Genomic DNA, 112,162 nt, shown 5'->3' with positions numbered 1-112,162 from the left:
CCTCACAGGGAAGAGCTTCTGCCTCAGAGCTCATCTCAGTCTCCCCTCTGGCAGGTTAAAGCCATTCCCCTTGGCCTGTGCCTCCATCCTTTGTCCAAAGCCCCTCTCCAGGTTTCCTGGAGCCCCTTTAGGCACTGGAGCTGCTCTAAGGTCTCCCCTTCAGGAGCCTTCTCTTCTCCAGCTGCCCCAGCCCAGCTCTCCCAGCCTGGCTCCAAAGCTGAGTCCTTCTCCTCAGGCTGCTCCATCCCGTCTCCCCCAGCCTGTGTCTGTGCTGGGATTGCCCCAACCCAGGGGCAGGGCCTTGCACTTGGCCTTATTGAACCCCATGGGGTTCTCATGGTCCCACCTCTCCAGCGTGGCCAGGTCCCTCTGGATCCCATCCAGTGTGTGACAGCACCACAGAAGTACTGAGGGTGCCCGATCCCCGTGTCCATGTCACTGACAGAGATGCTGAACAGGAACGGTCCCAACACTGAGCCCTGAGGGACACCAGTCCTCACTGGTCTCCACTTGGCCATTGAGCCGTTGACCACAATTCTCTGAGTGCAACCATCCAGCCAATTCCTTTTACACTGAGTGCTCCGTATGTCAGATCCAGGCCTCTCCAGTTTAGAGATGAGGATGCTGTGCAGGCCAGTGCCAAATGCCTTACACAAGTCCAGGTAGACAACATCAGTGGCTGTCAAAGAGCTCGGTGAGGTGCTGCTAGAAACCACCAGAGACCTTGAGAGACCTTCTGCTTGCTTCTTGCCTGGCGATGACCAGGAGAGGGTTTCAAACCCGAAGGGAAATCCTCTTTGTGTTAAAGCAGCTTATCCCGCAGGGGTTTGCTGGGAGAACTGGGCGGCGCTGGCAGAGCCGAGGGTTGGGCATTGCACCAAGGAGGGAAAAGGGATAGAGCAGGGAAAGCAACTTGGGAGGGAGGATGGGTTCATCCCCAGCTTTGGGAAGAGCTCCCGACTCTAGGGCTGGAAAGGACCCTGGGTGAGATCTTGGCTTAGAGGCACAGACCTGCCTTTCCAAAGAGAAAGCAGCAAAATAACAACTTCGACCCTCAGTATTTTCACTTACACAAGTGCTTTTGCTCACTCCTGGTATCATGGGCAGGACTGCAGGTCCCACGAGGGAAGAGCTCATCCAGCCCCAACCCTCTGCCATGTGTCCCACCAGCCTCACAGGGAAGAGCTTCTGCCTCAGAGCTCATCTCAATCTCCCCTCTGGCAGGTTAAAGCCATTCCCCTTGTCCTGTCCCTCCATCCCTTGTCCAAAGCCCCTCTCCAGGTTTCCTGGAGCCCCTTTAGGCACTGGAGCTGCTCTAAGGTCTCCCCTTCAGGAGCCTTCTCTTCTCCAGCTGCCCCAGCCCAGCTCTCTCAGCCTGGCTCCAGAGCAGAGCTGCTCCAGCCCTCGCAGCATCCCGGTGTCAGGGGTTGGAGCTGGATGAGCTTTAAGATCCCTTCAACGCAAACCCCTCCGGGATTCCTCATTGCCTTCCATAGCAGCGCGGAGCCGGGAGGTGGCACTGGTTGGCAGCACATTCGGGTCTCAGTAGCTCCGGGCGCTATTCCGGAGCCTCTCGGCTTCCCTGGAAAACCAAATCCTTCAGCTTTGGTGGGATAATCCCAGGGGCCGGGGGAGGGACGGCGGGACCGGCTGGTGATGGCCCCGCTGCTCTGTGTGGAGGAGATGGGGGGGTTTGGGATGTTCCTGCCCCAGCAGACCGGGGTGTTTCTACCTGGGGTGTGAAGGTGGAGGGTGCCCGGAGCTCTGCAGACCCGGGGCCGTGCAGATGTGACCTCCATGAGCTCTGCCCGGTGGGTTGACTCAACCTGTGGGAGCTCCAAGGCCGCTTGGGTGCCCCGGGCCGGGTTTGCTGCCCCTCCTTCCCCATAACTCTTCCAAAGCAAAGCAGCGTGGACACGGATTGCATCCCCCCAGAGCTGCGCCAAGAGGAGGAGCCTTCCAAACTCATCCTTCTTGACCAAAACCCCCCATTCCTGGCACTGTTTGTTCTCCATAGGGAGCTGGAGGGATTGGAGGAGCTCGTCCAACTCATTGCACCACAGACATTGCTTTCTAGAGTATAAGGACTATAAAGAGCAAGTCTGGAGACCGCTAAGTGGCCAACTTCTGCCTGCTTTGCCCAGCTGAGGGGTTTAGATGCTTGAAATGATCCTTCTGATGCCACTGTGAACCTCATGATGGATGGTTGCCACCAAGGAGGGTTTGTCCCAAACCAGCCCCATTTAATGCTGTGGCCTGGGGGGACGGGATGTCCCTGAGGTGCTGAGGTTATCCTGGATAACTGGGGTAGGAATTGGAGCAGGTGAGCCCAGCTCGGGGCTGGATTCCTCCCACTTTCCTGGAACATGTTGGTGGCTTCACACAAGAGCCCAGACACCAATTTCATTGGCAGGAGTTCATATTTACAGCGGAATCAGAGGGAAGAGGAAAGAACCTGCTCAGTACAAAGCTCCTCAGTGTTTGCACAATGTTTATGGCTCGGGACAGCACCATCCATCTACTGCAAGCTTTGTACATCGAGTCACTGTAAAGGAAGGTGCCGGCTCCTCTTGGAGGATGTGGTGTCATTCCCAACGCTGTGCCCATGTCCCGGTCTCCATCCAAGCTGCTGTGCCTGAAATGGGGGGAAAAGGTGAGGAAGTGCCACGTCCTCCCATTGTGTTTCAAAGCAGGATTGTGGCAGGGATGGGGGTTTCGTGTGCACCTGCATGATGGTGAGATTCAGCTGCTGGAAGGAAAGGGGGTTTGGGTGCTGAGACACCACTAAGGGTTCACCCCATTCACACACTGAGGGCTCAATGCAAAGAGGTATTTGGGTGGAAAATACCCTAAAATGCCTGTAAGTAGCACTCGGAGCTGCTCTGGTTGCCCCTGGCATTGCAGGGAAAGGGTTTATTATCGGTCTGAAAAGCTGCTGCTTGTTGCTGCTTTAGGAAGAAGGGAATTTTGCTGCCTTAAAAACAGCGCCATGGAATAGCTTTGGTTGGGAGGGACCTTAAAGCTCATTCAAGTCCAACCAGGGACACCTTCCACTAGAGCAGATTGCTCCAACCTGGCCCTCAGTGAGTGCTTCGGTCCTACAAGGCTTTAGTACCTTCTGAGCATGGTGGGGGGGTCATAGCAGGAAGCCCAGGAGGCTGAGGATGAGGATGGGGACATGGCACCGCAGGGCTGATCCCACCGACTCTTGGTGCTCCGGGTATTCCTGGTATTCCTGGTATTCCTGGCAAGCCAAGGCAAATAAATCAAGTCAAACATCACTTGGTCTCATGTGCTGAAAGCCAGAGGCAGAGTTTGTGTCCCGATGGGCACCTCTGCCTTCCCAATTATCCCATCACTGCCCTGGAGCATCCTCCTCTGTCCCAAAGGTATCCCTGGACTCTGAGGGGTGGCATCCCCTCCCCAAAGCCCCGACGGTGCTCGGTTGGATGTAGAGGGAAAGGAATAACCTCTAATGTCACAACATAGGATTAACCCATATCCCGAAGGATACATCCATGAGGATGGGGTTGATCTTATTCAATCAGGAGAACTGGGTTTCTCCTGTGCCAACTGGCAAAATAAGCCTATGCAAATGGATCCCAGCTCTGGTATGGACACCCCCTGCCCAAATTCATCTGAGACGTGCAGAGATTTCGCATCCATGGGTTTCATCCATTTATTTCTCCTTGTACCAGTGCTTTCAGCAAGGAAGGGCCCTGTTCTTGGAAGGGGGAAGAGAGAGTCCAACTCACCCCATAGGAATACGTGGTGGGCAATATTGTGCTGTTCTCGGAATAATACTCAACAGTTGCATACAAGTAATCACCTGGAATGACAGGAATGTCCTGGTGAGGCTGTGCCAGCATTTCATAGAGCCAGGCAGGGGTCCTACCCACCCAAGCCATATAATAACCATGGAATCCCAGCCTGGTTTGGGTTCCCCTTGTCATGTCCCTGCATCCCTTGTCCAAAGCCCCTCTCCAGGTTTCCTGGAGCCTCTTTAGGCACTGGAGCTGCTCTAAGGTCTCCCCTTAAGGAGCCGTCTCTTCTCCAGGCTGAACCAGCCCAGCTCTCACCTGAGACACATCAATGTCTTCATCAGATGCTGCTTTGAAAGCCAGTGGAGATGTTGGGTACCATTTTCTCTCCACTGCCACTACAGGGGATTGGGGGCTCACATCATCCAGCCTCAGGTGAGATGAGTCCCACCTTTATATCATGGCTTCATCTCAGCAGCATCTCCCCAACCTCAGACCCATTTTCATTGCTGCAGAGCTCCGATGCCACAAGACAGCTCCTCAGTTCCGTTCAGCATTGAGCTTTGGGCTTAAATTCAAGCCTAAGGGTACTGGTGGCAGCACGGGGAGGTGGGATGACTTCAATGTCTAGTTGTAATTGCAGAGGTCTTGATTCGGTGTCTTTTCCCTGCCATTGCATAGGTTTAGGTGGGCAAAGCCTGGAGGAGGCTGGATAGAGACTTCCCAGCATCCTTCCCATTGTTGTTACTCCAGTTTGCTCATGCAGCTTGCATAAAATGACCAGACCCCCCCCAAAAAACCCTAAAGACAAGGATTTCTCACTGAATCGAGATGCGTAGTCATATAAGAACTCTGAGATATCCTCTTCTCCTTCCAGCTCAGCATTCCCTAAAGCCAAGCAGAGAAGAAGGGTTCACCATCCACAATGTAAGCAGAGACTCATCGAGCTGCTGGGTGCAGCTTCACATGGATAATGGATTCCCAATGGCCCATCATTCCACCAGAGCCTTCACACCAACAGCATGATGCGGTGAACCCTAATGGCGCTTTGAAGCCAAAGGGAGCACAGAGGTTGCTTTGTGCATCCCACATGGGGTTTGTGGGTCTATCCATGCAGGAATAACACGGCACAAAGAGGGCACGTGGCCAACAGAGGAGCAACAAGGCTGCCATTCCCAGGAAGGGATGGTTGAGTTGTGCAGAGCATAGAACCGTCCTGAACCTGCTGATGGAGAACTGAGCACAACTGTGCCATTGGAACACATGTGGAATGGGGAGAAAGGGGGCAACGGCCAGACTGGACCAGCCCAGCTCTCTCAGCCTGGCTCCATAGAGCTGCTCCAGCCCTCGCAGCAGCTCCATGGCCTCCTCTGGCCTCGCTCCAGCAGCTCCACGTCCCTCTTGCATTGGGGGCCTCCTCTGTCCCTCACACACACACAATTCCCAAGCTTTCAGGGAATCTCAGACCGGAGCTGCCCATCCACCCCCTGCGCCTTCCCACGCTCGCCCTTCGCAATTCCTCTGTCCCTCTTGGCTCCGGTGCCGTCAGCCCCGGCCCTCGGGGCACATTATCCCATGCCCAAAGCTTTCCGAGAACGTTATTCCAAGTTGGCTCTTGTATTTACACTGGAGCCGCGCTAGGAATAATAGAGGAGGTGGATGGCGGCAAAAAGCTTCCATCTGGAATTCCCCCTCCGCGGCTGCTTTTAACCCTTGGATGTTTCACATTTGGCTCAGTTCCTCCTCGTGGAGGAGGAGGAGGAAGAGGAGAAGGAGGAAGAAGGCTCTTTGCAGCTGCCAGCTTCCAGTTCAGCTCCCCTCAGCCGGTGCTTCCCGCTGCCTCCCATTCCCAGCAGCTTGACTTCACTGCACGTGTGTCCATCCCTCATTCACTTCAGGTTCCTGCCTCGTCCCTGCCAGTCCCATGCTTTTCCTCCCATGTCTCCCAAGTGCCCACCTAACTAATACTTCAGGAAATCCTCTTGGGTTCGGTTTTCCCACCCCCCCTTGCCTGTATCTGTCTCTTTCCATAGCTCCCAGCTGTGTATTGAGTGGTTAGGGATGCAATATGGAAAACATTAATGATCAGACTCATTCTGCAAGCACAGACCATACTCTCCCAAGCACATACTACATATAACTGTTAGTAATTCCAGTGTGCTTTTCCATGGGTCTTTTTATTGCTCCTGACCCCCCCTAGAATCATGGAATCATGGAATGGGTTGGGATGGAAGGGACCTTAAGGCTCGTCCAATTCCAACCCCCTGCCACAGACAGGGACAACTTCCACTAGATCAGCGCCCAAGCAAACACCCCAAGACCTTTCATCCTGCAGGACCCCACCCCGAATCCCACGCAGCATCCGAGGAATACCTCGATCCCAGCACTTTGCAGCGGGAAAGCATCAACTTGTGAGCCAGAAAAGCAGAGAAACACATTTACCCAGTGAGAAATGAAGAACCAGGAGCACCGCCATGAAGAAGTTCGTCATCCTACGTTCCGGTGTCGCCCGCTGGTGCTCGGCGCTGCGGCTCGGGAATGTCTCCAGACGTCCCAGCGGAGGCAGGAAATGACTCTTCTGAGGGCTGGACCGAGCAGCCCCACACTCGGATCCAGGTTTTGCTGCAGTTTGCCAAGCGGAGCGATGCCCAGCTGGGCTGGAGTGGTCCCGTATGGAGCAGGAGATGTGCGATGCTCCGGCCAAGGCAGGTTTTCCCTTCGCAAAGAGCTTTCCAATGGCTGAGTTGCAAATCTTGGGAAGTTTATTCCCCAGGGAAGGTCAGAGCCGCTGGACGAGCTCGCACATAGAGGGAGGATGGTTTTGATTATGTTACAACAGAGTGTATGTTATTAATAGCAACTCCTCCGTGCAGAGAGAGGCGAAGGCAGAAATGACGCCTGGGAGCCAGATTCGGTTCCTGACTTCCCTTTAAATCTTGGGGGACTGCTTGTACTTGGCTTCATTTCACCTTCCCATGCCTCAGTTTCCCCTTCAGTAAGCAGCAAATTGAACAGGTCACAGCTAGAAACACCCTGGGTTGGGATGGTTTAGGAGCCACATTTGGGGCATGGTCAGCTCAAGCTCGTGGTGCTTTGATCCACGTTGGTACCAGCTGCTTATTTCCCTTCTCCTCTAAACCAAAGTAGGAAAACATTTCCTGGGAGAGGAATGGGGAGGAAAATAGGATCCAGCTCTTCTGCTTTGAGGGGAAAAGGTGCAGAAGGTCCCCGAGGAGCTGACGTGATGCTGGTGGGAACTGGTGTTTACTGGTGTGAAGGAAAAGGGGAATCAGAGGAGCAGGAGGTGGGACTTTATTGCTGATGCAGGAATAAAAGGGGATTTCATAGGGAAACCCCCACGTATTCATCCAAGATCCTCTCGAGTGTGATGGGTGGGATGTATTTTCCTGGCTCTTGGACATGTTGTGGGGGATGGATGTTGGTAAACTGGGAAAGAGCAGGATAAATGTTGGAAAGTGAGAGAAGAGCTGGATTTTGAGATAGAAAGAAGAGATCCCTTCCCAGCCAGGAACATGGGACAACCTTGGGAGGAGGCTCCGACCATGCTCTCGCCTTGTCTTCATCCACCATCCACCGAGGCAGGTTTGCCCCATCCCAAAACTCTTTTCTCAGCCCTACTTCAGTTTTCTCCAGCCAAATGCCTGGAGGATGATGCTCCTGCAGCCTCATCCCAGCATCCCGACAACCAAGGATTCCTATCGATTTAAAGCTAAGGATTCCTGTCAATTTAAGCCAAGGTTTCCTATCAGTTTAAACCAAGGATTCCTGTGGATTTTAATGCAATGATTTGTATTGATTTAAGCCAAGGATTCCTATTAATTTAATCCAAGGATTCCTATTGATTTAATCCAAGGATTCCTATTGATTTAAGACAAACATTCCTATGGATTTTAAGCCAAGGATTCCAAAGGCAGATTATCTTTTTGCTGCCTAAGAGAGGACCCAACTGAAGCACTTCTCAAGCACATCCCAAACCCAGTTTGCCGCCTCCCAGAGCCATCCCTGCTTTTCCCAAAGGACTTTTCCCATCCACGGGGAGATGCTTGGCAAAGGGCTAAGCACAGCAGAATGCCTCTGAGCAGGCAGGAAGGGAACGTCTTCCAACCCTCCCCTCAAGCTTTCAATCCAAGTATAAATCTGACCTTGTTGGGATGAATCCCACTGGGATCAGAGCTGCCGGCTCAGCTGGGAAGTGCCTGGGGAGATGTAGAGCCATGAAAGAGTTAAGATATTGTGGCGTAAAGTGATGGGGAGGGGACAAGGAAGGAGAATGAGGGTGCTGGTGGCTTTTATTGGATGGGCTTGGAAGGACAGACTTGGTGTGGAAGCTTGGAGTCTGGATTCAAAGGGATTGGCCACCTTGGGACTGAGAGTGGCTCCTCGTTGGATGGGATGACGTAAAACTTGGAAAAACATGGAATAACCAGGAAACACAGAACCTGCAGCATGGAGATGGTGCCACGGGAGTGGGTTAAATGCACCCTAAGGGGTCAAATAAACCTTCCTCCCCAGATTCTGCTGTTTGTGAGCACCTCGATGTCCAGCTTGAGCATCACTGCAGCATCCTGCATCTTCTGGTGGGAGGGATGGTCCTTGGGTCCCATTGGGAGATGCAGGGGTGGATTTGCAGTTGTGTTTCTGGCTGGAGAAGGAAAACCCTCTGGTTTTGTTCATTTAGTTTCTCTTTCAGGTTTGTTCTTATTTGCTTTGCACATCCCTCAACACAGAGCAGGAACACTGCCCAAAGAGCAACCAAACCAACATGTTCCCCACCTCAGATCCCTTTCCCACCCCCTCTAACTCCCACTTTGCTCAATATCTGGGATTTTGTGGCTTCTTCCCTTTCAAGTTTACATGCTGAAATCCAACCTGGAAAGGTCTCGCAGCAAGGGAGCAGTGTGGGAACCATGCTTTTCCCGTGGGAACCCCCAACGTGGCAGTCACAACCCAAAAAGGCTTTTCCAGAAAGGGATGGCAAAGCTGGATCTTGCTTCTCATGAGGAACCTGCTCTAGTGGAAGGTGTCCCTGGAAGGTTGGAACTGGAGGAGCTTTAAGGTCCCTTCCAACCCAACCCATTCCATGGTTCTATGCTCGGAGCATCCCAGCGCGGTGAAGCCTGGCGGGAATTGCACCACGACCATGGATGGGGTTTGTGCTGAGGATGAAGGTGTGAGTGAGCTCAGCCCCATGCCCAGCTCTCGGATGCATCACGTCATTTCCCAGCTTTCATAGACGGAAGCAAAACTTGGACATGAAAAAATTCCAGCTGGGAAATAAGACTCTTCCCTTAACAATACCTCATGCCCGAGCAGATGACATTAGCAGGATTCCTGCGGAAGTCTCCGGAGGGGACATTGTTCTGTGTTTTCAGCACAGGAGATGAGAAGATGGATGAAGGAAACCTAAATGCCTCCATTCCCCCATGGCACCGGCTGCTGTGGGGTTCCCAGTGCTCCCAAGAGGTAAGTGGGATGAGCTGTGCTTCCCATGGGAGCACTTTGAGGAATGGGTGTGGGGGGGACGGTTCTACTGGACAGGCTGTTCCTGCTGCCCAAGCTTTTCCATTCTAAATAAAGTTTTCCTGCTTTTGTAAACAGCGGCTGCTTGGGCTGACCAGGAAATAAACATGGAATCCTGGAATGGTTTGGGTGGGAAGGGACCTTAAAGCTCATCTAAAGCCACGGGCAGGGACACCTTCCATTAGAGCAGGTTGCTCCAAGCCCCTGTGTCCAACCTGGCCTTGAACACTGCCAGGGATGGGGCAGCCACAATTCCTTGGATAACCTGCTCCAGAGCCTTCCCACCACATGGAAACCGCCCGGAAAGGTGGTTTCCCACCTCGCTCCGAGCACACAAAGCTCCCGGGACAGTGGCCAAGGGCTCGGCGTGAGGTGGGATGTGGGATGGGACCAGCGGCGCTGTGCCACCGCCACCTAGTGCCACAGGGACACGGTCCCGCCGGCCGGACCCCGCGCGTCCCGCTTCGGTGACATTCCATGTGCTACATCCATGTGCTACATCCATGTGCAGCCGGGAAATTCGCTTCCAAGATTAGGAATGAATTATAAATCCTGCTAAAACCCCTTCCCAGAGGCTGGAAATAACCGGAGCGGATTTTCTCGGGGCTGGTGCTCAAATCCTATGGGAAGAGATGGCACTGAAAAAGTATTCCTGGCTTTTAGAATCATCGGATCAGAATGGTTTGGGTTGGAAGGGACCATCCCGGGATGTAGGGATGGGATGTGTCTGGGATGCAAGGGTGATACATGTCTGCAATGCTGGGAGGCAGGGATGACTTGTGTCTGGGATTCTGGGATGTGGAGATGATGTGTGCCTGGGATACTGAGAGACAGAGACAATCCATGCCTGGGATGCAGGGACAACGTGTGCCTGGGATGTTGGGATGCAGGAATGATGTGTAACGGGGATGATGTGTGTCTGGGATCCCAGGATGCAGGGATGATGTCTTCCTGGGATGCAGGGGCCATGTGTGCCTGTTGGGATGCAGGAATGATGCGTACCTGGGATGTCAGGATGCATGAACAATGTGTAGCTGCGATCCAGAGGCGACGTGTGTTCAGGATTCTGGGATTCTGGGATGCCGTGTGCCGGGATGCAGGGATGATGTGCTGGGACGGCAGGGTAATGGTCTGGGATACGGACACCAGCCCCAGGCTCTTCCCCACGTTGCCACCAGATGCTGCTGTTAAGCCACAGCAAAGCCCTGCCCGGGGGTCCCGTCCTCATGCCCATGGGTGCCAGCACCGGGGCGGGAGAAGCCGGAATGGACCCTCATTGGGGCCATGTTTCCATCCTGCGGTCACCAGCCGTGGGGCGGGCAGGGCTGGACGCACGGACACGGGGTTCGCAGGTCCCTACAGAGCCCTCGGGGGACGGGGACACCGATGGGGGGACACTGATGGGACACAGGGGGATGGGACCTGACCACGGTTGGAGCATCCCCACGGCCCCATTCCTTCCCCCAGCGCCGGGAGCTGCTGCTGCCCTTCCCAAACTCGCTGATTTGTGGCCAGAAAAGAGCTTTTAAAGAAAAACCCACCCAGAAGCTCGCGGGGTTTTTATTTTTTTCCCTTTTCCGCAGTCGTCTCCGCGGCCAAACTCCCAAACTTCCTGACAGCGGCCCCGGCCCTGCCTCCGCTTCCGACGCCGCCAGCGCCAGCCCCACGGCACCGTGGCCTCCGGCCAGGTGAGTGCCACCGTCCCCAGGGCTGGGTTTGGGGGGTGCCGCCGGAGGGGACGCTCTCAGCGCCGTGCCAGGGGCTTGGGAATGTCGCAGGGTCCCAGCGGACAAGGCGAGGGGATGGTGATGGGGGGACAGGGGATGAGGGGAGAGTGGGATGACGCTGCTGTGACACCCTGTGGTGATCCCATTGCTGATGCTGACCCTGATCCTGACCCTGATCCTGACTCTGATCCTGACCTTCATCATTGTCCCCCCCACCCAGCCCCATCCCTGTGGGTCTGAAGCCTCCGGAGGAAACTCGTCACCCATCGGGTTGTGCCGGAGGAAGCGCCGGAGCAGAGATAGCGGCTCCGGGGGGGCCCCCCAGCGCCGTGTCCCAGACAAGGATGGGGCAGGGCTGGTCCCCTGAGCCCCTGGTCCCTTGTCCCCTGGTCCCCTGCTCCCTGGTCCCCAGCCCTGCTGCCCACCCCATGCTGTTCCCTCTGGGTCATGTCACCCCATCACCGGTGATGGTTAGGGTGTGCTAACCCAGGCGTGCTAAGGGGCACCCATGGGGTGGCCCCAGAGCAATGGCTCTTTGGGGGGGGGGGGGGTCTCTTGTCCCTATGGCGACCTTTGGAGGGCTGTTTCCCCCGGCCAGGCCCCCCCAGTGAGGAGCAGATGGGGCCCACCAGCGGGTTTTGATGACTCCTCGCTTTTCCTGCCAGCATCTCCCAGCAGTTCCTGTTGTTTGGAGCAGCGCGGAGGCCCCCCCCACACTGCTGGAGCAGGGAATGGGGCCGGCAGCGGGGCCATGGGAGGGCTGGGAGGGTCTTCCCGGCTCTGCCCCCTCGGGAGGATCCAATTTCTCAACTAATGAGCAGTTAATTCCTCACCGCTGGGAGCCGAAGGGAGAAACTTTCCCATTAAAAGAGTTTTTCCACCCAAACCCACCGGCTGCGGGATAAAGGGGGGTCACCCGCTCCCTCCATCTCACCGGATGAACTCCGGGGGCTGCCGGGGCAGCACTTTTGGGGTGTCCCCTGGCCGGAGCAGCGTGGAAGCGTCCATAAATCCAGCTGCGCCGATGTGCCGACCAGGAAACCTCTGTTTCCTTCCCCGCCACCGGGTTCAGCCGTAGCACACTTGTCCCGGTAAACACGGCACCGCGGGCTCGGGGTCCCCTCCTTGTCCCCCTTTCCCAGCCCCAAGGCTGGCAGCGATCCCGGAGCCGCCCCGGCAAAGCCGGACCCTCATTGGGTTGAGCAAGAAGATGATGGATCCAGGAAGCACAACTGGGAATAAACACGGAACGGGTTGAACTGGGGCCACGCGGCGCCGTGCCAGCGGGTGGGAGCCGCCATCCATCCCGAATTCCACCCTGGCACCTCGGGTGCCTCCCGTACAGGGATGGGATGATGCCAGGATGCAGCGTCGGGATGCTGGGATGAGGCTGCTTGGGGCCACCCAGCGCGGCCGTGCCTCGGTTTCCCCTTGGCACAGACCGGTGCTGGGGCTGGGATTGAGGAATGCTGAAGGCAGCTCCATGGGGATGCCGGATCTTGCTCCGGAGCCGGGGGTGGAGGGTGTGGATCGGGAATGCGGTGGGGCAGAGGGTGAAGCCGTGGTCTCTCCATGCAGGATGGTGCTGCGGGCTGCGGCGCTGGCGCTGCACTTCTGCCTCCTGTCCGCCCTCCGGCCCAGCGACCCCAACGTCTGCAGCTACTGGGAGAGGTAGGACTGGGGGCACTGGGGGCGCTGGGGGTGACGGTGGTGGGGTCCCCCCAGGACCTGCCGTCACCATCCATCACCCTGTGTCCCACCCATCGGCAGCTTCACGGTGGCTGTGAAGGAATCCTACACCAAACCCCACGTCGTGTCCTCCGGCGAGCCCTGCCCCACGGTGATGGGCACTCCACTGCCCTGCCTGCAGCAGAGGTTGGGGCAATCCCCTACCCCGGCACCCTTCGGGGACTGCAAGGGCCATGGGGGGTTGGATTGGGGCTGCCCCACTGCAGGGTGTCCCGGGGGGGCTGTGGGGGCTGTCCCCATTGCAGGCTGTCCCGGGGGCCCGTTGCTGTGTCCCCGCTGATGGCGGCGGTGCCGCAGGATCGTGCACCGCACCGAGTACCGGCAGACGATCCGCACCGAGTCCCGCCGGCGCTACCAGTGCTGCCAGGGCTACTACGAGAGCCGGGGGACCTGCGTCCGTGAGTGCGGCGAGCGGGGCGGGCTGGGGGGCTCCGGGGGCCCGTGTCCCCGCTCAGCCCCCCCCGGCCCTGTCCCCGCAGCGCGCTGCTCGCAGGAGTGTGTCCACGGGCGGTGCGTGGCCCCGGAGCGGTGCCAGTGCGAGCCGGGCTGGCGCGGCCCCGACTGCTCCAGCGGTGCGGGATGGGATGGGGACACGGGATGGGACACGGGAAGGGGGTGAATGGGGATGGGATGGGGACAGGATGGAGGTTGGGATGGGAGGGGGGTGGGGATGGAGATAGGGGGGGATATAGGGGAAATTGGGATGGGGAGGGAGATTGGGAGAGGGATGGAGAGTAGAATGGGGACAGGGAATGGGATGGGGATGAAGAATGGGGTGGGGATGGAGAATGAGATGAGGATGGAGAATGGGATGGGGATGGAGAATGGGATGGGGAGATTGGGATGGGAATGGAGAATGGGATGGGAATGGGATGGGATGGGGATGGAGATTCAAATGGACATCAGATGGGGATGAAGATAGGATAAGGTTGGAGATGGATGGGGATGGGATTGGGATGGGGATGAGGATGAGATGGGTTGGAGAAAGGACAAGGATGGGGTGGGCTGGGGCGGGATGGGATGGGATGGAGTGGGATGGGATGGAATGGGATGGGATAGGGTGGGATGGGATGAAATGGGATGGATGGGATGGGATGGATGGGGTGGGATGGGGTGGGATGGGATGGCACAAGCTAGGATGTGGTGGCACAGGGTGGGATGCGGTGGCACACGGTGGGCTGGGACGGACGGGCCGGTACTGGGGGTGTCCCCGCAGACTGTGACGAGCACTCCTGGGGGCCCGGCTGCGCGCAGCCCTGCGACTGTCACCACGGGGCCCCCTGCGACCCGCTGAGCGGCGCCTGCTACTGCCCCGCCGGCTTCGCGGCGCCGCGCTGCGAGGAGCCGTGTCCCGCCGGCACCTACGGCCGCGGCTGCCGCCTGCGCTGCGCCTGCCCCCCCCCGCGCCGCCTGCAACGCCTCCACCGGCGCCTGCCGCTGCCCCCCGGCCCTCGCCGGGCCCCTGTGAGTCCGGGGGGACCCTGGCCGGAGCCCCCGCACCCCGCTGGGGGGGTCCCGCTCATCCCTCTCCCCCCCCCCCCCCGCAGCTGCGAGGTGCCGTGCCCCGAGGGGACCCCCTGCGACACCCCCTGCCCCTGCCAGAACGGGGGCATCTGCCACCCCCCCGGCACCACCGTCTGCGTCTGCCCGCACGGATGGATGGTAGGTGGGCTGCGACAGCCACCCCCCCCAAAGCGCGGTGCCTGCCTCAGTGTCTCCATTGACCCCCATGCTCCTGCGCAGGGGGAGATCTGCTCCGTGCCGTGCCCCCCCGGGCGGTTCGGCCCCGGCTGCCAGGGCGAGTGTCGCTGCCACAACGGGGGACACTGTGACCCCAAGGGGGGACAGTGCCAGTGTGCCCCCGGCTTCACCGGAGAGCAGTGAGCAGGAATGGGGGGACAGGGGATGGGGCACGGGAATGGGGCACCATAGGGATTGGGCACTTTGGGATGGGGGGACATGGGGACACATGGGGGCAGGGGCACAAGGGACTGGGGAGAGATGGAGATGGGGGTGCACGGGGAGGGGTCACATGGGGACAGGGGTGCAAGGGGGGGGTAGGTGGGTGTCTGGGGGTACCAGGTCCCGGTGCAGATCCCCCCGTTGCAGGTGCCGGGAGCGGTGCCCGGTGGGACGGTACGGACCGGGCTGCCGGGAGCACTGCGACTGCGCCAACGGCGGCCGCTGCTTCCATGTGGACGGCGGCTGCTTGTGCGAGGCCGGGTTCCAGGGGAGCCGCTGCGAGGAGCGGCGCTGCCTGCCCGGGCTCTACGGGCTGCACTGCGAGAGCCGCTGCCTCTGCCACCCGCAGCACAGCCAGAGGTGGGGCCGCATCCAACCCCATCCATTCCATGCACCCCCATCCACCCCTATCCACCCCACATCCACCCCTATCCAACCCACATCCACCCCCCCATCCCACCCCCAATCCCACCCTTTCCACCCCTCATCCCACCCTATCACCCCCATCCCACCTCTCATCCTACCCTGACACCCCATCCTGCCCTATCACCCTCCATCCCACCCTTTCTGCCCCTCATCCCACCCCATCCCACTCTGCCACCCTGGGATGCGGACTGGGTGCCCAGGAGGACCTTAACCCCCCCCCAAAGGCAATGTCTTTATACCCCCTCAATTTGCAAAGCACCTTCCCCGCACCCCCAGTGGCCCATACTGGGAGCACTGGGGGTGCTGAGTGTGTCCCCCCCAGCTGCCACCCGCTGCTGGGGGAGTGCATCTGCAGCCCTGGCTGGGCCGGGCTCTTCTGCAACGAGAGCTGCCCCCCCAGCTCCTTCGGGGCCGGCTGCCTCCAGCCCTGCCTCTGCCTCCACGGGGGGGTCTGCGACGGGGCCACCGGCCTCTGCCACTGCCCCCCCGGCTACACGGTGCGGGGACACGGGGTGATGCGGATGGGCAGCATGTGGGGTGCAGCGATGGTCTGGGCAGCTCTGTGGGGACGAGGGGGATCTGGGCATCACTATGGGAAGAGTGGAGGTCTGGTGCTCCTGGGGGGGAAAGTGGGGTGTGGAGTGGAAACTGGGGTCTGGGTAGTTGTAGGGGGGAAAAATGAGGGTCTGGGGGAAGAAGTGGGGCTCTGGGTGGTCCTAGGGAGGGAAAATTCAGTCTGGGTGGTCCTGGGGAGAGCTTGGGGGCATCTCGGTGTTTCCTGGGGGGGACAGTAGGGGTCTGTGTGTTCTGGGGTGGAAAGTGGGGGTCTGGATGGTTCTAGGGTAAGACTGAAGGTCTGGAAGGTTTGGAGGGATTCTGGGCATCGTTGGGGCTGGGTTGGGGCTCCTGTTATCTCGGGGGGGCAGTTTTGGGGTCTGGGCGTGCCTGGGGGACAGCCTGGGGGGGGATCCAGGCACCCTTGGGGACAACTTGTGGTTCCCATGAGAGGACATCCCATGGGATGCCAAGAGGAAGGACAGGGCGTTCAGCACACACCCCAGCCCTGGGGGGGGGGTCCCAGCAGTGCTGAGGCGCTTGTCCCCCCCCAGGACGAGCACTGCTCCTCCCTGTGCCCCCCCGACACCTTTGGCACCAACTGCTCGGGGCGCTGCTCCTGCCAGCACGCACTGGCCTGCTCCCCCCTCGACGGCTCCTGCCTCTGCAAGGAAGGTGGGTGCAGGCGGGGGGGTCCCCACCATGGAACCATGGGATGGTTTGTGTTGGAAGGGGCCTTAAAGCTCATCTAAAGCCACGGGCAGGGACACCTTCCACTAGAGCAGGTTGCTCCAAGCCCCTGTGTCCAACCTGGCCTTGGACACTGCCAAGGATCTCATCTAACTCTTCCCTCCTCCAGTCGGAAGCCGTTACTCCTCATCCCATCCCTCCACCCCTTGTCCAAAGCCCCTCTCCAGGTTTCCTGGAGCCCCTTTAGGCACTGGAGCTGCTCTAAGGGCTCCCCTTCAGGAGCCTTCTCTTCTCCAGCTGCCCCAGCCCAGCTCTCTCAGCCTGGCTCCAAAGCTGAGTCCTTCTCCTCAGGCTGCTCCATCCCGTCTCCCCCAGCCTGTGTCTGTGCTGGGATTGCCCCAACACAGGGGCGGGACCTTGCACTTGGCCTTATTGAACCCCATGGCGTTCTCATGGTCCCACCTTTCCAGCGTGGCCAGGTCCCTCTGGATCCCATCCAATGTGTGACAGCACCACAAAAGACGGTGCCCGATCCCAGTGTCCATGTTACTGACAGGACTGGTCCCAACACTGAGGGACACCACTCCTCCCCACTCACCCCCATCCCACTGTCCCCTCACCCCACAGGCTGGCACGGCCCCGACTGCTCGACACCGTGTCCCGGCGGCACGTGGGGCCCCGGCTGCAACCGGAGCTGTGACTGTGCCCATGGGGCTGCCTGTGACCCCCAGAGCGGGATGTGCCGCTGCCCCCCGGGCTGGCAGAGCCCCCGCTGCCTGCAGCCCTGCCCGGTGAGTGCCACAGCTCTGCCCGCGCTGCTGCCACCGGGGCTCGGTGCCACCCCCCGGCACTGACTCCCCTGTACCCCAGAATGGGACGTTCGGGGCGGGCTGCAGGGAGCGGTGTGACTGTGCCAACGCTGATGGATGTGACCCAGTGACCGGAGAGTGCCGCTGCCTGCCCGGCTGGACAGGTAATGGGGACACACCGGGCATGGGGGGCACCTCACTGTGCCCTCAGCCTTCATAGAACCCTGGAATGGGTTGGGTTGGACGGGACTATAAAGCTCATGTGAAGCCACGGGCAGGGACACCTTCCACTAGAGCAGGTTGCTCCAAGCCCCTGTGTCCAACCTGGCCTTGAACACTGCCAGGGATGGGGCAGCCACAGCTTCTCTGGGCACCCTGTGCCAGTGCCTCAGCACCCTCACAGGGAAGAGCTTCCTGATACCCAACCTAAATCCCCCCTGTTTCAGTTTGAACCCATCACCCCTTGTCCTATCACTCCAGTCCCTGATGAAGGTCCCTCTCCAGCATCCTTGTAGCCCCCTTCAGACCCTGGAAGCTGCTCTGAGGTCCCCACGCAGCTTCTCTTCTCCAGGCTGAGCATCCCCAGTGTTCAAAGCCTGTCTCCCATGGGAGCTGCTCCAGCCCCTGCTCATCCTCGTGGCCTCCTCTGGCCTTGCTCCAACAGCTCCATGTCCTTACGTTGGGGACTCCAGAACTGCACACAGTGCTGCAGGGGGGGTCTCACAGAGCAGAGCAGAGCAGAGGGGCAGGATCCCCTCCATGACCTGCTGCTCACACTCGGGTTGCTGCAGCCCAGCACACGGAGGGGTTCTGGGCTCACGCTCACGCTGAAGGCAGCACAGCATCACCTATTCCCCTCTCCTGCAGGCGCTCAGTGCAAGCAGAGCTGTCCCCACGGCTTCTGGGGCCGCGGCTGCCTCTCACCCTGCTCCTGCCGCAACGGAGCCGCTTGTTCACCCCACGATGGCTCCTGTACTTGCGCCCCGGGGTACCGCGGCCCCTCCTGCCAGCGCCGTGAGTGCCCCCGTCCCCCCCAAACAACCCACCCCATTGACCCCCCAGCGCCGTCCTAAGGAGCCGGTGTCGCCCAGCCTGCCCGCCCGGCCGCTACGGGAAGCGCTGCGCCCTGAGCTGCTCCTGCGCCGATGGCTCCTCCTGCCACCCCGCCAACGGCTCCTGCCTCTGCGCGCCGGGGTTCCGCGGTCCCCGCTGCGCCCAGCGTGAGTCGGGGGGCTCGGGGGGGGAGCGGGGAGCGAGGCTGAGCCCATTGACCCCATCCCCTGCTCCATCCGCAGCCTGTGCCCCCGGCTCCTGGGGGGCCGCCTGCGCCCAGCCCTGCCTGTGCCGCCACGGGGGGACGTGTCACCCCGCCGAGGGGACCTGCCACTGCCCGGCCGGATGGACCGGGGCGCTCTGCGGCGAAGGTACAGCCCGGCGTGGACCCCCCCCGCCATGGGTCTGCACCCCCGGAGGGCTGAGGGCCACTGGGAGAACTGAGCATAGGGCAATATGGGTGACCTTTACCCAGCTTCGTCCTGAGCACTATGGACCTATACGGGCCCAGGCACTACAGGGCTGTATAGTCCCAGTATGAAGTAGATGGTCTCAGTCAGTATGGAGTCATATTGTCCCAGCACGGAGCTGTATGTCCGGGTATGGAGCTAGGTGGCCCCAGGCACTATAGGCCTGTATTGTCGCAGTACGGAGCTAGATGATCCCAGGCAGTATGGAGCTGTATTTTCCCAGCGTGGATCTGTATGGTCACAGGCAGTATGGAGCTATATGGGCCCACTATAGAACTATATGGGCCCAGGAAGTGTTGGGCTGTATCATCCCAGTATGAAGCTATACAGTGCTGGGCACCATGGGGCTGTATGGTCCCAGTATGGAACTAGATGATCTCAGGCAGTATGGACCCATGTTGTCCCAGCATGGAGCTATATGGTAGCAGGCAGTATGGAGCCATATCGTCCCAGTACAGAGCCATACAGTCCCAGGTACTATGGGGCTATATGGTCCCACTAGGGAGCTATATCGTCCCTGTATAGAGCTATACAGTCCTGGGCACTATAGGGCTGTATGTCCTGCTACGGAGCCAGATGGTCACAGGCACTATGGCCCCATATTGTCCCAGCATGGAGCTATATGGTAGCAGGCGGTATGGAGCCATATGGTCCAAGTATGGAACTGTATGTCCCAGTATGGAGCTGTAGGCCCCAGTATGGAGCTGTGTGGTCCCAGTATGGAGCTGCATGGTCCTGGTACAGCACCGTATGGCCCCGAGCAGCCTGTCTCTGTCCCCCCTGTCCCCAGCCTGCCCCCCTGGCACCTTCGGGCTCCAGTGTGCGCAGCTCTGCCTCTGTCCCCACAACGCCACGTGCCACCCGGCCAGTGGGACGTGTCCCTGTGCCCCGGGCAGGACCGGGCCCCACTGCGGTGATGGTGAGTGGGTGCAGCTCTGGGGACCCAACTGGGGCCCCTGTGCCACCCTATGGACCCTGTGTCACGTCCCCTCCCCATAGGGACCCCCGAGCAGCCGTACACCATCGTGCCAGCCCCCCCGGCAGCCTACAGCTCGCTGGGGGTGGTGCTCAGCCTGGTGGCCCTGGTGGCACTGCTGGTGGCCGTGGTGGCCACGGGGCTGTGGTGCCGGCACCGGCAGAAGGGGAAGGGGAGCCGGCACCTTGCTGTGGCCTATACGGCAGGACAGACGGACACGTCAGACTACATGGTGCCAGGTAATGGTGGTGACACACCAGCCATGGTGGCAATGAGGATACTGGGCATGGTGGCAATGGGGACACCACCATGGTGGCCACACTGATGTGTCCCCCTGTCCCCCAGATGTGCCCCCGAGCCACCACGCACACTATTACTGCAACCCCAGCTACCACACGCTGTCCCAGTGCCCGCTGCCGGCCCCCGGTGCCCCGGACACAGCCAGCGTCAAGGTACGGCACTGCGGCACTGACGCACCAGGGTGTTGCATGGGGCACTGTGATGGTGTTGTGTGGTGTTCCACGGTGCAGCACACTGGTGTATGGTGCACCAGGGTGTTGCATGGTGCTCCGTGATGGCATTGTGCCGTGCACTGCGGTGCCGTACAGCGCACCATGGTGTATGGGGCTCCATGGTGCTGCTGGAGCCCCGTGTCAATCCCATCCCATCCCGTCCCGTCCCGTCCCATTCCGCCCCGTCCCGTCCGGCTGCAGGTCCCCGGCTCGCAGCTCCCAGCGGCTGCGGATGGAGCCGGCAGCACCACGCTGCCCCCCGGCTGGAAGCACCGCGGAGCCACGGGCAGCAGCGGTAAGGGGGGACAGCGGGAGCCCTCCCGGCTCACACCCACCGGGAAGGGGCCGGGATGGGCTGGGATGGAGCACGGGGGGACCCCAAACCTGCCCCATTGCAGGGGAGCAGCTGGACCGGAGCTACAGCTGCAGCTACAGCCTGGGGAAGTATGAAGGTAAAGGTATGGGATGGGGTGGGATGGGAAAGGGTGTCTGGGATGGGATGGGATGGGAAAGGGAGTGAGATGGGAATGGGATGGGAATGGGATGGGATGGGATGGGATGGGATTGGAAAGGACGGCTGGGATGGGATGGGGAAAGGACAGGGCAGGATGGGGATGGGATGGGATGTAGAAGGAATGAGACTGGGCCTAGGAGGCGAAAAGGATGGGGATGAGATTGGGATGATGTGGGGAAAGGATGGGGATGGTGGAGAGACTGGAGTGGGATGGGGAAAGGATGGGGATGGGAAGGGGAAGAGACCAGAATGCAATAGAGAAGGGCTGGGTCTGGGATCGGAAAAGGATGGGGAAGGGATTGGGAAAGGGCGGGAATGGGATGGGGCTGGGGCTGGGACTCTGCCGACGTTGCTGCTCCCTGTCCCCCCCCATGGGGACCCCCAAACTTCTCCCCCCCTAGACTCCCTCCCGGAGGGTCTGGGCGGCAGCGGCAGCTCCCTGGGCAGCGAGAGCCCCTACGCCACCATCCGGGAGCCCCCCCCGGCCCCCGAAGGCAGCTACATGGAGATGAGGCCCCCGGTGCGCAGGGAGATGTCCTACGCCGAGATCCGGCCCCTCGAGGAGCCGCCCCACGGTGGGACACGGACACTGGGGGGGACACGGACACTGGGGGGGACACATGGACACTGGGGGGGACACATGGACACTGGGGGACACACGGACACTGGGGGGGACATATGGACCCAAGGTGGGGGGACACAGCCACTTGTGACCTGCTTTTGTCCCCGCAGAGAGCTGCCCGGAGGGGGGTGACGTTGTGACCCCCGCAGCCCCCCCCAGCCATTATGACTCCCCCAAGAACAGCCACATCCCCATTCACTACGACGTGCCCCCCACCCGCCACCCGCCGTCACCCCCTGCGCCGCGGGGACCCGGGGGACACCGGGGGGGCACCAGGGACACAGGACTGACCCAGTCCCCCAGCCCGGGGGGCGCCGGTGCTGAATAAAGAGGTGTTGGTGTGAGCCAGGGCTGGCTGTGGAATAGGGGGACTGTGCTGGGGGCACCCAGGGATGGGACAGGGGTGGGCTCCAGACCACTAATGGACCACTAAGGGTCCAGAGATGGTCTAATGATGATCCCAGTAAAGACCCAGTAATGAGACCAGTAAAGGCTCAGTAGTGGGATAAGGAACGGACCAGTAAGGGCCCAGTGGTGGTCCAGTGATGACCCCAGCGAAGACCCAGTAATGGAACAAGAAGTGGACCAGTAAGGGTCCCAGTAAAGGCCCAGTAATGGGCCAGGAAGCGCCCAGTGATGGTCCAGTGACGGCCCCAGCCCGGGCTCGGTCACAGCCCGGTCACAGCCCAGCGCTCCCAGTACCGCCGCCCAGCGCCAGGAGGCAGCACCGCGCCCCATTCCCGACAGACCACGCCCCTTCCTGCAGGGCCCCGCCCCTTCCCGTTTCGGCCCCGCCCCGCGCAGGCGCGGCCCCGCCCCTCGCGCGCGGTGCGTTGCCAAGCACCGAGGTCGCCGCCGGCCCCGGGACCCCCCCCCGGGATCCCCAGAGGTGACCCCGGCCCTGGGGCCCCCCGCACCCCATAGAGAGCCCCCCCACACCCCATAGGGACCCCCCGCACCCCATAGAGACGCCCCGCACCCCATAGAGACCCACACACACCCCATAGGGACACCCCCGCACCCCATAGAGACGCCCCGCACCCCATAGAGACGCCCCGCACCCCATAGAGACCCACACACACCCCATAGGGACACCCCCGCACCCCATAGGGACCCCCCGCACCCCCATAGGGACCTGCCGCACTCCATAGGGACCCACACACACCCCATAGAGACCCCCCTCACCCCCATAGGGACTCCCCGCACCCCATAGGGACCCCCCCGCATCCCCATAAGGCCTGGGCATCGGACCCACACACAGGAGACTCCCATAGGGACACCTCCCCCGTACCCCTATGGGGCCTCCTCCACCCCAGAGCCACCAACCCCCCCGCACCCCCATAGGCACCAGGCCTGGTACGACCCCCCTCACCCCCCCAAGAAGACCCCCATAGGGACCCCCAAGGGACCCCCCAACCCTGGGACCCTCCATCACTCCCTGGAGACCCCCAAGAGACCTCCATAGGGACCCCCCTAACCCTGGGACCCTCCATCACCCCCTGGAGACCCCCAAGAGTCCCCCATAGGGACCCCCCCCAACACTGGCACCCTCTATCACCCCAGGAAGCCCTCCAAGAGACCCTTACAGGGACCCCCTGCCACTGGGACACCCCTTTTCCCCTTCCATGGACCCCCATAGGGACCCCCCAGTCAAGACACGCTCCCCCCAGCACCCCGTATCCCTGGGACACCCCCTCCCATCCCCACAGGGACCCCCACCCGCATTAGGGACCGCACCGGGACACCCCAGCGCAGGGATGGGGGTGTTCGAGCTCCGGTGGGTGCTGGGGGGGGGCCGCTGAGCCCTCTCCCCCGCTACCCCCCAGCCGTGGGTCATGCGGCGCCGGAGCGATCGGGCCACCAAAGAGAAGGCGCTGGTGGCCACAGAGGAGGAGATGAAGAGCGCGGGGAGGAAGGTCGAGCAGGGCCCAGGTGAGCCCCGGGCCTGGCAGGGGCTTGGGGGGGGGCTGCGGGGGGACCCCCTGATGTGTCCCCCCCTTTCCCTGCCCCAGAGGAGTTCCAGTGCTCCGGCATCCTGGAGCAGGACTTCCCGGAGCTCTGCGCCCGCGCCGGCATCGCCCATGTCCCCAGGGTCACGCCGCGGCCGGCCCCGAGCTTCCCTGCGGATGGTGAGCGGGATCTGGGGGGCTTTAAAGGGAGGGTCCTTTGCTGCAGCACCCCCAGAGCCGTCCGTGTCCCCTTCCCGCAGCGGAGCCGCCCGCGGGGACGCTGGAGGAGGCGCTGTCCCGCATCGAGCACAGGTACAGCCACTTCCAGCCCCGCATCCAAGTGGAGCGGGAGCAGGAGGACCCCCGGAGCGTCCGCGCCGTGTTCCTGCGAGGTGCGTCCTGGAGCGCCCCCGGGATGAGGAGAGGCTGGGATCACCCCGTGGGATCCCGCTGGGAATGGGGGACAGGCCACGTTTGGGGCATTCCCACCCCATGGCCTTGTATCCCTGTATCCCGCAGGCTGGAAGCTCGAGGAGGACATACTGGGGGTCCTGAGCCAGTGTCTGCCCGCGCTGGGGGCGCTGCAGGCAGTGCAGTGAGTGCGGGCAGGGACGGGGGGTGCAGGCAGCGGCCCCCCCTGTCCCTCCATGGCAGCGGGACCCTGATGGCATCGTGTCCCCCCGCAGCCTCTGGAACGTGGCGCTGCCGGAGCCGCTGCTGCCGGTGCTGGCGGCGCTGCCAACGCGCTGCTCCCGCCTGCGGTACGCGCCGGGCCGGGGGGGGGGTCCCTCATTACCGCTCTTTAAGGACTGGGGGGGGCCAGGGAGGATCCTGAATGCGGGAATGGGGCTCTCCGCAGGACGCTCAGCCTGGAGGGGAATCCTTTGCCTGAAGCCGCTTTCGAGCTGTTGATGGGCAGCGACAGCCTGTGAGTCGGAGCCGGGTCGAGCCCCAGCATCTATATGGGCCTAGGCAGTGTAGGGCTATATGGTCCTGGTGTGGAGCTATATGGGCCCAGGCAGTATGGAGCTATACAGACCTGGCACTATGGGGCTGTATGGTTCCAGTATGGAGCTAGGTAGTCCCAGTACAGAGCTATATAGTGCTGGCACTGTGGGCCTCTATGTCCCAGTACAGAGCTGTACGGTGCTGGCACTGTGGGGCTCTATGTCCCAGTATGGAGATAAACGGTCCCAGTATGGAGCTATATTGTCCCAGTACAGAGCTATATGGTGCTGGCACTATGGGGCTCTATATCTCAGTACGGAGCTATAGGGTCCATGCGCTGTGTCCCAGTGCAGCGCTATAGGGCGCTGTCACTGTGGGGCTGGATGTCCCGGTACGGAGCTAGAGAGCCCCACTGCGGAGCCAGGCGGTGCTGTCACTGTGGTCCGTATGTCGCTGCCCGTGTCGCAGGTGGCGCCACCTCTCGCTGCGGAGCTGCAGCATCGGGGACTCGGCCGCGCAGCGCATCGGGACGAGCCTCTCGACGCCGACGAGCTGTAACCAGCGCCTGGAGTCGCTGGTGCTGAGCTTCAACCACGTCTCGGACCTCGGCGCGCAGCACATCGCGGAGGTGGGCACCGGGACGGGCTGCGGGTCCTAAGGGGTGCACACAGCACCCGACACCAGCACGAGGCACCAGCACCCGGCACCCGACACCAGCACCCAGCCCCTCTCCCTGCACCAGCACCCAGCGCCATCACCCATACCCTGCACCCACCACCAGTACCAGCACCCAGCACTTCATACCCTGCACCCATACCCGGCACCCATTACCCATTCCCCAGCACCCATTACCCAGCAGCAGTACCTAGCCCCAGTATCCAGCACCCTGCACCAGCACCCTGCACTAGCACCAGTACCCAGTATCTGCACCCTGCACACATTACCGAGCACCAGTACCCATCACCTTGCACCAGCATCCTACACCCAGTACCCATACCTTTCACCCTGCACCCAACACCCATCACCCGGCACCATCCCGTCCCCAGGGGCTGCGCCTGAACCGCTCTCTGCTCTCCCTGTCCCTGGCCAGCAACGACATCGGTGACGCCGGCGCCTCCCGGCTGGCCGAGGTGGGTGCCCCCATTCCTCGGGATCGCGGTGCGGGGCGCGGCCGGACCTGCCCCATTCCCGCCCCGCTCCCCGCAGGTCCTGGCGCCGTTCCCGCTGACACACGAGGAGGTGGTTCAGCGGCGGCGGCTGCTCCTGGCCGAGGCGATGGGACGGTCCCGCGCGGTGAGACCCCCCCTCTCCAAGCTCATCCCTGCTCCGGGAACGCGCGGAGGCTCCCGGGGGCCTCCCAGCGCCCTGATCCCGTCCCTGTGTGTCCCCCCCCCCAGTCCCCAAAGGAGACGGAGCCCCACGGCGAGCACGGGGCGAGCCGGCGCGGCAGCACCCTGGGCAACAAGCTGCCCCCGGCCAGGCATGGCAAAGCCGCCCCCAAGAAGAAGGTGAGCGGGGCCTCGGCTTCCCCTCCCAGCGGTGCATGGGGCAGAGGGTCCGTCCTGCAGCCCCCTGCCCCGTCCTTTGCAGGAGTCGCAGCGGAAAGAGGAGGTCAAACAGTCCAAGAAGTGTGAGGCTCCGAGGGGCTGGGGGGAACGATGGGGCTGGGGGGGAACAATGGGGCTGGGGGAAACGATGGGGTTGGGGGGGGAACGATGGGGCTAGGGGGAACGATGGGGCTGGGGGGCAGGATGAAGTTGGGGGTGCGGTGGGGCTGGGGGGCACAGTGGGATTGGGGGGCACGATGGGGCTGGGGGGAACGATGACGCTGGGGGGAACGATGGGGCCAGGGGGAATGATGGGGCTGGGGGGCACGGTGGGGCTGGGGGCTACAGTGGGGCTGGGGGACACAATAGGACTGGGGGGCAGGATGAGGTTGGGGGGCACGGTAGGGCCGGGGAACACGGTGGGGCTGGGGGGCGGGATGAGGCTGGGGGGCACAGTGGGGCTGGGGGGCACAATAGGAATGGGGGGCAGGATGAGACTGAGGGGCAGGATGAGGCTGGGGGGCACAGTGGGGCTGGGGGGCACAATAGGACTGGGGGGCAGGATGAGGTTGGGGAGGCACGGTAGGGCCGGGGAACACGGTGGGGCTGGGGGGCGGGATGAGGCTGGGGGGCACAGTGGGGCTGGGGGGCACACGGTGGGGCTGGTCCCGGCTCAGCTCCATCCCCGCTCCGCTCCTGGCAGTGCCGGAGCTGAAGGTGACCCGCAGCCGGGACCTCAAGTCGGGCGCGCAGGAGAGGCTGAGCCCGGAGCCGGGGGCGCGCCGCGGGACCGGCGGGTGGGACGCGGGGATCCCGCGCTCGCTGCGGGACCCGCTGGCAGGCGCGGCCGAGCCGCCCGCGGCGCTGCTGGAGGCGCGGCAGCAGCGGGGCGCGGTGGTGCTGCCCGGGAACCGGGCGCTGCTCAACCTCAGCCTGGCCCGTGAGTGTGGGGCGGGGGGGGGCACCGGCCCCACGGCCCCGCTGCGTGTCCTGACCCCCCCCCCGCGGCCCCCCGCAGACAACCGCGTGTCCGAGCGCGGCCTCGGCGCCTTCCTGGCGGCGCTGGAAGCGCAGCAGCGGGAGAAGCAGCCGAAGGTGCCGGGGCAGCAGGGGCTGCTGTGCCTCGGGCTGGAGGTGAGCTCGGGCTGCGGCTGGCATCGTGTGGGGCTGATAGTGCCATGGGGCTGGTATCAGTGCGGGGCTGGTAGTGCCATGGGGCTGGCATCACCGTGGGGCTGGCATCACCATGGGGCTGGTGTCACTGTGGGGCTGGCATCATGTGGGACTGACATCACCCTGGGGCTGGTATCAGTGTGGGGCTGCCATCAGTGCAACGCTGCCATCACCATGCGGCTGGCACCGTGTGGAGCTGGCATCAGTGTGGGGCTGATATCACTGTGTGGGGCTGGCATCATCTTGGGGCTGGTATAATATGGGGCTACCATCATGTGGGGCAGCCATCAGTGCGATGCTGCCATCACCATGGGGCTGGCACCGTGTGGAGCTGGCATCACCCTGGGGCTGCCATCACCATGGTGCTGCCATCATGTGGGGCTGGTATGACCATGGGGCTGGCATCGTGTGGGGCTGGTATCAGTGTGTGGGTCTGACACCCCCATTCCCCGCAGAGGAACCGCATCCCCCCCACGAGCCCGGCCCTCGCCCGGCTGCAGGAGCTGCTGCCGCCAGACCCCGACCCCAAAGGGCAGGAGCCGGAGGAGGAGCAGGATGCGGGCACTTGAGCTGGTCCCTGCGGCACCGCACAGCACTGGGGGGGCGGGGGGGCCGGGGGGCCGGGTCCCCACCTTCCCCTTGGAAACCACCCCCAAACCCCAAACCTCCGCGGTGGAGAGGAGGAAAAGAATCCGGGAAGGAGGAAAAGAACCTGGAGCCAGGAGGTCCAACAGCAACCGCTCAGTCTTGGCTCTATTATATATAATATATATATCGGCCCCCCCGCGCCGGCCTCGCCGCGACACCCGGGAGGGGGAGATGGGATGTGGCTCCCCCTGGGGTCACCGATTGTCACCAGGAGGGGGACACCCCCGGTGCAGGGGGGGCCGCGGGTGGGTATTTACAGGGGGGGGCACGTACGTACATATTTATAGGCGGGGGGGGGGCCGCAGCGGGGAGGGACAGAACAAAGTGCATTTATACAGACCAGATCCAGCTCCCGCGGGGGGGCCCAATGGGTGCCATGGGGGGGCCCAACGGGGGCTCCCTCCTGCCAGCCCAGCCCACAGCAGTGGGGGGGTCCCGTGGCTGCAGCACGGGGATGGGGCTCGGGGGGTGTTGGCAGCGCCCCGGCTCGAGGGATGTGCGGGGGGGTCCCCACTGCGGCTAAAGGTCGGGGTCAGGAGGGGGGGCCTCGGCCAGGGGGGCTCTGGAGCCTGGAAGACATGGGAGAGGGGTGAGGGGATGGGGGGGGCTGCATGGAAGAGATGGGAGAAGGGAATGGGGGAAAGGAGGGGATAAGGGTGGAGGGGGGGCTCTGCATGGAACCAATGGGGGGGTATGATGGGATGGGGGGGGCTCTGCATGGAAGCGATGGGGGTATGATGGGATGGGGGGGCTCTGCATGGAAGCAATGGGGGAGTATGGTGGGATGGGGGGGGCTCTGCATGGAAGCAATGGGGGTATGATGGGATGGAGGGGGGGCTCTGCATGGAAGCAATGGGGGTATGATGGGATGGGGGGGCTCTGCATGGAAGCAATGGGGGTATGATGGGATGGGGGGGGACTCTGCATGGAAGCGATGGGGATATGATGGGATGGAGGGGGGGCTCCGCATGGAAGCAATGGGGGTATGATGGGATGGAGGGGGGGCTCTTACCCGGGGCGCTGGTGGCGGGCCCCTGCAGGCTCCGCAGGGCGCGGGACAAGGGGCTGTCGGGGCTGGGGGGCTGCTGGCCCCATGGCTCCATCTCTGGGGCTGAGCCCCCCAGGGGGGTGGCATCGGCCGAGGAGCTGCGCCCCAGCGACCGCAGCAGCTCCCGGTGGGCTCTTTCCACAGCCTGGAGCAGAGAAATGGGGGTCACCGTCAGGGGGGGGGGACACGACACAAAACACAATGACCCCCATAATGTGCCCCCTGCCCCCCAAGCTCCCCATGCCCGGTTTGGGGCTCACCTTCAGCCTGTTGAGCTTCAGCGTGAGCTGCTCGATGGTGCGGAAGATGAGGTCCACGTCGCCGGGGGGAGCCTCGGGGGGGCTGGGCCGGGCCGGTGGCTCCCGGGGGGGGCTCAGGGGGGGCGCGGGCGGCAGCCCCACGGGCATGCTCACATAGAAGTAGTTGCCTGCAGAGGGGATGCGCAGCGTTAGGGGGCAGGGACCCGCGGGGGGGATGCTGGTGGTGCCATGGGGGGGGGGTCGCTGTGTCCCCCCCATGCAGGGGACATGTGGGTTGTGTCCCTTTGTGGTGGGATCTGCACATGGACCCATCCCCAGCTCGCTCCAGGTCCTCGCTGTGGGGACAGTCCTTAGGGACAGTGTGGGGAGGGTGTCCCCCCCCAAGTGCCCCCCACCAGGGGCTCGTGTGCCCTCAGAGGATGAGGCCTCCTGGGGCTGTGGGGACAATGGGGACACATGGACAAGGGGACACACGGACAATGGGGACACCCCGGGGAGGTGATGGGGGGGCTCTTTACCATCTACATTAGCTCCGCCTCCTTCCTGCAGCTCAGTTTCTGATTGGCTGCTACCTGGCGAGGGCGTGGCCTCCTTGCCCCCCTCTGCCCGGGCTGTGCACCCCGAAAAGAGAGGGGGGGGGCCGGGGGGAAGGGGGTGAGCAGGGCCCGCACCCAGCAGCGGCACCCAACACCAGAACCCCAGCACCAGCACCCATCAGCACCCCAGCACCAGCACCCATCAGCACCCCAGCACCAGTATCCATCAGCACCCCATCACCAGTATCCATCAGCAACCCAGCACCAGTATCCATCAGCACCCCAGCACCAGCACCCATCAGCACCCCAGCACCAGTATCCATCAGCACCCCATCACCAGTATCCATCAGCAACCCAGCACCAGTATCCATCAGCACCCCAGCACCAGCACCCATCAGCACCCCAGCACCAGTATCCATCAGCACCCCATCACCAGTATCCATCAGCATCCCAGCACCAGAACCCCACCACCAGCACCCATGAGCACCCCACCACCAGTATCAGTCAGCATCCCACCACCAGCACCCACCACCAGTATCACCAGCGCCCACCAGCAGCACCCCTGGGGTGCACAGCGCACAGACGGCGGTTCACCTGCACCCCTCAGCCCCCCATGTGAGCCCCCAGCCCTGATCCAGCAACGCTCGCACAGGCGGGTGGCAGCGAGACCCCAGATCCCAGCCAGGGGCGGGTCAGGGAGAGGAGACGGGGGGGGAGGAGGAGGAGGAGGAGGAGGAGGAGAAGAGGGGGTGCCCCCGCGCTGCCCCCGCCCCGCCAGGCCCCTTCCCGCCACCCTGCACCTTTCCGGACGACTCTGAGCTCCTCGGCCGGCCCCGGCCCCGGCCCCGGCCCCGGCCCCGTCGCGTCCGCCCCGTCCGGCGGCTCCGCGTCCTCGGGGGGCTCCGCCAGCGCCTCCTGCAGGGCCGAGTCCCGGCGGCAGAGCAGCGAGTCCCAGCCCTGCCCCGCGGCCCCGCTGACCGACGGCGTCGGGGTCAGCTCATCCTCGGGCTCCGCATCCCGGCCCGGCACCAGCCTCCGCAGCAGCAGCACCCGCAGGCTCTCCACTGGCGTGGGGGGAAAAGGGAGGGCTGGGGTTCAGCGCCTCCAGGGGGAGGCTGGCATCGGGGGAAAGGGACGAGGGAGGGAGGAGAAGGAGGAGAAGGAGGAGAAGAAGGAGGAGGAAGAGAAGGAGAAGGAGGAAGAAGAGAAGGAGGAGGAAAAGGAAAGGAGAAGGAGGAAGAGAAGGAAGAGAAGAAGGAGGAAGAGGAGGACGAAAAGGAGGAAAAGAAGGAGGAGGAAGAAGAGGAGGAGGAAGAGAAGGAGAAGGAGGAGGAAGAAAAGGAGGAAGAGAAGGAGGAGGAAGAAAGAAAGAGAAGGAGAAGGAGGAAGAGTACGACGAGAAGAAGGAAAAGAAGGAGAAGGAAGAAGAAGAGAAGGAGGAGGAGAAGGAGAGGAGAAGAAGGAGGAAGAGGAGGACCAAAAGGAGGAAAAGAAGGAGGAGGAAGAAGAAAAGGAAGAAAAGGAGAAGGAGGAGGAAGAAAAGGAGGAAAAGAAGGAGAAGGAGGAGGAAGAAAAGGAGGAAGAGAAGGAGAAGGAGGAAGAAAAGGAGGAAGAGAAGGAGGAGAAGGAAGAGGAAGAAAGGAAGAGAAGGAGAGGAAAAGGAGGAAGAGAAGGAGAAGGAGGAAGAGGACGATGAGAAGGAGGAAAAGAAGAAGAAGGAAGAGGAAGAGAAGGAGAAGGAGAGGACAAGAAGGAGGAAGAGAAGGAGGAAGAGGAAGAGAATGAGGAGAGGAGGAGAAAGAAAAGGAGGAGAAGGGGGTCTCCATGGCACTCACCATCCTCCAGCGCCGCCTCAGCCAGTCCCTCTGCACTGACAGGCCCCGGGAGCAGCAGACACATGGGGGGCCCCGTCCGCGCGGCTGGGTGGGGGTCAGGCACCTCCCCAGCAGCCCCTGTGGGCAGGGGGGCTGCGGCCAGCTCCTCCTCCCCGTCCTCCACCTCGCTGCTCAGCGGCTCCTCCGGGGGCTTCTCCCTGCCCAGCAGCGCGGGGGGATTGTCGTCCGCTGTGGGGAGCAGGGAGAGGTGAGACCCACGTCCTGGCCCCCCCGGACAGGCAGGGCTGGGGGGAGCTCTCACCTGAGGAGCAATCCTCTGCCTCTGCCCCGGAGCCCCTGCCTCGGGACAGGAGGGGGGAGACATCGGGGTCCTGCAACACCAGCCTGCGAGGATGAGGATGGAGGCAGCGCATTAGGAGTGAGGCAGGAGCCGGGCGCAGACACCACCGGAGCCCCCACAGCGAGCAGGCGAGACCCCGGCCCCCGGCCCCCCTCCCTCCACAACCCCCAGGGCCCGGGCCTGGGCTGCTCACCCTGAGGCTGCTGCACGGGTGGGCTCCGGCGTGCGGCGCTTGGGGGGGAAGGTGGCGTTCCTGGTGGCACTCTGCACCGCCTCCTCCAGCAGCTCCATCCACCTGCAGGGCCCAGAGCCCCCCGTCAGCTCCCCGGGGTGCTCCTGCCTCCCCAGGAGCCCTTGTCCCGGGGCCCATCCCGCTGGTCCTTACGTGTTCTTCTCGGAGGACGTCAGCGCCACCAGCTCGTAGATCTGGGGTCCCAGCTCTGAGGTGCAGATGATGAAGAGGGCTCGTTTATCTGTGTGAGGAGGAAGGTGAGAGCGTGGCACGGGCTTCACCCCAACCCCCATGGTCACAGGACAGCCCCACGGTCACTGCCAGCCCCATGGGCTTCCCCTTGGTCTGACCTGTGGCCACGGAGCGGATGAGCACCGAGTTGAGCTTGAGGACGGGGCTGAAGGTCTGCTTGTTGTCCGAGGAGCCCAGCGCCGTCTTGCTGTGGCACTTCAGCACCAGTTTCTCATCCTGTTTCTGCAGCAGCACCAAGAGGTCCTCGAGGAGCAGCACGTGCAGGTCTGGGGTGGGAGAGGAGACGAGGCTTGACCAGGGAACCTCCTGCCTTGCAGCCAGGAGGGACCATGGCGCCATGGATGCGGCAAAGGGAGGGCTAAGGGAGTCCCTGTAATGCTGCTGGGCTTGGAGGTGAGGTGCCCGTGTCCTGGGGGATCCGAGGATGCAGGAGCTGCTGGTATGGAGTGATGGGGAAGGTCCATAGAATCATGGAAAGATTTGGGTTGGAAAGGACCTTAAAGCTCTAAACACTGCCAGGGATGGGGCAGCCTCTCTGGGCACCCTGTGCCAGTGTCCCAGCACCCTCACAGGGAAGAACTTCCTGATACCCAACCTAAATCCCCCGTTTCAGTTTGAACCCATCACCCCTTGTCCCATCGCTCCAGTCCCTGATGAAGGTCCCTCTCCAGCATCCTTGTAGCCCCCTTCAGACCCTGGAAGCTGCTCTGAGGTCTCCACGCAGCTTCTCTTCTCCAGGCTGAACAGCCCCAATGTTCTCAGCCTGTCTCCCATGGGAGCTGCTCCAGCCCCTGCTCATCCTCGTGGCCTCCCCTGGCCTTGCACCAACAGCTCCATGTCCCTCTTACACCGAGCACCCCAGCCCTGCACTCAGTGCCCCACATCAAGCGCTCCATACCCACAGTCTTGTCCTTGCTGACGCGCCAGCTGAGCGGCCCCTCATGGATCATGCACCGGGAGGTGAGGTCCAGGCTCTGCGGGAAGCCACGGATGGAGCTGAGCAGGGGCCCTGCAGCTCCCCCCCACCCCCCCCGGCGCTGCAGGGACCTGGGGGCTACCTTGAACTCTGCAGCCAGGGGGTTGCTGGTCCTCTCCAGCGAGGTGGCATCCAGGCGCTTCTGGTAGCCCTCCAGGCGGTGCCGGTTCTCCGCTCGCTTCACCGCCTCATTCACGTGCCGCAGGATGTCCCGGCACTGGTCCCGGGCTCGGCACAGCTTCTCGTGCTCCGAGGTGCCCGCTGCCATGGGCACCCAGGGGGCAGCGGCTCAGCGGGCAGCGGCAGCACCCAGCCATGGGGCTGGCCCCACTGCCACGGCTCCCGCCCGCAGCCCGGCACAGAACGCTGCCAACCCACAGCTCCCCATGGAGATGGTGGGTTTCCCACCCCCAGCACTCCCCTGGCTCGGCTCTTCCTGCTGGGAAGGCACCGTGTCCCTCCCCAACACCCTTTGCTCTGGATGGCAACAGAAAGGCAGGAGCCCTGTGGTAGAATGTGATCATCTCCCTCCAGCCCAAGGATGGGCTGGAGATGGGAGCACGGAGCTGAGCAAGGCGGGACCGTCCCCTGGTGCCCCCCAGCCCCTACCCTCGGTGTGCTTGATGATGTTCTCCAGCAGCAGCGGGTACTTGGTCAGACGCTGCATTTCCGAGATGATCAAGTCCTTGAGCTGCAGGCGCCGGCACTGGGGGTTGCTTTCTGCTTCCTGCCGTGGGGGGAAGAGGGTGGAAGCCTTGAGGTGGGAGCAGGGGAAGGCAGGGGAGCACCAGGACAAGGACCAACCTGCATGAAGATCTGGAAGCGGGTCTCCTTGCGCTGCTTGGTCTTGATGAGCTCAAGGGCGATGGATTGGTAAGAGCAGAAGTCAGCAGCGACCTGCTGGATCTCCTCTTTGGCCAGGCCGTCAAACTGGGGGGGTGCAGGGGAGAACTGGGCTCAGGCACCCCCAGGCTTGGCCCTGAGCCCCCGGATGTCCCTGAGCTCCAAGCATGGCCAGGGGACAGTGTGGGGTCACCTCCACCTCCCTTAGAGATGTCACCCCCTTCACGCTGGACGGGCTCTACCAGCCCTGTGCCCCCTCACCCGAGACAGCATGAGATCCCCAATTTCCTTGATGATTGGTCCTTCTTCCCGGAGCTTCTTCATGGATTCGGACAGAGAATCTGCACGAGGATGGGGGGGACAGACAGGACTCACATGAACAAGGGGCCAGGGCCAGCAGTTGTCTGTGTGAGCCCCCCCAGAGGGTCCCTGCCAGCTCCTGGGCACGGGCAGGAGGAGCCGAGAGCCAGATGGGCTTCGATTGCTGCGTGTCAAGGAGTGTGACACCAAAAGCATGTCCTGAAACGGCTACACCAAAGGCTGGTGCAGACCAGGCATCCCAGACGCAGGCATTGCCACAGCCTGGGAAAAACAGGCTCTGGATTGCTCCCAGGAGAAGGAAAGGAAAGCTTGGAGCGGCGAGATGACACCGTGCCATCAGCAGGGCTGCTCTGGGGTGGTGGGTGACCACACAGCCACGGGCCACGCTCTGCTCCCACTGCAGAGGGGATGTTTGCAGGGAAGAGCACGATCCAAGGGGAAGAGGCTTACTGTGGATTTCTATCAGGTCAGGGAGGTTGGGGAAGAGCAGCGCCAGCTCTTCCCGGGACAGCAGGCTCTCCTTCTTCATCCGCTGGTAGAAGAGGAGGTCGAGGACCCGGAGGATGCGGAGGTGAGACCCTTCGGTGGCAAAGAGCTCTGTGCGAAAGGCACAGGGGTGGAGAAGTGTCCCTCGTGTCCCCGGGGTGCCCCTTGTGTCCTCGGGGTGCCCCTTGTGTCCCCAGGGTGCCCCTTGTGTCCCGGGGGTGCCCGGTGGCTCCTTACCGTTGATCACCTCTTGCCGGTCGATCTCCTTCTGGGGCAGGTTGGCCACCAGGTCCCTGCTGACCGTGTGCTGCCAGTTCTGGCTGTCCAGCTCGGGCTCCAGGTCCGAGAGCTGCCCCTGCTCGTCCTCCAGCAGGTGAGGCAGGAAGGGGTCCACGCCGAAGCCCAGGTTGGGTGACTCGATGCTCCTGGGAGGGTGAGAGGCGGTGGTGGGAGTCCTCTGCAGGCACCCGCGTCCAGCCAGCCCGCCCGCCCCGCAGCTCCCAGCACAGCCAATATCTACCTGGGCCCTATTTTCGGCTTGAACCCGGGGCCTTCAGCACAAGAAGTACAAAGCCTTTGACTCTTGAGCTAAAAGACTAGGTCCCCCAGCAGACATCTACATAGGTCCTTTTAGCTCCTGCGGGAGACACAAGGGAACAGAGGTGCCCCCTCGCCCCAGGAGGATGGAGAACTACCAGGGGACTCCCCCCGGGGCATCGCCTCCCCTTGTGCTCTATCAAGGCTCGCTGCCGGGCAGGGCCAAGCTAGGAAGGGACAGATGGGATCCCCTTTCGGGACCCCCAAAGTGGGGGCACAGCCCCAGCACACCCCTACAGTGACCTCCTGCTCTGAAGGAAAGCTGGCCCCGGGGCCCCTGGCGCGGTAGAGACGCGGAGAGCGAGGCTGGGCCACTCACCTGCGTCCCATCTTCGGTGTGTACGGAGGGGTGGGGTTTTCCAGAGACCTGGAGAGGGATGGGAGAGTCACCCTCGTGCCCTGGCATCCCGGCCCCCCTCCTGCCATCACTGCACCCTGTGGGGCAGCACCCAGCAGCGCTTCTCTAAGCCCCGACACGCACGGGGCTGGCTGCGAGAGGGGTTTGGGACACAAATAGGAATGAAAGCCCAATTCCCTCTGCTTTTCCCTGGAAAACGTCAGCCAGGAGGTTCTGCAGGCGGCTGGGTGCTGCAGGGTCAGGGACACCCCACTCTTCATGGCTGGGCTTGGCCTTGACCCACAGGCTTAGCAAAAGCCTTCCCAAGAGGTTCAGCTTTCCAAGTCCTGCCCATCCCAGCTCCTCTTTGAAGCCAACACACCCAGAGGACCCCAGGTCTGCCCTTGCTGGGGCTTGGATGGCACTTCCCACCTTGTGGACAAGCTGGAAGCAGAGGATGATGCTGACTGGTGGAGCCTGGTGGCCTCGGCTGCCGCATCCATGTCCACATCGCTGCGGGACCGAGGCACGTTTTCCACTTTCCGGGATTTCTTCATCTCTTCCCGACCTTTCAAGCTCTCGGAGCGGCCCAGCTTGACCTCGGCACGGGAGCTGCCGGGGAGACAAAGCCCAAGGAGGTTGTGAAGGCCCCATCCCTGGCAGTGTTCAAGGCCAGGTTGGACAGAGGGGCTTGGAGCAACCTGCTCTAGTGGAAGGTGTCCCTGCCCGTGGCAGGATGTTGGGACTGGAGGAGTTTTAAGCTCCCTTCCAACCCAATTCCATGATTCTAAAGCCCAGAACAAGCAGGAATGTGCCTGCAAACCCGCTGTGGGAGCCCCCAAGCTGCTCCCCACATGTGCCCATGTCCTACCTGTCTGACTCCAGCAGGTCCTCGGGGAAGCTGCCTGTGGAGAGCCGCTGGGAGCCGGGCTCCTGGCTCTCGCAATGCTGGTTGTTCTCAAAGTGCTGGATGATGTTCCTCACATTGCCGGGTTTGACTGCTGGGGCGAGAGCAAGGAGGGAACACCAGTGAGATGGGGCTGGGGGGAGATGCTGGTGCTGCTGCCCACCCCGTGGCCAAGCACTGGTGAGCATCACTGAGGGGATTCCAGCTTCCATGGGGAGATGTGCTGAGCAGGCAGCCGGGATGCTCATCCCAGGCCCTGAGCCCAGGCAACAACACTGGGGTAGCTCGGGGGGTGTGGGGGGCACAAAATAAAACTAAGCACATGAGGTGAAGGGCAAACAAAAGAAGAGGCCTTTTACCTTCAACAGGGGACAAAGGGACATGAAATGCTGAAAGGAAGAAACAAAAATGAGATGTCAACTCAACCCTGCATCTTGGCAACGAAGGAGGCAAAGAGGGGATGGGTGAGCCAACGGCATGAGAACTCAAAGCAGAAGGGGAGGAGGAGGAACAGGGGCACACACGTGTGTACGCACACATGTGCACACACACACATGTACACACACACACACGTACACACTTGCTCTCCACCAGCTCATAGGACCATAGAAGAGCCCTTTAGTGCCATGGGTTAGTGGTGGCCTTGGCAGTGCTGGGAATGGTTGGACTGGGTGAGCTTAAAGGGCTTTTCCAACCAGGTTGATTCCATGATTCCATGTTCTATGATTCTATCTCAACCCCCCCAGGAGCTGTGGCCCTTTTAAGACACTGTGAGCAGCCCATAAGCCTAAAGGATGGGGTCTGTAAGATAAATGTGGGGGGAGAGCTCGGTTCTGCTCCCTTCCCACTGCCCTCAGAGCCACGTGGGAGCACAGAGGGTTGAGACAACACGTTGCCAAGGTGCCCTGGGCACGCTGCTGCCTGCAGCTCTCCTCCAGGCAGCAGAGAAGCTGTGGGTGCAGCACCCCAGGAGGTCCCAGTACTCACTGCTCTGGGAGGAGATTTTGGGCTTCCCAATGTACTTGAGGATGGGGTTGCGCTTCTTGTCTTCCATGGCATCCTTGTCCTTCTTCGTGCTGCTGCTCTGCTGGGACACCCCAGAGGAACACTCATAAACACCACGGAGGACACGAAGGGTGTCCCCAACCTTTGCCATGCTGGAACCACTTGGCAAAGGATGGGGCTGGGATCTGGCTATGGCATCAAGCAGCTCTCTGAGGCATTGGGGGAGATAGGGATCTCTGGAGAACCCCTCCCTGGGCTGCTTCAGAAGATCCCCCCCTGCAGCACTGTGTGCAGGGCTGGGGTCCCAAATGTAAGGACATGGAGCTGTTGGAGCAAGGCCAGAGGAGGCCACGAGGATGAGCAGGAGCTGGAGCAGCTCCCATGGGAGACAGGCTGAGAACATTGGGGATGCTCAGCCTGGAGAAGAGAAGCTGCGTGGAGACCTCAGAGCAGCTTCCAGGGTCTGAAGAGGGAGAGGAAGAGGGAGAGGACAAGGACGCTGGAGAGGGACCTTCATCAGGGACTGGAGCGATAGGACAAGGGGTGATGGGTTCAGACTGAAACAGGGGGGATTTAGGTTGGAGATAGGGACGTTCTTCCCTGTGAGGCTGGTGGGACACTGGAATGGGATGAATGGAGAAGCTGTGGCTGCCCCATCCCTGGCAGTGCTCAAGGCCAGGTTGAACGGGGCTTGGAGCAGTGGAAGATGTCCCTGCCCATGGCACGGAGTTGGGACTGGATGAGCTTTAAGCTCCTTTCCAACCCAAACCATCCATGACTCTCTGAGCCAGCAGCAAGAGCCCAGCCCCAGGGCTGAGGAGCAGCAGAGCCACCCCAGAGCCACCCACCTTCTTGGCCTTGGGGAAGAAGGGCAGCCACTTGTCCCTGTCCGGGAGCGACGGGGCCTTCTCGCTGGCACCGGCTGCGCGCGGCTCCCGGCCCCGGATGCCTGCGTGGTTCATGTAGGTGCTGAGGGCAAAGGCCATGGGGGAGCTGCAAGAGAGGAGAGCGTGAGGCTGGACATCCAGCTCCGGGAGGCAATGGGAGAGGCTGGGGTGTCCCGTGGGACTCTGCGGGCAGAGAGGGTCCATTCCAGGCAGGAGAGGATGCCCGGGTTGGGATGCAGGGCAAGGGAGAAGGGAGGAAAGGCAAGGAGCAGGTCAAGAGGGTGAGCTGGGGCTGCACCCAGCACCCCGGGACCCTGAGGTCAGTGTCCACCCTTCCCCAGGACCACCCAGGAGCCCACAGGGATATGCCTGGCACGGGAAGGGGATGCTCCTGCCACTCCTTTTGCCTCCTCAGCTACGAGCTGCAAGGCAGCCACATCTGGATGTGCTCCCGCTGTGCCCTGGGGCCACTCACCTCCTGTCCTCTTCATACTTGGACCTGGAAAGAGAGATGGGGAGGAATGAAGGAGCTTGTTAGGAACAGGCTCCTCTCCTCAGCGCCCTCCACCCCTCACCCCTCCTGCTCCAAACTCTCCTTCCCACCTCCCATGGCAAAAGTGGGGATGGGGCAGGAGCAAGGAGCAGAGCTAAGGTTGAGCCCAAGCCCCTTCCCAAGGCCCTCGCCCCGAATCCAAGCGGAGAGGCGCTTCCCAATGCACGGGGCAGGGTGGCACCAGCACTCACAGGATGTCACCCAACTGGGCCAGCTGCTTCTCGGCCACTTGCCGCTCCTTCTGTGGGTCCCCATCCAGGTCCAGGAGGTCGTTCTCCCCATAGAGGCTGCCCAGGCCCATGGTGCGCTTGGTTCTGTGGAGGACCCCATCGAGGCCATGAGCCCAGGCACTGGCCACCCGCACGGGCAGGAGCCCATTGAGCTCCTGGGCAGCTGCATCTACCTGTAGTCCTGGATCTGCTCCTGGATCTCGGGCATCACCATCTCCTGGGCTTCAAAGAGGGCGGCTCGGACGTCATCCCCATTCCGCAGCCGGGCCTCTGCGGTGGGAGAGGAGAAGCAGGGTCACAGCAGGCAAGGAAGGGCACAAGGGACCTTCTGGATGGGGCTTGGAGCAACCTGCTCCAGTGGAAGGTGTCCCTGCCTGTGGCAGGGGTTGGAGCTGGAGGAGCTTTAAGGTCCCTTCCAACCCAAACCATTCCAGGACTCTGGCAGCCTCAGGCCCTTGGGCAGAGGGGTGGCAGGGAGACCACAGAGCCTCCCCCTGCAGAGCCCAGCCCCTCTCAACTGGTTTCCAGGCTGGGACAACCTGTCTCCCACTTTGCACACCGGGGCTGAGACATCTGCCTGGAACAAGAGCCCTGGGAAGAGCTCAGGAGCCCCATTCCCGAACCTCTGCACATCTCTAAGTGGGCAACAGGCCGAAATCCTTTGGGATCCTGACCTGGCATCCCAGTGAACAGCCCTTGTGAGGGGAAGGATCACTCACCGATCTCAGCCAGGAGCTGCTCGGCCACTTTGACCCGCAGAGGCTGGGGAGGGAAGGCACAACACAAGAGCAGCTCAGCACCGGGTTCCCCTTCCCCGTGCAGGGCTGGGAGGAGCTGGGGACACCCTCAGAGCAGTGTGGGGAGGGTGCCCTGCACCCCTGCACCATCACCCCATGGCAAGCTCTGCAGCCAGAGAGGTGGGAGCTGCGCATCTCCCACAGCGAGCACCCAGCGCTCACCCCTGCACCCAACCCATCCCAGCACCCAACACATCCCAGCACCCAACCCATCCCAGCACCCAACACAACCCCCTCTGGAGCAGCGCAATGGGATCCCGCTCCCTCCAAAGGAGGAGCACTAAAGGGAGCGCCTGGGGCCCCGTTCCCCCCCAGGACCCCCCTTTCCTGGCTGCACCAGGGGTGCCCCAGTTGTGCAACGCCTGATGCAAGCGCCTGCACCGACACAGAGGAACCAGCAGCAGCAAAGTGGTGTCAGTGGCAAAACATCACTAAACCCATCCCCACGCAAGGGGCACGGTGGATAACACGGGTTTCCCAGCGGATCCCCGGCAGGGACAGGGAATGCTGTGCTGAATCCCAGCTGAGTCCTGCCCTTACCGCGTTCCTGTCCAAGAAGATGTTCCAGATGTCCTTCCCCAAGCTCCGCGAATCCTTGGCTGTCGTCTGCTGGCAAACGTCGGTGCACAAGTAGAAGAGCTGCAAGGAGGGGAGAGCAGAGGCGGGCAGGGAAGGACGAGGAGGGTTGGGAAGCAGGGAGGAGGAAGGCTCAGAGCAGAGCCATGAAACAGGAAGCGCTGGGGGGTCTGGGAGGGCAGCACCCCCGTGCCACGCCTGGAGGAAGGGGAGGAAGCGTAACCCTGCGCTGGGCTTCCCTCTCTGTGTGTGTGTGTGTGCAAAGCACCGGCTGGCAGCAGCCTGCAGCAGGCAGCAGAGACCAGGCGGGTGCAGGCAGCAGCCTCCGGAGCCTCCAGAGCTCTGCAGTGAAGAAAGCAGCCCCCAAACCCCCCGTGCGCTGGGCTGCAGCAACCCGAGTGTGAGCAGCAGGTCACGGAGGGGATCCGGCCCCTCTGCTCTGCTCTGTGAGACCCCCCCTGCAGCACTGTGTGCAGGGCTGGGGTCCTCAGTGTAAGGACATGGAGCTGTTGGTGCAAGGCCAGGGGAGGCCACGAGGATGAGCAGGGGCTGGAGCAGCTCCCATGGGAGACAGGCTGAGAACATTGGGGATGTTCAGCCTGGAGAAGAGAAGCTGCGTGGGGACCTCAGAGCAGCTTCCAGGGTCTGAAGGGGGCTACAAGGATGCTGGAGAGGGACCTTCACCAGGGACTGGAGCGATAGGACAAGGGGTGATGGGTTCAAACTGAAACGGGGGAAGTTCAGGTTGGAGATAAGGCAGAAGCTCTTCCCTGTGAGGGTGCTGAGGCGCTGGCACAGGGTGCCCAGAGAAGCTGTGGCTGCCCCATCCCTGGCAGTGTTCAAGGCCAGGTTGGACACAGGGGCTTGGAGCAACCTGCTCCAGTGGAAGGTGTCCCTGCCCGTGGCTTTAGATGAGCTTTAAAGTCCCTTGAACCCAACCCATTCCATGGTTCTATGAAGGAGAGAATGGTGCCAAACATGTGGCTCCATCTGCCCCCCCGCTCAGTGGTGCTGGGGGGTCCCTTACCAGGGGGCTGGGGTCTGCCTGGGAGAAGATGTAGCGCAGGAAGACCCCCAGATGCGCCGGCCGGGATTTGAGCTTGCCCAGGTCCTGGAAGAGGGAGTCGCACTGGGAGCAGAGGAGACACAGCCAGTCAGGAAGCCAAGGAATTGCCCCCTCTGGATGAGGCCTGGCCCACAGCTCAGCCCTGGGGTGAACCCCCAGCTCCCACATCCCACCCAAGCACCCACCTCCCTCGGACCAGCCTGCACAGAGGGTTTCTAAATGCCACCACCAGGGTGCAGGGGCCCAAAACAGGCCCCATGGGTGATGGTGACAGCCCCATCTCCTAAGGAAAGGGGGTAAAGGCCCCCAAAGAAAGCTCTGGGCACCATTACCTCGTTATTGAAGTATCCAGGGTCACAATCCTCCTCTGGCCCGATGATGAGGGGTCGTCCTGTGCGGTCCAACCCCTGCCAGGGACAGGGGACAGAGTCAGAAGCCAGGTACCCAGCGCCAGGGGGGCACCTTCGCCCTCCCTGCAGCACCCAAGGGAGCCTTGGCCCAGGCCTGCTCGGGTCCAGCACCCATTGTGGAAGGCGCGGGTTGTCCCAACCCACCTGCTCGGCAGGGGGTGCCGGGGGTGTCGGAGCCCTGGCGCCGGTGGTGCTGGAAGAGCCGGGCTGTGATGACCGGGGATGTCCTGGGGCTGTCCAGGCCGTGGTCGGACAGGACCGAGTTGCGGTTCAGGGAGACCTGCTGGGGATGACAGGAGTGAGGGGATGTGGGCACAGCATGAAGGGGACAGGCCCTGGGAGCTTGGAAGCCACCAAACCCCTGGGGGCCATCAGAAAGACTTGAAGATGAGGACCACAAGAAACTTTGGGGCAGACTTCATTTGGGGGGCAACCACCGCAGGCGAAGCATTCCCAGGGCAAGGAATTCAGAGACCACTTCCCAGTTCAGTTTGTTCAGGTGGCAAATGACTAACTGTCATGGCAAAGGCAGGTTCTGAGCCCTGAGCATGCACAGAGCCACCACCGCTCCCAGGGCCCAGGAGAATCATGGAATAGAATCATGGAATGGTTTAGGTTGGAAGGGATCTTAAAGCTCCTCCAGTTCCAACCCCTGCCGCGGGCAGGGACACCTTCCACTGGAGCAGGTTGCTCCAAGCCCCATCCTTGAGCAGTGCCAGGGATGGAGCATTCCCAAGGAGCTGGGGGAGCTCCCCATGGCTCAGGACCCCGCTCTCACCTCGCTCACGGATGGGAATCGCTCCGTCCCGGACTCCAACCCACTGTCCCCATCCTGTGAGTCCAGGGAGAGGCGTCCTGGGAGCAGAGCAGAGGCTGAGCCACGTGTTGAGGAGCCGGGGACGTGGGGATGGTCTGAGCCAGCCACAACTCACCTTCCACCACCCTGAAACCAGCCAAGCTGGAGTCACTGCAGAGCCGTCCCGAATCCTGCAATGGGAGGAGCTGTGTTGGACCAGGGCATATTCCCTGGCACACGGGAACACCCAGCACAGGGCCACGGATGTGCCAGCGCAGCAGCTCCCCCCCGCCAGCAGGTTTGGGATGTCTCCAGAGCTGTGCCCACCACCTCGGAAGGGTCTCCCCATGCTCCAGCCAGGCTCAGAGGGAGCCGGGAGGACCCCAGCACTGGGGGGAACCCCATTCATTTCCCATACCATGGAGCCACCAGTCTCCTGGAGGATCTTCAGCTGGAGCTGGCTGACCCTCCGCCGTGCTCCCTCGATCTGCTCCTCCACTGCTGTGGCCGGGTTCCTGCTGTACGCCTCGTAGAAGCGCTGAGTGAAGGGACAACACAGTGACACCGACACAGCCCCAAGCCCCTAAACCCTTCCCACTGCCCGTCCTGGTGGGACAAGGGGCTGCAGCACGCCCAGGTTGGGTGCTGCAAGGCTTGGGAAGCCAGGATAGTGCCAGGAGGAGCCATGAGGAGGCAGGAGGAGCTGTACCTGCAGCTCTGCCTCCTCCTGCCGCAGCATGTTGCGCAGAATCTGCGTCGCGTGCTTCTGGACTTCGGGGTCCTGCAGGTTGGGATGGATGCAAAGAGCCACGCTGAGCTTTGCCTTCCTCCCGCCCGGCACACGGAGCAGGGCACCAGCAGCGGGAGGAGCACGGAGGGGTTTGGTACCTGCAGTGGTTTGGGGTCGGTGATGCGCTGCGGCGGGGGCAGCGGCGGCGGGGGAGGCGGAGGGGGACACGCTGGGGTGACACGGGGCGCCCCGGCCATGCTCACGTCCTGCTGAGAACTGGGGAGCCCCACGGACGGAGGGGGAGAGCCCAGGAGGGTCAGAGCGACGTAGGCACCGGCTGGAACAAGAGGGGAGTGGGGAAGGGAGGGTGAGACAGACCCACTCTGTGAACCTGAAACACCCCATGGGCATCACTGCAGCGGGGTGGGGAATGGTCCTTGTAATGTGGCACCTCCATGAGCAGTGAGGCCACCTCTGCTGTGGTGGGCACAGAGGGCCCAGGGCTGCTGGTCACCCCCCGCAGGGTGGGAAGCAGCCACCACAGCTCCCTGCCCATACTCACACTTGATCAACTTCACCACTTCCAGGTGAGAGCTGTTGGTCACCATCGTGCCGTTCACCTGCGAGAGGAGAAAGGGGGTCAGACAGGCTGGGGACAGGGGGCACGTGGCCCCATGGGCATGGTGACAGGCGGGGATGCTCACCTTGACGATGCGGTCCCCCTCCTGCACCCCGGCTCTCATGGCTGCTCCCCCTGTGACACAGGGAGCAGGGACAGGGGTCAGCAAACAGAGCCCAAAGCTCCCCTCCCGCTGGTCCCAGCTCCTCTCAGCACATTCTGTGCCATTCATCCTGCCAGGGTGGGGACACGGGGGCCACCAGGCACATATATCCCATGGGACAAGGTGGGCGATGGAGCTTTGGGTGCTTTATGCTCCCAGCTCATCCAGACAAGCTCCTCTGCTCCCCCAGCCAGAGCCCACCCTTTTCCATCCATCTCAGGGTGGAAGAGAGGGCCCCAACCTGTTATCCCAGCATCCAGGTTGGCTCCGACACATCCACATGCCTGGATCCAAAGGCAGGAGCGGGGCCCAGGAAGAGCAGCACTGCTCTGCCTCCTCTCCCCCTGCTCTTTAACAAAGCTCCCGAGGTTGGAATACATGAAAAATCCACTTTTCCTCAAGCCAAAACCAAGAGGAAAATGTTTCCATGAGGTTCAACTCCAAGCCAAGGGCCTGAGACACAGCAGCAAGCTCCGACAGTGGAAAGTACGTTGGATTGTTCAGATTCTTTCAGCTTCAACCATCTCCTTATTGGCAAATGAAGCCAGTGGGGAGAGAGGGGACAGGACCTGGGGTGTCCCGCACCCAGGGACACAGTCCCTGTGCCCTCATCCAGCCCTGGGGTGAGGGGGTGATGTGGGGGGCTCCCAGTGCAGCTCCAGTTGCAGGACAGAGACGCGCCAGCGTTAACCTGCCCTGGAAACCCTCAGCGTTTTCCCTTTCCTAGGTTCCCATTTTTCCTGGCTTTCGGGCTAGAGGGGGGGAAGGGGGAGGAGGTGGGAACATCCGCTGTAAAATAAGCAGCTCATTGTCTATTGCAGTTGCTGCTCCCAGCCCGGCCACCCCGCAAAGCCAGCAGAGAGCAGAGCCGGCAGCGGCTCCCGCAGCGCCAAGAGCAGGGAGCTGCGGAGGGAATTCCCAGCCCAGCCACCACCCGCGGCTCCCGCGCTGGGCATGGAGCAGGGAGAGAGACATGGATGTGGGGAGCTTCCTAATCTGCCGTGTCCTGCCCGTCCTGGCTGATCCATCACCCGTGTGCTGGGCAGGTCATGGAGGGGATGCTCCCCCTCTGCTGCATGGAGGGGAGACCTTAGAGCAGCTCCAGACCCTAAAGGGGCTGCAGGAAACCTGGAGAGGGGCTTTGGACAAGGGATGGAGGGACAGGACAAGGGGAATGGCTTTAACCTGCCATTGGAAGCGGCTTGGAGCAACCTGCTCTAGTGGAAGGTGTCCCTGCCCACGGCAGGGGTTGGAAGTGGATGAGCTTTAAGGTCCCTTCAACCCAAACCATTCCATGGTTCCGTGCTGCAGTGAGCCCCGGAGCTGGGCACTCTTAGGAAGGACCCCCCCTTTCTGCCCTGTTTCCTCCCAAGGGGCGAGGGGAGCCCCGGGGCTCCAGCTCCTCTCACCTGGCCGCACCGACTGCACCAGGACGACACGGTCCCCGCTGACGGTGAAGCCGAAGCCATGCTGGTCCTTCTGGATGATGACACAGCGCTGGACCAGGCCTGGGCAGCAAGAGGAGGGAGAACCGGTGAGCCTGGGGACTCTGGGCACAGCTAATTCATCCTCACCCTCCAAACCCCTTGTGTGATGGCCCCGCTTGGATCCCTTCTCCTGGGAACAGCATGGGCACAGGCAGGGTGGGAAGAGCCCCTGCCTCTGGGATGCAGCGTTCCCGGCTCCACTGGGCTCCCCACGCCCTCCCCATACACTCGCAGCCCTTTCTGGGTGACTTTGGGTGCTGCGAAGGGTCCCCAAAGGGACAGGAGAAGCCGAGGAGGCATCAGGGAAACCTACCTGTGGTTTCGGAGGAGTCGGAGGGCTGGCGGCGGTGCCCGGGAGACCTGCGCTCGGAAGAAGAGTCACCCAGAGAAGACAGGCTGCTCAACCTGGGGAGGAAGCGGAGGGGGTCAGGGAGAGGGACGTCCAGATGGAGCCATCCCCCATCCCCAGCTCCTCTGGGCTTGGGAAAAGGCAGTGCAGTGCTGGAAGATGACAGCAGCCAGCACAGGGAGTGCTGCCCATCCCTCCCATTGCCTGTCCCCAAACCGCCTTGGGAAAAGGCTCCTCTCCCTTCACCACCACAGGGAGCCCCAGAGGAGACTCCAGGACTCTGGAATCTCGTGTTTGCCAGCGGGGAGGAGCAGTGGGAGCTGCCCAGGGCGAGCAGCGGAGGTGACAGGCGAGAGGAGGGATGTGCCATGCAGCACGGGCAGCACGGAGCTCGGCCTCTGCGCTGATGGAAGGGGAGAACGAAGCAGAGCAAAGGGTGACAGACAGACAGACACACACACAGACAGACACACAGACATCTCACTGAGCCCGTGAGCCCTGCAGTGAGGCTCGGGATGCTGGGCTCGTTTCCATGCATCCAAGGGGCACTGCAGTCCCCTCGCTGCCGTGCTGCGATAGGGAGGGGTCTACCCTTCCCTGCACCGCTCCATGGCTCCCAACGTCATCCCAAGGATGACATCCCGGCTCTGCTCTCCTGCCTCTCCTTCTCCCACCCCAACCAGCCCCAGCTCTCCCGGACGGGGCAGAAAGCAACGGGAAGAGGTAGGAGATGGTGTTCCCAGCGGGAAGCAGCCGGGCTCTGCCTCACACGGTGAAGCGAGGTGCAGGATGAGAGCAGGAGCCCCCCGAGCCCGGCCCCGCTTACCTGGGCAGGTGAGGCTGCCTCTCGCTGCCCGGTCGGCTGCCGGGGAGGACAGGGACAGGGGTGGCACAAGGGACACCCAGAGGACAGCAGTGAGGGGACGGGGTGGAAAGAGGAGACAAACAGATCAAGAGGTGGTGATGTGACACACGGCATCATCCCATGGGCCGTGGGAGGCAGGCTTGGGACGCATCCCCCTGCCTAGAACAACATTCCCAGCCTGGTTTCCCTGCAGGACCACGGAGCCAGGAGACAGTCACAGCCCTTTGCGGGGGATGAGCAAGAGAGTCCCTCCCAAAACCACCCCATGGCGATGCAAAGTCAGAGCCTACAGCAGGATAAAGCCAACAGCCCCGCTCCCGTAGGCAGCTCCACGGCTCCTTCCCTGCTCCCAGGAGCGGGATACTGGGAAACGCCTCCTTGAAGGCTGCCTGGTTAACCTTAACGCGGACCCAACCTGGCACCACCTCAGCCACAGCCCTCACTTGCTGAAGTGGGACCTCAGCACGAAGGAGCCTGCGATGGGGAAGGAGCCGAAGCATCCCAAGGGCTTTCCCGGGAGCTGAGGGCAGCAGTGGGACCAATTCCCTCTATTTCAGAGGCAATCCAAGATGGGACCAGGGCACCTGTGTCAGTCAAGGGGTGGGTGCAAGATTAACCCCATGGGATTACCCGGCAGCACGGGGCAGCTCAGACTGATCCAGGCCAAGGGAGGATCGGCTCCTCGTTCCGCATCGGATGCCAGGGCTTAAGGAGCCGCTGCCCAACGGGATGGTCACAAAGCCCCTTCCTTAGAGGCTCCAGCAGTGCCAGGACCAGCCCCAGCCCCACCAGGAGCCACCACGGTCACCCCAGTGGTGATGCCAAGCCCGTGTCCATGTTTCCATCCCGTGGGAAGGAGCCAGGCCAGCGCTGGCTTATTGCCGTCTAAAAGAGTAGTTTAATTCGGCTTTGCATAAGCTGCTTCCTAATTGACTTACAGAGAGCCCAAACATGCCATTGGGAACCAAATGCAGGCAGCGGGATGGAGACCTGCTCCCGGCGCCTGTTCCCAAGCCCGAAGGATCATCCCTTGGGTTTTCCTACAAGTTGGAACTCCAGAGCCCAGAACCCTCACCCAGCCCCGGCACTGGGGCCACTCTCTGAACTGGAACCCGCAGAGGTTTCTGCTAGAGATGCACAGACTGGTTTGGGATGAAGGGACCTTAAAGCTCCCCCAGCTCCATGGGCAGGGACACCTTCCACTAGAGCAGGTTGCTCCAAGCCCCTGTGTCCAACCTGGCCTTGAACACTGCCAGGGATGGGGCAGCCACAGCTTCTCTGGGCACCCTGTGCCAGCGCCTCAGCACCCTCACAGGGAAGAGCTTCTGCCTCAGAGCTCATCTCAATCTCCCCTCTGGCAGGTTAAAGCCATTCCCCTTGTCGGGTCCCTCCATCCCTTGGCCAAAGCCCCTCTCTGGGTTTCTTGTAGCCCCTTTAGGCACTGGAGCTGCTCTAAGGTCTCCCCTTCAGGAGCCTTCTCTTCTCCAGCTGCCCCAGCCCAGCTCTCTCAGCCTGGCTCCATGGCAGAGCTGCTCCAGCCCCTGCAGCAGCTCCGGGGCCTCCAGCAGCTCCACGTCCCTCTTGTGCTGTTGCCCCCGAGCTGGATGCAGGATGCAGGATGCAGGGGGGGTCTCACAGAGCGCAGCAGAGGGGCAGGATCCCCTCCATGACCTTGCTTTGAGGTTATTTCTCCCAATTTTGGCTGCTTCCAGTGAAACCACAGCTCTTTGCTCTTCGGGAACACAGCACAGGAGCAAGATGCAGGAGGGGAGGGGGCACCCGGCCAGGCCAGAAGAAGACCAAGGAGGGAAATGAACCCATCACAAGCACAACCCTGGTGCTGCCACCTCGGGAGCTTCGCACGGAGCAAAGGCCACAATTAAAAGATTAAGGAGAAGAAGAGCATCAAATCCTCGGAGCGGGTCAACCTCCAGCCACAGCTTTGCTCCCAGCATCAGGAACCTGATTCTCTTCTCCAGGTCTCCAAATGGCTGCTCCCTGTGATCCCAGCTCCGGGGAAGGGAAACCAGAGCCCGCTCCGGCATGCCTGGGAAGCGGCTGCCTTTGGGAGCGTGCAGGGATGCAGGTGGGGACAGCATCAGCCCATCAGCAGGGAAAAAGTGGGAATATCGATGGAAAAATAAAGCCCAGGACTTGGAAAGGGGAATCAGTGTGGCGGTGGGATGCCTCCTGCACCAGAGCCACTGCTTCCACCGCAGCCCAGTGATCCCGCACCGGGATTAGCCGGCATCTCCCGTTCCAAAGCCGGCTGCTCTCTCCCCAGGCCACAGCCTTGTGGATGATTCCACACACTGGGATTCTGGGGACAGGAAGGAAGGAAGGAATTTCAGCTTAAAAAATAAATAAATAAAGAAAAATGATTCAGCTTCCTCCCCTTCCCCCTCCCGCGGCTCGGCCGAGGGAAAGCGTCCAGCCTGGAGCAGCTCCAGCCTCGCAGCGGAAAACCGGGACGTGCGTCTCCCGAGGATGGCCCTGCACATCCCGCCGGGAATGGGCTGCGCGTCCCCTGGGAATGCCGGCTCAAAGCCACCCGCTGCTCCTGCGCCGGGGCAGCCCCATCGCGCGCTGACGCATCGGGAAGCTTGGAATGATGCTTGGAATGATGCGGCTGCATCGAAGTTTGAGCGGCGAGGCAGAGTTAAACCTTGCTGGGTGCTGCTAGGATAAGGATGGAGAGGAAATATCCCTTCCCGGCATTCCTGGCTGCCTGCAGACACAGCCTGCAGTGACCCCCCTGTCCCTGAGATCCGCTTTCCCTCTCCTCCCTTCCCACCCTGGAGCACAGCGCAGGTTTCCTGCTCCCACCAGAGCCCACCCGCCGCGCAGGGTGGGAGCAGCCCAGTGCTGGATGCGGAGCGCGGTGCCTCCATCCCGGCCGTGCTGCTCCCGCAGGCTTTGCAGCAGCGCCCTGTGGCTCCGGGCGGGTGCCAAGCCCGCGAACCCACGAGGCTGGAGTCATCCCGGATCCATCTGGGATTCTGCGGCAAAGCTTTTCCCTTCTGCCTCTCCTTGGTTTCTATCCAGAGGAGAACGTCGGTGAAGCCTCAGCCCTCGGCAGGCGGCCGGTGGCAAAGTTGAGTTTGCAAATCAGATGCAAAGCCCCGTGTAGGCGCCAGGGCCAAGCGGATTTGAATCCCGGGATCCCTCCAGCAGCTCTGCTGCGGCAGACAGAGGATTCTGCAGGAGCTTCCTTTAAATTAAGGCTTGTAATTAAATGGGGGAAAGACAAACGAGCGCGACGAGGGCGGCAGCGCTGCCCGTTCCAGGCTCCATTCCCAACATTCTGAGGGGCTGTGAGCTGGAGTTTTGCAATGCTGATTCCCAACGGGCAGGAAAAGCCCCAACTCTGTTGGGTGTCGCGGTGGTGACGCCCGCCCGGCTCACTGGAACCCTGCTCCCTCCCAAAGGAACATCCCAAACAACCCCGGAGGAGGCTGCGGGAGCTCCGGAGCAGGATTAGACCCAAAAGGGATGGAGATGGAGTGGTGAGACCAGCAAGAGCACAGCACGGGAGGAAGGGGTGAGCAGGGATCTTGAGGCTGTGGCTGCCCCATCCCTGGGAGCATCCAAGGCCAGGTTGGACACAGGGGCTTGGAGCAACCTGCTCCAGTGGAAGGTGTCCCTGCCCGTGGATCTAAATGAGCTTTAAGCTCCCTTCATCCCAACCCATTCCATGATTCCATGCTTCTCTATTAGCTAATATTTGCCAAGCACTCCACACTCGCTCTGCTCCAGCGATGTTCCGTACCAGGACCACCACCACTAGTTAGGCCAAAAGCCCTTTCCCCTCCCTGCCTGCAGGCCAAGCACGCCATGGGAACACGGAGGGAGCCCCATGGGGGAAGCAGAGCTGGGATCTGAATCCCCCACCAAGGAAGATGTGGTTTCCTGGGAATGCTGCCGGACGGGCAGGGATCATCTCCAGGTTCTTCCCAAGCTCTCCAGGTCCTTCCCAAGCTCTCCCGGTGCCGGGCAGTGTAATCATTAACGGTGGCACTCATCTCCTTGAACACAGCGACTGGCAGATCTGGTTTGTCCAGCGCTGACGGCGCGTTTTGGGGTGCGAGATGTGCGGCAGGCACAGAGATATGGAATCACCTGCCCCCAAGGGATGTTTTCTTCCCAACCTTCCTCCTAAACAAGAGCCGCGCATCCCACAGGAAGAGGAAGATCACACCTCTTCCCACCTGGGAATTGCTGCTCCCAAAATGCTTCCCGGGGGCTCCTTCTCCGTGGCCATCCACGAGGTTAGAGAGTGGCGACTAAAGCCAGGGACAAGTCACATCCCGCAGCCTGACGGCGCTCACTGGTGATGCCCCCAGGGGTGCACTGGGGGAGAAGGATCTGTACTGGTTCGCACTGGTCTGCCTGCCCTGGGAGCCCGTCCCCTCGCCATGGTGCTGCCGGGACACCCATGGGCTGCGGGTGCCACCGTCTGCTTGGTGGCGGTGGCAGGATGGGGCTGCAGGGAGGCTTTTTGGGGGGAAATCCACACATTAAGCCTTTTTTAAGTCATTTCTGTGGCTGAGGAGCCACTGCAGCGAGGGACTCCCCGCCTGGCCAGGGCACTGCAGGCTCCTGACCTTAAAGAGCAGAGACCGCAGCTATTTAAAGAGCAGAGAGAAGTCTTAAGCCCGGTAATGCTGCCCCGCAGCTCCCTGAGGTGAATCCTGCTGCTTCCCTGCCCGGGATGGGAGCAAAACCCAGCAGCTCCTTAATGCTGCCCCGGAGGGGTTGGTTGGGAAGAGGCAGAGCCTTGTCACCAGCCCCATGGCTAAAGGTCTGTGCTCCACACCAGCCCCTGCCCCGCACACACACACTGTCTCCCCCAAGGCAGGAGAAAGCAAAGGGCTCCTTAGGGAAGGTGGAAATAGTGTCCGGGAGCCCACGATGAGCATCTTCAACACAGCATCAAGCCGCCCCATCGCCCTGAACCGGCTTCTTCTGGGGTGCAGGGAGTGAAAAGAAACCCGTGTTCTCGGCAGAAAGCTGGTGGCGTGGATGGGAGAGATCATAGAATCACAGAAACCTGGAGTGGTTTGGGTTGAAGGGAGCTTAAAGCTCATCTAGAGCCACGGGCAGGGACAGCTTCCACTAGAGCAGGTTGCTCCAAGCCCCTGTGTCCAACCTGGCCTTGAACACTGCCAGGGATGGGGCAGCCACAGCTTCTCCATTCAACCCATCCCAGTGTCCCACCACCCTCACAGGGAAGAGCTTCTGCCTCAGAGCTCATCCCAATCTCCCCTCTGGCAGGTTAAAGCCATTCCCCTTGGCCGGTCCCTACATTTCTCAACCATGATCCATGTGGAACGGACAATGTCGCATCCCTATGGAGGGAATCGGAGGCCATGAGCTGTGCCAGGGACACAGGGAAGCTCCTCGCCGGCAGCAGGACAGTCACAATCCACCTCCATCCCTCCACTCACCCCAAATCAAACGGGGTTTATCTGGGGGCTCATCCCCCCACTTTGCACCCCTGTTGCCGTGCGGGACCAGGACATGATGCCAAAGGGATGTGACGAGGAGCAAAGTGCCCATTTCCAGCTCCCAAACGCTCCCAAACCTTGGTCCCTACCTGGGACCAGGCTCCGGGACCCCCACTCCCTGCTCACCCCCATTCCCAAGGGAACGGTGAACACATCCCGCTGGGCTTTAATCCGCTTAATCCCACCCCTGGCGAGGACAAGACCCCCCCCCCCCATTGGGGCACCCCAAGAAACTGGGGTTAAACCCAATGGGGTCGGGGCAGGACACCGCTGGGAACACCCATTACCAACACGGGAGCGACCGCGGCTGCTCCCACCCCCGATTTCAGGCACATCCCGGCTTTGGGGACCGGCCTGACGGGGGGGGCTCTGCCCGGAGCACGGTGGCGGGACCCCCCCAAGGCCGAGGGGCCGCGGCCCGCCCTGCCCCGCTCCCCAAAACACCGGCTTTTGCCCCAAAACGCCGCTTTTCCACAGGGACCCCCCGGTTCTCTCTCTGTGTGTGTGTGTCCCCTCCCCAGCCGCCCCCAGGGCCCCCGCTGCCCGCCCGGCCCCGCACGTACCTGTCGAGGGCCTGCGGAGGCCGCACGCTCATGGTGCCTCGCCCGCGGCCCCTCGGCGGTCAGGGCGCGGGGAGCCGCCGCCCCGCTCCGGCCGCCACCATCCCCGGGCGCTGCGGTGGCGGCCTCGGGGCAGGGCCCGACCCCCCGCTCCGGTGGCGGATCCCGGCCCCGCTCGCTGAGGAGGCGGCGGCGGCGGCGGCGGCAGCGCGGCCCCCCCCCCCCGCCGCGACCCGCCCGGCGGCGCTGGGGGCCGGGCCGAGGGAGAGGCCTAACGCCCGCTCCCAATCCCCGGGCTCGCCCGGCCCCCGCGGCCGGCGAGGGGGCAGCGCCGGCGGGGAGCGAGCGGGGGAGGAGGCGCGGGGGAAGGCCCCGGGGCGGGGGGGGGGCACGCGGGGACAGCGGGGATTTGGGGGGACCCATGGGGACAGTGCGGATGTGGGGGGCAGTGGGGATAGCACAGATATGGGGGGACGCACAAGGACAGTGTGGATGTGGGGGGACCCATGGGGATACCACAGATATGGGGGGACCCATAGGGACAGTGTGGATGTGGGGGGACCCAAGGGGATAGCACAGGTTTGAGGCGACCCATGGGGAGACTTGGGTATAAGGGATCCATGGGGACAGCAGAGATTTGGGGCGACCCATGGGGATAGCACAGATATGGGGGGAGCCATGGGGTGACCTGGTATGGGGGTTCCACATGGACAGTGTGCATGTGGGGGACCCATGGGGAGACTTGGGTATAAGGGATCCATGGGGACAGCAGAGATTTGGGGGGACCCATGGGGACAGTGCGGATCTGGGGGGACCTATGGGGAGACTTGGCTATAGGGGACAAACGGGGACAGCACAGGTTTGGGGGTACCCATGGCGAAAGCACAGATGTGGGGGGACCCACATGGGCAGTGTGGATGTGGGGGACCCATGGGCATACCCAGATGTGGGGGACCCACAGGGAGACTTGGGTATAGGGGACCCACATCATGGATGGGGGGACCCGTGGGGAGACCCGGCTGTGGGAGCCCCACAGGGATACCTGAGTGTGAGGGACCCATGGGGACAGCGTGGAACTGGGGGACCACAGAGGCAGCCTCAGTATTTGGGACCCACATCTGGAGTGACCTATAGACATGGGTTTGGGGGACCCCCCCCGCACACGGCCTGGCACTGGGGACCAGCACATGGCCAGGATCTGCTGGAACCCCCTGTCCCAGCCCCTCCATGGGGTGACCCACAGACACAGCCCCATTATAGGGGTCCCCCTGTACCCCCCCTGTACCAGGTATGGGGGGCCCTGAGCCACAGCAGGGATTTGGGGGGCACCAGGTTTCAGAGGGGAAGTGGGGGCTCAGCCCCGGCCACCCCACAAGGAGCCCCCAAGGCCTCAGCACCCCCTGAGCACCCTGTGCCATGAGGGGAGGCCATTGGGGGTCCCCCAAAAGGAGACCGCCCCCCCCCCCCCCCCCGTCCTGCCCCGGCAGAATTCCCAGTGCGGAAAACATGGAAAAGCGAAAATGAAAATGAGCCGTTTTCCGGGAATCCGAGATATGGATCCGAGCCGCGCATGGCGCGTCCCTGCCCCCCGAATCCGGGCTTCACGCTCCCGGGGGGCCTGAAGGGCTGTTTGGGGGTGCCCCCTGTCCCCCCATAGCACCCGCTGCGGGGGTTTGGGGTCACGGACGTGGCTTTGGGGCGCCAGCTGGGGTGAGAACAGCCAGACTCCTCTGCACGCTGGTTTATTGGGGGGCAAAGGCTGATCTGGGCCCCCCCAGAACTCAGGGGGGGTCAGCCATGGGGCCACGTCCCAGGGTGGGGATGGGGGGACAAGGTGTGGGGGGTCGTGGCTGCACCCACTGCCCCAAGGCACAGCCCACCCCGGGGTGGTTGGGGGGGGTCAGGTGGGGGGCACCCCACTGCTGCTGGTCCCCCGGAGCTCCGGCTTCACCCCAGCGATGGCACCTTCCTCCTCTTTGCCCTCCTGCCCTGGCCGGGATGGGGGCTCCGGCCCCATTGCAGGGGGGAAGCCGGGGTGCAGGAGCAGGGACGGGGGGACCCCCGGCTTGGGGGGCAGCAGCGGTGCTGGGGGGCAGGCGGGGAAGGGGGCCCAGGCTGGGGGTCCCAGCGGGGGGGGGCAGGCAGCCAGGCAGGGCAGCAGCTCCGGGACCCCAAATCGGCAGCAGGAGCCCCCCAGGTATGGGGGGGACACGGAGCTGTATCCTGTGGGCAACAAGAGACGGGGAATGCCGGCTCCGGCACGGCCAAACCGGGATCACAGCGAGGGGCGCAGGGAGCACCTCGCGGTAGGTCCCTTCTCTTTGGCCTCAGCACCCTTTGGGGTGCCCCATCCTCACCCTGCACAGCCGCTGGGTGCTGCTGTGGGACCAGGAACCGCAGGCAGGATGCAGGCAGCGCCCTCCTGCCTGCGCCAACCCCTGCGCCCCACATCCAGCCCCTGCACCCGCTGCCCCCAGTGCTGGGTGCTGGCCCCACACTTACTGCTCCCAGTGGTGCTCTCCCTCCTCTCCAGCACATCGGGGCGCTGGGGACCCCAGCGCCAGCCCAGCCGGCTCAGCAGCACGTTTGGCACCAACTGAGGGGACGAAAAGGGGATGTGGCAGCAGCGGGGACGGGGCTGGGTCCCCGGGGGTGTCCCTGGGTCCCGTACCTGGCTCGGCATTCCAGGCGGCCGGCACAGGCTTCGGGTATCCCACAGCGGGCAGCTGAGGAAGAGGAGGTGGCTGAAGTTGAACTTGTAGGTGAAGCGTTTGCCCTTGGTCTTGTGCAGGATGCGCTTGTTGTAGTAGTACCTGGGTGGATGGACAGGCAAGACGGACACCCTGGGATACTCCCATGGGATGATGAAGGCTCTGCCCCCCTCCCTGTGCCCCACATCCACCTGAGGACGGCGGGAGGGCTCTGCGGAACCATGGAATCATGGGTTGGAAGGGACCGTAAAGCTCATCCAGCTCCAACTCATCCAGTTCCAGGGCACCTTCCATAGCCCAGGTTGCTCCAAGCCCCGTCCTGGGCCACTTCCAGGGCTTGGAAAGCCGCTGCTCACCTCAGTGCCCGGCTCAGCTTGTCGTAGTTCATCTGGGGTTTGCGCTTCCTGCGCCCCCAGAGCCGGGCCACCTCGTCAGGGTCCTTGATGACAAACTCCCCGTCCTCGCCCTGCTGCCAGGCGATGACGTGGCGGAATTCCTCCTTCTGCAGCAGCTCCAGGATGAAATGCCAGAGCTGGATCTGCCGGGAGCCGGGGCTGGACTCGGCTCTGCGCGCCCCGCCGGGGAAAGCGGGCGCTGCGGAGGAGCGGGCACCCTTAGGGACGGGGGGACATCACCCCCCGTGTCACCGCTCCCCGCCGCGGGGTGAGCTCCGTGCCCTGCCCCTGCTGCACAGAGGGGCTGCGGGTGCAGGACGGGGGGCTCGGGGGTGGCTCTGCCCCATCGCTGGGTGCTCACCTGGGACCCAGCAGGAGCCGGGCAGCGCCGGGCACAGGCAGCCCCGCCGCATCCTCCAGCCTGCGGGGGGAAAGAGGAGCCCGCGGGGAGCACCCGCGCCCGGGGTGCGCCCGGGATGCACCCGGTAACCGGGATGTACCCGGGATGCACCCAGCATCCGGGATGCACCCAGGATGCACCCAGGATGCACACAGTAACTGGGAAGCACCCGGGATGCACCCACCACCCGGGATGCACCCACCACCCGGGATGCACCCAACACCCGGGATGCACCCAGCACCCGGGATGCACCCAACACCCGGGATGCACCCAGCACCCGGGATGCACCCAACACCCGAGATGCACCCAGCACCCGGGATGCACCCGGGATGCACCCAGGATGCACCCAGTAACTGGGATGCACCCGGGATGCACCCACCCACTGAGGATGGGGCTGTGCTTGTCCGTGGCCCCCCCGTAGTGGCCGCTGCACCCCATGGGGACGTGTCCTCCCTCACAGGGGGTTCAGCATCATCTGAACCCCCAAACCCACAGTCCTCGACCCCATCCTGCAGGGTGCCGGGGTGGGGGGACCCCAACATCCCCCTGCCCCACTCACCTGCGGCCTCCCTTCCCGGTGGGAGGATCCCTCTGAGGGGCTCCGGGAGCATCCCTGGATATATAAAGGGAGGGGATGGGTTAAGGGTAAATCTGCTTAAACCCGGCGGGAGGAGAGGGGGGAGCGGGGGCAGGTTTGGGGGTTCCTGCTTCACCCCCCATCCTGCTCCGTCCTTCCCAGCCCCGCGTCCCAGCCAGATACAAACGGGACAATTTGGGATACCTGGATCGGAGCAGGAAAGCTCCAAGAGCAGCAGATCCAAAGGGCAGGAGGTTGCGACCCCCCCGGGGGCTTGGGCAGTGATGGAAAAGCTTCATGCCCGGTTTTCCCTCTCCTCATTCCCTTCCCTCTCCTTTATTCCCCATCTCCCGATGCCTGGTGCGAGAGCGGGGGGGCCGGGGTTGAGCCTTTGGAGGGGTGTTTTCCCCATCTCCAAGGTGAGGCTCCCCCCATGGACACAGCCCTGGGGACCACAGACATGGAGGGGGACTCCGAATGGGGATGGTTGAGACCGAGTGCCCTGCTTTGGGGGTGACAGGGAGCCTGTGTCCGCCCAGGATGGGGCAAAAGATACAGCGTGGGGACGTTTCATGGGGTGTTTAGGGCTGATCCCATAGGGCTGAATGTCCAGGTTGGGATTTGGCCACGTTCCTGCTTCTTTATCTCTCCCAAATCCCGCTCCAATCTCCTTAGCCGTGTCCCCCCCCAGCCCCGCTGGGTCCCCGCCGGAGCCGGAGGTGAAGGGCCTGTTTGTTTAGAAGCATTTAATGCTATTAAAGCAAGCGGATTAGGGAGCATCGGGACAGGCGGGAGCTGGGGGGACCCCGGCGGGGCTGGAGGGGGGGCAGATCCCGGGAATCATCCCAGCCGTGGGGCAGGGAAGAGGAGCTGCCGCAGAGGGATGGGGAAGGAGCATCGTGTCACCCCTTCGTTCCCCAGGGCTGAAGCCCCCATCCCGGGAAACCTTCCCCCTGTCCCCTCGTTCCCATCCTTCATCTCCTGGGACAGTGGGATTTAGGAGGTTTCAAACAGGATCTGAACCATGAGGATGACAAAGGGATGAAGGTCACAGCCTGGGAACAACCAGGCGAGGGGCTGGTCCGCAGGCAGGCTATGTCCAGTGGATCCCATCTCCTGCTCGGTCTCATCCTGTATCCCAGGGCTGGATACTTCCATCTTGGGGCTGGATATGGCCATCCCGGGGCTGGATGCTGCATCCTGGTGATGGATATGCCTATCCCAGAGCCAGATATAGCCATGCCAGTGCTGGATACTTCCATCTTGGGGCTGGATGTGGCCATTCCAGTGCTCGTTATGGCCATTCTGGGGCAGGATACAGTTATCTCGGGACAAACTGGCCATCCCAGTGCTGGATACGGACATCCCAGGGCTGGATACAGCATCCTGGGACTGGATACAGCATCCTGGTGCTGGATACAGTCATCCCAGGGCTGGATACAGCATCCTGGGACTGGATACAGTCATCCCGGGGCTGGATACTGTCATCCAGGGCTGGATACTTCCATCTTGGGTCTGGATACAGCATCCTGGCGCTGGATACAGCATCTCGGGGCTGGATATGGCTGTCTTGGGGCTGGATATGGCCATTCCGGTGCTGGATACAGCATCTTGGGGCTGTATAGAGCCACCTCATGTCTGTATAGAGCCACCCCGGGTGTGTATAGATCCACTCCGGGCGTGTATAGACCCACCCGGGTGTGTATAGAGCTACCCGGGTGTGTATAGAGCCATTCCGGGTGTGTATAGACCCACCCGGGTCTGTATAGAGCTAGCCGGGTGCGTATAGAGCCAATTCCGGGTCTGTATGGAGCCACCCGGGTCTGTACAGATCCACTCCGGGTGTGTATAGACCCACCCGGGTCTCTATAGAGCCACCCTGGGTCTGTATAGAGCCCCCCCGGTTGTGTACGGAGCCCCCCGGGTGTGTATGGAGCCCCCCGGGTGTGTGTAGAGCCCCCCCGGGTGTGTATGGAGCCCCCCGGGTGCGTATGGAACCCCCCGGCCTCTGTAGCGCCCCCGGGGGCTCCCTGCCCGCCCTGCTCTGCGCAGCGCCCTCGGCCCCTCGCAGCGCCGGGGCCGCGGTTCAGCCGCTCCCGCTGCCGGCAGCGGCGCCGGGGCCGGGCGGACGCGTCCCGGCAGCGCCGGGCCCGGGCGGGGCCCGGGAGCGCTCCTTGATGCGGGAGCTTTGGCTGCGGCTCCGCGGGGCGCGGCCGGGCCCCGCTGCCCACCCATTGCGCCGGCGGCTGCGGGCGCAGCGCCCCGGGCGGGCTCCGCTCCTCGGCGCTCCCTCCTTGGGATCCTGCCCTGTTCAGGCTTGAACGTGCCGGGAGCGCGCCGGGAGCGAGCGGGATGGAGCCGTGTCCCGGCATTCCACACACAGCCCGTGGCACCGGCGGCGGGGTGCGGGCAACCCGCTGAGACATCCCTGCTGCCCATGGGATAGAGGCACAAATCAGGATCATGGATTAATCCCCCCCACTTCACAAATGAATAGATGAAGTTGGGTGGGAATAGGGGGGGAAAGCTGGAGGTGGGTGGGAGCGGGGAGCTGAGCCGTGGTTGGGATAGAGGGAGCAGCCAAACCCGGGAAAGGAATCAAAGGATAAGGGAGAAATGGGATGGAAAGGGAAGGAGGAGGGATGGGACAGGCGGAGGGGGCTCGTCTGAGGATGGAGGGTGAAGGACAGGGTGAGGGGGAGATGAAGAGCAAGGATGAGGTGAGGAGATGGGGAGGGGGGATCGGCAGGAGATGATAAAGGAGCAAGAGGAGGAGAAGGAAAGGGGGAGAGGAGGCAGGAACAGTGCTGGGGACGGCGCCGGGAGCAGGATGAGGCCCCACTCCAGTTCCCAAAGCCCCTTCCAGGTCCCATCAGCGGGGCTGGAAGGTTCCAACTGATGGGAATCACAACCACAGAATCCCGGGAATAAACCCCATTCTGGTCACGTTTCCATGTGCCTCTTCCAGCACAACCCCCCAGGCCCCTTTTGGGCTGCAGCCGACGTGGTGCCGGGCGGGATCAGGCCCTGGGGCTTCGGGATAGGGCGGCTCAGCTCCCTCTGCCTCCCAGAGGTGCCTTTTGGGAGCCAAGGGAGGATTAACAGCACCTGGGGCAGGAATGGGGCTGGAGGTGGTTTAATTGCTATGAAGAGGAGGCTGGGACGGGATGAAAGAGCTTTGGGCTTTTGTTGCTCTGGTGCATTCGGGTGGTTCCAACAGCACCGGGCTCCTGGTGCTCCAGACACATTCCCACAGGGAGCAGAGACCCCCGGGATCAGTTTGGGGAGACCTATGGGGTGCAGAGGGTGTGAGGAAGCCCCTGTGGGTTTTGCTGGCCGGGGGGGGGGCTCCCACATGCCCAAACAAGCATCCCACATCCCGCCGAGCCGGGCTGCCCTCCCTGGAAAGGCTTTGGAAAGTCCCAGAGGATTCTCCCCCCACACACCAGCAGGTCCAGGGAGTGTCCCCCCCATCCCACCAGAGAGCTCCCATGGGAAGGGTGCTGCTGGCAGCGGGGATTGAAGCCGGGTTTGGCTGAGATGAGTTTAAACCCGACTTTACAAGAACACAGCCCCTGGCCTGCTCAGCCGAGCTTCGGGGCTCTGGCAATGCTCCTGTTGTCCATGCATCTGTCCGTCCATCCCTCCATCCACCATCCATCCATCCATCCATCCATCCATCATCCACCCATCCATCCATCCATCCATCCATCCATCCATCCATCCCTCCATCCATCATCCATCCATCCATCCCTCCATCCATCATCCATCCATCCATCCATCCATCCATCCATCCACCATCCATCCGTCCATCCATCCCTCCATCCCTCCATCCATCCCTCCATCCATCCATCCATCCATCCATTCCTCCATCCATCCATCCATCCGTCCGTCCGTCCGTCCATCCACCCATCCCCACCAAGTCACCCCCAGGAGATGGAACATGGGTCCATCCATGCATCCATCCATCTCCACCGAGTTGCCCCAGGGAAACAGGATGTGGACCAATCCACCCATCCATCCCCAGAGTCACCCCCAGGCGCTGGGATACGGGTCCATCCGTCCATGCATCCAGCTCACCGAGCCACCTCTGGGCGATGGGACATGGGTTGGTCCATCCCTCCCTCCATCCCTGCCCACCAGGAGATGGGAAACAGGACCAGGGGATGCAGGAATAGGAGGTTGGGGGCTGCTTCCCCAAATCCCAACCAAGCGCATCCCAACCCGGATGCCTGGACCACCCCGGAACGCCCCAAAGCCACGACCACCACCGCTGCTTAGTTAAAAGGTTTTATTTAACTTTTTAATTTGAGGTAAAATACTTTTGTGTATTTTCTCTTTCAACTTCCATAACAAAATACAGAGCTATCAGATACCCCTGGAAAAAAAATATGTATATTATACATATATTTCTCTAACATTACATCATATATATATAATATATAGATGCCAACTTTGTGTGGTTTTGACTTTTTTGTTTGTTTTTCTTGAAAGACTTTCTAGAAAGTGGAACGTCCAAAGGCACTGCACGACGGAGGAGATGGGGACAACTTTACACTGGTATGTACAGAGACACCCGCGTTGGCTCCACGGCCCCGTCCGCTCATCCCTGCTCATCCCAGCCAAAGCATCGGGAGAAGTGATTGAACCCAACCAAAACCCAGCAACCCCCCTCCCCGAAAATGTTCTAGTTGTGAAGTTTCTCCTTAAAACCACTCTAAACCCACCCTCCCCCCCCCCCCCAAAAAAATCATATTTGAAGTCTTTAAACAATCTGATTACGATTCTTTCAACCCCAAAGAGAAATCAATGCGTTATTATTAATGGTGGGCTGGAACCCAACCCAGGATCCCAAAGACACAAAAAGAGCAACAACAACAACAGAAAATGACTCGAAAACCCCCCCAAAATAAACCAGAATTATGGAATAAATAAACCAAGGGACAAGCGAGCGCTGCTGGAGCCTCCGAGGGCGCCGCGATGGGTTAATGCTTCCACAGAGGGGCTCTTCCTCCTCCTCCTCCTCCTCTGGATCTGGGGGGACCAGCGGCGGCGGCCCCGCTTTGGGGCTCATTGGAGCTTCATTGAGTTCAGCCATCGCGGCTCGGCTTGATCCTTATTCCCCCCTCACTCATCCATGAAATCTCGGCGTCCGGCTCCTTGTCCCATCCCAAGTCTCTTTTTATCCTACAGCTTCTCTAGGGCTAAAGAAAGCAAAAATGGTTTAAACATGAACATGCTCTTGATTCATTCCTACAGGTGGACGTGGAGATCCCAACCCCCTCGCGGGGACCCGGTTGAAATCTTTTGGCACATCGGAATAAAGAAGAGAAAGAAAAACGGTTTCGGTCTGAAGTTTCGCTCGTTCGTGAACGTTTCGCCTCCGTTTCTCAGCACCCTCCGCCCAGGCAAGGCCAAGTCCGCTCGGGAGCACCCTGAGCCGGCGGGGACCGGGGTGACATGGGCAGGGGTGGGCTGGGTGCTGCCTCCCCCCTTTCAAAGCAGAGCCCATCACTGGTCCGTTGTCCTGAGAACCTGAGTCCTGTATCCCTGAACGCGGAGCTCCCGGTTTGCAGTGCAATGGCTATGAAGAGAACAACCCCCCCCTCCCCTCCCCAGCGCCCCCCCCCTCCCCACAGCACCCCCCCCAAACCGATTACAAACTCTTTAAAGCCAAACAACAGTTCAACTGAATTCCTTCCTGTGGGTTTCTTATGGAATTTTTGGGGTCGGCTCCTCCCCGAGCGGCTCCGGCGCTTGGGCACCGGGGGGGGGGGACGATGTGCATTTACTGATGGGAAAGGCCTCGTGTTTTCAAATTCCTGAGTTCACTCCCTGAGCCCCTCTCCAGGGCCGGAGCGAGGGGCTCCTTCCCCGCTTTTTCCTCCTCTCCAAGAGATAAATCCAGGTGCCGGGGGGATGCGGAGCGCGCCGGGATAACGCTCCCGCTCCGGGTACCGCAACCGGCGTCTCGCTCCGCTGAGGCTCAAGCAGCCCCATCCAAGAGCGTTTCCAACTCATCCCGCGCTCGCACGAGCTTCCTCCTCCAAGAATTCCCAAGTCCTGGGCTGGGGGGATCTGCCCGCACACGCCGCTCGCCTACGACCGGGTGAATAACCAGCCGCCGGCCGCGCGCGGGTCCAACCCTGCGGACATCGGCTGTTCCCAAGCTCCTTTCAAGGAATCCTTTGGGATTCATGGAGACAAGCGCAGGCCTGGGTGTAAGCCGGTGCTTCAGTTACTCAGCCTAAGGAAAGCTGCGTAGGGAAATAGCAGGTTTATAGCAAAAATACAGCGAGATTTACACCGTGGGCACGGGCTCCGCTCCGGCGCGCACCGCGCTCTCCCTTGCTCCAATCCCAAATCCCGGCCTCGGCCAAACGCGTCCGGCTCCTGTCCATAGACCCTGCTCGCAGAAAGCGTAGTTAAGGCATGAGTCAAAGTGATATGGGGAACCAAACAAAGGGAATAAGAGTTAACAAAGCTCCTGTCATTCCTTCTCCATGAACTCACCGCAATCATTCCAGCGTTAATCTCCCAACTCCACCCATACAATTAGGGGGAAAAACAAAAAACCCTAGGATACGTGTTAATGCGTACATTAAAGGCATTAGGTTATTCCTTTTTCCCACCCCATTCCCTTCCCTGAAAGATTATTTTCTGTTAACGTTTTCCTCATGGCTTCTGCAGTATTCCAGAAAGGCGAAAAGGACGACGCCTGCATCCCGCAGCGCTCCCGAGATCCGCTTGTCGGGAATGCAGCTCCTTTTCCAGCAGCGACTTTCCCACTTGTGTCTTCCCCCCACCTTCCCCGCTCCGCAGCCGGTGCAATATTCCCTAATCCCCCTCCCCAAAAACGCAGCTGGCTTCCGAGGCTGGCGCACGGCACGTCTGGAGCGGGGCAGGAATCCTCTCCCACCATCGCACCCGGCTCCGGGTATATATAGAGATATAGATATATATATAAAAAGGGAATTAGCTGAATTTGGAGATTCCTGCTTCTATAAATACTAGAGCATATAGAAAATAGACCGTGTCTGGAGCTCCTCCAGCCTGGCGGAGGCCTCAGCCCCGCTGGAGTTCATGCAAGGTCCGAAGCTCGTGCCCGAGGGCACCCGGCTTCCCTCGCCTCTCCCGGTCGGAGCAAGACAAAACCGCGTCTCACCTGCAGTTCAACAAGGAAAACAAAGAACACACCCCCCCTAGTTTCTAGAATTACCCAAACCAGGCGTAGCCCCAGCCCCCCGCCCGCCCCCCGCGCTCTGCAACCTTGCTACATAAATACACGGATGGTTCCAGCACTCGGGCCCTCGGCGCCGCTCCGCTTTAGGTGTCGGAGGCGGCGGCGGCGGCCGCGGGGCCCGCGCCCAGGTGCGGGGTGCCCAGCGCCCCGGTCCAGTGCACTCGGCCGTTGTGGCGCTCCTCGGGGACATCCACTTGCCGGTCCCCGTTCCAGCGGCGCTTGAGACGCAGCTTTGGAGGCATCAGAGCATCTTCCCGCTTCTCCTGCGCTGCCGCTTCGCCGCCGGCCTCGCGGGGCGGCTTCTCCCCACTGCTCTCGCCTTGCTCGGGGGGTTCTTCGGCCGCGGCGGCGGGCGGTGGGGCTGGGTGCCACGATGGGGCAGCTGGTCTGGCAAACACAGGCCCCTTCTCCTCATCCGCCACGCTGGGGCCTTCCTCTCTGTCGCTCTTGTCTTTCCCTTTCACCGGCGGCTCTTCGGGCTCGGCCTCCTTGTCCATCGCCGGCTCCACCTTGACCCTGGGAGGAGCAGGAGGTACCTGGGGGGCCGGCGGCTCCTCAGCACTTTCCAGTCTCTCTCTGTTTTTACGCCCCACGGGGGGAGGCTGCAGCTTGATGGGGAACTGGGGCTGCTCCTCCAGGGGCATTTGGCACTGTAGTGGTGGCACCATGAGCGGGTAGCGGGGGAAAGTCCGCGGACTCAGGTGGTAGTTGAAGACGGAGCAGGCTTGTGAGTGCAGGTAGTGTTTCATCTCCTCGGGGTTAAAAGAGAAGCAGCTGCTACCTGTGAAGGGGCTGAGCCCCGGAGAAGGGCTGTAGGAGAACAGGGTGGGAGTCAGGGATAACGCTGGAGAGATGGGCACATTGAGGACCCCCCCGCGCCCCGGCAGCGGGGACACGGCGAAGGGGCTGTGAGGATCCGGGTAGATCCCGGGCCTGGTGAAGAGCGGGAGCATGATGTCGGGTTTGCGCTTCTGGTGGTTGACGCTCCCGGCGCCCACGGCGTTGCGGGAGCCCATGAGATCCACCCCCCGGCGCCAATCCGAGGAGCCATCCTCCAGCTCCGGCATGTCCGGCTTCCTCTCGCCGCCGTCCCCCAGCACTTCGGGGTTGGATGGGACCAAGGAGCCGCCGGAGAAGCGGCTGGGTTGGGCATCTTCGGTGGGAGAGTGGCTGTCCAGCGGCGGGAAGTGGAAGCGGGATGAAGCCGTGGGCACAGGAGGAGCGCTCTGCGGCACGACGCCTGCCACGGGGAAGGGGAAAGAAAGAGTAGGGGAAAGAGTTAAGAGCGAGGAGGGAGTTAAGTCCCAGGTGAGGAGCTGCCTGTCGGGCTGCACCCGCAGGCAGTTGGAAGAGTAACACAGAAACACCATGAAGGAGGCAGCAGACGAGGGGACGGGAGGTGCCTTCCCCATCTGCTCCCTGCCCTGCGCTGCTGCAGCCTCCTCTGCCCACCCCAGAACCTCGCGCTGCTGAGGGCAACGGGCTCCTCTCCACCCTGGCCGAGGTTTTGTGACCCTCCAGCGCCACGAAGTCACTTCCACTTTCAGAGCCCTCCCCTCCTTGCCCTGGCGTGAGCAGAGCCCGTCTCAGCCGCGCTGTGATAGCAGCGCGTTGAGCAATCTGGTAAACCTCAAGCGCTCGGGGCTGACTCAAAGTCACTGATTTAGGCTTTTCTGGCGAGAGCTCCTCCTGCCAACGCTGCTGCCAGCTCTCGCTGGCTCCCCTTCCACCACCGTGCTCCAGAGCTGCCCAGCTGCAGCTCACTCGTGCCACAACAAGCCACGTCAAGGCAAACTTCTCACCTCCCCAACTCGCCTGCTGCTTCTCCCTTCCCTTGCAAACCAGAGGCGAGAGCAGAAACTCCATTCCAGTGCCCCCCAAAACAGGTTTGTTATCCCAGCCCCCCATCCCCAGCCAGAAGGGAAGAAAACAGGTTGTAATTAGACAAGTGCATTCCAGTTCTCCAAACTTCTTTTTTTAAATGCATGCCCCAGAGATAGGAGGGAGTGGCTGCAAACAGGGAAAAGGAACAGCACTGAGCAATATTGAGCTGGAACTGCCCAGACTCGTTGCTGCAAGTAATTATAGATTTGCAGCTCAGCTTCATACTACATCTTTACACCCCCGTGCTTTGGCTGAGGCCTCCTGGCGAGCACATTTCCTTCTCCCCGCTGCCATGAAGGTGAAGCACAACGCCTTGATGAGCGTTTCTCTTCTCCCAAGCCCTGGGTTTGGGGTTGTTGTTTGCTTAGAAGACAGTGCCTTGAAAGCACCGGGTGTGCAGGGACTCCGCAGGGCTGGGGAGGGATGTGGGGAGCTCCAAGAGCCCGGAGCAGCCAGCACTGGTGGTAGGCAGAAGCTGCACGAGCAGCGGGGAGGAGACGTGCTCTTGCCCCCACGTAACCCGCTCGGCTCAGCCGCCGGGGTTTCGGAGGCGACTTTCAATCCCCGCTTTCCCCTTTGCTCTCCCTGCGAGACGGAGCTCCAAGGCTTCCCCTGGGGCACTGTTGAGGAGGTGAGAACCAAGCACAAGAGGGTTCAGGCGCCTCTGCTTTGGCGCCTGCTTTGCTGGGGAGAGGTTGTGTCTGGGGCCTTGGAGTGAATTCCAGAAGGGGCTCTTTGGGTGGACTCAATGGCCACTGATGTCTCTGGATGTGAGGTGGCCACGCAGTTACAGAGGCAAATCACCCCAGCTGCAGAAACCCAGCCATGGGGGGGCTTAACTCCATCAAGGAGCCTCCAAAAAACCTGGAGAGGGGCTTTGGACAAGGGATGGAGGGACAGGACAAGGGGAATGGCTTTAACCTGCCAGAGGGGAGATGGAGATGAGCTCTGAGGCAGAAGCTCTTCCCTGTGAGGGTGCTGAGGTGCTGGCACAGGGTGCCCAGAGAAGCTGTGGCTGCCCCATCCCTGGCAGTGTTCAAGGCCAGGTTGGACACAGGGGCTTGGAGCAACCTGCTCTAGTGGAAGGTGTCCCTGCCCGTGCCTTTAGATGAGCTTTAAGGTCCCTTCAACCCAAACCATTCCATGATCCTATGAAAAGGGTCTTGCAAACAAAGGACCCTCTTCCAGACAAACCACAGCAGTGCTGCTGACCTGGGGACAGAGCCAGAGCGAACCCCTGCTCCTGGCAAGAGACTCAAAGGCCTTTTAGGATGAGAAGGGAACAATTATGCTCCGTTCCCAAAGCCTTTTTCGCTATCCTGACCTGCTCTGCCGCAGGGAGCAGCCGGGAATACCTGTGATTTCAGTCAAACTCGGGCCAGTTACTGCTCTGCTCTGGCAACTGCTCTGTGCTGGCTACGACGTTCCTCTCAGCTCCAGCTAGAAGGGGGTAAAGAGAAGCCCCTTTGGCTTGCCAAGGAGCAGCACCGAAGCAAACAAGCCCTGCAGAGGCAGGGGGGAGAGCAAACTGCTGTTAAGCTGTGAACTCGCTGATAGTGCTCCCTCTCCGTGCACCTCTAAGCTCCTTGTCGAGAAGGGTCACATTTATATGGCACCATAAACCTGGGTTACAAGCATGTGAGTGAGGCCAGGGCCCTGCCACAGGGCGAAACCCCTCTTATCCCAAGGACACCCACCCTCCACCAAAGCAAAGCAAACCCCTGGCACCCATAAAGCTCCAAAAGGAAACCCAAATGCCTCCAAGTCACCCCCAAAGATGACCAGAGCCGCGTCTGCGACAACCCCAAGGGAAAGAGTGCTCCAGATAAGGCTTTATCAAGGGCCAGCCGTGCCCACCACAGCCACGCTGCTGGCTCCAGCGGGCTTCCAAGCACGGGAGATGAGTGATGGGGATCAACCCTGACCCACACGAGAGATAAAAGCAGCAGCCCCGACCCCCCCCACTCACCATTAGGCCGAATGTTAATGAAGGGGTAGTTGGGCATCACCAGCTTGTTGAAGTTGAACTTGTAGGTGAACCTTTTGCCTTTTGTCTTGTGGAGAATCCTCTTGTTGTAATAGTATCTGTGAAGGGGAGTTAAAGGGATCGATCAAAGCACGTGGGGATGTGGTTAAAGGCCTCCTTTCTTTCAGTGCCATCAACATCCCCCTCTGATGTACCCACAGACACGAAGTCGCCCCACAATTTGACGTTATGAATCCAAGGAAACATCAGTCGAGTGGGAATTTTCCAGCCACCACCCACTCCTGCACAACACGTTCTTCAGCAGGAGGTTTCAAACCATCTTACCAGGCGTGATGCTCCTTAGAACACGTGGGGAAAGCGAAATCCCCAAGAGAGGGGAAAGCTGAACAGGCCAAGCCTGGACCTGTTGTTCTCACCCCTGTCCAACCCAGGACCAGAGCCATGGGCTGGGGGGGCTCTCTGTGAGCATCCCACTGGCTCTACCTCCCTGTTCCCACTTGTGCAAGGGCCCCCCAGCCCTGTGGCTGCCAAGGGAATGCTCTGGGATCCAGAGCAGGACGGGGGAAATCAGGTGAAGCTGTGCTCAGACTCTGAACCTGCAAGAGGAGAACGTGCACCCAAGCTGGGCTGCAACAACAGAGCTGAGCGAAAGGGACCAAACTACCCAGCCAGCCTCGGATTTGGGGTTCATTTGTGCCAGCAAGGCCCAGGGGATCCTAACACTGTTCCCTTCTGCTCACCCTCTGGATCACAAACATTCCAGGGCTGCAGAGGGCAGGGAGCCTCTGGGATCACCAGCTCCCTTCCTCCCCTCCAGAGCTCGGAGACAGCGGGTGTAATCCCCACCACAGCCTCCTCCCCGCTTACACCACCCCTGTTTGTCCTCAGCCTCCTCCTCCTGGTGTCCAAACAAAGGTGTTACACGGGGATCGCTCGGCGTGGAGGAGGCTGATGTACACACAGCGCCTGTTGCCACAGTGCCACCGAGCACGGCAGGGCCAGCTCCAGCTGGGAGCCGAGGTGCTCCTGCTGTCACCCTCGGCACCAGGATGCCAGGACACGAGGAGGGTTGGAAGGTGGAGGCTGTTTTCCACTCCCAGGCACCAATTACAGCCTCGGTGCTGTTCAATTTATCGTTTCCTTCCTGTTGCAGAACCCGAGTCTTGTGTTTGCTGCCTTGTTTGTCTTTGTCAGCTCCACCCAGGAGGTATCAGAGGGCGTAAGGCAGCGAAGTCCATGTCATGGACTGATAATGCCAGGAACCCAGCCTCAAAATCCTGGGATACTCCAGGAGATCCTGGTACTTTTCCACTGTCATCCCATCAGGCAATGAGAAACCCAAGCGCCACTAAGGAAGGGTCTAAAGGCAAGAGGGTGAAGCTGCACTGGAGGCTTTGGTGTGAGGTGAGGAGCACTCAGCCCATCGCACACAAGGGGATGCTGGGGGGGGGGGGTGTCCTGAAACCTGGGCTTGGGAAATTCCCATGCCAAGGCCTGGCCTCGGGCCTGGCTCTGCCTCGCACGGGTTTAGTGGCGAAGAGGCAAGCGTTAGAAAGGGGAGCTGCTCTCTCTGAACAGCCCCCGTGATGGGGTGAGAGTGGAGCAACACCTCGGGCCTCCTCCCACACCCCCGCTGGAGCCACGGAAGCTGAGAAGAGGGAAAAGCTTCCCGGAAGGAAACCATCCAGGTGATGACAACCTGAACCCGCAGCACCCGCGGGAGGGGATGCGGTGAACGGGGGACTCTGCTCCTCTCATCCCACACCAAGCCCGGGGTGTCCATCCCACCCCCAAAACGGGATACAAGCCTCCCAAAAGCACACGGGATGGAATAGCTACACTTGTCCAAGCGAGGATGGAGGGAGGGCATGGTGCAGCCCCGTGGAATGGTTTGGGTTGGAAGGGACCGCGAAGCTCATCTAAAGCCACGGACACCTTCCAGGTTGCTCCAAGCCCCGTCCTGGGCCACTTCCAGGGCTTGGGAAGCCGCTGCTCACCTCAGTGCCCGGCTCAGCTTGTCGTAGTTCATCTGGGGTTTGCATTTCCTGCGCCCCCAGAGCCGGGCCACCTCGTCAGGGTCCTTGATGACAAACTCCCCGTACTCGCCCTGCTGCCAGGCGATGACGTGGCGGAATTCCTCCTTCTGCAGCAGCTCCAGGATGAAATGCCATAGCTGGATCTGTCGGGAGCCAGGGCTGGACTCGGTCTTGTAAGCCCACTCTGGGAAATGATAACCTTGGGAAAGGACCAAAACACAAAAGAACAAACCCAGAAGGAGTCAGTGAGACCGAACCAGGAGCTCCCAACCACCGAGTCCCACCATGGAATCATCACGCTGTCTCCAGGGTGAGACCACAGAGCAGGGCTGGGGCTGCAATTCCATTAGACATCCAGCGTGGAAGCAGTGAAACCCGGCTCTCCTACTCCAGCTGCTCACTTCCCAACTCCTTCCAGCCCCCTCTCCTCAGAGAATCCCCCAACACCGCCAACGAACAAGCAAGCCAAAAGGGAGGCAGCCAAAAGGAGCCCAGAAGCTCCAATTTAAACTCCAGGTGGCTGGAATACTGCAAAGGATCCCGATGTGGGCTTTTGGCACACGGGGGGGTGAGGGCAGACAGCTCCCAGCAGCTCCAGCTCCCCCGATCCCAGCCTGCTCCAGACTCCACCGCGCCAGCAGATGTTTGTGAGCGGCTGCCAAGTCCGGCTTTCCCAGAGGAGTTTCCCAGCACAAGGACTACCGCCAGGATCGGGGTAGGGATTTCCACCCCCCCCCCTTTCCCTTCCCTTCTTTTCTCTCTTTACAACTCCTCGTAGCCACAATTCCAGGCTCCGGCAGCGTGGCAGAAGTGGCATCGTGCTCCAACGCCACCCACCAGCCCTCTGGCAAGCTGCGACGGAGGCAAAAGCAGGCACGAGCCGCAGCATTCCGGGGGGGCTCCACCTTCCACATCCCAAATCCTCACGACTAAAACACCTCCGGGAAGATTCATTTGCATTTCCAACCCGGCTCGCCTCAAACCTCGCCGACGTCTGAGCGGCTTTTGCCCACGGCCGGGAGCTTTTGGGAGAGGTGGAATTAATCCCTCCTGAGCTCCTTTATCCCGGGAAAAGGATTCCTATAAGGGCTGGAACAACTCAGCCTTTCCACTTCCTTACCTCCTCCTCCTTCTGGCTTATCCACAATGCTGCAGCCCGCTTTCATTTTCTCCCTCCTGCTGACTGCGGAACAGAAGGAAACCGGCATCAGCCACAGCCATGGAATTTCGTCACCTCCAGCCTCTTCCCTGGGCTCTCCCTGACCGTCATCATTCCCAACCGGCTTCCCCCCGGTGTTTGAGCCCAGCCAGGGAGCGGGGCCGGCAGACAGATGGAACAAGCCAAACACACTTTGTCTCCTCTTACCAGACAGGTTCCGCTGCCAAAATACACACGCCACGGACCAGGGAGGGGAATGGGAATGGGATGGGAAGGAGGGGGGGAATCCCGGCTCCCGACCCCCCTTCCCAGCCGGCACATCTGATTCCAATCGCTTCCCGGGGGCCTCGGTGTGAGGAACCTGCGGGCGCCGCGGGAATCGGCTGGTTCCCCCCGCGGAAAACAACGGGAAAACCGGATCCCGACGGGATCGCGGCAGGCACGGGAGCACCCACACCCCCCCCCCCCCGCCCCGGGGAGTCCCCGGCCCCGCCGCTCCGTCCCGCTGGGGAACGTTCAAAGCATGTAAATGGCCGCGGGAGGAGCCGAGGCGCCGCCGCGGCGGCCGGGCCCGCGCTGCCGGGCTCCCGTTACAGCCCCGCCGCCCCCCCCCGCGCCGGCCTGCCCCGGCCTGCCCGCCGCTCCCGCCCCTGCCCCGGGCGGAGCACGCACGGCCCCGCCGCCGCCAGCACCCCCCCGCGGGCCGCTCCCCGCACCGGGCCCCTCCGCAGCGCCCGGCGACCCGCACCCCGGGACCCCCGCGCCCCCATCCCCGCGCACCGCGGCCTCCCCGCCCCGGTTACCGGTTACCCCGCGCTGAGCGGCGCCCCCCCCCGCCCAGCGCCGCAGCGGGACCGGGCCGGGCCCGGAGCGGGACCCACCTGCGGGCGGGGCCGGGGCGCGGGGCGGGCGCGGGGGGGTGCGGGGGGGTGGGGGGTCGCTGCGGTGCCGATGGGGGGGGGGGGGTGCGCGCGCTCTCGCCTCGCTGCTGCCGCCGCCGCCGCCGCCGCCTCCCCCGCACGGGCCACCGGAACCGGAACCGCCGCCGCTGCCGCCGCCGCCGCCGCCACCGCCCACACGCTTCCGGGCACGCGCGCACGCGCTTCCGGTTCCGGCCCGGGCCCGGCCCCTCAGACCCCTCCGCTCCCACCCCCCCCCGCCGCGTTCCCCGAAGGGAGCGCGCACGGGGGGGGGGGGCAGGGATCCAGATGTGCGGGGACACAGCGGTGTGGGGAGCCTGGTGTGTGTGTGGGGATCCGGATGTGCGGGGATCCTGGTGTATATATAGGGATCCAGATGTGCGAGGATCCTGGTATAAAGGGATCCAGATGTGCAGGGATCCTGATAGATATATATAGGGATCCGGATGTGCAGGGATCCTGACATATATATATGTAGGGATCCGGATGTGCAGGGATCCAGATGTGTGGGGATCCTGGTATACGGGGATCCAGCTGTGCAGGGATACAGCTGTGTGGGGATGCTGGTTATAGGGATCCAGATGTGCAGGGATACAGCTGTACAGGGATCCTGGTATACAGGGATCCAGATGTGCGGGGATCCTGGTGTGTATATATACGGATCCAGATGTGGAGGGATACAGCTCTATCCTGGTATACAGGGGATCCTGGTATATAGGGATCCAGATACGCAGGGATCCTGACATATATAGGCATCCAGATGTGCGAGGATCCTGGTATAAGGGGATCCAGCTGTGCAGGGATCCAGCTGTATGGGGATCCTGGTATACTGGGATCCAGATGTGCAGGGATTCAGATGTGCAGGGATACAGCTGTATGGGGATCCTGATATATTGGGATCCAGATGTGCAGGGATCCCGGTATACGGGGATCCTCGTATATGGGGACCCAGCTGTGCAGGGGTCCCACTTGACTGGGATCCATCTGTGCAGGGATCCAGCTGTGCAGGTGTATGACTGTATCAGGATCCAGCTGTGCAGGGATCCAGCTGTGCAGGACCCGGCCCTATGGTGCTGTACAGGGATGGGGCTGCATGGGGGGACCTGGCCATGGGGGCTGCAGCCTGGGGGGGGGCCGATTTTGGGACAGGGCCCCATCCCGGTGCCAGCCCCAGCCCGGAACATCACCCCATGTCCCCCCCCAGCTTTGACACACACACACATGTGTCCCTCCCCATCACCCAGACCCCCCACCCCACTGCAGAGCCCCCGCGTCCCGGGGCACCCCCATAAATGCACCCACACTTGCCTTCACCTGCCTTTATTGTGGTCCCCGTGAGCCAAGGGGTGAAGGGGGCCTGGGGGGGCATCCATCCTGCTGCTCCCGAGGGACAACGTGGGGACAGCTAGTGCAGGGGCAGAGCCGGGGGGGTGGGATGAGGATGGAGCCCCCCCAGCATGGACGAGGTACCCACCGGCTGTGCGGGGCTATTGCAGCACCTCCTCCCGCCTGCCGGCTCCTGCCTGCACCTCGCTGCAGATGGTGATGGGGTGTTCTTGCTGCTGGGGGGCAGAAAATGGGGAGACCCCCCCCCCGAGCCCCCAGCCCTTGGTCAGGGGGATGGGACAAGCCCCGGGGACATGGTGGCCCTGCAGTGCCCCCTCCCCTGGGGAAGCACAAGGAGCTTCGGCGCGATGCCGGGAGCTGGGAGCCAATTCCAGGGTGATGGGGCTGAGGAAGGGGCTGCAGCCCCTGGATCAGGGCACTGGGGACCCTCAGGCACAGCCTGGAGGGAAGGGAAGGGCTGGGAGACGGAGCCTGGCCCCGGCATGGGGTGAATCCGGCACAGGCATCACCGTGTGATGAGCCAGGAGCCAAATCCAGCCCCGGGCACCCAACCTCACCCGTTCGGGGGGCTTTGTCCTCTGGATCGAGGCGTACGGTGGCTCCAGTGGAGCATCCTCGCTGGAGCCGGGAACAAGGGAGAGAGGAATGGGCAGGGATGAGCCAAGGGGAGCCGGGATGCAGGGAAAGGGGGATGGACCCATCCTGGTCCAGGAGCAGGAAGAGCCCCGTCTGGTTGAACATCTCCAGCCGGTCCTTGCGCCATTCCTTGGGGTCTGGGCGCTCGAAGCCACCGGGGCCCAACTCTGCCACTTGGATGGTGGCCCCGGCGCCATCCGAGAAGCTCCACTCGGTCTCCTTCACCGTCCTGTTGGGGGGCAGAGCCAGCACCGACCCCCCCAGGACACCCTTCATTGGGCAGAGCTTGGCCTGGATGGGATTGGGATGGAAACCCCCAGAACCCCCCTTGTCCTGCGCACAGCCCCATGGGCATTGTGATCCACTTGATCCCCATCGCCTCTGCTCAGCATCCCCGCAGCCGGGTACCACACTGGGTGCTCCAGTGCTCCCCCAGCATCACCCCACCTTGTCCCCGTGTCACCCGCACTGTGCGTGTGGGTCACCCCATGGCAGGGAGGATGGGCTCAAACAGGGCCAGGTTTGGGCTTAAACCTTTGGGAAATGGCCCCACAGGTCCCAGTGGGGACAGGGACCCCATCAGGGGCTGTGGGGGTCAGCGCTGAGCACTTGGGGTGCATCCCCTCTGGTTTGGGGTGACAGCAAGCACCGAGCTGCCTGTGGATGGGGCTCAGCCTGCCCGGGGGGGGGATGGACGGACAGACCGACAGCCACAGCCCCCCCTGCGCCCTGCTTGCATCCTGCTCACCTCGGAGCCGCTTTGGTTTGCAGAGAGGAAGGTGAGAGCAGGGCAGTGGTGCTGGGGCCACCAAACCACTGCAGCAGCAGCAGCGCAGCGTTGGGGTTCATCACCCCATGGTCACGGACCCCCCTGTTCCCCTGGGAGCTGGGATCCCATTTGGGTGCTGGCGGGATGCTGAGCACCGGGATGGTGCGGGATTGCTCATCACACCCACTGAGTGTATCCCATGGCTGCAGGGTGCAAACCCCGGCCCTGTGCAGCGCCTGGGGACACGGCACCCTCCAGCCTCCCTCTTGCTCCTTATGGAAGCACTCAGGGAATCCAACAGGGGAGACCCATCATGATCCATCACCCTGAAACTCCATCTCCCCTTTGCCCACGGTGCCTTGGCTGAGCCGAGCGCACCCAGAGCATCCACAGGGCAGAAGAAGGAGCCCCCAGCCCCAGCCCCGGCAGGGACCATTTATGCCACCTCCATACCCAGGGCTGATTTATGCCAGCACTAAACCCCTGCAGGGTTGTTTTAGGCCGAGGAGGGGCCGCTGAGCCATTCCCATCATCACTTCCCCCATCAGCTGCGAGGAAGCAGCGCCAAAGAGGAGCCATCACTCTCCTTCTCAGAGGAGAATCCTGTTCCCACCCTTAGTGTCTGCCCTAGACCCATAGAACTGGGCTGGAAAAGAGCTTCAAGATGATCAAGCCCAACGTTCTCTAACCGCAGCTCACCAGTTCTCCCCCGTCACCGCCTGTAGCTAAATGGGGGTCACTGAGAGATGGGGTTTGCAGAGGAATGGGGGTCACAAGCGCTGCAACATCCATGGTCCCCTGCCAGCGTGAGGAACAGGGCCAGCACCGCAGGGCTGCGGGGCCGGGGGCCACGGGGGCGCATCCCCAGCGCTCCGAAGCCCTGAGCCTGGATCTTTGTGCTGGGAGGAGGAGGGAACATGCAACTGCCCTCGCACAGGGCAGCGCATCCTCCAGGGGAGCCGTGGGGCGAGGGCGGCCGGAGCCAGCCCTGGCCATGGGGGGAGCTCTTCCTGCCGCAGCAACGGGGGTGGGCTGGTCCCAAAGGACCCAGACCGGTCCCAAAGCCTCCAACTGCTCCCAAAGCCCTCAAGTTGGTCCTCAAAGCCCTAAAGCTAGTCCCCAAAGCCCTTAAGCTGGTCCCAAAGCCCTCAACTGGTCCCAAAGTCCCCAGACTGGCCTCAAAGCCCCTAAGCTGGTTCCCAAAGCCTCCAGACTCATCCTCAAAGCCCTCAGACTGGTCCCAAAGCCCTCTAGCTGATTCTAAAAGCCCCTAGACTAGTACCCAAAGCCCTAAAGCTGGTCCCCAAAGCCCCCAAGCTGGTCCCAAAGCCTCCAGGTTGGTCCCAAAGCCTTCAAGCTGGTCCCAAAGCCCCCAGGTTGGTCCCAAAGCCCTCAAGCTGGTCCCAAAGCCCCCAGGTTGGTTCCAAAGCCCCCAAGCTGGTCCCAAAACCTCCAAGCTGGTCCCCAAAGCACCATTAGGGTCGGCAGGATCTGGAGCTCATCTATCTACCTGCTCTGGGGTTGGATGTCCATGGGGGTTCCCGCACAGCACCCGGACACGGCACCGCTGCCATTCCAACAGGGAAGCGGGAGGTTTGGGGGGTCTGGGATGGGGTTTGCACAGCCCCGGGGTGGATGTTCCTGCACCGGCTCCATGTGTGGACACACAGAGACCAGCGTGCACACGTGTGCACATACATGCACACGCGTGTGCGCTCCGTGTCAGCTCCCGGCTGTGATCTCACTGACATTTATTTGCTCTTTGACAGCAGCCGAGCGAGGGGCCTGGTGACAGGAGGGGACAGGAGGTGACAGGAGGTGACAGGAGGTGCTGGACACACAGGCAGTGACACCCCCTCCGTCGTGACAGTGCATGGGCCACACTGGAGACAGTGACGGGGGGGAATAGGGGTGCTCCTCGGTGCACGGGTCCCTTCTGCATCCTTCTGCGTCCCCACCGATGGGGATCTGCATGGGACAGGGATGGCGGACACCCCGCTGTGTCCCTATGGCACGTCCACCCCATGTGGGCATCGCCCCATAGAGGGTCCCAGTGAGGCCCTGGGGGTGCTGGTGCCTGGTGGGGGGGACAATGGGGGTCACTCTGTCCCCAGGGGTCTCACCCTGGCGCTGCAGCACCGAGCTGTGCCCCTGCCCCCCAGTGCCCCAGCCCCGGCCGAGTGTGGCTGCAGGTAGGAGGTGAAATCTGGGCTTTCCCCATTCCAGAGCATCCCAGGATACCCAGGGGCATCCCAGGGCATCCTGGGACATGCTGGGGCATTCCAGAGCATCCTGGGACATCCCAGGGCATCCTGGAGCAACCTGGAGCATCCTAGGGCACCCTGGGGCATCTGGGAGCATCCCAGGGCACCCCAGGCCATCTTGGAGCATCCAGGGACAACCTGGAGCGTTCTGGAGCATCCCAGGGCATGCAGGGACATCCTGGAGCATCCTGGAGCAACCTGGAGCATCATGGAGCATCCCGGAGCATCCCAGAACCACAGAGTGTCCCCCAGCTTCACCACCACCACTCATCCCTGCCTCGGTCCAGGATCCCGCTCCACAAACAGTCTTGGAGAGCATCAGACAAGGAGGTTGGAGAGAAACTGGAGGCGGGGGGGGGGGGGGCACGACACATGTCTGTCTGTCTGTCTGTCCCCCCCCGGAGCCGAGACGGAGGGTTTGGATTTGGCACACAACGCACGGCACAGCCCTTCCGGAATTCCCAGTGCTCCGGCTCTGCGGGTGCTGCGGGAGAGGATGGAGCCGGATGGAGCCTGGGGAGGGTCCCCATATGCAGAAGACCCCCCCCCCGTTCCCAGCACTGTCCCCTTTGGGTACCTGAGGGTCTATGTCACCTCCTCGCCCGTGTCCCCTGGTGCCCGGTGGAGCTGCTCGTGAACAGTGGTCACCGGCGCCTTCTGCTCCGCACTCGGCTCCTCGTCATTCCTGGTGGGACTCGGGCCCTGTAGCAGGAATGGGGGCACTGGGGAGGGAGCCGGGGGGGGCCCGTGGGATGCTCTGCACCCATGGGTGTCCCGTGGGAATGGGACACACAGTATGGCCATGACCTGGTGTGACTGGGACCCCCAGTATGGCCACAGCCCCCAGTATGTTTCCATGACTCCAGTGTGGCTGGAACCCCCGGTGTCACCATGTCCCCGGTGTCACCATGTCCCCGGTGTGTCCTGGCCGTGCCCCGGTGCCGGGCCCCCACCCAGCCCCTCCCGGGGCCTCACCTGGTCATTACCTTCCGGGGGGCTCCTGCGCTCGGTCCCGGCGCACGGAGGCTCGGGGGGGTGCTCCTCAGCGGGCGCCGTGTGGGACTCGGCTGCAGGGAGCGGGATACGGGATATGGGGGGGATGTCTGGGAGTCACCCCCCGTCCCATAGCCCCCACCGCAGAGCTTTTGCGGGGGGTACCACTTGCCTGGCTCTGCCGTCTTGTCGCTGTTCACCCGCCAGCACCAGAAGGCGCCCCCCATGCTCAGCGCCAGCAGGATGAGGGTCAGGACGATGTACCCCGACTTGGAGAAGGACGTTTGTCCCCCTGCGAGGGCAGAGAGCGGCGCTGAGCGGGGTGACCCCGCGCGGGTCCCGCCGGCTCCGCGGGGCGCGGGGCTCACCTCCCGCCTGGCAGATCGCGCCCAGGTCGAAGAGCACGACCTGCCGGTCCGCGGGGTTGCTGACGGTGCACGCCAGGGTGCCGTTGGTGGCGGCGGGCGGCAGCGACAGCCGCAGCGTGGTCCCGTCCGGAGAGAGCTGGTGCCGCTCCGAGCTCCGCTCCCACACGATGTTGTCCCGCTTCCAAGTGACGTTAACGGCGCCTTTCCCGGCTCCTTGGCACTGCAGCGTCACGTTGCACCATTCCAAGGTGCTGGCCAGGAGCTGGCTGCGGGTGCGGGGGCTCGGCACCGACTCTGTGCCGGGTACAAGCGATGGATCAGTGTGGGATGGCCGGGAATTCCCCACCCTGCCCATCCCCTTGTCCCCAGTGGGGTACAGCACCCAGCGTGGGGAGCCAGGAATCGGCCTTGTGATGAGCTCGAGGTGCTGCGGGCAAAGGTTGGGGACTAACCTAACGCTGGGATACCCCATCATTGCTCCGTGCCTCGGTTTCCCCGCCTGGAAAGGGGTTAGTGCTCACACCGAGGACATTCTGCTTCTGCCCCCACCTCACCCTCACCCACCACCCACCGTAGATGGAGAGGTTGAAGAACTGATCCTCCACCATTGCCGGGTGCAGCTTGATGCGAGCCCCATAGACGCCGCTGTCGCCGCGCTGCAGCGCCCCGATCCTCAGCCCCGTCTGGTTGAACATCTCCAGCCGGTCCTTGAACCGGTCCTTGGGGTCTGGGCGCTCGAAGCCACCGGGGCCCAACTCTGCCACTTGGATGGTGGCCCCGGTGCCAGCCGAGAAGCTCCACTCGATCTCCTTCACCGTCCTGTTGGGGGGCAGAGCTGGGGAGAGCAGCACCGACCCCCCCAGGACACCGTTCACCTGCCGGGGCTGGGTCCGGGCTTGGCCAAACAGGAGCTCTGTGGAGGAGGCAGAAAGTCACCGTGGGGATGTGATGGGGACAGGACAGGGACAGCAACAGCAGGGACAAGATGGGGACACAGCAGGGACACGCTTGGGGATGGGTCTCTTTACAGGGGGATGAAGCAGCATCTCCCTGCCCTGGTCTCCTCTCCGCCGGCCGGTCCCAATCTGTGCTGGGGACTGTGATATGCCCCCAAAAAGACCCTGTATCCCGCCAGAGCCACCTCCTGTTCCAGCAGGGAAGGAAGGATGCTGGGCTTGGATTCTGCTCGCTAAAGAATACGAAGCATCTACGGGTTCAGATGTGGGTGCTCCATCTGAACGCAGCATCTACAGGCTCAGATGTGGGTGCTCCATCCGTGCCCCGGCCGCGGCCGGGCTCTCACCAGAACAACGCTCCAAGAGAGTCTGGGAGGAATTCCCAGGCAGCAAACCCGCGCTGTCCATGTTAACGCGCGCCTCGGCCACGATCCCTGTGGAAGATCGACATGGGTTAAAGCAATGGGGATCTGTGGGGGTCCGGGAGGGATGGAGCCACCTCCGAGAGGCAGGACCAGGGTGATCTCAGGCAGAAGCTCTTCCCTGTGAGGGTGCTGAGGCGCTGGCACAGGGTGCCCAGAGAAGCTGTGGCTGCCCCATCCCTGGCAGTGTTCAAGGCCAGGTTGGACACAGGGGCTTGGAGCAACCTGCTCTAGTGGAAGGTGTCCCTGCCCGTGGCTTTACATGAGCTTTAAGGTCCCTTCACACCCAAACTATTCCATGATTCCCGTAGGGGTTTCAGCCCATCTGAGCCTCCACCGTGGGGTGTTTTTGGCAGCATCCACAGCTCTGCAGCATCTCGGCATCACCTCCCTCGCTCCTGCAGCTCCCACCTACCCACAAGCTGTCTCCTCTGCCTGCCCCGGCCCCCGCGGCCCCCCACTCCCCTCTGCTGCCGGGATAACATCCTCCCCTTCTCCCTCTCCTTATCCCATCCATGGGATATGGACTTTTCCATCCTGGATGCCCAGCCATAGGGATGGATGATGAGGTCAGGGCAAGTGGTGTTGTCCCCATCCCGCTGGATCCAGGTTTAGGGGTCCCACATCCCCGCCATTCAACCCCCCATTGCCTCCCTGCTTGCAGGAGGCTGAAGCAGATGTGCCTGGATATGAAAGCAGATTAAACACAGAATCTGAATGTTGCCTTTGTATAACACCCCCCACCCCACCCCCCCAGCACGTTACAAGCTGCCTCTTTGCTTTAGAAGAAGCAGCACTCCACATCTCTGCAGCTTTTGTTGTTCTGATCCCGCTTATCCCCAGCTCGATCCCGCTTCTTCCAGCCAAATTCTAAACCCGGCCGAATCCCTGACACGTCCCTGGGTGAACACAAAGTTTTGGGGTCCCACGAAGCCTCTGGCCAAGCCTGGAGGGAGGATGCTGAGCCCGTGCATGGGAATGGGGCGAAGGGGACACTGGGGGTCCTGAGCACCAGGTTTGGGGTCTGTGTGGGGACAGGAGGAGACAGGAGTGGTATAAAGGAGCTGGGGGGGGGGGGCCCTGCAGAAGCTCATTGGGCTTCTTATGGAAGATGCTCTTTGCCCACCCCTCGCTGCAGCCGTGCCAAGGCGGGAGGTGCTGCTGTCTGTCTGTCTGTCTGTCCATCAGCCTCCCTTGGGAGCGCTGCCCACCGTGTTTAAACAGGGGCTGCTCATCTAAGCAGCAGAACACGCAGAGAACAGGCAGAGAACAGGCAGCAAAACAGGCAGCAGAACAGCAGAGAACAGCAGAGAACAGCAGAGCACAGGCAGCAGAACAGGCAGCAGATCAGCAGAGCACAGGCAGAACACAGGCAGCAGAACAGGCGAGCATAGGCAGCAGAACACGCAGCAGCTGGAGGAAATTCCGGCTGGGAATCGCTGGCCGGTGCCAGGGCATCCTCCTCCTGCCTCATCCTGTTTATCCCGGGATTCCGGGAAACCGAGGCTCCGCTGCCCGACCCTGTGCCAGCATCCGGCGGGCGGGTGGGATATAAACACCTCGCTGCATCCCTCTGCGCTTGGCACCCGGATTACTCCAACTCAGTCTCCATTAAACCTTAAAGCCAGAGCTACGTGACCGAGTCCAGCCCGGGGTCGATCACCACGAGCTCAGGTTTTGCTCTTCCTCATCCCCCTCCCCCCCCCCCCCCCCCGCTTCCTTCCAATATCCAATAAATTGGATCCAAAAAGCAGCTGGAAAACTCCCAAGCGCCGTTAACGGCCCATTTCCCATGGAGCTGGGTCAGAGGTTTGGCATCAGCAGGGCAGGGCTGACACCTTGTGCCACATCCCTCCCGCCCCAGGGTTGCTGACAGCTCATCTTGCTCCTCAAGCTAATTAATCGCTAGGAAGATAAACCCCCCTTCGCTAATCTGCCCGCAGTATTAGATGCTTTCTGTAGGAATCAGAGGTTTTATGGGAATTATTAAAAGTGTGGATTAGCACGCTGGGAATTAAGGGGATTCCTCGCTCCTGCTTTATGTAAGGAGGAGGAGACACGGCCCTGGGGGGGCTAAAGGGCTCTGTGGGGTGACAGCGGCCCCATGGCTTGAAGCCACGTTAGGGATGAGGGGATGGAGCCGGGAGGATGGAGCCGGAGCGGGGGGGGCTGCGACCGCTCGCTCCATTAAGGCTGGACCCGCATTCCAGGAGCCATCCGGGTGCTGGGATGGCCGGGATGGGCTGCAGCGGCAGGGAGCAGCAGGATGCACGTGCCTGCCCGCAGCCCGCCCCGTGCCGCGCTGCTCCCATGGGATGAGGACGCGGTGCCCACCAAGCCCCGCACTCACCTGGCCCGAGGCCGAGCAGCGCCAGGAGCAGCGAGGGCAGCCGCGCTTTGCTCCGGGCCAATTCCCGCTCCATTCCTCCTCCTCCTCCTCCTCGGCTCCCGGTGCGGCTCCGTCGGCAGAGTCAGAAGCAGAGACGGGGAGGAGCAAAGCCGCTACAACCCATAGGAAGCCCAAGCGCATCGCGGGGCACAGCCGGCTTATTAATTAGTTCGCCATAATTAAGTGGCCGGGGGTGGCATCCGCACCGATGAGGATGCTCAGCGGGGGCTGCCAGTGACCCCCGATCCCTCGTTATCCCGGTTCAGTACCCGGATTAACGGCACAGCTCTGCCAGGTCACCCGCTGGCTCTGGGGAGCTCCTTGGAATGGGGTTTCCGAAAGTTAAGAGCATTTTCCCTTGGGAATTGCAGGCAGCAGGAGCATCCTGGGGCTGGGGGTGGTCCCACTCCCAAGAGGGGGTACCCGAGCACCTTTGGATGCAGAAAACAGCACGGGAAGGGATGTCTTGGAGCGATGCGAGGTCTTGGCTGAATACCAGAGGAAACCCCTTGGGAATAGGTGCTGTGGTGGGGCTGGTGGTGGTGCTGAGGCAGAAACGGACCTGCCAACCCCCCCCCCCGAACTCTCCCAGCCGCGATTGCAGAGCCCTGAGCTGCTGCGGGGGCTGGAAGGAAACTCTTCCCATTAGCAGCACAAAAAGCTTCTTTCTTATTTCAACCCTCCCGCAACTCCAAGTGGAAAACAGGGACGGGGGGGAAGCAGCTTCCGCAGCGCCGTGGGGATGGGGTTTGCCACCTACTACGAGCACAAGCACTAACCCGCACCCAAGGGGTGATCGACTCCAGCCCTTCCCCTGGGGCACCTCCAGACCAGGTCCTCACAGCGCTGGGGACACTGAGGCTGGTGCGAGGGGGACAAGAGCTGCTGATGGCCACGGAGTGCCCCCAGAGCACCCATCGGGGTCCCCCCAAGGGGCACAGGCAGCTGAGCAGGGGCTGGACCTGCTGCCCGCTGCCTCTCTTGAGGGCTGAAGGGAAATGAAAGTTGGAAGTTCCAGTTTCCAGGGAAAAGCGGCTGACCCTGAGAGCGGAGGAGGAGGAGGATGGCGTGGCTGGGAGGTGTGAGAGGCATCCATGGGCAGATGGGGCTCCAAGCACCCAGCACTGAGGGGTTCCACATGCTGGGACAACCAGGACTTTGGGAAACACTGAGTCCATCGCTCCCCCACCATCACACTGGGAAATGCCACAGGCTCGATCCTCTGCAGGGATTTGGGGTGTCCATTGGACTCAGGATCAGCCCCAAGGTTGTCATTCCCATTGGCACATGAGGTGCAGCCGCTATGGGGATAGGATGTGGTTCTTGGTGCATGGCAGCGAGGGATGTCCCCACAGCCAGGCAGCACCAGTGCGAAGTGGAGAGCGTTGGTGAAGGTGGGAATGGAGATCTGAGCCATCACCATGTCCCCCTTCATCAGGGACAGTGCCACAGAGGGACATTGGGAAGCTCCAGCAACCACCATGGTCCAGCAGTGATGGAAAAGAGCCCGGTGAGGGCACTGGAGCTGCCAACACAGCCCTTTGCAGGGCACAAGGGACCTTGTGGGTGCCTGGAGACACCAGGAGACCTCCCAAGACCCTAACCCTCCCCTCTGATCCCTCTGCAGAGGGGATGCACCCTGACATCTCCTGTTGCCTCATCCAAGCCATGGTGCCTCTGGTCCCGCTCTATGTGGCACCTGCAGAAGGAGGTGGCATCACACGGGGCTCTTTGGAAGCATCCAGCTCCTGATTTTGGGGTCTGCAATGGGCGGGGGTTACACACAGCAGCAAAGGCGTCTGGATCCGAGCTCCTCCCGCCCCGGGGGTGCTGGAAGCTTGGGCAGAGGCTGGGAGCAGGCAGGACGTGGCCCAACAAGCAGCACATCCCGCGCCGCAGCCGCCTGCCACAGCCCATCAGCTCAAGCCCGGCATGGCTGTGACATGCCGGAGGTCGGGAAGCTCCAAGCCGGAGCTGCCTATGTGCTCCCCGGCCTCGGCCACAGGAACCCACAGCACCCGCTGAGAGCTCGGCGGGACTCGATGCTGGCCCTTTGCACGCACGGAGCGAGGGGACGTGGGTCCGAATCTGTCCCAAAGAGCAGCCACCACGGAGGGAAGAGCTGCTGTCACCTCCAGCCCTGCCTCTGCAAACACACACCGGGGACAGAGAGGTTGATCCTGCACCAGACCCGCTGTCACCCTGCTCCGGGGACCTGGTTGGATCATAAATCATGGAATGGTTTGGGTTGGAGGGACCTTAAAGCTCATGTAAAGCCACGGGCAGGGGCACCTTCCACTGGAGCAGATTGCTCCAATCCCTGTGTTCAACCTTGAACACTGCCAGGGATGGGGCAGCCACAGCTTCTCTGGGAAAAGTCTGTGCCAGAGCCTCAGCACCCTCACAGGGAAGAACGTCCCTATCTCCAACCTGAACTTCCCCTGTTTCAGTTTGAACCCATCACCCCTTGTCCTATTGCTCCAGCCCCTGATGAAGGTCCCTCTCCAGCATCCTTCTAGCCCCTTTTAGATACTGGAAGCTGCTCTGAGGTTCAGAGACTGGTTTGGGTTGAAGGGACCTTAAAGCTCCTCCAGCTCCAACCCCTGCCCCGGGCAGGGACACCTTCCACTAGAGCAGGTTGCTCCAAGCCCCTGTGTCCAACCTGGCCTTGAACACTGCCAGGGATGGGGCAGCCACAGCTTCTCTGGGCACCCTGTGCCAGCGCCTCAGCACCCTCACAGGGAAGAGCTTCTGCCCAAGAGCTCATCTCAATCTCCCCTCTGGCAGGTTAAAGCCATTCCCCTTGGCCTGTCCCTGCAGCCAGAGCTCAGTGTCGGGGCTGGGTCCCACTGTCGGGGCTCTGCAAGGGGCGGAGGCAGCTGAACCCCCTTTTCCTCCTCAGAACGAGCGGTAACAGCCCCGACCCCGACCCCGACCCCGACCCCGACCCCGGCCCCGGCCCCGGCCCCGGCCCCGCTCTCAGCGCCCGCAGCCGGGGCAGCCCCGCTCCACCCCCCGCTCGGAGGCAGCGCCATGACGCAGGAATCCCCGCCCCACGCGTGTTCTCATAGCCCAAATGTCGCGAGATACCCGAGGGTATAAATAGCCCCGTGGTGGGGCGCGGTTGTGAGTCCCCTCGGGGCTGAGGCGTAGGGAGAGCGGGGGTTTTGTGTCCCGGTTCCCTCCATAGCCCCATGGAGTGGTTTGGGTTGAAGGGCTCTTAAAGCTCATCTAGAGCCACAGGCAGGGACACCTTCCACTAGAGCAGGTTGCTCCAAGCCCCTGTGTCCAACCTGGCCTTGAACACTGCCAGGGATGGTGGCTGTTGGAGCTCCATGGGGACTGTCCCTACGCAAGCTCCAGGCTGTGGGGCCACGTTCCTCTCCCTGCCTGGCGGCTTTGCTGCTGTGGGATGGGTTTTGATGCAGCTCCTGGCCCCTGAGGGCAGGACATGTTGATCCCTGGTGGAATCCTCCTCCCAGATCCCAAAATCATGGGGATGACGGCAGAGGGTTCACCAGCACCCCCCCCCCGCAAACTCCAACCCTCCTCCTCCCCATTGTACCGAGCTGGGAACAGGCACATGGGGATGGAAGCGAAAGAAATCCTGCAGCCCATCCTAAATCCCACCTGCTCCAAAGGAGGGAAGGGAAGTGGGAGGAAGAGCAAGGGAAGAGGAGGCTGGGGAATAGCTTGGAATCCATTGGGATGAACGAGGCAGTGGCAAGGAGGGCAGGGTTCTCTCCTGGGGGATGGAGGCAGCTCCTTAGCAAGGAGACACCTCCAGGGCTTGGATTTGGTGTGTTTCTGGAGCTCCCGGCTTGGTTCACACGGCGGCGTTGGAGTTAGCGCCGTTCCGGCTGGAGGAGGAATGTAATGTTCTCCTCTGTGCCCATCCATCCGTCTCTCGGTGCTTCCATCGGCCCCGCTGCTCCTCGCTCCAGCAAAAGCCATTAGGAATGACAAAGCACCTTTCTTTTGGTGTGTGGTTTTCGAGATGGGTCCCGGGAGCAGCAGGGAAATTGCCTGGTTCATGCATAATAAACCAGGCGTGGAAACACAGCAAGTAATGGGCTCCATTTGGAGGGAAACAAAGTCGTTAAGTGAGGCTGTTTGCAGGGGGTTGTGCAAGGAAAACAGCGATTATGGATCTAACACATCAGGCTGGGCTGGAGGAGCTCCAGGGCCCATCCTGGCATCGGGTCCGGAGGAGAAATAGGTTGGAAAGAGCCTGGCTGCTCCCTCGGCAGCTTGGAGGGGTCTGTATGGGGTGGGAATGGGGACTGGGATAGGATCTGAGGCAGAAGCTCTTCCCTGTGAGGGTGCTGAGGCGCTGGCACAGGGTGCCCAGAGAAGCTGTGGCTGCCCCATCCCTGGCAGTGTTCAAGGCCAGGTTGGACACAGGGGCTTGGAGCAACCTGCTCTAGTGGAAGGTGTCCCTGCCCAGGGCAGGGGTTGGAGCTGGAGGAGCTTTAAGGTCCCTTCCAACGCAACCCATTCCATGATTCTATCTCTGAAACCACCCTTCAGGTAGCTGTAGGCTACTCTAGTGTCACTTCAGGCTGAAGAGCATCCCTCAGCAAGAGGAGGCTTCTAGGTGAATGGGTGATGCCGTCAGCATAGCAAACTCACCACCATGGGAGAGCAGTGGGAAAAGCCAATCCTTTGGGTTGGGAACTTCCACGTCCCCGGTGCCACCATCGGGGCAATGTGACTGTTGTGCCCCTGCCACCCGCCCCATCGCGCTGCTCCCACGGGACAAAAGCGACCCACAAACCCCCTTTTTGGACCATTTATATTTATATATATATATAAAAAAATTAAATATATATAATATATCGTGTTTAAGACTAAAAATATAGTACAGAATATTTAAAAACAAAAGAAAAGGAAAAGGAAACATAAAAAAAAATGGGAGGTTTTGAGGGGGGGGCTCACAGATACGTGTCTCTGGGGGTCTAAACCAGCCTGTGCTAAGGAAGGGGCCCCTCGCCCAGAGCTTTGGGGTGCTCCCATGGAGTTGGGGGGCTCACCCCGAGCGTGGGGGGCTCACCCATGGCCGGGGGGGTCCCTTCCCCACCCCGGGTGAGGTTGGATTTAAAGCTTCAGCTTCTCTTTGCGGCGCCCGGGGTGGCTGGTCCCGTGCTGCTGCGGGGGTATTGCTATCGATGTGGGGGTGCAGCATCCCGAAACGGGGCTGTCCCCCCCCGGGGGGTGCAGGGGAGGGTTTGGGGGTGTTGGGGGGGGGGGTAAATCAGGCACCATTGCAAGAAATGGCATGTGGTCCTGCAGTCGGAGGCTCAGGCTGGGCGCGGGCTAAGGGCTTGGCCCGTGCTGACAGTACCTTGTGGCGGGGTGAGGAGGAGCAGGGGGGCTCAGGGGATCCCCAAGATGTGCTGGATCCAACACCCCCTTCCCAAACCCCCCTGGCAGCCCCTTGGAATCGTACCTGGATCCAGGGGTGCTCAGTGGGATGGGGACCATGATGCACATCCCCATGAAGCAGATGGGGACAGGGCTCGTACCTAATCCAGGGAGGGGGCTGCAGGGGCCCAGGTTTGGGGGTCCCCATCCCAAAAGCCCATCCCGTGCCTCCAAAGCTCATCACCCCCCCCAGCTCACAGGGGTTATTGGGGTCCCCATCGCCCTGGTGCCTCCCTGCTCCCACCAGGCTTGGTCCATGGCTCCATTGGATCACCAAACCCTCGGGAGCGTGCCAGGGATGGGCTTGTGGAGCAGCGACCCTTGCTGGTGGCCTGGGGGGTGCTCACACCCCCATTTACACCTTTATATACATTCAGAAGAGGGGTCCCCCATCCCCACACCAGCGGGACCAACGGGGTGTTCTTGGGGTGGGTTTAGGGTGACACCAGCGAGGTGGAACCTGGCCACTGCCCATCCCCAGCTCTGAGTGTGCAGACAATGGGGTTCTACAGCACCCCCGGGACCCCTGATGGGAGTGTGGGGCTGGCAGTGGGATGGATGGGAAAGGGGAAGCCGGCCCTGGGTGCGGGCTGTCCCCAAAATCAAGGCACAGGGAATGGGAATGGGAATGGGAATGGGAATCGGTTGGGACGGGGCTTTTTTTGGCGTTGCCTATATGTCTGTACCTACAGCCACGTGTGCACATACATATAGCAGCTCCCTCACAGGGATGGGATGGGATGAATGGGATTGGATGGGATGAGATGGGATGGATGGGATGGGATGGGATGGGAGGGATTGGATGGGATGGGACGGATGGGTTTGGATGGGATGAGATGGGATGGATGGGATGGGATTGGGGGCTCTGGGGGCACCTCATGTGCAGCCCCTCGCTCCTGCAGAGGAGCTGGATCAGGGGACCCATGGAGGAAGGATCCAGCCCCACAGAGCTTTGGGGGGGGATCCGGGGGGATCCGCGTGGACCCGCACGCACCCACTGAGGCTGAGGGGTGGGGGGGTTGGTTGGGTTGATGCCCCCCAACCCTCTCCCTCCATTGGGAAGGTACCAAACAGAAAGAACCGGATGAGTGGAAGCTCGAAGAGACACGGGGCACGTCCCCGGGGGCAGGGTGACACGTGGAGTCCAGCCACCGGAGGAGAAGCCGCAGGAGGGTCAGGATGAGCCCCTGAATATCAGGGGACAGTCGTGAGGTACCTGTGGACCCCCCTTTTGCCCATGGCCCCTGCTCCGGCGCCGCCTCCCAGCCCCTGCGCGCCCTCAGACGTGCGTCTGCATCCGCTGCTGGAAGCGCTGCCCGTAGTCCGAGTGCTGGGAGGTGTAGGAGAAGCGCGTGGCGCTGGCGTACTTGCCCATGGGGTCGTAGGCATCGTAGGGTGCCCGCTCCAGGTTGGGGGGCTGCCCATAGCCCAGGCGGTACGTGGGGTACCCGGTGCCAGTGGGGAACGCCGCGTGGCCGCCGTAGTTCTCATAGGAGAGCTGGCTCGCGGTGTCGCCGGCGGCCGTGCCGGGCGCGGGGCCGGGCGCCGGGGCCGGCTCCGGGGTGTAGTCGGCGGCGGGGCCGCGGCTGTAGGTGCTGAGCTGTGCGTAGCCGCTGGAGTGCGACAGGCGCGAGGGCGGGCGCGTGTCGTAGCGGCCCGTGCCCGGCGCCCGGTAGTCGGCGTAGAGCACGGTGCGGGAGGACGGGCGGTCCTCGTGCGCCCGCACGTTGTAGTAGCCGTTGGTGGGGTCCTGCCGGGGATGGGGGGAAGAAAGGGGTGATGGGGGTGATGAAGGGGAGGGCTCCGCTGAGCATCCCTCAGCCACCCAGGCCCTGCCCCGGCGCCAGACCTTGAGCTCGTACTCCTCGCGGGTGTCGATGGTGTCACAGCGAAGGTCCTGCTTCAAGTCCACGTCGTCCTTGAATGACTGTTGGAGAGCAGGAAAGGGATGAGCTTGTTCCTCCAGAGAATAGTTTGGGTTCAAGGGAGCTTAAAGCTCCTCCAGTTCCAACCCGGGACACCTTCCACTAGAGCAGGTTGCTCCAAGCCCTGTCCAACACTGCCAGGGATGGGGCAGCCACAGCTTCTCACTTCAACCCATTCCACTTCCCCACCACCCTCACAGGGAAGAACTTCTTCCTTATCTCCAACCTGAATTCCCCATTTCAGTTTGAACCCATCACCCCTTGTCCTATCGCTCCAGTCCCTGATGAAGAGGCCCTCTCTATCATCCATGGTCCCATCTATCCCAGGGCAGGGAGGAGGCTGCGGGGTGTCCCTCACCGAGTAGATGGCCTTCATGACGCGGGTGGCCGTGGACACACTGGCCGTGTCCTCCTCACGGTCTGTGTGCAGCGTCAGGGGCTCCCTGTTCACCGTCTCCACCTTGATGTCCAGCTTGCGCAGGGTGACGTCCTTGCGGCCTGGGGACGTGTGGGACCGGGGATGGACGGACACGGCCACCGGCAGTGTCCTCCCACCCTGTCCCCATGGGTGGCATCCCCTGCAATGAGTGCAGACCCCGCCGTGCCCACCACTCACTTCCTTTCCGGCGCCGGTAGAGGAAGCAGGCGAGCGCCACGAGGAAGCTGATGACGAGGATGCTGGCCCCGATGGTGGCCCCGGCGATGATGCCCACAGGCAAAACCTCTACAGGACATGGGGAGACATTAGCTGGGGACAAGGGGACAGGGCACTGCCAGGAGGTGGCCATGGCACAACGGCTCCATTGCCTTCAACACCCAAGACCGAGCCAGGCTCCCCGGCATTCTGGCGTGCCGCGGTGCCATCCCAGTGCTACCTTTCTCCTCCAGTTGGATGATGGCTGTTCCCGGCCCGAAGCTGTTCCAGGCCGTGCAGTTGTAGCGGGTCTGGAAGTCGGCATCCATGACGTTGTTGATGGTGAGGGTGGAGAGGACCCCGCTGCCCGTGTTGGTCCTCTCCACCGTGTACCGCTCCAGCGTCCCTGCCTCCAGAATGTTCTCCTTCCAGGCCCATGCCTGGCCACAACGGGGTGGGAACAGGGGTTTGCATCAGCACCCGCAGCTCGGGGTCACCCCCAGCACCCACATGTCCCCAGCACGGCACTCACGATGCGGTCTGGTGGCGGCGTGCTGCCGATGAAGCACTCCACCTTGCCGCGGTCCCCGCGCACCGCGTACTGCACGGCCTCACTCGAGATGATGGGGGGTCCTGTGGGACACAAAGTGGGGGGCTTCACCTGAACCCCAGCACTGCTCAGCACCCACCACGGGTCAGGGGCTGGTGGTGGGGACACACTCACCGTTGACATAGAGGGTGACCTCGCGCTCGCCGACGCCGATGCGGGGCACGATGGCTTTGCAGATGTACTGCCCCGCGTCAGCTTGAGTGACCGACTTGAGGTACAACTGGTTGCTGTTGCTCAGGACCTGGGTGCAAACACCATGGGGACATCCAGGAGGGGGCCCGGGGCACCCCCCGACCCCTCCATCCCATCTCACCCACCAGCCCCTACCATGTTGGACTCCTTTTTGGTCCAGGTGAGGGTGAGCGGCGGGTTGCCGGACCACACGCACGTCAGCGTCACGTCGGAGCCGATGTCCGTGATGGTGGGTTTGGGGTCCACCACGATCCGAGGCGCAACTGGAGAGGTGGGGAGAGGGTGTGAGGGGGTGACAGGAGCCAGGGGGGTGCCAGGGATGTGGGGCTGCCCCACTCACAGTGCACGTCCACCAGCGTGCTGACGTTGGTGCTGCCGATGTCGTTGTGCACCTCGCAGGAGACGGGCTCCGTGAAGAAGGTGTAGTCCACCTGCGTGTCGTACTTGTTCTCCTTGGCGTCCTCGATGATCACCCCCCCTTTGGCCCACCTAGATGGGGGCAGACACCCAAGGTGGGCGTGTTTCAGGGGGGCCCCTTTGCCCCTGCCATTCCCATAGGATGCTGCAGCCAAGCAGGAGTTGGGGGGGGACCTGCTGGAGCCTCACCTGTAGCCTCTGATCTCGGGGTTGGCGGTGGCCATGCAGGTGAAGACGACCCTCTCGCCCTCCTGCACCGTCTGGGGCTGGATGGACAGGGTGACGGTCGGGGGGTCTGTGGGGAGGGTGGATGGAGAGGCACAGGCTCAGCATGGCCCAGGGCCAAGGCACAAAGGGACAGTCCCCCTGCCCAGTGCTGGTGGCATCGCCTCCTCCCCACACTGAGCAGGACATCCCAAAAGCTCTGATGCCCAATGGGCATCCAGCATCCCTGCCCATCATGGGTGCTCACTGTGGGTGCCCTGCATCCGCACCTGATGTGGGCACCCAGCATCCCTGCCTGGATTGAGCACCCAGCATCCCTGCCTGGATTGAGCACACAGCATCCCTGCCCATCACGGGTGCTGGTGGTGGGCGCCCAGCAGAACCTTCCCGCAGCAGCCACTGGAGGTCGGTGTTCTCCACCAAGTCCCAGCCCGGCCACCAACTGGGTGGGAATGTCCAGATGGACACAACCCCTCTGCGGGGACCCAGCTTCACCCGCGGGGCCGGGGCACCCGGGGATGTCCACATACCCCAAGAGCTCATCTCCAGCCCCGCCAATGCCGCCACCGCCACCACCAGGAATCATCCCGGCCCCCCCGACATAGACTCACGGTGAACGTTGAGCTTGACGAAGGTCTCCTTGCCCGCCGGGATGGCATCGTTGGTGCTGCGGCAGGAGAACACCCTCCCGATGTCCAGGTCCGTTGGGTTGATGGCCAGTTGGCTGGTGGTTGTCTCCCTCTTGCCATCGGCCAACACTTCCTGCCAAGGACATGGGATGGTCCCATTGGCTCCCAGCACCATGCTGGGGACATGGGGTGGTGCCGAGGGGATGGATGTGGGTGCTGTACCGTGCTGGTGATGGCTCCATCCTGCTGGAGCCCATCGCGGTACCAGATGATGGTTGCCGCTGGCTTGGCGCTGCGGGCCCGGCACGTCAGGTTGTACGGTGTCCCAGCGCGCAGCAGGATCTCGGGGGCTCCATCGATGGTGGGGTCCTCGGGGGGGACTGTGGAGGGGAGAAGGGACATGGTGGGAACAGGGGGAATGGGGTAGTGGGATGGGCAGAGATGGGATGTCCCCATGTCCAGTGACCTCAACACCCACAGGAGCCCCCTGTGCCCAGGGACCCCCATGCCTGGGGTACCCCCTGCCCTGCCGCAGCTGAGCCCTACACTGGGCAGCGGATGTGGGGGGACCCCACTGAGCTTGGCAAGGAAAGCTCTTTTGTGACCTGGTCGAGTCCATGATTCAATGCCAGGGGAAGGAGGATGAAGAGGGAAATAAAGAAAGAAGGAAAAGCAGAAATCCCCCCGCCCCTGCCCCCTCATTCCTGCAGCATTTCTGCTTCAGTTCTGGCATTTTCTTCCCTTTTCCTAAGCCCCCAAAGTTGGGAAATCCAAGTTCCCTCCGGCGGTGCCGTAGCTCAGCCCCGGCGTGAACAGAGCAGGAGGCTTTAAAGATAAGGGCACCGGAGGCTGCCGGAGGGGAGGGGAGGCACAGGCAGGGCCAGCGCTTCCCACACCGCTGCCTGCATGGCCTTGGGACACGGGGGGGCTTGGGGCATGGTGGGGACATGGGGGATGGTTGGGACATAGAGTATGGGGGGGACACGGGGTACAGTGGGGGACATGGGGGATGGGGGGACATGGGGGATGGGGTGACATGGGGTACAATGAGGGACATGGGGTATGGGGGGACATGGGGGATGGTGGGAACATGGGGGATGGGGGGGACATGGGGGATGGGGGGACATGGGGTATGGGGGGGATATGGGTACAATGGGGGACATGGGGTATGGGGGCAACATGGAGTATGGGGGGCACATGGGGTATAATGTGGGCCATGGGGTACAACTAGGGCCATGGGGTATGGGGGGGCCCTGAGGTACAATGGGGGCCATGGGGCACGGCGGTGACCCGTTCGGGGGCTGTGGCTTACTGAGCACGGTGAGCTTGGCGCGGCGGGAGCGCAGCGCCGCCTCGGTGGCCTGGCACTCGTACACGGCGTCATCGGAGAGCTCGGCATCGCTGATCTCCAGGTTGTACTGCCCCGAGTCCGCCGTGCCCACGATGCGGTAACGCGGCCAGGCTGCGGGACAGCGCAGGGCGACGGGTCACGCAGCGCTCCGGGGTCTGGGACATGCTCCACAGCCCCCTTTTCCACCCCCTGTTCATGGAGCAGCAGCTCCGGCCCCCTTGGGTCCAGCCTGGGCAGAGCTGGGGGCTGCCGGCTTGCAGGAGGGTCCCTGCCTGTGCCCGGTGCCAGCCCCAGTGGGGACAGGGGCAGCCAGTGGGGATATGGGGGTCCCTGGTGAACGTGGGGTCTCTGGTGCATGGGGTGTCTCTGGTGAACGTGGGATGCTCAGTGCATGCAGAGACCCCAGGGCATGCAGGGACCCCAGTGCCCACTGGGACCCCAGTGCCCGCAGGGACCCCACTGCCTGCAGGGACTCCAATGCCTGCAGGGACCCCAGTGTGTGCAGGGACCCCAGCGCCTGTGGGGACCCCAATGCATGCAAGGGACCCCAATGTGTGCAGGGACCCCAGTGCCTGCAGGGACCCCCATGTGTGCAGGGACCCCAGTGTGTGCAGGGACTGCAGTGCCCGAAGGGACCCCAGTGCATGCAGGGACCCCAGTTTGTGCCAGGACCCCAATGCATGCAGGAACCCCAATGCATCCAGGAAGGAGCAGAGCATGGGTACCCATCCCCACACAGTGCCCATTCCATGTGCCCCACCGCAGCCGGGAACGCTGCACAGGGAGCTGGGAATGCTGCAGGAGACGCAATGCCCAGTGAGAGCTGCCCATGCGGTGACAACCCCTTCCCTGCACAGTGACACCCCCAGGGCTGCCCCACGGGTACCTTTGAGCCCCTGCCCCATGCCCAGGGCGAGGCCGTCTTTGGTCCATTGCACGATCCCGGAGTAGTTGAGCACCACACAGGAGAGGACGATCCTCTGCCCGGCCACCACCGTCTGGTCCTCCGGCTCCTCCACGAACCGCGTCTGCACCGCTGCGGGCAGAGGCGGGGGCTCAGCCGGGGCTCGGGGTGCGCCGCACGCCCGGTGCTCCGTCATGCCGCCGGCTCCGGCACCATTCCCAAGGGAGGTCTCTGCTGGGGCTTGTGCCGCGGTTGGGATTGATCCCGGTGCCCCATCACGCGGCCAGTGCGGATCGAGCGGGACACGGCGGGGGGGGGGCCCTGGGGCAGGGATGGGCAGCGGGAATGGGGCATCGCAGGGAGAAGCCGCCTCGTCCCGGGGGGGTTCTCCCTGAAAAGGCTTTTTCCTAAAATATCCAAATGATTTCCGCTGTGGAGCGGGATTGGGGGAGGCAGAAATCCCTTGGGATGAGCGGGCTGTGGGTAACAGAGCTGCTGCATGGCCGGGTTGGGCCTGGCAAGGCATGGCATGGCACAACGGTGCTGGCATGGGCTGGGATAAGCCAATCCATGGGGTCTGGAGCTGGAAACGCCCCAAGATCCATGTGTGGTATCTGCAGGTGCCAGGCTGTGCTGGCAGGCACCCCCAGAACCCCAGGATGGGGCACCCGAGGATGGGGTACCCCGGGATTGCTGGCACATGATACCCAGCATCCCTGGGATGGGGTACCCCAGTATTCCTGGGGCCTGGTAACCCTGGGATTGCTGAGACATGGTACTCAAGATCCCTGGGATGGGGTACCCCCAAGTCAGGCATCCCAGGATCCCCAGGATGGGGTACCCCAGCATCCTCAGGACTTGGTATTCCAGGATCCGCAGGATGGGGCATCCCTCGATCCCTGGAATGAGGTACCCAGGGATGGGGTACCCCCAGTCCAGGCACCCCAGGATCCCTGGGTTGAGGTACCAGGAAGGGAGACAGAGCAGGGACACAGGCAGGGAGGGAGGTAACGGGAAGGAGAGAGTGGGAGAGGCGGGGGAAGGAGGGGAGGGATGGAGCAGGGATGGGGGGAGCCTGGGGGGGGGGGGGGGAATAAAGCGCAGAGCGGAGATCAAGGTGGAAGATGCCTGGAGAGAGGTGGGAGTGAGGGAAGATCAGAGTGGGAAGAGGGAGCAGGAGGAGCAGACAGCACGGGGGGGGACCCGCAGCCCTCTGCCTGCATGGCCTGGCATTGGCACGGGATGGGATGGGATGGGATGTGGGTGGTGTTCTCAGCAGATGAAGGTGACAGTGACCGGCAGCGAGGACCTGGATGCTCTGCCCTCTTCCAGCCGTGCCAGCATCCCTGGTGTAGAGCATCCTGCCCCTGCCCAGCCCCAGCCTGGCTGCTAATCCCGGCACTGGATAACCGCGAGCTGCAGGGATTGAGGCTGCAGCTCCCTGGGAAGCAGCTCCTCTTCCCAGGCAGGATGAGGATGCTCCGTGATACCCACCCGATGCAGAGGGGATGCAACCCCCATGTCCAGCACCAAAACACCCATCAACGGGACCCTTCTGCACCCCAGATCCTCAGGGCAGGGGTCAGCGGGTGCCGGTTTCACCCCCTTGGGTGCCAGTGTCACCCCTTTGGGTGCCAGCCGAGGTGCTTGGTCACTAGCTGTTTTTTGGGGTGCACCTTGCACCCTCTGCTCCTCGAAGGGGCTTTTTGGGTGCCTCAGGGGACCGGGTGGGGGGCTTTGAGTGTTCCTCCCCCTCAAATACCCCCCCCCCCCCCGCTCATCCTGCTGGGAATGGGAATGTTTAGTCTGGATCCAGGGCCAGCGGGTGCGGGGGAGGCCGCGGCACAGCCAGAGCCGAGAATTCCTTGTTGTGGGGCCTTGACATGGCACGGGAGAGACGGGCGCTTCCCCAGGGCTGCAGGCTTAAAAGGCAAAGAGTGTCCCCCCCCGTCACCATGTGTCCCCCCATCACCATTACCCCCCTGTCACCATTACCCCCCTGTCACCATGCCTCAGCCCTGGCACCACGGAAGGCGGGGGTTGTGTCACAGTGGCTTTGGGCTCTTATCAAGCATGTGCGTGGGTACACGTGTGTGCGTGCATGGGAACATGTGGATGGGTTGTGGAGGTGAGCATGAGAATGTGCATGGGAATGCATCTGTGTGCATGGGAATGCACGGGAGCATGTGCTTGTGTGCATGAGAATGTGCACGTGTGCATGGATTGTGCATGGGACCATGTACCTGTGTGCATGGGAACACAGGTGTGTGCACACAAGAACACGCCTATGTGCCTGGGAACGTGCCTGTGTGCATGGGAACACGCACACGTGTGTGGAAATCCACATGTGTGCATGGAAACACATCCACATGTGCACGAGAACATGCCTGTGTGCAGGGGACTGTGCCCGTGTGGGGTCCCCGTGGGGCTCTGGGTGCCCGGGGCGGGCCCACGCGTGCCCCACACATGCCCCACACTTGCCCCACACGTGTCCGCGGGCGCAGGGGCGCGGGAGCCGCATCCCAGCCCTGTCTCCCTCCATTTCCCAGGCGCGGGGCTGACGGAGCCCCGGGGCGGCTGCTCCCGCCTCGCTCGCTCCCTCCCTCTCCTGCCGCTATTAAGGCCGGGTTCAAAGCCGAGCCCTGGATGCGCGCTGACAGCTCTCAGATGGAGCCAAATCTCCGCACTAGAGGCTTTGCTTAGTTTATTATTATTTTATCTCCCTCCCTCCTCCTCCCTTCCTCCTCTCGCTCTTTTCAATGGAAGCTTTTCCCCTTCCCTCTGCCCAAGTTGTTCCCTTCTATTTATACTGGAGGGGGGGAAGAGACGGGAAGGGGAAAAATAACCCCTCCACTGGCTTTATTCTGCGGGAGAGAAAAGAGGATTTGGTGATTTGGCTTCCTCGTGGCTCTGCCCGGCAGAGTGGGATGGGAGGGATGGCGAGGATGAGGCCATGGATGTGGCATCACTGTCCCCGTCACCATCGCTGTCCCTGTTCCACTGTCACAGCCCCAGCACCCCAATCTGCTCCTCACCCAACCCAGGCTAACAAGCACCAATCGCTGGATTCCACCAGGAGCTGGTGATGGGGAAACCGAGGCAGGGATGGGGCAGCACCCACCGGCAGCACCATGGGACATGATGGATCCCACCAGGAATGGGGATGCAGCCGCTGCGGGTCCCATCCTGGCCGGTGCTGGCAGAGCGGTGCCGCTCCTCGCCGCCGGCGGGATGTGCCGGTGGAGATGTGATTATCTCTGGCACATCTCGGTGCTCTCCCCGCTCCCCGTGTCGGGGCTATTTTAGGCTCTGGCAATTTGGGGCTTTCAGCTAAAGCTGGTGACATCTCAGGGCAGGGATGTGGGGGGCTGGTGAGGGGCTGGGACCCCCCGCCCTGCTGCACCCCACTCTGAGCACAGGGATGCGGAGCAGGGCTGGGATAAGGCTTCCCAGTGGGATCCTCGCCTCGGGGGTTCCCCCCACCATCTCCCACAGCATTCCTGGTCCCGGCAGGAGCCAGCCCCGCGCTCCCAGCAGTAAATGGGTATTTGCTGGAGAAGGTCCCCGCTGCCATCGCCGATTTATGAAGCTCCTTCACTGCGGTTATCCCGGCACGACAGCACCGGGCGGGAACGGGCCGAGCCGGGCGCTCGGGAAGCAGCTTGGCAGCAGGAGCCGCTTCCGCTCCTTGTTCGGAGTCACTCAATGCCCTCTTCTATCTTCTTCTCTTCCCTCTTGGCTTTCGAACGTGAACGGAGCTGGATGGTGGGGGGCAAATGGGAAGCCCTGGAATGGTGATGCCGAGGGTACCAGCAGCTGGGGATCCATCCCCATCCCGGCCACACCATTGGGGGGTCAAAGCTCCGTTATCCCCCCGGCTTCATCAGCAGCCCCTGGCGCATCCTCATCACAAAAGCATCGGCCCCATTTGACCAAAATCTCTCTCCCATAATCCCGCTCTGATTGACATTAATTGAATATTCCTATCCTTTAATTCCTCATTAATTAAATCCCGCAGCCGCTGCTCCATGTTGTGCGGGGAGCTGGCAGCATCCCCACTGTGCCAGCATCCTCCATGGCTGGTTGTCCCCATCCCTGTCTCCATCCCCATCCCGCTGCCTCCGGACCCTCGGCCCTGGCTCTGCTCCTGGGTCCTCCCCATCCCGGCGGGAACGGAAAGTATTTCAACACCATCATATGACGCCAGCGCATCGTTGGCGAGCGCCCAGCGGGTGCTTGGGAGGCACCAGGACGGGGCCGCATCCAGCCTGGTCCCCCCAGCACCATCCCGGGGGGGGATCAGCCTTTGACCCCCGCTGCGATGGCAGAACCGGGGCTGTTTTACCCCAAACCCACACTGAAAGGGGGAGAACCAGGCATGGGGGGCACTTTGGGAGACCCCCAAACCCACGCATGGACCCCCCCATGGCTGCGCCATGCCTCAGTTTCCCCCTAGGCTGCTGGTGGGGGCTGCTCGGTGCCTCCCTCTCCGCTCCCGGAGCCGGTGGTTGGGAATCTCTCCGGGGAAAGGATGCTCCAGTTATTTTCATGTTTTAAAAGGCAAAATTATCAAAACAAATGAGGAGGAGATTGGTTCCCCTCCTCCCTCCCCACCCCCTCCCAACAGCAGCGGGTCCCCTTGGCCGTGCCCCCCAACACAGCATCCTCCGGGACGCTGGGATGGGCACCCATGGTGACCCCATCTCCTCCGTGTCCCCATCCCTCTGCTGCGGCGCCGGCTTCTCCCATAACCTCATTTCTCCCTCCCCAGCCCAGTCACCAGCGCTGGTGACACCAATCTCACAACAAACTGAGCAGCTCATTTCCCATCCCATCAAATATTCCACCTCCATTATTCCCAGGGCAGGGAACGGGTGCTACTGTGCCAACACCTCCGTGTTGGATGTGGTACCCTGGGTACCACTCCCTGGGGAGCATCCCCTGGTTGCCATGGTCACAGGAGATGCTGGTCCTCCCAGGGAAACTGAGGCACGGGGCTGAGCGAGATGGATGGGAGATGGGGAGCTCACCCGGCTCCTCTTCCCAACCCATCCCTACATTTTCCACCTTTTCTGATGGAAGATGGGCCGAGGCCCCGGGTCCTCATTAGACGCAGGGTAAAAATACACAACATGGGCACCACGCAAACCCATTTCCAATTAAAATCTCTTTGGGAAGAGGCATAAATACCAGGGGAGCTGACGTGCTGGAATTGGGTTCCAGTTTGCCTTCCCGAGGAGCCTTAAATATTCCCCTTCTCATAATAATAATATAAACCAAAAATGAACTCCCAACTTACGAAACAACATATAAATTCCCCTCGTAATTACATTACTTTCAGCGCTGCAAAGATGCCAATAAAATATAAACCAGAGCTGGGCAGAGGCAGAGGAACTCGAGAAGGAATGGAATGAAGTGCTCTAGTGCGGCATGGCAAAGGAGCCAGTGGGGCTGGGCCCCCCATTGCTGCCCCACGGCACAGCACAGGGTCCGTTCCCCGTCTTCATCCCAAGGGGACCCCAGTTTGGGTGCCAGTGGGAATCACCACATCCTGCTCCTGCCCCTCACGTCCAAGCAGAGGTTGGGGGGATCTAGGGAGGGTCTTTGTCTCGCTCCCACCCGCCCCACGCTGGGACAGGACCCAAAGTTGATGGAAAAGCTCCGGCCCCTTTTTCCTGCTGTTAATCCCGGTGAAAGGGGGCAGCCAGGCAGAAAGACAAAGGGCTCGGTGGGCCCCGCGCGGGGCGAGGCGGGGGCACAGGGACACAGGGACACAGAGACACGGGGACATGGGGGGCACAGGGACATGGGGACATGGGGGGAATGGGGGGCATGAGGACATGGGGAGAATGGGGACATGGGGAGCACTGGGACACAGGGAAATGGGATATGGGGACATGGGGACATGGAGACATGGGGACACATGGAGGGAACAGGGGGAATGGGGAACGTGAGGCCAGTGGGCAAGGGTTGAAAGGGGCAATGTGGGGGACGTGTGCTTGCATGGAGCATGTGTGTGTACATGTGTGTGCATGTGTGTGCTCACAATGGAACACGTCAGTGTGTGTGCACATACAAGCTTCATGCTTGCACGGGAGCACATGTGTGCACCAGCTGTGTCCTTGCAGTGGTGTACATGTGCACATCTGTGCATGTGTGTGCACATGCCTGTGTGTGCATGCGTGTGCTGTGGGCTTGCACGGGAACAGCCGTCTCTGAGAGCTGGGCACATGCATACAGGCCACACGTGTGCACACACATGTGCAGCCGTGTGCACAGACACCCTGTGCCACCCTCAGGCCCTGCAGCACCCCAGGGTGCTGGGATGTTCGGGGGGGGCAGGATCAGAGCTGCCTTCACCCCCAGCCCTCATCCTCCTCCTCCCTAACCACGGCCTGTGTTCCAGATGTGTGGGACGCTCCAGATGTTGCTCCCAGCCGGGTTTCACCTAACCCCCCCCCCCCCTGCAGCACCCCAAGGAGCCCCCCCTGGGTTCAGCGCATCCCTTGGACCCCCCGTCACCACACAAGGGCCTGGCAGAGCCCCCCAAGTCTTCCTCCCCCCTCCCAGTGCCAGGGCTGCCAGCGCTGCTCCATTGGCTGGAGTTCCATTAATTTGTGGAATATTCCTGGTTGGAACAATGTCTAATTAAGACTTTTGTTTGTGTGTGCAAGCAGGCGGGGGGGGGCCTTTGCTTTGGGAAAGGGGGGGGATAAAGATCCCAAATCATTAATGAAGGGGAAGAGGGGGGGATCTCTGGCATCCTTCCACCCCTACAGATGTCTTAATGAGACAGCTCTTAATAATAATGGGATTATCATTCCCATTGAAGCGGGACGGGCAGCTGGGAGAGCACGAGGAGGCGCCCAGCCGGGCCCCTGCATCCCCATGGATGGAATAGGGTGAACCGGGAGCTCTCCTAAGGGATGGGGAATGGGGGGGGTGATGGAAACTGTGCCTCAGTTTCCCCATGGGCAGCTCAAAGGTGGTGCTGGGGGGAGAGGAGGTTGAATTCCATGGGTTTAATAAAACCCCTGAATCCCAGAGGAAATAGGTTGGAAAAGAAGGGAAAGAAAATCGATGGGGCTGGGGCTGGATCCCGGCCCTGCTCCCTCCCCGCTCTGCTCCAGCAGGCAGGAATTCCAGCTCCTTCCTCCCCATCCATCACCCTCCCAGAGCTGCGCCCCAGCACCCCCAGTGCATCCACATCACATCCCAACCAGCCACGTGCTCCCTGTGAGGATCTGGGGCTCTGGGAGGCCCCACTTAGGATAAGCTGAGGGGGTCCCGTTCATGTTGGAGGTCAGGGCCCCCCACATCACCCCAAGGTGGGTGCTGCGGTCCCCACAGCTTGGCGGGTCCAAGCATCACATGAAGGGGCACAGGACATGGGGTGTTCCTGGGTTTGGGGGGGCTACAATGGGGTGACCCTGGGTTTGGGGGGACACAGGGCAATGGGTGACCCTGGGTTTTGGGAGACACACACAATGGGTTGACCCTGGGTTTGGGAGGACACAGGGCAATGGGTGACCCTGGGTTTGGGGGGCCACATCGGGGTGTCCCTGGGTTTGGGTGGTCAATGGGGTGTCCCTGGGTTTGGGGGGTCAATGGGGTGTCCCTGTGTTTCTGGGGGGCCACAGCTCTTGCACCCTCCCCCCGGGCTCTGCAAACGCTGCTCAGGAGGAGCCGGAGCCGGAGCCGGAGCAGAGGGAGCAGCCCTGGCTCCCGCTCCCGCTCCTGCGGTCAGAGCCCAGCGATGATCCCACAAGCCTGGAATTTGAGGAATTTCCTGCCAAGGCTCTGGAAGACGAGGGAGAGAACGAAAACCCTGAGTTAACCCTCGGCTCCCCGGCGAGAGCGGGGCAGGGGCCGGGGGCGCTGGGGGGGACAGTCAGCGCTGGGGGGCACGTTCAGCTTTAGGGGGCACATTCAGCTTTGGGGGGGTCACATTCAGCTTTCGGAGTGCCTCTCGCTCCTCTCACGCTGCTGCATGTGGAGCTGGATGAAGGGCCTAAGTCCTGCACTGATGCGAGAAGCAAAGCGCTTCGTGCCTCAGTTTCCCCACTGCAGCCCTCCTGCTGTGCCTCAGGGAGCCCCCCAGCACCCAGCACATCACCCTGTGCCCCCCACCCTGCCTGAGACCCCAGCAGGGGCTCAGCACCCTCCCTGGGACACGCAATGGGGCTTTGCACGCCCAGCACCAAGGCTGACAGCGGCGCGGGATGGAAAATCCTCTCCCAAAGGTTTAGGACTATGGTTTTATACCAAATGCACTGGAAAGGCCGAGGGGGGGTCATAAAAGAACTAAAAGGGGAGGGAGCAAAGGAGGAGGCAGCTGGAGCCCCCCGTACAGGGTTCAAAGGGTCCCATTCTGCCCGGGGCAGTGATGGGAGCTGGGCACCAGCCCCATTTTACCCTCAGCACTGGGCTATTCCCGTCCCCAGCTCCGCGGGGCTCCGGTACCCGTGAGGACACGCTCAGAAGCAGCCTGGGCAGGGGGCAGCCCGAGTGCCCCCATCCCACCGCTCCCATGGGATGGGGCTCGCTGGATGTCCCCATGCTCAGAGGCCAAGTGCTGGGGCTGCAGCCTTCATCCTGCTCCTCTGCATCACCCCGCTGCCCCCCTCACCTCCCGGTGATGCTCCTGTGCCCCATTGCACCCCACGCGCTCCCTTGCACGCTCCCTTGCACGCTCGCACACTCCCTTGCACACTCGCCCGCCCGCACACACTTTCCCGGCTCCTTTTCTTCGCCGTTCCTATGGCAACCCCTCCAAGGCACACAACCGCTCTCCGACTGGAAATAAAAGTTGTTTTTCCTCCCCTCCTCCTTTACTCCACTCTTCTCTCTCCCCCCCCCTTATTTTGATTTCCATTTGGATCATAATCCGCCCGTTGCCATGGCAGCACTGGCAGCCCTTTATGTCCCAGCCCTTGCAGAAAAGGCCTCTCTCCCCCTTTTTCCCTTCCCCAAGTGGGTTTGCTCCTTAAATCCCTCCTTCCTGCCATCCCCTCGCAGCAGTGACCCCGGGATCCAGCCCGGCACCAGGACCTGGCATCACCGGCTGCGCCACATCCGACGCCACGCCGACGGGACCTCAGCGGCGGGTGGGTGGAAAGGAGCTTGGCTTCCAACTCCCAGCCCCGATAGATGCATCCCAGAGAAGTCCAGGCTGGATCCTGGAGCAGAGCTCCAGCCCTTTTCCAGATATCCGTAACTCTGCCCATTGCCCGGATGCTCCTGAGCATCCTCCTCCATGAGCTGGTACCCAGGGGTTCCTCATCCGAGCATCCTTCCCCACAGGGTGGTACCCAGGGGTTCCTCGTCCGAGCATCCTTCCCCACAGGCTGGTACCCAGGGGTTCCTCGTCCGAGCATCCTTCCCCACAGGCTGGTACTCAGGGATTCCTCGCCCAAGCATCTTCCTCCATGAGCTGGTACCCAGGGGTTCCTCATCCGAGCATCCTTCTCCATGGGCTGGTACCCAGGGGTTCCTCATCCGAGCATCCTTCCCCACAGGGTGGTACTCAGGGGTTTCTCATCCGAGCATCTTTCTCCATGGGCTGGTATCCGGGGGTTCCTCATCCGAGCATCCTTCCCCATGGGCTGGTACCCAGGGTTTCCTCACCCAAGCATCCTCCTCCATGGGCTGGTACCCAGACGTTCCTCACCTGAGCATCCTCCCCATGGGCTGGTACCCACAGCATCCTCACCCGAGCATCCTCCCCATGGGCTGGTACCCGGTGCTTTCCTCTCGCCCATCCCATCCAGAGGGTGCCAAGGAGGGAAGCGCCGTGGCTCCCGCTGGCAGCAGAGGCTGATCCCTCCATCCCCTCTGCCTTGCCCGCGCCGTGCCCGCTCCTGGCTGGGAGCAGGAGGTTATGAAAATGAGCTGCGTGCCCAGGAGACTGTAATTATCTGCTAAGTGCGAAAGCTGGAGTGATTAATTAAGAGATAATAAAAAGAAAAGGAGGCTGGAGAGGGAATAACGGATGCTTTGATGATAAAACCTGAGGTAAGGCAAGCAATTAGGGGAATCTTTATGGAGCGTTAGCTATAATCCCTGTGTGGCGGGGGGCTGGACGCATGGATGGATGCATGGACAGACCCACGGACGAGCAGAGAGGCCAAACAGCCTCCATGTGCCACAGTGCTGCGACCGGAGCTGGCTCCGGCATCCCTTGGGATCTGCTCACTGGGATGAGGAGGATCCCAGGCAGGATGTAGGCCAGGAGGACAAGCTGGTTTGGGATTGAACCAATCCTGAATGAAAGGATGGGAATCTCAGCTCCAGTGGGAGAGACGTGCCCAACGACACCAATTCCACCTCCGGATGGGTGCTTTGCCACTGGATGGACCCACAGACGGCTCCGGATCCCGGAGGCAAGAAGCAGGATGATGCTGGGAGCTCCGTGGCCGGGCTGGCTGCCTCCCCTCCGGCACCGGCTGATTCAACCCTGGCACAGGCCGCCCGGGCAAGTCCCGGCACGGGGCTGCGGCTGCCACGGCAGAGCCCATCCCGCCGGCTCCGAAGGCAGCGGGGCTGGATCCGGACCCTTCCGTGGGGCTGCGGCGCGTCCCTGGCTCCCACATGGGAAGACGGAGCAGTGCCTGGTGGGGACAAGGGGCTCCGTCCCCTTCCCCCCTGCTCTGAAGGTGGGAAAAGCATCGGCAAAACCCACCAGCCCCAATCCCAGTTGCCAAAATGGTTTCCTGAAGGGTGGCTGCAGGGACCCGCCATGGATCCATCCTCTCCACTGAGGGGCTTTGGGGACAGGGGTCCCCAGGGGTACAATGGGGGTGACCTGGGGTCCTGCCAGAGGGGACATGGGCACTGGTGGCTGCTGAACACAGCGAAGCCAAAACAGAGCCAGAGATGGATCAGCTCATCCATGGGAGCAGCTCTGGAATGAGGGTACGTGGATGGTGGGGTCACCCCAGGCAAGGAGACACCCCCAGGATCGGGGCCACCAGCACCAGCACCGGCCCCACAGGTAGGGTGGGATGAACCAGGCAGGGGTTGAGTGTCACCATCCTCCCTTCCTGCCACATCTGAGCCCTGGAGCATCTCTTGGGGGCTTTCATTACTCTGCAGCAGCCAATGGTCATCTTCAAGCCACATCATGGCCCTGGTGACGTGTGGGAGCCGAGCTGCCAGCAAGGGGGGACAGGCAGGTGCCCACCACCCTCCCCAGCACCACCAGGACCTTCCTTCACCTCCTTCCCCCTACTGCAGCCACCGAGTGCATCAACAGCCTGGGTTGGGGCCAGACAGGGTGGCCCGTGCCTTGTCCCCATCCCTCCTGCCCTGTTCCCATCCCTCCTGCCCTGTCCCCTTCCCTCCTGCCCTAGAAATCGGGGGCTGAGTGGCCACATCCCTCCATCCAAGCCCCATCCAAGCCCCATCCAAGCCCACCTGCAAAAGCCACCAGCAAAGGGACCAGCCTGACCTCAAACCACCCGGTGCCACCCTGACGGCACCTCCCAAGGGACTGGGGCTCAGCCGGGGCATGCAGTGAGTGTGCCAGGCCTCAGCACCACACACGAGCCGCTGTGTCCCCCCCGCTGCCACCCCACCATCACCCCCCAGCTCTGCCCCTTCGGTTTGGCTGCGTTTAACAGGGGAGGGAAGGGGATGGGAGAGGAAAAACCCACCGAGAGGAAACGAATCAGCCAGAAAATGAATAAATATTTCAATGTGAGGCGCAATCACGGCGAGTGATTGAAACGGGGGGAAGAAGAATGGGATTCATTTAGGGAAGATACAGGGAATTATGTAGGGAGAAATGAAGAGGGATGAAACCCATCCAACATCTCGGTGTGCAGAGATGTGAATGGCACCGACACCCCCCAGCTCCTGGGGCCTGAGCAGGGGGAACCCCGAATTCTGCCCTCCCCCAACAGCACCCTGCTTTAGAGCAAGGCTTGGAAGCAAGAGGCAAACTTGGCGATGGGGAGCACGATGGGATGGGGCTGCTCGGGTGGGAATTGGGGGTCACAGGGACACCCTCTCTCAGCCCCCGGGAGCTACTATTGGGAATCTCCCTCTTCCCAAGCAGCGATGCTGGAGCTGGGCCCCTCTCACCGACGGGATCCACATGGCACCGGGCGGGAGAGCGGGAGCTTTTGTTCCTGGGAGGGCAGCGGAGCCCCACGGCGCGGGGGAGCCTGGGACATGCCCCCCCCGGTCCCCTATAAGAGGCTTTACACGCTCCTTTAAACCCCGGGTCGACTCGGAGCCTTTTTTCCCTCCTCCCGGCATCTTAGCAACGCCGCCTCCTTAATTAAAACTGAGATTGGATTTTGGAGCTGGGAAGGAGCCGGAGGCCGCGCGGGGGGGGGGGACGGGACCTGGGCACAGGGTAATGCCCAACTCCAGCCCTGCTGAGACCTCAGCAGCTCGCTGCACACATGGATCACATCCCCATGGCCCCCGTAGGGAGGCTGAGCTTTGGGGAGGCCCCGGGGGGCGGGGGGGTGCCCCCCACCCCGCTCCTCCCGCTCAGCCTGACCTTGGCTACAGAACCCCCCGTGCCTCAGTTTCCCCCGGAGGGTGCAGAGATTTGGGGGTCAGATTTGGGGGGGCCGCGGAGGGGGGGGAGAGAGCAGCAAGACGGGAAAGCAAATGGGGGGCAGAGGGGGCCCCACGCTCCCCCCAGCACCAGGGTTGGGAGCTGGGGATCTTGGTGCCCCTCACCCAGAGATCCCCCTTCTGATCCCCATGAATGGGCTCCCCACAAGCATCGCCATGGTCGGGCCCCCATCACCCTCAACCCTGGGTGTCGTTCCCCTCCCCCAGCAGCCGGGGTGCCCAGGGCCGGGTCCCCATTGCTGGAGCACCCTGGGGTGCCCTCGACCCCCTCCCCACATTCCCACATCCCAGCTCCGCTGCTCACCCGCACCCTTCATCCCGCACCACCGGCGGCACCGGGAGCCCCGCGGGGCCCCCCCAGTACCCAGATTGGGGGACACACACAAGCCCTTGACCCCAGAGCGGGGCATCCAACGGGAGCAGAACCGGGGGGAACCGGCGCAGCCCCGGGGTGGGGAGAACCGGACCCGGCTCCACCGGGACCCCCTCATAACGGCTGGGGAGGGGTCCACGAGGAGCGGCCGCGGGGTACCGGGAGATGCTCTGGGGATATGGGGGGATCTCACCGGCCCCAGGACCCCCCGGCCCGACCCGCGCCGCCGGTTCCCGAGGGATCGAAGCCGCCGCGCTCCCACCCGGTCCCGCTGCCATCCCGCCGGGATCGGAGCCGCTGCCCGCGGCGCGGCTGGAGCGGTGCCCGCGGAGTTGGGACTCGCACTTCGGGCGGCCCCGCGCTGCCCGGTGCCGCTCCCCGGCTCCCGATGGCCGGTGCCCGCTGCCCGGTGCCGGTACCCACCTTGCCCGCGGGTCCCGGCGGCACTCAGCAGGCAGAGGAGGATGAGGAGGCTCCGCATGCTCCCGCCCCGGCCGCGCTCCGGGCGGGGGGTGGCCGCTGCCCCGCTCCGCGCCCGGAACCGGCCACAGCTCGGCCCGGGGGGGCCCCGGCACCGGCACCGGCACCGGAACGGCCCCGCTGCGAGCGCGAGAGCCCCGAGAGCGGCGGGGGCGGGGCGGGGGCGGGGCGGGGGGAGGGGGGGAGGGGGAGGAGGGGATGGGGGGTGGGAACACCGGGGGGGGGGGGGGGCTGCAGCCGCGGGGTGTTGGCGCGTGTTTTGGTGCACGCGGGTGTGTGGTGGGGTGTGCACATGTGTGTTTGGACATGTACATGTGTGTTTGGACATGTACATGTGTGTTTGGACATGTACATGTGTGTTGGGGTTCATACATGTGTGTTGGGGCATGCACATGTGTGTTGGGGTTCATACATGTGTGTTGGGGTTCATACATGTGTGTTGGGGTGTGTATATGTGTGTTGGGGGTCATACATGTGTGCTGGGGTGTGTATATGTGTGTTGGGGTGTGCACATGTGTGTTGGGGTTCATACATGCATGTTTGGGTTCCTACATGTGTGTTGGAGTTCATACATGTGTGTTGGGGTGTGTATATATGTGTTGAGGTGTGCACATGTGTGTTGGAGTCCATACATATGTGTTGGGGGATGCATACATGTGTGTTGGGGGTACGTACCTATGCGTTGGGGTTCATACATGTGTGTTGGAGTGCACACATGTGTGCTTGGACATGTACACACATGTTGGGGTATGTACATGTGCATTTGGGTTGATACGTGTATGTTTGGGTTCATACATGTGTGTTGGGGTGTGCACATGTGTGTTGGAGTTCATACATGTCCATGTTGGTGTGTGTACATGTATGTTTGGTTCATACATAGTGTGATGGGGTGCATACACATGTATTTGGGTTCATACACGTGTGTTTGGGTTCATACATGTGCGTTGGGGTTCGTACATGTGTGTTGGGGTGCTCACATGTCTGTTGGGGTGTGTATATGTGTTGGAGTGCATACATGGGTGTTGGGGTTCGTACATGTGTGTTGGGGTGTGCGCTTGTATATGTGTATGTGATTGTTGGGGTGCTTATGCCTATATCAGGGGTGTGTATCCACGTTATACACGCGGGGGTGTTTGCACACGTGTGTGCACGCGTGTGGGGGTGTCTGTGCCTGTGTGTTGGGGTTTTTGCATGTGCAGACTAGAGCAGGTTGCTCCAAGCCCCTGTGTCCAACCTGGCCTTGAACACTGCCAGGGATGGGGCAGCCACAGCTTCTCTGGGCACCCTGTGCCAGCGCCTCAGCACCCTCACAGGGAAGAGCTTCTGCCTCAGAGCTCATCTCAATCTCCCCTCTGGCAGGTTAAAGCCATTCCCCTTGTGCCGTCCCTGCATCCCTTGTCCAAAGCCCCTCTCCAGGTTTCCTGGAGCCCCTTTAGGCACTGGAGCTGCTCCAAGATCTCCCCTTCAGGAGCCTTCTCTTCTCCACATGTGGCAGCAGCAGCTCTAATGGGCATTTCTAGAGGGGATCCCCCTGCCCTGGCCATGGGGAGCACCCTGGGGTGCTGCAACCTGTCGCAGGGGCTGTGGGGTGACACGTTTCCCCTGCATCCCTGGGGTGATGCACGACGTGGCCCTCAGCTCCCTCCTCTTCCTCGGGGTCTTCCTTCCTTCGGCTTTGCTCCAGGGACCTGCTGCTCCCAAGGGGAATTTAATGGGAGTAGATGGAGCCAGGGAACCCCAAATCTATCCCAGCCCAGCCCCGGGGGCACCAGGAGCCATCGTGGTGGCTGCAGGAGCCGAGATGGATGGTTGCAATAAAGAGATGGCTTGGGGGTGACACAGGTTGTGTCTGGATCGGCGGAGGGGGGACACGGACATGGGAGGTGTCCATGGGGACAGCATGGCCGTGCCATTCCCAGGCATTGCCCAACTCTTCCCTTGGCACCGGGGGGTCTCCGGGGATACAAGGAGGAATTTGAGTGGGAGAGGAGATGACGTGGGGAGGAGGATGAAGGAGTTTGTGGAGCAGGGAGGAAGAGGAGAGAGGTCAGGGAGGAGTGGCGGTGGCCGGGAATGTGCTGACGGCAGGAAAGGAGAAAGCTGCCACGTTGGCTGCTTGGGAGCACTCCCTGGGATGAGGGGGAGCAGCAGTGGGACCCCCAGACCCCTAAACCACAGCGGGCAAAGTCCCCCCGGGCCCCTCATCAGGCCCATCACCCCGGTGTCGGGGCGCATGGAGCAAGCCCATCCGCACCAGATACCCCAGCCCCGGGAGGGCACACCCTTGTGGCGCTGTCCCCAGGGTCCCCATGGGCTCAGAGGGAGCCGGGGGGTTCCAGCCCTGCGTGGAGCTGGGAATGGCGCTGGCAGTGGCTGTGTTGGGAGGCAGAGCGGGATCTCCCGCGGTGCGCGGCGGCCCATCGGTGCCAATGATAATAACAATCATCATCATATTTATATGGAGCCTAATGGCTCCGAGCAGCTTCCAGAATCCATTTGGAGGCAGCCGCTCGCTTTTCCTCATTCCCAGCGAGGTGCTGGAGCGGAATGGCCAAGGAAGCTGATTGTTATCCAGCCCCAATCCACACCGGGGGAGCCCCGGAGTGGTGCAGTGCCCCATGATCCCATGATGGTGGAGGTGGGATGGAGGGGAAGGGTTGGAGAAGGGATGGAGGGGAAGGCATGGAAGAGAAGGATTAGAGGGGAAGGGATGGAAGGGATGCAGGAAAAGGGATGGAGAAGGGAAGGAGGGGAAGGAATGGAGGGGAAGGGATGAAGGAGAAGGGTTGGCACGAAGAGATGGAGGGGAAGGGATGCAGGGGAAGGGGCTGAAAAGTGATGGGGGGGAAAGAATGAAGAGGAAGGGATGGTGGGGAAGGGATGGAGGGGAAAGGAGGGAGGGGTTGGCACAGAGGAGAAGGAATGGAGGGGAAGGGGTAGAAAAGGAATGGGGGGAAGGGATGAAGGGGAAGGGATGGTGGGAAAGGGATGGCGGAGAAGGAATGGAGGGGAAGGAATGGAGAAGAAGCAATGGAGAAGGGATGGAGGGAATGAGGTGGTGGGGAAGGGAAGGGATGGAGGGGAAGGGATCAAGGGGAAGCAATGGAGAAGGGTTGGAGGGGAAAGAATGGAGGAGAAGGGATAGAGAAGGATAGAGGGGATGAGATAGTGAGGAAGGGATGGAGGAGAAGGAATGGAGGGGAAGGGGTGGAGGGGAAGGAATGGAGGGGAAAGGATGGAGAAGGGATGGAGGGGAAGAGATGGAGGGGAAGGGATGGAGAAGGGATGGAGGGGAAGGGATGGAGGGGAAAGGATGGAGGAGAAGGGATCGAGGAGAAGCGATGGAGAAGGGATGGAGGGGATGGGATTTCACATCCCTCTTGCCGTGGCACAACACCAGGGAGCACAATGATGTGAGATGTTTTGGCTCCTGAGAAGCTCCTCAGTAGGGAAAGGTGGGTGAATTCTCACTGAAATCAGTGGCCAGGCAGGAAAAGTCTGCTCCCAGCCCCACGAGAGGTCTCTTTACGATTATTATTCCTTCTTTCCTTTAAACAGCACCCGTGGCTCCCACTGGTGTGCCCTCCATCCCTGTGATCCCCTGTGTTCCCAGCTCCCGATTCACAGCTGAGGGGGATTTGCAGAGAGCTGCAGGAAACCCAATTTCCTATGGAAAAGCAGCTTCTCTTCGCTCCGGCCTCCTTCCCCCCGGCCAAGAACTCCTCAGCTCCTTGGCTGGTTGGAAACAG

General features: G+C 62.0%; 7 protein-coding genes across 10 annotated transcripts; 2 read left to right on the top strand and 5 right to left on the bottom strand.

Annotated features, from left to right (window-relative positions):
* Nucleotides 1-9,002: 9,002 nt before the first annotated feature.
* Nucleotides 9,003-21,711, top strand: PEAR1 (platelet endothelial aggregation receptor 1). The gene is given in 25 exon segments (XM_030473919.1): nt 9,003-9,245; nt 10,886-10,990; nt 12,608-12,700; nt 12,800-12,904; nt 13,076-13,176; nt 13,258-13,350; nt 13,995-14,173; nt 14,175-14,242; nt 14,326-14,440; nt 14,522-14,658; nt 14,888-15,100; nt 15,489-15,663; nt 16,276-16,396; nt 17,039-17,202; nt 17,282-17,384; nt 18,088-18,234; nt 18,312-18,440; nt 18,516-18,644; nt 19,534-19,662; nt 19,743-19,958; nt 20,065-20,171; nt 20,433-20,526; nt 20,630-20,683; nt 21,147-21,320; nt 21,478-21,711. Coding segments are annotated over 25 exon segments (3,225 nt in total). The 5' UTR covers nt 9,003-9,189; the 3' UTR covers nt 21,696-21,711.
* A 482-nt stretch (nt 21,712-22,193) lies between these two features.
* LRRC71 (leucine rich repeat containing 71) lies at nt 22,194-27,750 on the top strand. Of its 2 annotated transcripts, XM_030473950.2 has the most exons (15): nt 22,202-22,256; nt 23,194-23,299; nt 23,380-23,496; nt 23,577-23,708; nt 23,836-23,911; nt 24,003-24,077; nt 24,176-24,244; nt 24,733-24,892; nt 25,311-25,394; nt 25,471-25,557; nt 25,662-25,772; nt 25,855-25,894; nt 26,515-26,751; nt 26,830-26,945; nt 27,440-27,721. In XM_030473950.2, the coding sequence occupies exons 2-15, from the start codon at nt 23,203-23,205 to the stop codon at nt 27,551-27,553; spliced, it is 1,515 nt and encodes a 504-aa protein (XP_030329810.1). In that variant the 5' UTR covers nt 22,202-22,256; nt 23,194-23,202; the 3' UTR covers nt 27,554-27,721. The 2 variants fall into 2 exon arrangements, with proteins under 2 accessions (XP_030329808.1, XP_030329810.1); XM_030473948.1 differs by having other exon boundaries at nt 22,194-22,256; nt 25,662-25,894; nt 27,440-27,750.
* On the bottom strand, nt 27,711-53,456 carry ARHGEF11 (Rho guanine nucleotide exchange factor 11). The gene is made up of 41 exons (XM_030474082.1): nt 53,206-53,456; nt 46,235-46,326; nt 45,844-45,942; nt 44,357-44,406; nt 44,215-44,272; nt 43,811-43,989; nt 43,632-43,703; nt 43,341-43,460; nt 43,059-43,113; nt 42,905-42,981; nt 42,275-42,406; nt 42,049-42,123; nt 41,678-41,779; nt 40,615-40,713; nt 39,997-40,039; nt 39,451-39,547; nt 39,239-39,361; nt 38,970-38,993; nt 38,456-38,600; nt 37,590-37,686; nt 36,962-36,991; nt 36,567-36,693; nt 36,128-36,307; nt 35,678-35,725; nt 34,999-35,186; nt 34,726-34,872; nt 34,216-34,295; nt 33,916-34,041; nt 33,721-33,838; nt 33,194-33,372; nt 33,034-33,109; nt 32,234-32,401; nt 32,037-32,124; nt 31,845-31,946; nt 31,613-31,695; nt 31,312-31,539; nt 30,277-30,540; nt 29,459-29,551; nt 28,941-29,107; nt 28,645-28,825; nt 27,711-28,201 (listed from the first exon to the last, which is right to left on the bottom strand). Exons 1-41 carry the CDS (start codon nt 53,235-53,237, stop codon nt 28,152-28,154), a joined length of 4,494 nt encoding a protein of 1,497 aa, XP_030329942.1. The 5' UTR covers nt 53,238-53,456; the 3' UTR covers nt 27,711-28,151.
* A 1,472-nt stretch (nt 53,457-54,928) lies between these two features.
* LOC115602536 (ETS translocation variant 3-like protein) lies at nt 54,929-59,657 on the bottom strand. The gene is made up of 7 exons (XM_030473717.1): nt 59,144-59,657; nt 57,268-57,321; nt 56,670-56,729; nt 56,270-56,507; nt 55,874-56,015; nt 55,705-55,798; nt 54,929-55,425 (listed from the first exon to the last, which is right to left on the bottom strand). Exons 1-7 carry the CDS (start codon nt 59,655-59,657, stop codon nt 55,103-55,105), a joined length of 1,425 nt encoding a protein of 474 aa, XP_030329577.1. The 3' UTR covers nt 54,929-55,102.
* Nucleotides 59,658-61,616: 1,959 nt separating this feature from the next.
* On the bottom strand, nt 61,617-72,629 carry ETV3 (ETS variant transcription factor 3). 2 transcript variants are annotated; one of them, XM_030473960.2, is made up of 5 exons: nt 72,476-72,629; nt 71,556-71,618; nt 70,397-70,634; nt 68,382-68,497; nt 61,617-65,768 (listed from the first exon to the last, which is right to left on the bottom strand). In XM_030473960.2, the coding sequence occupies exons 2-5, from the start codon at nt 71,599-71,601 to the stop codon at nt 64,612-64,614; spliced, it is 1,557 nt and encodes a 518-aa protein (XP_030329820.1). In that variant the 5' UTR covers nt 71,602-71,618; nt 72,476-72,629; the 3' UTR covers nt 61,617-64,611. The 2 variants fall into 2 exon arrangements, with proteins under 2 accessions (XP_030329820.1, XP_030329819.1); XM_030473959.1 differs by lacking the exon at nt 72,476-72,629 and having other exon boundaries at nt 71,556-71,913.
* Nucleotides 72,630-76,988: 4,359 nt separating this feature from the next.
* On the bottom strand, nt 76,989-82,950 carry LOC115602667 (SLAM family member 8-like). 2 transcript variants are annotated; one of them, XR_003989687.1, is made up of 7 exons: nt 82,620-82,950; nt 79,463-79,804; nt 78,892-79,185; nt 78,696-78,815; nt 78,517-78,597; nt 78,108-78,232; nt 76,989-78,014 (listed from the first exon to the last, which is right to left on the bottom strand). XR_003989687.1 is itself a non-coding variant. In XM_030474009.1 (7 exons), exons 1-6 carry the CDS (start codon nt 82,690-82,692, stop codon nt 78,116-78,118), a joined length of 1,038 nt encoding a protein of 345 aa, XP_030329869.1. In that variant the 5' UTR covers nt 82,693-82,950; the 3' UTR covers nt 76,989-78,014; nt 78,108-78,115. The 2 variants fall into 2 exon arrangements, 1 of the variants encoding a protein (XP_030329869.1); XM_030474009.1 differs by having other exon boundaries at nt 78,506-78,597.
* Nucleotides 82,951-87,439: 4,489 nt separating this feature from the next.
* KIRREL1 (kirre like nephrin family adhesion molecule 1) lies at nt 87,440-108,566 on the bottom strand. Its single transcript, XM_030473939.1, has 15 exons — nt 108,357-108,566; nt 94,952-95,101; nt 94,027-94,176; nt 92,937-93,094; nt 92,697-92,847; nt 92,050-92,155; nt 91,784-91,932; nt 91,579-91,706; nt 91,366-91,492; nt 91,174-91,274; nt 90,883-91,081; nt 90,624-90,731; nt 90,366-90,505; nt 89,932-90,009; nt 87,440-89,832 (listed from the first exon to the last, which is right to left on the bottom strand). Exons 1-15 carry the CDS (start codon nt 108,412-108,414, stop codon nt 89,362-89,364), a joined length of 2,274 nt encoding a protein of 757 aa, XP_030329799.1. The 5' UTR covers nt 108,415-108,566; the 3' UTR covers nt 87,440-89,361.
* Nucleotides 108,567-112,162: the final 3,596 nt, after the last annotated feature.

The sequence above is a fragment of the Strigops habroptila genome, chromosome 22, assembly GCF_004027225.2.
Source record: "Strigops habroptila isolate Jane chromosome 22, bStrHab1.2.pri, whole genome shotgun sequence".
In the NCBI taxonomy this organism is placed as follows: domain Eukaryota; kingdom Metazoa; phylum Chordata; class Aves; order Psittaciformes; family Psittacidae; genus Strigops; species Strigops habroptila.
This window is presented reverse-complemented; position numbering and strand designations above follow the sequence as displayed.

What these genes read in the sequence shown, in the direction of transcription:
- ETV3 (XM_030473959.1), bottom strand. Translation starts at nt 71,643, where the DNA reads ATGCCGGTTTCCTTCTGTTCCGCAGTCAGCAGGAGGGAGAAAATGAAA. An exon ending in TAAGCCAGAAGGAGGAGGAG is followed by an intron (nt 70,635 to 71,555) that starts GTAAGGAAGTGG and finishes TCCTTTCCCAAG; the next exon opens with GTTATCATTTCCCAGAGTGG. An exon ending in CATTAACATTCGGCCTAATG is followed by an intron (nt 65,769 to 68,381) that starts GTGAGTGGGGGG and finishes TCCCCGTGGCAG; the next exon opens with GCGTCGTGCCGCAGAGCGCT.
- KIRREL1 (XM_030473939.1), bottom strand. Translation starts at nt 108,414, where the DNA reads ATGCGGAGCCTCCTCATCCTCCTCTGCCTGCTGAGTGCCGCCGGGACC. An exon ending in CGCCGGGACCCGCGGGCAAG is followed by an intron (nt 95,102 to 108,356) that starts GTGGGTACCGGC and finishes CTCTGCCCGCAG; the next exon opens with CGGTGCAGACGCGGTTCGTG. An exon ending in TCATGAAGGCCATCTACTCG is followed by an intron (nt 90,010 to 90,365) that starts GTGAGGGACACC and finishes GCTCTCCAACAG; the next exon opens with TCATTCAAGGACGACGTGGA.
- LOC115602536 (XM_030473717.1), bottom strand. Translation starts at nt 59,657, where the DNA reads ATGCCGGGACACGGCTCCATCCCGCTCGCTCCCGGCGCGCTCCCGGCA. An exon ending in GTGGCTCTATAGAGACCCGG is followed by an intron (nt 57,322 to 59,143) that starts GTGGGTCTATAC and finishes TTATATATCCAG; the next exon opens with GGATGCTCCCGGAGCCCCTC. An exon ending in ACCGGGAAGGGAGGCCGCAG is followed by an intron (nt 56,730 to 57,267) that starts GTGAGTGGGGCA and finishes TTCCCCCCGCAG; the next exon opens with GCTGGAGGATGCGGCGGGGC.
- ARHGEF11 (XM_030474082.1), bottom strand. Translation starts at nt 53,237, where the DNA reads ATGAGCGTGCGGCCTCCGCAGGCCCTCGACAG. An exon ending in AGGGGGACCGCATCGTCAAG is followed by an intron (nt 44,273 to 44,356) that starts GTGAGCATCCCC and finishes CTCCTCTCGCAG; the next exon opens with GTGAACGGCACGATGGTGAC. An exon ending in CCGACCCCAAACCACTGCAG is followed by an intron (nt 43,704 to 43,810) that starts GTACCAAACCCC and finishes CCCAACCTGCAG; the next exon opens with GACCCCGAAGTCCAGAAGCA.
- LOC115602667 (XM_030474009.1), bottom strand. Translation starts at nt 82,692, where the DNA reads ATGGAGCGGGAATTGGCCCGGAGCAAAGCGCGGCTGCCCTCGCTGCTC. An exon ending in CGCGATCTGCCAGGCGGGAG is followed by an intron (nt 78,816 to 78,891) that starts GTGAGCCCCGCG and finishes CTGCCCTCGCAG; the next exon opens with GGGGACAAACGTCCTTCTCC. An exon ending in CCCCGGAAGGTAATGACCAG is followed by an intron (nt 78,233 to 78,505) that starts GTGAGGCCCCGG and finishes TTCCTGCTACAG; the next exon opens with GGCCCGAGTCCCACCAGGAA.
- LRRC71 (XM_030473948.1), top strand. Translation starts at nt 23,203, where the DNA reads ATGCGGCGCCGGAGCGATCGGGCCACCAAAGAGAAGGCGCTGGTGGCC. An exon ending in ACGCGCTGCTCCCGCCTGCG is followed by an intron (nt 24,078 to 24,175) that starts GTACGCGCCGGG and finishes GGCTCTCCGCAG; the next exon opens with GACGCTCAGCCTGGAGGGGA. An exon ending in GCGCCTCCCGGCTGGCCGAG is followed by an intron (nt 25,395 to 25,470) that starts GTGGGTGCCCCC and finishes CGCTCCCCGCAG; the next exon opens with GTCCTGGCGCCGTTCCCGCT.